Source organism: Neofelis nebulosa, chromosome 3 (assembly GCF_028018385.1).
Source record: "Neofelis nebulosa isolate mNeoNeb1 chromosome 3, mNeoNeb1.pri, whole genome shotgun sequence".
Classification (NCBI taxonomy): domain Eukaryota; kingdom Metazoa; phylum Chordata; class Mammalia; order Carnivora; family Felidae; genus Neofelis; species Neofelis nebulosa.
Window position 1 is genome coordinate 148,206,184 of NC_080784.1, and position 126,167 is coordinate 148,332,350.

General features: G+C 37.0%; 1 long non-coding RNA gene across 1 annotated transcript; it reads left to right on the forward strand.

The window, feature by feature from the left end:
* Positions 1-66,633: 66,633 nt before the first annotated feature.
* On the forward strand, positions 66,634-117,757 carry LOC131506185 (uncharacterized). Its single transcript, XR_009258775.1, has 3 exons — positions 66,634-66,812; positions 87,408-87,480; positions 116,792-117,757. It is a non-coding gene; the product is annotated as an uncharacterized LOC131506185 (long non-coding RNA).
* Positions 117,758-126,167: the final 8,410 nt, after the last annotated feature.

Genomic DNA, 126,167 nt, shown 5'->3' on the forward strand with positions numbered 1-126,167 from the left:
CCATCCTCTTTCTTGTTATATCTGGTTTATTTAACATCTCTGTTACAGCATTTTTAAATTCATCATGACTAGTTCTTAGGTCTTTGATCTCTAAACCAAGAGTTTCTCTGTTGTCTTTTATGCTTTTTTTTAACCCCAGCTATTAGTCTTATGACTGTTGTTCTAAATTCTTGTTCAGATATATTGTTTATGTCTATTATGAGCAATTCTCTGGCTGTGATTTCTTCTTGAACTTTCCTTTGGGGAAAATTCCTTCGTTTTGTTGTTTTGGCTATGTTTCTGTCTTTTGCAAGTTTTAAAAGCTTGTTATGTGTCCTGTACCTGCAATGACTACTATATTAAAAAGGAGTCATACACTCTCCAGGACTTGTTACTTCAGGGAATGTTTTGGTGTATGTTGCATGCACTCTGTCGTGTTTTGGCTGCTCTTTCCCGCCCTGGTCAGTCTTCTGCAGAGCTCCTCTTTGCTTACAGTGGTGGAGTGTTTGGACCTTCAACCAGGTGTTCTTTGATTTGTTTGTTGAGGTAACCCTGGAACAAATAGGAAAAGTGGGAGCGGGGTGGGGGGGGTGGCGGCGTGGGGGGCACTGATCCCATAAAAAAAGAAAAATGACAGGGGAGAAAAGAATACCAGAGAATCAAAAGACTATAAGGCTAAATCCAAAGAAAGAGAGTGAAAAATAAAGAGGAAGAAAGAGAAAAAGTGGATAAAGAAGAGAATAATAAAATGCCTGATCAATATTGACCAAAAACAAATCAGAAACTATGAGCTTAATTCGAAAAGAAAAAAAGAAGAGGGTGGAAAGCAAAAGAAAAGAAAAGAAAAGAAAAGGAAAGAAAAAAAAGAGTCCAAAAAACACAGTGTTTTTTGGTGCCCGGACCGGAGGCTGTGCTGGTCTGGGGGAGAGGCCCGCTGGTCAGTCAGTGTCAATTTCCACTCTGGTAGGTAAGCAGTTACCAGGCTCAGAGGGGCGCTGTTTGGTGTAAGCAGGTCCTGCCTCCACTGGGGGCTGCTATACTGTTCCGTGAAGCCACACCATGTTGATGCTGAGAAAAATGGCAACAGCCCAATCTCTCCTCCCTGGACTGGGTGTCTCAAACCATGCTGTTCAGGCAAACTTCACAGAGTAGCCTGGGAAATTGGCTTATCCTGCTCTAGAGCCTCCCCTGCCTCCTAGGCACTTGGCTGGAATTCAAAACCCAATGCCTTAAAGGACCCTCACCTCTGGATCCTGTTCTGGTATAGCTCCACTCCACCCTGCTGATAAAAGGCCTTTGGCTGGTGACTGCAGGGTCTTTTGTCCTTGGGCAGGGGGCAATCAACCCTCTTCCCACAGAGGAAAGGGACTGTTCTCTCCCAGTGCGCCCCTGAGATCACTATCACACCCTGGGGCCAGCTCCCCTCCTACCCAGGCATGCATACACAGCTCTGGCTTCACACTTTTGAAACCTCTGAGTTTCAGCTCCTAAGATTGTTTGCAGAATAAAAACTGGCACTGTGGGTATCCTCATTCCCCATTCCATCCTCCAGAGAGGTTTTCCTCTTGTGCTAACTTGATGTCGACTTTCACAAGCCCTGTCACTGTGTCTCCATTTTGTCTCTGCACAGAAGGGGTTCTATCCCTTCTGTACCTACATTGTTTTATCTCACCCAATTCACATACACACACCTCAATCCTGCCAACCTGTCTCCCTCCAACTGTGGAGGTCCTTCTGCCAATCTGTAGATCGATATCCTGGGTTTTCCAGGTACAGGACGAGGAAAATCCTGGTCTCCCCACTTCTCTGCCATCTTAACTCCCCTTCCTCTAAAAGAAAATTTTAATTGCTGGGTCCTTAAGTTACTTTCCTTCTCTGTTGTTTAAATTATATAACTTGTGGAACTACCATTTTGCCTCAATGTATCATAGTCTTTTTTCAAACTTTCATAAAAACTTTCAAATTTAAGATGAAAGTCAATAAATATGCACTTATTTTGTAAAAGGTGAACTTCTAGGTGTCAAAGGAAGGTAAAAATTTTGTTAACTCCAAAGAGAGGGGTGAGACACATTTAGATACGAGTGGGATTTAAGGCAGAATACTAGAAGAAACATCAACCATGTGCAGAGACTAGTAAGGGGATTCAGAAGTAGTGGAACCCACAAGTTAATGGATTTATGTTTGAGAGGAAGACATTTTTATGTTAGATCATATTTGGGACCAGCAAGTCAAAATCAACCCAAATCAGAATTAATAGGGAATTAGGCCACAATCTTCTGCACCTTTTTTTTGGTTCTTGAGACCTGAATTAATTTGTCTGCTGGTTTGGAGGTGGGGCAGGAAATAAGAGGTGTGAGAGTTGATCTCTCCCCCTCCAGCTACTCCTCCAGCCACTGAGTGCACTGACCTTGTGGAAACCACACAGTCAGCAGTTGAGACATCAGGTGAGGCCTCACAAGCAGTAGGTAGAAAAAAAAAAAAAAAGATAAGGAAGATGTTGGCAATTACTGAAGATGTGTGATGGTCCATGAAGGTTTGTATACTACCCTTCCCCGCATTTGTGTATGTGTGAAAGTTTCCATAGTGGAGAAAAAAAAAATGCAGCCATAGGGAGCCTGGGTACTTGTTATGAGAAAACTCATTTTCTTCTAACTTCTGTTCCAGGCTCAAATGTGCTTCTCCCCCACTGACTGGGGGAGAATGGTGTTTGCTTCCTTTCCTTACATAAAGCCCCAGGAGACAGCAGAGTGGTCCTCTGCCCTGTAGTTATGGGAATGGCTGTTTGATACTTTGTTATTGGAGTTTAACATTTTATCTATAGAGTCTGTGATGGGGTATGTAAAGCATTAGATTGAGAACTGGAAGACTTGGCTTCCAGCAGATTTTGGAGGACATAAAACACTGTTTATTGAGTGCTTCCTCTGGGCCAGTGCTGTTGTTTAGACAATGGTCATATATTACCTTGTATATAACATTTGTAGAATAGAGATCACCTCTACCTGCACCAGTGGATTGTTTTGTGGCACAAGCAAGATAATACACATAAATGATTAGAAATGTTATAAATCTCGTAACTTATAAATATATAAGATATAAAGATTAGCATTAGCATGTATTATTTATTAAAAGTTGAGTATTTAAAAATAGCCTATTAATACAAACTTGCCAGTAAATTGTTCTTCAAAATAACTAGTATCACATCATTAAATTTCCACATGGTCTTATCGAAAGAATTGTCTTTTCAAGTCATGAACCAGTAGGTATAAATGATGACTGATTAAGCCATTACATATTTTAATAAAAGGATCATTACATATAAGGGTGGTAAAATGGACTAACTAAGACTTTTCTAAGGATTTATTTCACAAAATTGTAGTGCATGCTTGATTTGCATGTAATACATAATTTTGTCTCAGAGACCTTGGCAGAAGCTTTATCCCACTAGTGCTGCTCAGTGATTTTTCTTTAGCTAAAAGGAAGAGGAGGAAGCCAGCTGCAGCTTTGACACTTATAATTGCACCCCATGTAATAGCAATAGTTATGCACGGGCTGTTTAATTTGAAAGCAACATCAGTCATGCAAATTTCACATCAATTGAAACAGAATGGAGAGAAAATTTTCTGTCAAACGGCAAAAGAGTTAAATTACCAGGATTAAGTGAAGGACATTATTTCTAATATTCTGTGAAGGTGTAGCTAGCAAGTAATGCAAAATAAAAAATTAAAAAGTATTTCGATGTAAAGTTAAAATGATACTTAATTACTAAATTGGGCTCATTTGCATTGAGCAACTCAGAACAAAATCTGGTAACACTGGCTAGCGTGTGCAGCATTTCTCAGTAAAAATTTTAATCCTAGTTTGGAAAAATACCAGTTGTAATGATGTTTCTCCTCAACATAAATTGGCTGTGGACCATAACATTCTGAAGCCAGCTAAGCTCCACATTGATGTGAGAGTGACTATTTGGGGAAATGCTATTGAGCCCTGGGGCTTGGAGAGTGATGATAACATGAATCTGTGAATTAAGTTGATGCATCTTGGTATACAATCTTTTGTTTCCTTGCTTAGAAAGGTAACTCTATTTTTCCAATTTTACAAGTGAATCTAATTGGGCTGGAAATATTACATTTTTCTGTAATTTAAAAGAAATTTTCTTAATCTTCGAGGAAATCAGATAATTATAAAACTGAAATCTGAGAACTAACTGTGGAGAAACCAAACCTAGTATAGGTACATGGCTCACTCAAGGTCATCCAACTCATTAGTACTAAAGCTGGGCCTCAAAATGAGAATGTTAGATGGAAGCCTTGCCAGGCCTTACTTTTCTTTACTGGTGCGTGAACTCTGAGGTCCTCTCTAGTTAGAGTATTACAGCCCACCATTATACAGCTCTCTTTCTTCTTACTGCTTTTGTTTCATTTTTTTAATTATTTTTGAAAAATTTACATCCAAGTTATTTAGCATATAGTGCAACAATGATTTCAGGAGTAGATTCTTTAGTGCCCCTTACCCATTTAACCCATCCCCCCTCCCACACCCCTTGCAGTAACCCTATTTGTTCTCCATATTTAAGAGTCTCTTATGTTTTGTCCCCTCCCTGTTTTTATATTATTTTTGCTTCCCTTCCCTTGTGTTCATCTGTTTTGTATCTTAAAGTTCTCGTATGGGTGAAGTCATATATTTGTCTTTCTCTGACTAATTTCGCTTAGCATAATACCCTCTAGTTCCATCCACGTAGTTGCAAATGGCAAGATTTCATTCTTTTTGATTGCCAAGTAATACTCCGTTGTATATTTATACCACATCTTCTTTATCCATTCATCCATCGATGGACATTTGGGCTCTTTCCATACTTTGGCTATAGTTGACAGTGCTGCTATAAACATGGGGGTGCAAGTGTCCCTTCGAAACAGCACACCTGTATCCTGTGGATAAATGCCTAGTAGTGCAATTGCTGGCTCTTAGGGTAGTTCTATTTTTAATTTTTTGAAGAACCTCCATACTGTTTTTCAGAGTGGCTGCACCAGCTTGCATTGCCACCAACAATGCAGAAGAGATCCTCTTTCTCTGCATCCTCCCCAGAATCTGTGGTTGCCTGAGTTGTTAATGTTAGCCATTCTGACAGGTGTGAGGTGATATCTCATTGTGGTTTTGATTTGGATTTCCCTGATCGTTTCATTTATTTTTTTATTTTTTTACATTTATTTATTTTTGAGAGACAGAGAGAGACAGAGCACAAGTGGAGGAGGGGCAGAGAGGGAGAAGGAGACACAGAATCCAAAGCAGGCTCCAGGCTCCGAGCTGTCAGCACATTGCCCAAAGTGGGGCTCGAACTCACAAACCGTGAGATCATGACCTGAGCTGAAGTCGGATGCTTAACCGTCTGAACCACCCAGGCGTCCCCTGATCATTTCATTTTTAAAAGAATCTGTTTAGAAAGAAATTGGCTTGGATTGTGCTTACTATAAAATAATACTTTTTTTTTTTTTTTTTTTAAAGGGAGATAGATGGAGAGGCTGGTCATTACTTTTGGAGGATACAATGTGCAACATATCAGTGTCTTCTGTATTTAGAATGCAATCGCTAATCAGATAATTCAGCATAAACAAGGGAGTTACTTCGGTGGTGCTACCAAATATCTAGGTGATAAGAGATTAAAGAAAACTCTAAACAATTTATCATAGAAGCACAGTGGTTTAGGATTCACTATTCTGGGTCTACAAAGACTTTTTGAAATCATTTAAAATCTTTTTAAAATCATTTCTTTTGAAAATCATTTAAACTCTAAGGGATTCAGTTTCTTCATTTGTAAAATGAGGGTCTAAAATTAGTTGACTTTAACGTTTTTTCCAGGTCTGTGATTTTGGAGTTTTGGGATTTATATCAAATTAGAACACTACAATTTAATGACACGTATGTATGTACATATTTAAAAAAAAAAAGTTTAATGTTTATTTTTGAGAGAGAGAGACTGAGAGCGAGTGGGGGAGGGGCAGAGAGAGAGGGAGACACCGAATCTGAAGCAGGTTCCAGGCTCTGAGCTGTCAGCACAGAGTCCGACATGGGGCTGGAATCCATATACCCCGAGATAATGACTTGAGCCGAAGTCGGACACTTAACCTACTCAGCCACCCAAGCACCCCTCTAGTGATATTTATTAATGACACTTTCTTTCTGCCTTATCCTAGGACAACAGATATTTGTTTTTAATTTATTTTCAAACTTAATTATTGACACCATTATTTTTAAAGGTGACAACAGAATATTTTTAAAAGTGACTTTAGAGTACATATGAAAGTACTCCTCTCACATATGCATTGCCAAGAGACTCATGCACTCTTTTGTTTCTCCATGAATCTATGGGGCAGGGAGATGCCTCTGGGGTTGTGAAGGATTCCCCTTTGAAACTGGGAACAATGATAAATCTTCAGTACAAGCTTCTACATTATATAAGATTCTTTACTTGAAATAAAATAGTGGTTTATATATCTTATGTTGGGCACGATGAAGTGAGTCAAATTTCATAAGCTTTGAGTTTGCATTAGAAACAGGAGGCTAAATAGAAGCGAATTCTGAACTAACTCGGATGCCTACGAGAGAAGAAAAGGCAGACTCAGACCCAAGTATACAAGTGCAGACGTATACACACATATGCATCACCTAAAAAATAAGAAAAAGGGAAAAACTTACTCTAGCATCTGCCCCAAGATAGACACAGAAGTGTAGCTTTCTGAGGAAGAGGGGGAGCCCCGGCAACTTGGGACTTTTTGCAGGGAAGGGGAGGAGGCTGGTCTCCTGGAGCATGCCCCAGTGAGCTAGCATACTGACTGGCATCTAGTCTGATTGTTAGCACCTGTGCGGCACGGCCTTCATTTTTCCTGTCACCTCATGATCAATGGAAAGAATTCCCTAGACTCAAACGGTAAGCTATATTCATTCTGTCAAGTTGTCTTTATTGTTCCCCTCCTACAATTATCAGGGACTGGCCAGAGTGACCAGGACTATCGTCTGAGTGAATGAGATTCTCAAATATAATGAAGGGCAAACACTGAGAGTTGCCATGCGTTTAAGGGAAACTAATACCGCAAGAGCTTCCAGGTCACAAATGGAAAAACTAACTTGAGGAAATGGAGGCAATAGAGGAATAAAGAAAACTCAACAATAAGCACAATTAATATTCTTAGATTTGAGCAGACAATGCATCTGTAAAAGGCATATAGTCCCCTGAAGGGGGGAGGAGGGGGTACAATCAGAGTTCTTGCAAATAAAAACAACCCTCACCAAAACAAGACTTTTCAATTGACAGGTTAAACGGCTGAAAGGACGGAGCTGAAAACCAACTCCATATACCATAAGAAGCGGGTAGTTCATACAGAATGCCGTGCAAAATAACAAAGGGTTAATTAGAAAGTGCATTAGTTTCCTATTGCTGCCATTACAAATGGCCTAATAGGCTTAAAAGAGCCCAAATTTATTATCTTACAGTTGTGGAGGTCAGAGCCTTAAAATCAAGGTGTTCGAAGGGCTGCCTCATCCTTCTGGGGGCTTTAGGAGAGAATCTTTTCCAGCTTTTAGGGGACACCTGCATTCTTTGGCTTTGACTCCTTCTGTCTTCAACACCAACGACACAGCATCTTCAAGCGATTCTCTCCCAGTGTCTCTGATCTCTGCTTCTGTTGTCACCTCTTCTCTGGTTCTGGCTCTACTGCTTCCTTCTTGGGTCCATCCAGATAATTGAGGATAATTTTCCCATTAAGATCCTTAAGTTAATCACAACTGTGAAGTCCCTTTTTCCGTGTAAGGCCACATATTTAATAGATTCTGGATAGCATTATCCAGACCTCTGGATTATCCAGCATTATCTGGACCTCTTTGGTAGGAAGGCAGGGGGCTTCATTCTGTCTACCACAGAAACTATGAGAAAAACATTAAAAGGAATAAAGTATAGACCTTGAATACCCATGTCCATGCAATAGCAATGTCCCAGGAAAGGAGGGAGAAAACAGATGGGAGAAAGGATCAATTAAGTAAGAGGAAAAAATGTCCAGATCTGGAGAAAGCAATACGTCTTTAGGTTGAAAGGACCATGTAATACTAAGCAGGATGTATAAAAAGAGACCTACAACTGGACACTAGTGAAATGGTAGATCTCCAAGGATAAGAGATGTCTAAAAGCTTTCACAGATAGCAGCTTAAACACAAGTGAGTGGCAATCAGATTGTCATTAGGCTTTTTTAAAGCAATACTGGGTATTGTAAACAAAGAAATAAGGTCTTCAAAATTCTGAGACAAAATTATTTTAAACTTAGAATTCTATTCCTAAAGTAGCACTCCTGAGTGAAGGCTAAGGCTATTTTTGGACATGCTTCGAAAATTTTCCACCCACAGATTCCATTTGAAAGAATTACTTGAGTCTGTTTTCTAGTAAAAACAAAAGGAAGTGAAAGAGGAAGACACAGGATGCACCGGAGAGCAAAAGTACCTGTAAATCTAATAAAGTCTAAATGTTTGCTGCATATGACAAAAATAATAACAATTGGAAATTTAAATCACAGAGGATTTCTAATGTGGATGCTGGCAGAACTGGTGAGGGTAGGGTAGGAAGGAAGTGAAATGTAGCCAAGTTATTTTTTGTCTTACTGGGGGTGAAAAAAATATCTTAATATACTTTATTTTTTTGCATTTTCTTAAGTAAAATTTTAAAAATTAAATTAGTTGGATTGATAAGATTCTGTATTAGTATATTTTGAAAGAAATATTCTCATACACTGTGGGAAGGTGTATATTTAGTCTAGTGTTTTTTAGAAGGAAATTTGGTAGTTTCTTTCTTTTTTTTTTTTTTTTTTTTTTTCAACATTTTTTATTTATTTTTGGGACAGAGAGAGACAGAGCATGAACGGGGGAGGGGCAGAGAGAGAGGGAGACACAGAATCGGAAACAGGCTCCAGGCTCCGAGCCATCAGCCCAGAGCCTGACGCGGGGCTCGAACTCACGGACCGCGAGATCGTGACCTGGCTGAAGTCGGACGCTTAACCGACTGCGCCACCCAGGCGCCCCGGTAGTTTCTTTCTTTTAAAATGAACATATATTTTGCCCTAGCACTTTCCTCTCTAAGAATTTATCCTATGGAAGTATTTTTATATCTGTAAGAATGTGTATATGGCATTGTTCATAATTATAAAAAATGGAAAATAATCTAAACCTATGTGGACTAATTAGATTAATTATGGACAATTATGTTCTGATGAAAAAGATCAAGTGGCTTTGAGTATTTGTAGACATAGAAATATCTTCAAATCATATATATTTTCAAACAAGCAACAGAATTACAGCTTAAATTCTATTTATTGTACATGATCCTAAAAAATTATATATATATATTCACATATGTTTGCAATTATAGAGTTCTGTCTGGAAGAATACAAACCTAAATGTTAACAATTATTACCTTTGGGGAGGAGAGTTACTTGGGAGATTTGCTTTTAATTTTCACTTCCATTATTTTACTGTAAGAATATTTATGTATCATGAATATTACTCATGTAACATTTTAACATTTCAAAAAGAAAATAGCAAGATTCCTTGAAATCCCACACCCAAGGACAATTACTATGAACAGTTTGGTGAGCATACATCAGACCACTTGATTGCACAAATGAGTATGCAGATATATTTAATTTTCCATAAGTGAAAGCGTACATAATACATTCTGAAGCCATTTTTAGTTAAGCCTTTTAATTTTGACATAATTGTAGGTTGACATGAAGTTGTAAGGAGTCCTACAGAGAGATCCCTTGTACATTTTACCTTGTTTATCTCAATGGTAACATATTGTAAATGTGTACAATATTACAGCCATGATATTGACATTGCAGTCAAGATAGAGAACATTTCATTTCCACAAGGGTACCTCCTATTGCCAGTTTATAGTTACACCAGCTTCCCCTCCCCCCCCCCCCCCCACTTCCTACTTAACCGCTGGCAACCACTAAATATGTTCTCCATTTCTATAATTTTGTCAGTGTTATACAAACGGAATTTTACAGTATATAACTTGTTAAGGTTAGCTGTTCCATCAGAATAATTCTGTAGAGATTTACCCAAGTTGTTGCATGTATCAGTAGTTTACTCCTTTTTATCACTAAGTAGTCTTCCACCATTTGGATATAACCATTTGTTTAATCAATCACTTGTTGAAAAATGTCTAGATTGTTTCTAGTTTCTGGCTATTACAAATAAAGCTGTCATAAACATTAGTGTACAGGGGTTTTTTTTTGTTTTTTTTTCGTCAACATGAATCTCCATCTTTCTGGAATAAATACTCAGGATTGCAACTGCTAGGTAGTATGGCAGTTACATGATTAGTTTTTAAGGAAATTGCTAAACTGTTTTCCAGAGTGACTGTACTATTTTACTTTATTTCTTCTTTTCCAATCTGCATACCTTTTATTTTTTTCTCTTGTTTTATTGCACTGACTAGAACCTCCAGAACTATGTTAAGTGACAGTGCTGGGAGCAGACATCCTTGCCTTTTACCTGATCTCAGAGGTAAAGCATTCAGTCTTTCACCATTGAGCATTAGCAGTAGGATTTTTGTAGATACTCTTTATCAAGTATATGAAGTTACTCTATTCTTAGTTTTCTGAGATTTTTTTTTAAATCATTAACTGGTATTAAATTTTGTCAAATGCTTCTTCTGAATCAATTAATATATATGATTTTCTTTAGTCTGCTAATATCTTAGATTATACTGATTGATTTTTAACTATTAAACCAGACTTGCATCACTGGAATATATTCTATTTGAACTTCATTTATGTCTTGGCATGGATTTTCTTTGTTTTTTACTATTTGAGATTCATTTATCTTCTTAAATCTATAGGTTGATATTTCTGGCTAAATTTTGGAATTTTCAGCCATTATTTTTTCAGGTACTTTTTCAACCCTGCTTTCTTTCCTCTCTTTTTCTGTCACTTTGTTAGGTAATTGTAACATCTTTGTCATATCAGTCTTAGCATCGATTTATTGTCTTTTTCATTTAGTTTGAGATTTTCTTCGTTCTTGGTATGATGAGTAGTTTTTTACTGAGAAACCTGGTCATTTTCATATTATATTTTGAGTGTTATGTTCTGTATGCTGTGTCTTATTTAAAGTTTCTGTTTTAACTGACTTTTTGGATACTGCTTCAGCTGGGGAAGGGTGACTCCACCTCATTACCAACTCATGCTGGGTGGAGATAGAAGCTCAAGTTCCTCACTGGGTCTATGCTGATACCCAACAGTGGTGCTACCATTCCTTAATGCTGGGTAGGGGTGGAAATTCTGGCTCCTCTGTGGTCTCCACTGACTCCTTGGTAGGAGTAGCCTTCTTACTGCTGAGTGAGTGACTGTGAAAGTCCTGAATCTCTTCTAGGCCTCCTAGAGGTAAGGGGTGACTCACTACTGCTGGGGGAAGGTGGAGATAGGTTCCCCACATGATATCTACTGTCATTGCAGTGGGTGGGCCTCATTATCAGCCAGCAAGGGGAAAGGTCCCAGCTCCTTACTTGGCCTTCTCTAATACGTGGTGGGGTATTGGAGAGCTTCATTACAGCCTCATGAAGTTAGAAGCCTACAGTCCCATTCCACTTTTACTGGCATGAGTAGCGGTGAGATCAGAGGTTTTCTTTTTTGTTTGGCTGGAGGACAGCAGTATTTGTCTAAAAGTTTTATTCTTGATTGGCTCCCCCTTTCCTGGTTCTTTGGCTAGAGACAGTAGATATTTGTTGAGGGTATTTTTGGTGTGCAGCCATTAACGTTGGATTGCTGGCTTTTTCTGCTCCAAATCTGAGATGAGGCAAAAAGAAAATTCAGGGACCTCACCACTCTGTCATTTCTGGGTCCTGATATCCTCAGGTTGTCTGACTTCTTCCAATTTTCCAGAGTCTTTTTGTGTTTGTTTTATTTATAATGTACAAGGTTTTTAGTTTTACTTAGTAGGAGAAATAAGGGAAAGAATGTCTACTCCATCATCCTAGAGGCAAAAATCCTAATAAATCCCGATAAAGCAAAATCCATTTTTGCAACCAACTTTTTACTCAAAAATATATTGTGAAGGTCTTTCTCTTCCAATGACTACTGATTGATATCATCCTTTCAGTAGACAAATGTTATTCCATAGTTTCCTTTTTTAAAAAAGTTTATTTATTTATTTTGAGAGAGACAAAGAGAGAGAGAGAGAGGGAAAGAGGGACAGAGAGAGAATCCCAAGCAGGCTCCATGTTGTCAGCGTGAAGCCTGATGTGGGGCTTGAATTCATGAACCGTGAGATCATGACCTAAGCCGAAATTAAGCTTAACCAACCAAGCCACTTAGGTGCCCTCCACAGTGTCCTCTTAACTAATCCATTAGTAATATACATTTAGTGATGTAATAAAAAATGTAGTGATGGACACATCTTACTATTGAGGCCACATTCTCCAGTCTATATTTCTTAAATCCAAAAAGCTATGTAAACCAAAAATATTTTACAATGTTTGGTGCAAATTTGTTTTGTACAAAATCTGACTAGAATTCACATAGGCTATTTATAATCTTACTTTATCCAACTTGCTTCAATGCTTTATGATTGCTAAAAAATGTTAAGATGTTTGATGAGGGTTTGCTGTCCAGACTGTTGGGATTGTTAAGAAACATGTGGTCTATGTATCCTATTACTTTCTAAGATGAAAATGTTTTCAACTCTAACACATGTCTTTCAAATTGTCTTAGGATAATATCCCAGGAAACTGCTTGTTAAATTTTGGGCCATACTGTCAAACTGCACCCTAAAATGTACTATGTTTTCTTAACAGAGCATAAGAGTAACCATCATTTCTACATGTTTTGACAAAAGTGGATATTGTCATACAGTAGTTTAAACTTAAATTTATTCTCTGTAGGATTATAAATAGAATTTATAAATGTACATTTCAGAAAAATCTAGAAAATACAGATAAGTATAAAGATGAAAATTAAAAGCACTTAAAATATCTCATTTCAGAGGTAATAGTTTCTAGTATTTTGGCTTATTTTCATCATATCTATTTTTAAAATACAAAATTAGAATTATATGCAGTTTACTTTTATCTTTCCATTGGTGTTTTATTGTGAATAATTTCCTCTTTCTGTAAATATTTTTATAAAGTATAATTTAAATGATTACATAGCTTTATTGAATAGACATATGCCATAATTCATGTAACTAACTCCTTATTGTTGGGCAAATGGATGTTTCCAGATTTTTCCCATTGTAATTACATTGTAATAAATATGGTTATATACATTCCAAAGTGTGAGTGTTAAAAGAATGAGGCTTGACCTCTTAAAACTGAAATTCTATCTTTTTCAAAGGTGTTCCAGTTCACTCTGATTATGGTACTGTTATTTTCGTAACAGTGACCTAGAGTGCAAATTAAGAGAAATTAGTTTTAGTTTCTTTCTCTCTCACACCCTTTCGTCTTTCTCCTTTCTCACCATCTGTCCCTCCTTCCGGAAATGTTTAAATACAAGTAATTGATTTCTTTTGTTAAAAATCTCAAAGAAGAGGAGATAGATTTTTGGTTCTCACAATAACTTGAATTTCTTGTCTTCCCTTTCTTCAACTATAAAGTAAAAGAGTTGAGCTAGCTGTTATCTAAGGTTATCCCCAACTTTTACATTCTTATGTTTGTCCTTTCTTTAGGCCGTCATAATGTCACTGAGGTGATGTCTTCACCATTTTTCCAGTCTTTTCCTGTTCATTTGCATGATTTTGAAGAGGCAGTTATTTTTTTTTATCTTTGATTCACTAGTTTTCAATTTTCTGGCAGGTTTGTTTTCTCTGTGAGGGGTACATTCTTCAGTTACTATGTGAAGATTCTATATTTTACTTCATCTATCCTGGGGTTTGGTTAGAGAGTCAGTTACCACCCCAAATTTTCCAATACACTATGTATATACTACCTTACAGAATATGGAATATGTAACAGCTCTCTCTTTTTGTAGCCATTCAGTCTATCTGGGTCTCAGTTTCCTTATCAGTAAAACAGAGAAAATTGTCTCGCTCACAGCTTTCCTGTAAGAAGTAAACGGGGTATTGAGTGAAATGCATAGAAGTGGAGCCTTGAGCAGGAGATGAATACAGCTAGAGGTACTTCTTACCACTAGATGGCAGAGTGGAAGCATCGAGTTTGTCCATCCTGCACTGAACCAGGTTGACCTTAGCTATTCCATACTCTATACTGTATACTATACTCTATTTCTTTTCCCACCTCCATTTATCCACTCTTCTGATTCTAGCTCCTTAGCACACAAGACCTCCAGACGTGTATTTTGAAGTTCCCCTCCTATTAGGCTGTCAAAGGAAGGTATTTTTGTCACATGTTTGCAGTTGTCTATCCCTACTCCCCAAATACTTTGTTGGCTCACTAGCCTTGGCTACCCAGGAAGGAGGCCAAGCAGCTCAAGCCAGGAGGGATCACTGCCATTCCTGCCAAGTTAAGGGCCAATACCATAAAACTTTGTCACATATGCCTACGTGGCTCTTGACTTTTTTTTTTTTTTTTTTTTTTTTTGAGGTCTGACATCAAGGATAGCCCTGAGAGATTGAGTGTCAAGGTAAAGAATACTTTACTCTCTGAACCTGGGGAGTCAGTTCACATTCAATCTTATTGCACTGGAGTGTGGGTGGTTTAGTACTTTCTAGTAGATTCCAAAACTTTCTGTAGTTTATGTGTAATTAGGACAGTTGCAGACACAGTATTCCACTGTTTGTTTTTTAGATAAACTACTCATTGGAAATCAATGCAATCAAAGCATGAATGGAGGAGTACAGTTGCTTTTTTATTTGCTATGGTTAGAAGATATGTACACATTCAGGGGTAACTGTTAGTCCTGGATCAGGGCTGAACACCCACAAAAGTGCTCCAAACCAAGAGCTGTCTTTCCAAATAGGCAGAGTAGATGGTCCCCCAAAGACATGACCTACAAAACAAGAGGTAAAATTTTCTTTCTAAAAATGCCTTCCTCCTAGTACAGCTGGGATGCTCAAATTTCCACTATTTGGGTCAAGGCATTATTTCTGTTTGTGTGCCCCATAAAAGTGCATAGCACTTGGGGTTATGTTTTCATACACATTTTTTTCTAGATTTAGTATGTTAGCATGAGGAATTGGATCCCATGGATCTAGTAAGGTAAATAAATTACGCTAAGTAATAGCTAAGCTCAAGTAAATGTCTCATAAACATGGTAAAAGACTGTTTTGATGGGGTCAGGATATTTCAGAGGAAGAAGAGAAACCAGAGCACCAGATGATATCCAACAACATGGAGTGTCTGCAAGGAAGCAGAGTAGTATAGGCTTAAGGGTCAATACCAGGTTAAATGAGATAACGTAGATGAAGTCTTTAGGGTGGAGCCTGACAAGGTATGTCCTTAGTAAATGTTATTATTACAACAATGAGCCCTGTAAGTTGATGCTAGGGTGACAGTAGAGAACAATATAGACTTGGTTCTAGCCCTCGGGAAGCTAAAGTTGAGTAGATGAACGACTAGCTAAAAATTATGATAGGGTGTATAGTAAATACTCCTCTGGAGGAAGGTCAGAGAGGAGTGTTTGAGGAGTGTGGAGCAGGGACACACAATTCATTCCGATGAAGAGGGCTTTCCATAGCAGGTGATTTTCTTTTCTGTGAAAAAGAGATTCTGTGACCTGAATCAGGCATGTGGGATGTGGGGAAGGGAAGAGAGGAGAGTTTCAAACACAGGGAATACAAATATGAAAATCCAGAGGTGAGACCAAGCAGGGCATGTGCTGAGAGCTGAAAAGAGTTTAGTTGTTGGGGTTGCTGTGGGTGGTTGTATTGAATGAGGCTGAAGAGGTGGGCCACAGAAGGGAGAGTGGAAAGTAGCAGGCATAAAAGACGTATCTATAGTTGTTGGAAGCTGGAACTGGCTGCTCCAAAGTGAGGAAAATCTTAGTCACCAGCACAAATCTCTAATTGTTTCTGGAACATTGATGCTGCAATCAACTTTTATTGAATTTGGGAGAAAACTGTACGTTATGATTACCACATTTATGCTCTGAATTATGTGCCACAGTCGGAATGTTGTTTCTTCTCTCCTTACAACTCTTCCTTTCCTCCTTTCCTCAGAAGGATGAGAGTGATACAAAGGTCTCTTCACTTGCATCTCTCAACATCTACTGTGTATTGAACTGTAAAGAAGAACAAGCAAGGGCCACTGAATGTAGAAGGGGACACAGCTGAATAAACAGGGAATTCGAAATTGTTACAAGTTTCGAAAAGAGTAAGTATACAGGAAAAGTAATACTATAATTCATCTCATGTCCACCCCCGTCCTCTGTGGAGCTATGAACCAATGTTAACAGATTGGTGTGTCCCCTTTCATACCTTTCTCTAAGACCAAATCCATGTAAATACATAGAGAGCTGTTTCCCTGCTTTTAAAAAGGGCTATGCTTCACACATTATTTTGAAACTTGCATGGTCATTTAATACTACATCATGGACAACATTCCAGGTTTGGACCCATAAAAATTTCATCCAATCTTTTTAATGCTGCATACTATGCTGTAGTGTAATGCCCTGTAATTTAATTAACACGCCACTCCTGATAGACCTTCAGATTTTTCTCAGGTCGCATTGCAAAATGCTATAATAAGTGTGTCTATTTATAAATTCTTACAGCTTTTGTATGGATTGTCATAGTGGGTGCCGAGAAGTGGGTTGAATGAGTCAATGTGTATGTATAGGAACTCCATATTTTCTCTTTTGAGTGTGCCCAGTGTTTTTCTTCCTTCTGGATCTTAGGAGGAGCCAATACTTCAGTTTCAGGTGGAGAGAGTAGTGATTTTCACCTTTGACTCTCTCCAAGCTTGTCAAGGCCTCCTGTAAGCCCAGAGCACCCAAACTTGGTGGTCTTAGGACTCTTATGCTCTTAAAAAGTAATAACAACATTATCGACCTGTTTTTGTTAATAGGAGAAATATCTATCAATATTTGCCATACTAGAAATTAAAACTGAGAAATTTAAAAAATATTCATATTTTCTTTAAAAATAACTAATAGATATACCTCATATTAACATAAATAATATATTTTTATGAAAAGTATATATGATTTAGTTAGATTAACAAGACAAAAAAGTGAAGAGTGGCATTGTTTTTTTTCTTTTGCACATTCTTTAATATTTAGCTTAATAAAAGACAGCTGGATATTTTGAAGGGACACATGCACCCCAATGTTTATAGTAGCACTATCAACAATAGCCAAAGTATAGAAAGAGCCCAAATGTCCATCAATGGATGAATGGGTAAAGAAGATGTGTGTGTGTGTGTGTGTGTGTGTGTGTGTGTATGTGTGTGTGTATATACATACACGATGGAGTATTACTCGGCAATCAAAAAGAATGAAATCTTGCCATTTTCAACTATGTGGATGGAACTAGAGGGTATTATGCTAAGTGAAATTAGTCAGAGAAAGACAAATACCATATGACTTCACTCATATGAGGACTTTAAGACACAGAACAGATGAACACAAGGGAAGGGAAGCAAAAATAATATAAAAACAAGGAGGGAGAAAAATATAAGAGACTCTTAAATATGGAGAACAAACCGAGGGTTACTGGAGGGGTTGTGGGAGAGGGGATGGGCTAAATGGGTAAGGGGCACTAAGGAATCCACTCCTGAAATCATTGTTGCACTATATGCTAACTAACTTGAATGTAAATTTAAAAAAAGCAAAAAAAAAAAAAAAAAAAAAAGAAAATTAAATAAAAATTGAAAAAAGACAACTGGATTCTGACATCTGCTTCTGTATTTTGGTAAGTCATTTTGGTTGAGCGATATTAAGAAAGACTGAACTCACACAAATATGTAGCAGGAAAACAGTATTTTAATAGAATTTGGAGATAATTGTGTATATTCTTCTTTGATACTATGTTGAAATTTGACAAGTGGTAGTTTTCATAAAAGTTATGAACAACATGGAATATGAAACCATATCAAATTCATTGTTCTATTTTGCTTTTTGAACAGATCTCTTACTCATACATTGGGCATTTAAAAAATGCTGGTTCCCTGGGACACCTGGATGGTTCAGTTGGGCGTCGGACTTTGGTTCAGGTCATGATCTTGTGGTTTGTGAGTTCAGGCCCCACATTTGGCTCTCTGCTATCAGCGCAGAGCCCACTTTGGATCCTCTGTCCCCCTTTCTCTACCCCTCCCCCCATGCTCTCTCTCAAAAGTAAATAAACTTTGAAAAATACTGGTTCCCTGAGTTATTTAGGGTTTTCCAATGCTTGTCAAGATCACCACCAATCTCATCAGAAAAGTATTTCAGTAGCAGGAAGATGTCAAGATCCTAGTAAATAACTAGTTTTCTAAAATCCTAATTTCCACTTTAAATCTGAAAGGTTATCATTGGAAATGTATACTCTTGATTATTTTCCTTGAAGTGACAGACTTGATTCATTTTGAATAAAATATTTGCCAAATGCCCAATTATGAATAGCTATAGTTTGTCTGTCATTGGGTCCTTCAAGCAAATGGCATGCCACAGAGAAGAGGCTAGTTTAGCTTATAACTCAGTCTCACAGGTGATTTTTCTTCAGTCAGTCTTTTTTTTTTTTTAATTTTTTTAATGTTTATTTATTTTTGAGACAGAGAGAGACAGAGTGCAAGTGGGGGAGGGGCAGAGAGAGAGGAAGACACAGAATCTGAAATAGGCTCCAGGCTCTGAGCAGTCAGCCCAGAGCCCGACGCGGGGCTCGAACTCACATACCGCGAGATGGTGACCTGAGCCGAAGTCGGACGCTTAACCGGCTGAGCCACCCAGGCGCCCCCTTCAGTCAGTCTTTATATTTCCATTTGCAGCAGCAATGCTTTATACATACTTGTTTATTTCTTCCCACAAAATATGTGTATTCAGTGGTCAAGATTCAAGAAAATCAGTACATTTTCCTACATCATAAAGAACATTCTTAAATGTAACTTTTTCTTTTCCCCCTGAAAGGGTGTTAACAGTGAAGAAATTAATGATTACTTCAGCAGTTTGGTGTGAGTGCCTTGATTCCTGCTCAGGCCTTAATTTTAGTTTTAGCCTCCACGGCTTTTACACCATCAGTGCAAATGCCAATACTGTGAAAAAGGCAATAGATTTTGGTCTTATTTTGAAAATATTTTGACTTCATTAAGCCCCTGAAAATGTGTCAGGCATCCTCAAGGGTGCATCCACTGTTGAAAAGCACTATTCTAGATCAGTGCTTCTCAAATATTAACATGCACACAAATTGCCTGGGGATCTGTATTTGGATACAGATTTGAATTCACTAGTCTTGAAGTGGGACCTGAAAGTTGCATTTGTAACAAGTTCCCAGGTAAAGATGATGTTTCCTGTAGGTGGCTACACTTTCACTAGCAAGTCCCTAAACCCCCACAGTTTTAAAGTAATTAAAATGGAATGAAATTAAGTACTCAGTTAATCAGTCGTACCAAGCATATTTTGAGCACTCAAAGGCATGTGAGTCTAGTGGCCACCATATTGGTCAGAATAGAGAGCATTTCCATCATCACAGAAAGTCATTAGACAGTGCTGCTTTACATAGTTTCCATGGAGTTGATAATGACAGGCTTATGTAAGTGATTTTATTTAAATATTAATCAGAAGCTAGTCTTCAAAACATATGTGGAGGTAACTTATTATGAGTAAATTCACTACTTTCCTGATCACTGCAACAAAGGCAAATAATGTAGAATTTTAAAAAATGGTTTAAATTCACAAAGCTTCAAGTTGCCGGATGAATTTCTCGCAGAGTCCCTAGTGCCATGCCATGTCTTTATGGGCTGTGTAAACTGATATTGCCAAGACTGGTGCATGATATTCCATGTTTTCTCTTTCTTTCTTTTTTTTTTTTTGTGGAAGAAAAGAATCTATTTAAAAGATAAAATTATTAAGAGTAACTGATATGGAGAGAGAAAAATCCTTACTCACTGTAAGTGATTCTCCTAAGAAAACCATGGTCCTCCATACAACTCACAAGCAACAATTTCAGTGACCAAAGCTCCACTGGGGAGAATAAAAGGTTATGCCTCAAAGGTTAGCAGGCGGGATAGTGTTTCTCCTGGGCACATGCCAGTGCAGACAGCGTGCTGAGAGGCATTCCTTGGAGTTCACTTGGGCAGTTCTTGCTCTGATGAGAGCTGGCCAAATTCTGCATACCCCACCTGACTCAAGGAAACATTCCAGGGTAGGCTTTCCAGAAGCGTTGCTTGTCTGCAAAGTTCGCAAGCTGAGACGAGCCTAGACGGAGGGAAGAGCAAGTAAAAAGCTAACAAAAACGAGAAGAGGAAAGTGGGGAAGGCTGTTGTAGACTGAACGATGGGCTCTTCTTTAGGTTATATTCTGTTGCCTCTATATCCGTAAGTACGGTTTGCTCTATATTTGTAAGGAATAAGTTGTGAATGTAGCATCCCTGAAACATAGCTGGTTATTTGGAGGCTATAGGAACATCCCAACAGCAAAACAAGTAGCCTTTTGTCAAGCATTCCATTTTTGGGGGGAGGGAGTGGAGAGCACAAGCATGGGGGTCAGAGAGAGTGAGACAGAGGATCTGAGGCAGGCTCTGCGCCGACAGGCTGACAGCAGCCAGACCAGTGTGGGGCTTGAACTCATGAACCGGGTGACCATGACCTGAGCCAAAGTCGGACGTTCCACTGACTGAGCCACTCAGGTGCCTCCAAGAATTCCAGTTTTAAAAGCAACTATGGTGCTGGATGTTCTGGGAGAAGTGAAAATTCCTACCCCTATTATTGGTCTCTCTCTCTTGAAAGTTTTTTTATTTTTTTTGAGAGAGCATGCATGCATGAGCTGGAGAGGGGGAGAGCAATGGAGAGAGAGAGAAAGAGAGAGAGAATCCCAAGCAGGCTCCATGCTGCCAACACAGAGCCCCCATTCAGGGCTCGATCTCGTAAACCATGAGATCATGTCTGACCCAAGATCAAGAGTCAGAGGCTTAGCCGACTGAGCCTCTCAGGCACCTCTGATCTCTCTTTATGTACCTAACATTCAATTCTTCAGTGAGAAATAATTGGAGAAAAAGAGTGTTTCATCCATCTTGGCTACCGGTTTGCGGGTGTCCAAAAGCACAAGATTAGTAACTCTTGTAGCTTCATCCTCCAGGGTAGGAGCACATGCTGTTCTTGTCAGTTCAGTTCTCCTTTGGGTAGATGTGTCTTGACTTTGAAACTTTTCAGACATCGGTAGAATACCCCCACGAGGAACAGTCTGATGAACTCCGTTGGAATTTACAGCTAAGAAGCATGTTTTTCTGCAGCCACATTAGCTGTCGATCTGTGGTTTTGAGAGTCTGGTACCGTCACTCCCGCGGTCTCCCAGCTGCCACGTTCACAACTTCAGTGCCAAATCTGACCCCTGTGCTCTGTCTTGGGCCTCGAGTCAAATCTCAGTGCGCACCATTACTGTGAGAGACCGGACTGGGGGCGTTTTTACTTGAGACAAAAAGAGGGGTATGTTAGGTAAAAAGCAGGATTTCCTTTTGCTCTCTGGTGTGGAGGTGGGGGGCTGGTGTTTTTGCAGACAACCTGCTGGAGGAGCTCCGTGCACAGTGCCTGCCACGCTTAGGCAGATGTGGCCCCTCAGCTCACACCAGTCCCCACCTGGGTCACTTGCCTCAGTTACTCTACCTGCCCGGGCCCCACATTTGCTTGTGTGTCTCCTGCTTTAGATAAAGTGCCAATCTCTTATCAGCTTCATAATCTAATATACCCATGGGTGTCAGAGTGATGACTGCTCAGCAGCGCCATGATAAGAAAAGCCAACTTGGAAAGACAGGGAATCGGTGGCCAAGTTCTCCTCTGCAATTTCTCAATGAACAATTGGCATTTACTAAGAAGCTACTATGTGCCGGGCCACAGGTTGGGTGCCAGCATATAGCGGACCTTCTAAACTTGTTTGCCAAAAGAAAGGAAAAAAAAAAAGGGGATATTTTACGGAACTTCTACAACAACCAAATCTATGACTGTGTATTAGGACTAGAGGGGCTTAATATTAAATATAATGGAGTATAAACCCTGAAGGCAAGCAGGAAAACTTAGAATCCTCCACTTTTTTTCTCCTTAAAGGCAAAATTGTTTGAGAGTTCCCACGTCTGCATACAGATTTTCCTTTTGTTTCTTGTTGCTTTGGCATCATTATCTTACACTTCAATGTGCTTAAAAATATTGTATAGGATTGTTATAAAATCGTGGATTCTCAGACATTAGAGTTTACTTGAGGGATTATCCAAAGGTCATTTCCCCCCTAATCATGTTTTGCCTTGAAATGCTAATTTGCATTTCTACCCTTGGGTGAAGATGCTGTTGCACTATATTTGTGAAAGATTCTAGGTATTAGCATTACTTTAAAACTGTATTTAAAGAGACTAGACAAGAGTCTTGTAACAGGTGACATTTTAATCCTGAGTATTTTGAAAGGAGACTATTAGTTCTCCCCCTGCCCCGAAGTTTACATCATTGGTGCAACTGTTAGATAGACATCCTTGTTTTCCAGCTGAAACCAAAAGAAAATAAGGGATGTTCTCTGTATGCGCAACTGGGTTTAATTTTTTTCAGTTAGGAACAAATGCCATAAACTATTTTCGTTCAGAAAGAACAGCTCATCATCAGTTCTAGAAAAATGAAGATGACAGACATTTATGAATGTGTTAAGTGATTGTTCTAATATATTCCTACTATAAAAGCAATTTATTCAACTAGTTAAGAGTGTATTTTACAATTATTTCAGTCTTCAAAGATGAAGTGCTACCTAAATTTGGTAATTCTCTAGGAGGCACTCCTGGGGTCATTTTGGCCAATGTAATTGACTGGTAGTAGAAGCTCTTAAAATGTTCCAGGAGAAAAATCATCCTTTCCAGTTTCTACCAATCCTTGTCTATCCTGCTCATTCCACTCCAAGAGCTCATTTCTTAATGGTAGGTTGAGATTAAACTGGTTCTACCTGAAGGAGCACTTAGAGGGTGCCTTCATTGAACAACTTGATAACAGGGGCCAAGAAAGGTGTACTGAGAGGACTTCACATTTATTTATTTTTTTACTAAAAAAAATTTTTTTTTAAGATTTATTCATTTTTCAGAGACAGAGAGACAGAGCGTGAATGGGGGAGGGGCAGAGAGAGAGGGAGACACAGAACCCGAGACAGGCTCCAGGCTCTGAGCTGTCAGCACAGAGCCTGCCGAGGGACCTGAACTCACAGTTGGAGAGATCATGACCTGAGCTGAAGTTGGACGCTTAATGGACTGAGCCACCTGGGCGCACCAAGCAAAAATCACATTTAGATTTTTGCTGTCATCTTTAAATAATTTTACACATAACTTAAATGAAAATGAATGATGTGTGCCATTAATGTCCTTTGACTAGAAAACATTGCCTAAGGTGATATTAACCTATTCTCTTGAAACTTGCAATGCACTTGTTAATAGCACAGTTATATTGCATTGCATTTTTCTGTGTTAGAGATGTTACTTTGTCTACCATGAGGATATGAAATATATCATAGTTTTTGAATCATGTTTTGGTATTTCTTTATTGTTAAATATGAAGGACCTCAAAAAACAGAAGTGCCCTGAGCCCCTCTAGACCTCTAAGAAGCCCTGCTTGCAATCTAAAGAGGCGAAGTTATTCTTAATGGACAAGTTAGAATATTATTAGTATATAAGGTACAATTAAATAATTCAGTCACAAATTAATTACAAGGTATTTCTTGCCAGAAGCTCTTTACGGAGGCAGCTTAATGAGCATGTTAACTCTCTCCAGCGTTGTTCTGTAGCTTTGTCTCTAAGCTACCTTGTTACAGTGTTGTCAGCCAGGCTACATTATTCAGTTCCTGCAGATTTGCTTTTACTGTGTTAAGATTTCTTGGCTCTCAGCTTTTGTAGGATGCTAGAGACTCACAGATTGATTTTAAATATCAATTATTCCAGGTCCTATATTTTAGAATTAAGAAATTGATGCCTAGAGAAGTGAAATAACTTATTCAAAAATCTCAAAGATAGTAAATGGCAGAACCAATACTAGAAATCCATCTTCTTTTTCCTTTGCGTGGCAACTCATTGGAAATGGAAGACTCTCTGGCTCTCTTCCACTGTGTGACCTTCCTCCTCCATGCACCTTATCTATAGCTTCCGGTTTTGAGCACCTTGAGTGTGAGTAAAGTGTGAGCAGTGATGAGTAGAAAACATTCATTCTGCTAAATGTTTAGGAGATTCTTTAAGATGGTCCACACATACATGTTCATTCATTGCCAACAATGTTACTTCCAAAAGGAACCTACACTCCACATGTTGAGGGGAAACTTTTAACTGGAGAGTCTGTGTTGGGTCAGATACTATGCAGTATGTTTCTTTGTATTGACTTTGAAATTAATTAAAATTAACTAGAGCATAAAATTTAACATCAGCTTTGCCTATATAATGAAATCATCCTAATATAAGCAGTAGGACCAGACTGTGTGGCTTCACATATATTCTACCACATCAGGGTTGGGACCCTGAGTAAGTTACTTAACTTCTCTGTGACTCAGTTTCTTCATTCATAAAAAGGGGATAATAATGGTACTTATCTGATAGAGTTGTAAGGAATAAAGCAAATATTACATGCAAAGCTTTTGGATTAGTGCCTGGCACCTAGCCATTATTGGTATTTCTATAGTCTAATACAGGTTTTCTTATTGCAAAGCATGAATAATGGGAATTGTGGAGTGTGCATCTCAAATGAACATTTATAGCACTACATTTTATGTATCTTATGAAAACTACAGAAATCACAATTAAATTTGGTGAGATAAAAATTAAATCTTTTTGGGGGAACCTGGGTGGCTCAGTCAGTTGAGTGTCCAACTCTTGATTTGGGCCCAGGTCATGATCCCAGGGTCGTGGGATCAAGCCCTGTGTTGGGCTCTGCATTGGGCAGGGAGCTTGCTTAAAATTCTCTCCCTGTCTCTCTCTCCCTCTCTTTCTCTGCCCCTCTCCCCATTTCATGCTCTCTCTCTCTCTCTCTAAAATTAAAAAAATAAATTAAATCTCTTTGGATGTCAAGAGACTGTCTTGCACATATATTCCCACTGGAAACTCTGGGACACCAATGGTATATATACTCTCATAACCTTTATTGTATGTTATTGCTTGCTTCAACTTTATTTTACAGTCTGCCATCAACCACAAAAAGTCTTTCCCAAAGCAATCATTCCTATGATAATATTGTTAGCATTAATCAAATTTAGTGGTTTAAAGTGCTGATAACCTTACAACATATATCTTCAGTAATTAAGGATTTTCTCCCCATCTGGTACCAGTGGAAGTATTCTGTGGTGATTAGTCATAGGCTGTAACAAATTACATTGTATTCTCAGTGGTTGGGATTTTTTTATTGCTTAAATATGAAGGCTATGATAGTTTTTTCAGTGCCTTTGTTTTTTTCTACAGTGTTTTGTTTACAGATGGAAATGCATCAAAAAGTTCTCTCTTTCTCTCTCTCTCTTTTTTTTTTTTCCTTCATATTTTAGTTTGTCAGTGGAGGATTGTGCATATGGTCCTAGTTACCATAGGGAACCAGAGACATTCCACTGAGGTCTTGGATGTTCCATATGTCAGAGTCCCAGATGGGCTGCAGATGACATTTAAAATGAAGGTTATCTTTGGGAACTTTATACTAAAACATATCAAACACAAATTGTAGGATGATTAATGTTGCAGGGGTTATTTTTCTCAATTTTTATATGGTTATGGAAGTTGTTGGTATATCTCCAAGATGATAAGCAATTATAAAAATTCAAATCCATTTTTTTATTTAAAGATTTAAGTTAAATACTCATTTTCATTTTGGAGGAAGAAAAGTACTCTCCAATTAGTGATACAGTAAGTATGAATGTACTATTGGGATTGTTAGGAGGTTTATTTTACAACTTGTCAATCAGCCACAATTTAAAAAAAAAAAAACAATTACTACATCCTATTTTAGAATTATCCTATACTAGGATTTTCCAATTATTTCATAAATAATATAAATTTCCTATTTCTTTCATAAATAATATTCTACCACATGTTAGTTCTTTTTTTTTAAATTTTATTTTAAAGTGGGAGTGCCCAACATGGGGCTCGATCCCACGACCCTGGGATCATGACCTAAGCCAAAATCAAGAGTCAGATGCTCAACCAACTGAGCCACCCAGGCACCCCTACATGTTACTTTAAAGATTAAAAAAAATTATCTTTAATAAGTTAAGGTTAATTAAGTTATTGCAATGATAAATATTTTGGGGGGAATTCTGTGGAGTTTACAAAGAATATAGAAGACATAGTATACAACCTCAAATAGAGTACAAATCGTATACAGAGATAAAATACTTAGAAAAAGAAGTAAACATAATCTAAAAACATATACATAATTACATATAGTGATGATTAAGTGCAAAAAGCAGAAAGGTGATTGGTTCAAAGACAGTGAAGTGAGAATAGTTAACTGAAACATTTGAATACAGCTATGATTAAACTAGAATGACTTTATGATTAAGGAGGATTTGTTATAAGTATATTTAAGGTTTAGAGGAGAAGAGGAACCAAATATCTCTACCCTTAGAGAGTTAATATAACCTAGGAATTAGGGGGTGTCTTAAATGTCTTTAATAATGCTGCCTTAAATTTGGGGAGGCCTCATATGTTGGCTATTATCTGGTGCCAGTCTTGTAGAGGAAAGCAGGAGTAGGCTCCATCACAAATGTTGATTATTAGCCTGAAACTATATTCTCCACTTACTTATCTAGGCCCCATATGACAGACAATTATGGAGGTTGTTGCTAAGCATTCATAATTATTCAAAATGGTGATCTAATTTTGTTGGAGAAAATCAATGTACACCTAGGTCCCATTTCAAGGATAGTTTGTGTGGTGATTAGTTTTACATATCAGCTTGGCTAGACTGTGGTACTCAAGTTGTTTGGTCAAACACAAATCTAGATGTTGCTGTGAAGGTACTTTTTAGATGTGATGAACATTTAAATCAGTAGACTTTGAACAAAACAGATTATTCTCTACGATATGGATGGGTCTTATCCAATCAGTTGAAGGCCTTACAAATAAAGATAGATCCCATGAAGAAGAAGCAATTCTGCCTCGATACTGCCTTTGCAGTTGAGACTGCAATATCAGATCTTCCCTGGTCTCAAGCCTGCCTGACAGACTTCGGGCTTGCCGGCCTCCATATGTGCTGAACCAATTTCTTCAACTAAATCGACCACTTTTTCTCTTTTTCTCTCTCTCTATCCTGTTGGTTCTGGTTTTCTGAACTCTGACTAATACAGTGTATGGACATTAGCTATTACTCACGGTGACTGGTCTTTCCTCAAAGACATAGTAAGATTTTACCTTTTAGAAACAATGTTGATATCACATTTTTAATGGGTACGTATAGTATAATGTTTATGATTAGCAATCATAACCTCTTTTGTTTTAGTCTTAGTTCTACAGTTGTGTGGAATCAAAGCTCATTTCCAGGAACTGGGCCACAATTTCTGCTTAGCTGAAGTCTGTCCTCTAGTAGGGATCATAAAAGCTGTATTCCCTGGTGTCTTTCATGTTCCAAAATGTTTATCTGGGCTATCGTCCTTAGATAAAAATACATTGTGGATTGAACATTAAAAAAAAAAAAAAAAAAAAGGGAAAACAATGTTGATAATGCAATCACATAGTGACCTCTAAAAGTATATATTTCTTAGTTATAATTTGATATTTATTTGTAGCATGTTCCATTGTAGCATTCTCTATTTGTGCTTTTATTATTGTCCAACTTAAGTCATAGAGAGTAGAAGCATTATGGATTCACATTTTATTTAACTTACATGGAACTATAGTTATATTTTTCTTTCCTTCCTTTCCTCCCTCCTTTCCCCTCCCTTCCTTCCTTTCTCCCCCCATCCTTCCTTCCTTTCCCTCCCTCCCTCCCTCCCTCCCTCCCTCCCTTCTTTTCCTTAATCAGCTCTATAATAATATTTTGAGGTCTATTTATAATTTTAAAATATATGAACATTTTTATCTGCCATTAATAGAATACAACATATTTTAATCACAACTTAATTTCCTGATTTTAGGTCTTAAGAAATGATTTAGTGGAAATGTATGGAATTGTAGATGATCAAGTTTCAAAAACTTTATTCTAATAATATAGAAGTCGACTGAGTTGTTACTTAAAATTTTTTTTTAATGTTTATTTATTTTTGCGAAAGAGAGACAGAGCATGAGGCGGGGAGGGGCAGAGAAAGAGAAAGGGAGACACAGAATCCAAAGCAGGCTCCAGGCTCCGAGCCATCAGCACAGAACCTGATGTGACCTGAGCCGAAGTCGGATGCTTAACTGACTGAGCCACCCAGGTGCCCCATACTGATTTGCCCCTTTAAACTTTACCTTCAAATTTACTATGTTGAGCCATATGAAATTGCTGATATTTAACCATTTATGATTTATAATTTTTTTTTATTACAAAATGATTTCTGATCCACGAAAATGGCAGTTTTATCATTGAGCCCATCCAAACCTAAAGAAACTCCACTGGTAAATAGTAATACCTTCATCTGAGAGGGTGAAAAGATAAGAGCAAGTGGCCTCAAAATCCAAATGCTGCCCACATCTCACTGAAGCAACCAGAAGTCTACCACCCATTGTGCCTCAAATATAAGGGAGCTTAATCCTGCAAGGTGGTCAGGCAGATGTTTTGAGTTTTCCGTAAAGAAGACATGTTGTGGACAGGGAGGTTTATTGATAAATGTTAATGCTCTGATGATAGGTTATATTTTTTAAGGACAATCTGTTGAGTGATAAGGATTATAAAAATCTATCATCATTCCCGCTGAGAGGTATGACTTCTAATTGGAAAGTTAGGAAGACAAGAAGGTGTCAAACCAAACAGAAGAGAAGCTCTTTTATAAAATAGGGTAAGAAGGCCATGGCTCTGTGATTCACAGGAAAAATTAGAGTTAGAATCACAAAACAGAATCAGCAAACCATATGATGAAAGTAGGAAGAGACACTAATCAATGTATTGTAATCATAAAGCAATTTGGCACAATTACTGTCTTATAAGAATTTTGAGAAACATTAGCAAATAATGCTTGTTAGAAGCAATATAAATACATGGCTGATTTTTTGAAAGTTTTATAATTCCAGATATTTTGCTTTGGGGAGTTATTTTTTGCTAATTATTGTCTTCCTCAACTTAAATCACAGTATTAATCCACACAAAAAGAATGTTCTAAAAAAGATAAATGGGGTGGCAGTGAAATAAGAAAAAGATGATGATTTTCTTACAATGTAATACAATGTAAGTTTCCTTTTGGGGTCAGATAGGGCTGCTGCTCGGAATATATGTGGGTGAGCTACAATATTTGTCTTAAAATAATGCTTTGAATTTTGCTGTACTAAAACTTGTCATGTGGTTCATTGAGGGTCAATTCCCTCAAGTACATGATGTGCTGTGTGAAGTTTGAAACTAGTAATCTTAACGGTACATAAAATGGTAGGATTGAAATGTGGTCTGGACAAGATGCCACAAGATGAAATACCAGAAGGAAAGATGTTACCACAGTGCTGTTTGCCTTGTAATCATCCTTATATCCATTTACTTTACTTTTTTGTTTGTTTGTTTGTTTTTAACTCAACTATAACCTAACTATTTGAGTTAATCCAGTAGATTCTTAAAGCCATCTGCTTATTTGATTTTTGCTATATAAATAATTATAGCACAATTTTTAAATGTTTAAATTAGCCTAGGAAATATGGATTAAGAAAAGAAAATTAAAGGAGATATCCTAAATATCTTTAAATTCTGGATCCTCCAGAGGAGGATGGAGAAGGCTTTTTTATGATGCTTTAGATTAGAAGTTCATCAACCAACAGTCTTCAAGTTTTGATGTAGCCATACAGGGTTTTTAAAATGGAGGCATTTCACATAAAAATCTGTTCTTTAAGCCTCTCTTGAAAACTGAGAACACTTTGGCAACACTGGGCCTGATTCCTCTCATGGTAACAACCATCAGTTTTGGAATGATAGCTACCTGCTTTAAAGAAGAGAGGTAAGCTCTGTCTTGTTTGCCCCAATGCCCCAATGTGGACAACTCCACATAACTGTTATCTAACTGGTTTCTGTGTTTTTTTGAGTTTGTGACTCAGAAAAAAAGGCATATTTTAGTTCAGCATGACAACTTTATTTTTTGAGGCATAATCGACACATAGTATTCTATTAGTTTCAAGTATACAACATAGTGATTTGATATTTGTATATATTGTGAAATAATCACCCCTGTAAGTCTAGTTGACATACATCACCATATGTAGTTACAGAACTTTTTGTGATGAGAACTTTTAAGTTCTGCTCCATTAGCAACTTGAAAATATGCGAAACAATATTATTAACTATAGTCACCACAGCATGACGACTTTAGCCTTGTAACAGTGAAACAGACTGACCCATGAGGTAGGGTCGGGTATATGAGAATCAAGAAATAAGTGTGACATTTGGCTACACGGCCTCTTAAAATTCTTTTCATCTCTAAACTCCTTTAATTCACTTTATTAACACAGCATCATTTTCTGAGAAGTGTTAGTCTTTACAAATTTCTTGTCATTTATTTAATATCTTCTTTCAAGAAAGATAGTAATTTTTTTATAGTAAGAAATAAAGACATACAACTGGCATGTTTTGGATAATGAATGGGAAGTGTGTCTCCATGAACCCAGGACCTTATTGTCCAACATATCTATTTGTTCACTTGGTGTTTATTTATTGAGCACCTTATACGTGTTCAGGGTCCTGGGAATGTAGGGCTACACCAAATAGACAAAGTATATGCTTTTATGGGAATTTATATTTGGGCAGGGAAAATAGAAAACAAATGAATATATAAATTCAGACAGTAACAGATGCTATCAAGAAAATAACAGAGTGAATCAATCTGTGTGTGCTCCTTTAGAAAAGGTGGTCAGAAATGCCCCCAAAGAATTAACATTTACTCAGAGAATGAACAATTAGAAAGGGTTTGCTATGCAAGGATATGGAATTAAGGAACAGGAATGAGTTTGACTTCTTCAATTCACAACAAGAAAGCTATTGTAGATGTTGCCTGGTGAGCAAGGGAAAGATTGGCAAGAAATGAAGCCAAATGGTAGGGAGTGTTCTGAGTACAATGGGAAGACATTAGATGATTTTAATCTGGGGAAGGGTGTGATCTGACTTTGGCTAATCTGTATAGAATTAACAGAGGGGCAGAGAGACCAACTGGGAAGCTGTTCTTGCAATCCAGGATGGGTGGTGATGGCAAAGTGGTGAGAAGTGATGGGACAAGATTTATACTGAAAAGAGAATTAACAGGAATTGATAATGGATGAACTGGGAAGAGAAAGGGAAGGAGGAGAATCAGGGATGACTCCTACGTTTTTGGATTGAGCAATTGGATGAATGGTTGCGTCATTGAAATAGTGAAGACTGGAAGAAGCAAGTTCTTCCAACAAAAACCAAGTTAACGTATGAAGTCTTTTCTGGAAATGGCAGGGTATAGATATACAAGAGAAATATATTGGGTGCTAAACACGAATATACAAAAAGAATAAGATACAGTCTCTGGTCCTGGAGGGCTCACAGTGTCGTGCAAGAAACACAAATCCAAAAAGTCAATAAAAATTTATATCCACCATGGCGGAGACGTGAACAAGGTAGAAGAGGAAGGAGCTTTCAGGATCGAATTCTTTATGATGAAGAGGTAAACAGTTTTAACGAGCTCAACTGGATGTTCCATAAATGGCTAGCAGAACGACTTGTGAACTTTCCAAAAACATTCTTAATTACTGTTAACCTATTCTTTTATGGAGAAAAGACTGGATTTTATTTAATCTTTTACCGGAGATCTTATTTTCTCACATTTCAATTATCCCAGTAATTCTCCAATTATCCCTTTACATCACATCATGGGGAGAATATGAAACCTAAGAAAAACTTATTTCAGTCTGTTTCTTTCCTCTACAAATTCTAATCTTGTTTCCACTCCCTATCTCTTTTCTGTCTCAACAGCAACCAAAGCCTACCAAGTGTTTCTTAAGAGTTCATTATGAGCCAAGTACTTGTTTCTTTCCACATTCTCTTTACTTTCTGGCACTTTAACCTTTGAATATGCTAAAATTTCCAGCTGTTATTTTAAAAGCATTCTTAGACTTCCTCTCTTCCTGACTTGAAGTTTTATTTTCCTCACCATCTCCTATCTATCTCTTTCATCTTGTTTTTCATTTCCCTCTTTTGGCTTCAGTCACCAATAACCTGATAGGCTGCCATGGTTTTGCTTCCTATGATTTGGCTCGCTCTTTCCCCTGCCCCCATGTTTATCTTTCCCATTTCTTATTCTTCAACTGGAGCTTCCATATACTCCTTAGTTACCATTTCTCTTTATTTTTCTACGTTGTTCCCTGTCCATATCACTTAATTCTGTTTTCTCTAACATGCTCTCTGCCAACCATTTCTCCAGTAAATCCAAAATAAAAAATTAATATTTGAACTTTTTATGCAACTTAAAATAGTTTGATACATTGATTAAAGATGTTCTGAACATCATCATGAATGGTTAATAATGCCAAACAGCAATGCCTACATTTTTTCCTTCTTGCTCGCTGGGGTTTCCACTGAGGTATTTTCTTAAAAAAAAAAAAAAAAAAAAAAATCTTACTAACAACTGATCTACTTGTCTACTTGGCTGGTTTTAGTTGGACAGGGACTGAGTATAGACTGTAATTAAGTATGATCCAATCGTACCCCCAAAAAGCCAAATAAAATTTAACAAAATTAGATTTAGAGAATATAATATGACATAAATGAAGATACACATGAAGAAAAAAAAATCAATGAGTGAACTACATTTCCAAGGTCCTTCCTTTTTAATGGATGTTTAAGAGAGCCCTTTATTGGAAATTCCTGTCATTGTAGATTCAGAAAGAATTGTACTTCTTTGAAACTAAACAGGTTTCCTCTTTTCATATGCACTGCAATAAAGGCTAAAGTCAAATTAGCAGCCCAAATTCTCTTCTCTCTCTTTGTCTCCACTATCCTGAAGACATTTTAAGCGCAAAAGCATTTTTTTGGCTTCTCTTTCTCAGTTTATTTATTTTGTTATTATTATTTTTTAATTGAGTACAGTTGACACACAATGTGACATTAGTTTCAGGTGTACAACATAGTGATTCAACTTCTCCATGCTCTGCTCTGCTCACCTCAAGTGTCACCACCATCTGTCACCACACAATGCTGCTGTAGTACCATTGACTATATTCCCTACACTGTGCCTTTCAGTCCCGTGAATTCCATTAGGTCCCAAAGCATTTTGTTTCCTTAACTACTACCTACTTGTAATTTGTTATCTTGTTGCATAATATTTATCTCCAGAAGCCACCCCAATAATTTCTGATGAGAGATGGGATTTAAGCACGCTTTCTTAATAAACACCCTTTTCTAACCGTTTGGTGTCACTGTTCACCCTGTTTCTACTTCAGTCTTAACTGACTAGAATATGAACCATTTGGTTAGAAAATCTGTCACATTTGGAAAGCAGCAGCCAGTCGGAGAGAAATTAAATTGTTTTTCTTTGTCTGCCTACTGTTCCAAGTTTCTGCTGGTGTTGCCAGTCATTTGGAGAGAGAAGTGTGGAGCTTGTTCAGCTGTCAGTGAGTGTGAAGGAGGTTGGGTGGAAGCATGCCAGCTTCTGCTTTTTGCCTTGGAGTCAATAACTGAAGGCTGGGGAGGCTCTGGGGGAGGCTCCACCAGGTCATTCTTGGAGAAAGCAGCTGATGCTTTCTGAGGAAAGAATGCTTGGTCACTATTGTGAAACTGATGGCATTGGTCTACTAGGCAAAGCTCATATTTTCCACTTTTATATCTCTGCCACTAAAAGTCTTTGTGGACAAAACAACCCTAAGGAAGACTCTCCACTGAAGCTGAATTTGCCATAAGGCTGGTTCAGTCATCCAACATTGGGGAGATGCTGAAATAGTAAGAATTGCTTTGTGTGAGTCAGTCCCTTGAGATGGCCCTGGAGTGTTAGGTCAGATCCCTTTGTATTGTATGAGGACAACGTGGAAGGTATTAGAGGTGTAAATCTCAAGTGTGATAGGAACGAGAAAGGCATGGATGGAGTGAATACATACCGGATTGAAAGAAGTTATTGAGGAAAAAACTAATCTATGGAGAATCCTGAGAGATAAATGAACCATGGAGCTCACTAAAAAATATGGAAAACTAATAGTATGTGATATTTAAGTTCAGAGACCAGTCTGTCAGACATTCAGTGTTAATGTGTATTTATTTTCAGATGTATAGCAGAAATCAGTGAGTCAATTGCTGGGAAATTAGTCTTGTTGGCTTTAGGACTGTGACCCTTCCTATAGGAAAAGCATGTGTTTGGAACTCTTGTAAGGAGAAAATTCTTCTTCCTCTCCCTTTTGATGTTTATTTAGTGATTATCTGTACTACTATTGCAAGGGCTTTGGATGCATTTTATCATTTAATATTTAACAAGTTTATGATGTCAACTCTATTATCACCTCCACTTTCTTTTTTTTTTTAATATAATTTATTGTCAAATTGGATAACATACAGTGTATATACTGTGCTCTTGGTTTTGGGGGTATATGCCCGTGATTCATCACTTACACACAACACCCTGTGCTCACCCCAACAAGTGGCCTCCTCAATGCCCATCACCATTTTCCCTCTCCCCTGCCTCTGCTCCCCCATCAATGCTCAGTTTGTTCTCTGTATTTAAGAGTCTCTTACGGTTTGACTCCCTCCCTCTCTGTAACTATTTTTCCCCCTTCCCTTCCCCCATGGTCTTCTGTTAAGTTTCTCAAGTTCCACATATGAGTGAAAACATATGAAATCTGTCTTTCTCTGTCTGACTTATTTCACTCAGCATAATACCTTCCAGTTCCATCCACGTTGCTGCAAATGGCAAGATTTCATTCTTTCTCATTGCCAAGTAGTATTCCATTGTATATATAAACCACATCTTCTTTATCCATTCATCAGTCCATTGATGGATAGATGGACATTTAGGCTCTTTCCATAATTTGGCTATTGTTGAAAGTGCTGCTATAAACACTGGGGTACAAGTAACCCTATGCATCAGCACTCCTGTATCCTTTGGATAAATTCTTAGTCATGCTATTGCTGGGCTATAGGGTAGTTCTAATTTTAATTTTTTGAGGAACCTCCACACTGTTTTCCAGAGTGGCTGCACCAGCAGCATTCCCACCAGCAGTGCAAGAGGGTTCCCATTTCTCCACATCCTCACCAGCATCTGTAGTTTCCTGAGTTGTTTGTTTTAGCCACTCTGACTGGTGTGAGGTGATATCTCAGTGTGGTTTTGGATCACCTCCATTTTCTGAATGAAGAAACTGGGGCTGAGAAAGTTATTGAAGCAACTTGCCCAAGGTTACGTAGCTGGAAAATGGCAGAACCAAGTTCAATCAAACACAGATACTGCTCTCGGGTTGTTTACCATTGTGCTATATATGTTTCATTCATGATATAGGTGCAAAAATGGAGGTAGAAAGTTATCTTACCCTTAAATCTGTTAGTTATGTATAGACTAACATTTGAAAGTGATTATTGAGACATTGATACATTTTTAAGGAACTGAGGAGACACAGGGGGAAAATGCCCTCAGCATAGAACTTTGCAAGACAATTTCAAACATGACTGCAAGATAAAACAGTTTGCATAGAGAAGGTAGAGCCTGGCAAGGTACTATATACAACATTATGGACCTACTTATATACTAGGCTCATCTGTTTCATGTTTCATGGCTTTGAAAATAGATTCTATCACTTACTAGTTGCATGACCTTGTTCAATTTACTTCATTTCTCTGGATTTTATTTTTTTAATTTGTAAAATAAGGATAGTAACTACACATACATCATAAGTTGTTGTGATGAATGAATTCGTATATGGTCTGATGCAGAGAAAGTTCTCAAATGTTAGCTACCATCGTTGTGAGCCCCACCATCATCTCACTTAATTCCTTGTAATTCTCACATTACTTACTACATGACAGGCAGTGTTCTAAGCACTTCATATTTATTAACTCAGTTCATGCCTATGACCTACATGGTGGGTGTTGTTATCATATCTATTTTATAAGTAAGAATACTAAGGCAGTACTTCGAGATGTTTGACTCTAGAGTTGGTTTTCTTTCTTTCTTTCTTTCTTTCTTTCTTTCTTTCTTTCTTTCTTTCTTTCTTTCTTTCTTTCTTCTTCCTTTTTCTTAATGTTTCTTTATTTATTTTGAGACAGACACACAGAGAGAGAGAAAGAGAGAGAGAGAGAGAGAGAGAGAGAGAGAGAGAGAGAGAGAGAGAGAGAATCCCAAGCAGGCTCCATGCTGTCAGCATAGAGTCCCACATGGGGCTTGATCCCACAAACCATGGGATCATGATCTGAGCCAAAATCAAGATTCAGAGGCTTAACTGACTGAGCCACCAAGGCTCCTCTGGAGTCAGTTTTCTTCACCACCATCCTAAGGCTCACACATATTATATGCAGTCAACCAAACCTCAGACAGCTAGAATGGGCCACAACTGGAATTGGACTGGTATGTTCCCACTGGAAGACTAGACTCTGCTGTTTTTGCTATAATTTGGAGACTGATGAGAGTTGAAGGATTAAAAGGAAGATTCTCTCTAACAATCAGAAATATACTAACGTTGCATTCCAACACATGATACCTTCTAGCATGCCCAAATCAGATTTTGGAAAAGAGAAGATAAATACACAGGGAAAAAAAGGCAAATAAAATGCTCAAAACAAACAAGAAGATAAGTTATATTAATGAAACAATATAAGCTAACAAAATGAATTAAAGGAACCTAAACAGACAGATTCACAAAACTAAACCCTAAAAGCTCATTTTATCATGATAAACCAAACCAGGAGTAAAATAATTGAATTATGTTTGTTTCCTTTTTTTTAAATTTTAATTCCACCAGTATTACAACTGTATAGCATACAGTGTTATATTAGTTCCAGGTGTACAATATAGTGACAATTCAACAATTCTATACATTGCTCAGGGCTCATCATGACAAGTGTACTCTTAATTCCCTTCACCCATTTTACTCATGCTCCCACCCACCTCCCCTCTGGAAACCACCCATCAGTTTGTTCTCTATAGTTAAGAGTTGGTTTTTTGGTTTGTCCCTTTTTTTTCTTCATTTGATTATTAAATTCCATATATGAATGAAATCATATGGTATTTGTCTTTCTCTGACTTACTTCACTTAGCATTGTACCCTGTAAATCTATCCACCTTGCAATATATATATATATATAATACACACATCTTCTTTATACATTCTTCTTTATCCATTCATCTATTAATGGATACTTGGGTTGCTTCCATAATTTGGCTATTATAAATAATTCTGTAATAAATATAGGGGTGCATATGTCATTTTGAATTTGTGTTTTTGTATTCTTTAGGTAAATGTCCTGTGTTGTGATATTATGTTTTGGTTTTCTGATGGTATTCAGTAAAAATTCCCGTCAAGTTGTAATAAACTTACAGAGACATAAAATAATTCAATTCTTGTATCAGATCAGTTTTTGTAACAGTTCAAATTCAATGAAAATAATTTCCATCCACCTTTGTGAAGATTAGAATTGGAAGTGTTTTAATGTTCTCCTTAGACCAATTGTCACTTGTTGAGTGTTCAAAAGACTATCAAAATGTCTCCAAATATAGTGCCTACAAAAACCAACATGTGAATAAGAAGAATGATTCTTCTATTCCAGATTTCTGCCTCCCTTTCTGTCTTTGTCTCCCACTCTGCAAAACCAGGAAAGATTATTCATTAGACATTTTATTTTGTATTGTTCCAGTTGCTGGGGATCCAGTGAAAAAAAGACAAAGACAAACCAGGTCCCTGCTCTCCTAAAATGGCAAAAAAATAAAGCACTGGAAAAAAAAAAGTCTCAATGCAAGACAATAGTAACAAAAATGCAGGCAGTCATCTTTTTAATGCTGCAACTATTGGAAATAATAATAATAATAATAATTAATATATAATAGGTAACACTTATTGAGGACTTATTTCTGCAATGTGTCGCTAAGCATTTTATATACAGTATACTTTGAATACTTACAATTCATTCATTTAGTAAGTGTGGAGAGCCTACTTCGTGCCAGGTACTCTTCTAGGATCACCCTTCATCGGTGAACAAAAGAAAGCCTGGGCTCTGCTGAAGTTTGTATTCTGGGACTAAATAAGTACTAGAAAATGTTTTTGTTTTTCTTTTTTAATAAAAGATCTTATGATAAGCGTTCTTATCACACATGCGAAGGTGATAAAAGGGGCAGGAGGAAACTTTGGGAGGTAATGGGTATGTCTATGACCTTGATGATGGTGATGGTTTCATGGGTGTAGCCTTATCTCCAAACTCATTGAATTATATATATTAAATAAGTACAACTTTTTACATGTGCAATAACGTGGTTTAAAGAAAGATAAGTTTTGTGAGTTGGCAAGCTGACACCAGTTGGTGCTAACTGGTGTAAGTTGGCACCATTAGTTAATGGTGAAATCCGGGAGAGAAGTGGAGTGCTGGGGAAGGAGACCTAATCTGGACAAAAGATGAGATCAATTTCTAACAGGTTGAATTTGAGGTTACAGTAGTTCATCCAAATGGAATTGCTGTGTGGCTATTTGTAAGGAGGGGCTTGTGGGAAAATAAATGGAGATAAAGACTTGGGGATTACCTTCTCAGGAGATAGGTGAAGCAATGGTGTTATAAACTCACTGACTGACAGAGTGTGAGAGAAAAGGATGGAGAGCGAAGGACCGATCCTTGAGAAACAGGAAAGGGCAACATTGAGGAGTGGGAATGATCTAAGAAGAGAGAAACAGAGCAGTCAGAGAAAGAAGAAGAGATCAAGAGAGTTCTAAATGCAGCAGGGAACTCAAGAGTAGGAAAGACAGGGGAGCATAGTTATTTTTTGGCAAGAGAATGGTTGCTAGTAATATCAAAAGAGCACCTTATGTTGAGTGGAAACACAGGAGTGCAGAAACCAAATGCCAAGCATGGAAGGGTTGGGCAGGCAAGAAATGGAAGCAGCCAGTACAAGGAAGCAGAGATAGGATGATAGCTAGAAAGGAGTGTTGGACCCATTTCAAGAACAAAGTGGCACCACTCTGTTCACATCTAGTCTCTGGGTACCTAAGACTATTGAGACAGAAATTGGTATTAGCTCAGTGAACACAATTCCTTATGAAATATTGAAAAATCCATTTCTTTTCTGTATAGTAGTTGGCTTTCTGAAAACAGCCAACCCCCCCAGAAGAGACCTAGGTATCAGTTTTTGAATATGAATTACAAATCTGTGCCCTCCAATGTGAACGCTTTATTTTCCCATCTCCCTTCACATAGTGATTTATTTTTGCTGTCAGTCAGAAGGGAAAATTGTCCTCTGGTAGGTAGCAGGATTTGAAATAAGGGAGAAAATGAAGCATACTCTGTCACAAGGTTGCATTTGTATTAGGAAAATATCATTTTGGCAGGAGAGACAGTGTAATTTGTCAAGCAGATTAATCTTAGGAATGGAAAGTCCTAATCAAATGGCGAAGACTTTAATATATCTCTTGGATAGACAGATTGGCCACAGCTCTGTAACTGCTTTGGGAGTGAAAAGAGACTTAGGCTATCTGCAAGAATCTAATGGGTGGAAATCATGATAAATTTGGGGAAGCTGCATAATTAGATTTGTTCAGTATTGGTCTGTTCCCACTTTCAGCAATGCAATAGAGCAAGTAGAAAATGCTCATTTAGAGCATAGCCTATGTATAATATATTAACATTCCTTCGATCAATCTCTGAGGTTCTTAATGGCTAGAAAAGTAGAGAAATGATCAGAATAACTTTTTCTTTCTCACTTTTTCCTCTTTCACCCTTAATTATATTTATATATTAATTCTATTTCACCCTTAATTATATATATATATATATATAATATATATAAATATGTATATTAAGGTTTATTTATTTTTGAGAGAGAGCATGGGTGGAGAGAGGGGGAGAATGGAGAGATAGGGGGACACAGAGTCCGAAGCAGACTCCAGGCTCTGAGCTGTCAGCACACAGCCGGACGCGGGGCTCAAACTCACAAACTGTGAGATCATGACCTGAACCGAAGTCAGGCAGTTAATCAACTGAGCCACCCAGGTGTCTCTAGGTCTGTTATGTTTTTAAAATAAGCAAAAAGGAATTGATGGAGAAAATTCAAAACAACACACAAGCACTGAATTTTTTTGTCAAATCTTTTAGTGCTATTCCAAATGAAACTTTAAATTATTGGCAAATTTATTCTGATTCTGCTCTCTAATCCTTGTCTCATTAGGAAATCTTTCAGGAAATATTTGTTTACTGATAGATGCACAAAAACTATGCCTTCTATGCCAGCACTTCTCCTCTTTTTAATTACTAAAATGGTGGTAGTGGTAAGTAGTTCTAGAACACAGAGGTTACTTGGCTTTGGTCATTTTATCACTTCAGGGTTAATACCAACATCTGTGTATCCCTAGAATAGGACTTTATGAGTGGTAAATAGTCATAAAGCATAGTTCAATGTATTCTCACGAAGAACACCGTCACATTTTCAACTGTAAAGAAATAGTTTAAAAATCCTATAAAGAAGCCAAGTGGACCGAATTTAAGAGCTCAACATATATTACTAATTATCACAGAATCATTATCCAATTCCCTGGTTATTTGCTGATTTGGGAATCTTAAATTACAATCTGAATACAGACAGGTTATATCCAGTGTTTCCAGCTCACCGCAGACGCTGTTTGAGCGATGGAGCCTCTAAGGGGTAGGGGGCAGTCTACGGAAATACAATACACGTGCTGGGTGCTGCCTAAAATGTACATAAACTGCCACTACTTTATCAAATTGTAATATCTCTCCTTTCAAAGTCTTAGACAGCTTGTGCATACCATCTGCTCTTTGTCTGTATTCCTTCTGTGCTTTTCTTCATCTAGAAGAATGGTTCTTGAAATTCTTACAGGACTCTTTAAAACGCTTGCCACATATTTTGAGAAGCATCTGGTTGGAAGACGTCCTGCTTTCTGTATTTGTTCCCAGCTGTCTGGCGTGTGCCATGTTTCTCGTGAATCTAGTTTTGTTAACTTTTGGGGTAAATGCTTTTGCATCTGCTTCGGCACATATTTACGGTGAGACTAATAGCCCAAAGCAAGTTGCTAAGGGTTGTATAAGTGAAAGACTCAGTGTCAGGAAAACTTGATTAATTTACCCGCCATCTAATTTGCACAAGGTTACCTGGAAATTGGTGTTTGTTTCTTTTGCTTGATGATTTCAAGATGGACCTTGTCCCTTTAAGGAATCCTGGATACCTTGAATACTTTCTCAAACATCTGCTCTGGTTTCATCAGGGAGACTTTGGGATAGCTATAATTCACATAGCTTTCCTTCAGCAAACAAGGCACCTACCTGTCAGTAAGACAAATTTTCCAAGGAGCTAAAAAATGGAGAGTGTTATAAAGGAGCTCTGAATCTTAATAGGGACAGAACTTTCAGTTAAAGTAGCTGTGGAAGGTTGTCCGTTGCTGGTTACTTTTTTTTTAATTTTTATAATCTTTTTGTATTAAATCTTTAAATTGGGGAGCCCAGTTGGCTCAGTCAGTTGAACGACCAACTCTTGATTTCGGCCCAGGGCATCATCTCGCAGTTTGTGAGTTCGAGCCCCACATCAGACTCCGTGCTGCTGGTGTAGAGCCTGCTTGGGATTCTCAATCTCTTTCTGTCTGCCCCTCCCTTGCTCATGTTCTCTCTCTCAAGATAAATAAATAAACTTAAAAAAATCATTAAATTAACATGCACACAGTAAAAATTTGGAAATTTCAAAACATATAAAGATGAAAATTAAAATCATACGTAATGCCTAAAAATAATCATCACAATATGATGATAACCAACACTTATATGGTATTGCCATGTAACAAGGAGCGTTCTAAATGCTTCACTTCCATTAATTCTTTTGACTCTCATGTTGACTTTAATGAGATAGATACTATCATTATCCTCATTACAGAGATGAGTAGAGTGAAGCACAGGTTAAGTTACTTGCCCATGCGTACTTGGCTAGTCAATGGCATGGCCAGGATTCAAATACAGGCAGACTAATTCCAGGGTCTAACCCTTAACTGCTAGGCTGTGCCATTAACCCTTGTTTATCCCTATTCACACTTAACATGAAATTCCTTCCAGACTGCTTTCAATCAAGGTTTTAAAACAAGGTTGAAAGCAGAGACCATGTTCATTTGCCTTAATTGTGTTTATTTAATCTTGTAACAAGTTTTTCCCTGCACTATCTGCAAACATTTGGTAAGCATCTTTGTAATAAAGATCTGTTCATTCAGTAAAGGTGCTGAGACCCCCTTCTTCACATATCACCCAATTACAAAAGTTTGCTTTGCCTACTGAGCAGTCGTAGTACAGATGGAACAGTGCAGAATGCCAGGTCACTGCAGGGTGGTCAGAGTGCATGACTTTTGGTCAATCCCTTAGCCTCCTTACATCTCAGTTTTCTCACCTATAAAATGGGGCAAGGATATCGATAATCTGGAGTACAAAGTTGTGGCAACTGAGAGATACACCTGAGAAGTGTGTTTGGGAAAGTATATAGCTGTTTACAAAAGTCAGCGATTACTTTTAATAATAATGAACATGTTCAACCATGACTGGCACTTTCTAGAGGAAATTCTGTCTGAGGCAGAGGAGGAGAGAAGAGCGGTTTATTAAAGAAATGAGCATAAAAGATTGAGAAACTACTGTAGAATAATTCAGTAATGGCGATGGAAGCACTGGAAAGAAAAATCACCAGCACAAATAAGATTTCCATGTCTTTCCTTTCAGACTTTTTTCTATCAACTTATAAACTTTTCTAATTAAAATTTTTGTAAAATTTTACAAGTAAAATTCACACACAGTGTTATGTTAGGTTGAGGTGTACCAGATTAGGATTCAATAATTCTATACATTTCTCAGTGCTCATCAAGATAAGTGTACTCTTTTTTTTTTTTTTTAAACGTTTATTTATTTTTGAGAGAGAGCGAGAGAGCGTGAGTGGGGTCGGGGCAGAGAGAGAGGGAGACACGGAAACTGAAGCAGGCTCCAGGCTCCAAGCTGTCAGCACAGAGCCTGATGTGGGGCCCGAACTCATCATAAACCATGAGATCATGACCTGAGCTGAAGTCGGATCCTTAACCGACTGAGCCACCCAGGTGCCCCAAGATAAGTGCACTCTTCAATCTCTTCACTTATTTCACTCATCCCTCACCCACTCTGGCAACCATCAGTTTGTGGTGTTTGAGTCTGTTTCTGTATTTGAGCCTGGTTTTTGTTTGCTTGTTTGTCTCTTTTCTTCCTTGCTTGTTCATTTGTTTTACTTCTTAAATCATAAGGTATTTGTCTTTCTCTGACTTACTATACCCTCTAGATCCATCCATGTTGTTGCAAATGGCAAGATGTCATTATTTTTTATGGCTGAGTAATATTCTATTGTATATATACACCACATATTCTTTATCCATTCATCTATCAATGGACACTTGGGTTGCTTCCATATCCTGGCTATTGAAAAGTTGCAATAAACATAGGGGTGCATATATTTTTTTGAATTAGTATTTTAGTTTTCTTTGGGTAAATAACCAGTAGTAGAATTACTGGATCATATAGTCATCCTATTTTTAATTGTTTTAATTTTTTTTTTTTTTTTGAGAGAGAGGGATAGTGCATGAGCAAGTAAGGGAGAGACAGAGAGACAGGGAGACAGAGAAGGCTCTGTGCTGTCAGCACAGGGCTTAATCCCATGAACCATGAGGTCAGAACATGAGCCAAAATCAAGATTCAGAACTTAACTGACTGAGTCACCGGGATGCCCCTATTTTTAATTTTTAAAGGAACCTCCATACTGTTTTCCACAGTGGCTGCACCAATTTGCATTCCCACCAAAAGTGCATAAGAGTTCCCTTTCTCCACATCCTTGCCAACACTTGTCATTTTTTGTGTTTTTTATTTAAGCGATTCTGACAGTGTAAATTGATACCTCATTGTGGTTTTAATTTGCATTTTCCTGATGATGAAAAGATGTTGAGCATCTTTTCACGTATCTGTTGGCCATCTGTATGTCTTCTTCAGAAAAATGTCTGTTTAGGTACTCTTTGCCCAATTCTTAATTGGATTATTTGTTTTTTAGAGTGTTGAGTTGTATAAATTCTTTATATATTTCGGATAGTAACCCCTTATTGTATGTACCATTTACAAATATCTTTTCCCATTCAGTAGGTTGCTTTTGCTTTGTTGATGGTTTCCTTTACCATAGAAAAGCTTTTGATTTTGGTGTAGCCCAGTGGTTTAATTTTGCTTTTGTTTCCCTTGCTAGAGGAGGCATATCTAGAAAAACGTTGCTGTGGCTGATGTCAAAGAAATTACTGCCTACGTTTTCTTCTAGGAATTTTATGGTTTCAGGTCTCACATTTAGGTCTTTAATCCATTTTGAGTTTATTTTTGTTTATGGTGTAGGAAAGCATTTCAGTTTCATTCTTTTGCATGTTAATTTTCAGTTTTCCCAGCACCATTTATTAAAGAGATGATCTTTTCCCCATTGTATATTATTGTCTCCTTTGTCATAAATTAATTGACCATATAAGCATGGGTTGATTTCTGGACTCTGTTTTGTTCCATTGATCTACATGTCTATTTTTGTGCCAGTACTATATTGTTTTGATTACCATAGCTTAGATTACTACAGCTACTATATTTTGAAATCTAAGATTGTGGTAACTCCAACTTTGTTCTTATTCAAGACTACTTTGACTATTTGGAGTCTTGTATTTCCATACAAATTTTAGAATTATTTGTTCTAGTTCTGTGGAAAATTCTGTTGATATTTTGATAAGAATTGCATTAAGTCGGTAGGTTGCTTTGGGTAGTGTGGACATTTTAATAATATTGGTTCTCCCAATCCATGAGCATGGAATATCTTCTTGTCTGTTTGTGTCATCTTCAATTTCTTTCATCAGTGTTTTATAGTTTTCAAAGTGCTGGTCTTTCACCTCCTTGGTTAAATTTATTCCTGGTTATTTTATTCTTTTTTGGTGCAAAAATGGGATTGTTTTCTTAATTTCTCTTTCTTCTACTTTATTATTAGTTTATAGAAATGTAGTGGATTTCTGTATATTGGTTTTGTGTCCTGTGACCTTACTGAATTCATTTGTCAGTTCTAGTAGGCTTTTGGTGGAGTCTTTAGGGTTGTCTATAAAGTATCATGTCATCTGCAAACAGAAGTTTTACTTCTTTCTTACCCATTTATGTTTCTTATTTATTTTTCTTGTCTAATTGTCGTGGCTAGGACTTCCAATACTATGTTGAATAAAAGTGGTGAGAATGGACATCCTGATCTTCTATCAAGATCTATTTCTTAAGCTTATTATTTAGCTCCTCTCAACAATATGATCAATAGATTCCTTAATCAACTGCTTTCATTTTCCTCCCTTTTTGATTTGCTACTGGCCTTTTCATTTCTCCCTTTTTAAATTTGTCCCTTGCTTACCTAATTTTTCTCTTTTCTCTTCTTCCCTTCCCTTCCCAGGGTCATCACTGTATGAAGTGCTTCTGTTTGTGGGCAAACCAGGTTAGAACCTGGAGTCTTGCCATCGACCTTTGAGAAGTGCTTGTCCATTCCTCTTCTCTGCCTTTGCAGAGGACCACACCCAAGTAATTTCAGACACAATGGCTGAACACTTGTTATTGAGGCCTCCAGAAAAGGAGGCCTGACTCTGTTCTTACAGTACTGCAGCAGCAAGCAAACTATAACCACAAGAATCAACTTAATTAAATGAACTATTTTGTAACTAACCTCACTTACCCACTGAAGAAAGAGGTAATATTCAAAATGTCAATAGAATAATAAAGAGGATGGATTGTTTTTAACTCCAAGTTCTTTCTAAAACTGGTTGAAAATATCTACAAAAATTGCACTGAGGACATTTTATATGAAACATTCTATTCTGATTCTCCAGCTTTTGCCATCTTTGAATATTGTTGGTAGTAGCTCAGCACATGTGAACATGTTTTTTTAGTTTCTTTTAATTTGGGACTTGGCACTTGCCATAGCAATCCTAGCAAGACTGAATGGCAGATCCAACTGATGTGGAATACCTGTCTTCTAAACTTGTTATGGAGATACACTTGAGGATATGTATAAAGAGAACCTACATTCTGGGATGATATCATCAGTGCCTGCTCACTGCCTTAGATCCATGTTGCCCTGTCCAGAGAATGTACCATAGAAAATTTTGCAGTGGGTAAGTCTAGACAAAATATTTTTGGATGCTTTGAGCATATCCCTCCAGATTCAACACTGCTGCCAAAGGGTTAATTGGATTCAAAGATCCCTCCCATGAGGTTTTAGAGTCTGTGATATAAATTCCATCTGTTTCTTGAAGCGGTTTATGGGTTTGGCAATATGATGTGTTGGCCTGACAATTGTTTAAAAAATCCTTTTTAGCCTGATACAGGTATAATTTTTTTATAGTATCCAGATTTATTTTCTTGAACATCTAATTTTAAATTAGAAACTGCTCCAGCTCTGTGTCTGGGATACAAAATTTGTTCTGAATGTGAGTACTACATAGCCATCTCTTAACCAAAGAAAGAGGTGTTAACTTTTATACTGCAGTGTAGGAGTATGACAATATTTCTCCAACTTTAATGCTATGAGAATTGGAATATCATAAACAGTGAAAGTCAGTCTTAAAATATTTCTTGGCTATACTTTCTTTGCATCAAGGGATTGTCTACAAACTGTCTTCAGTGGATTATGGTATCTGAGATGACCTCTAGGCTTATGTAGACTGTGTGTGCTCATTTCTCATGAATAATTTTCAAATAGGTAAAATCCGGTTTAAAAGCAGAAGGAGCAAACTCAATCTTAAATGGTTAAAACTGGGAAAAGTCAGCCTAAGATAGGGTGACAGTTGGAAGAGGAGAGAGATAGTTTCATCTCTTTGCCTTGGTCATGGAAGGGAAGGATCTACTTCTCTTTGGCCCCTTCATCACCTATATTCCTGGCTTTGAATTTTACCCAATGAACTACTGTGGCTATATTAATTCTTGGATATGGAATTCCTTTAGGTCTGCTTCAGCCTCCTCATGTTCTATGAAACACTAAACGTTTTCTTATTCCCCCTCTCCTCTTATATAGACTTATTTGGTCACATGATCAGATTTTAAAGCTTTGTTTTGACCTGAATTTCTCTTATTTTTTTTTAAAGTTTATTTATTTTGAAAGTGTGAGAGAGAGAGCATGCAAGAAAGCAAGGGTGGAGGGGCAGAGAGAGAGAGAAAGAAAGAGATGGAAAGGGAGAGAATCCCAAACAGTCTCTGTACTGTCAGCATGGAGCAGGATGTGGGGCTCAATCTCATAAACCATGAGATCAGGACCTGAGCCAAAACCAAGAGTCAGATGCTCAACCTACTGAGCAACCCAGGTGCCTTGACCTGGCTTCCCCTTAAATTGTACTTCAAATAATCTTTCTCTGTCTCCACATACTTCCACTGCTGGCAAGGGGCTCTGCTCCCTCAATCTGTAGCAGCCACTCAGGAAGCTTTCTGTCTTGACTGATATTAACCCTCAGACATCATTGATATGAAGAAGGAGATTAGACGACATTCACTAACTGTTCAATTCTCAGAAAAGACAGAGTCTCTGGTTTTTGAGAACAGTGTACCAAGTTCTGTAGCTCCTCAACCTACCAATGGAAGGTAAGAAGCCTTAGGTCTCCCTCTGTACCAAAGGAGGTATCATGTTCCATTATTTAGAACTAAGGGTAGCGGGCTTTAGAACAAGATGATGATGGTCTCAGGAACATCAGCTAGTTTTTGGAAACAAGTAAATAAACCTGGAACATCAATTTCTGGGAGAAATATTTGACTCTAACCCCTTACAGTTACATGGCAGTACCCTATTAAGGACTAGAGCCCATTGCACTCCTGTCCCCTTCTGGTCTTTTTGACCTGCCTTTTCTTCTTTAGATCATAATCTGATATTAGAAATATTTCCTCACCATCAGTCCCAATTTGGGGATTTTGGATTAATATGTTTAGACTCTACAAAATGAAGAAAACAGTGTCCTGAACTCTATAAAGACTATTAGAACAATGACTGAGTTAGCATCTGGAACTGCTACCGGCTTTTGTGGATGCCTGATCTCTTGGGCTAATGTTCATTCCACCAGATGCCCTCTTTAACATGCCCAGCCTCCCCAGAGCCAGATAAAAAGCTCTGTGTTCACCTGCTTTTTGACTCAGAACTGTCTGCTGGCTCCATTCCTCATCATCTCCTTCAATCTTTCTCATTAACCATCACCAGCCTCCATGTTCTTCAAATGTCATTAGGTTCCCCCACTTTTCCTAGTTACCCTTTGAAATGGTAACTAGATTTAAAATTGTTATGCTGGCTCATTTAATATCCCTTTGAGGTGGTATTTTGGTAAATGCGTCCAACAAAAAGCCTCAGATCCCTGTCACTGTAACTATGTCTTTGGCTTACATGTGTCTTTAGACATTGATTGAAGACTGTGTCCCTTTACTGGTTAACTAAAAAGTATAGTGCTGGAAGTCATGTGGCACATGTAAATGACAATCTACTCCAGGGCACTGATTCTATGTGATCAACTGCATCTAGTGTGAGCAGACATTAAACTTCTGTGTGGCAGAGGTTTTCACATGCCCATCACCAAGTGTACTGTCTGGCAGACATAATGTCAACTGAACAGCATTTGAATGAACAAACATATCCCAGGGGCAGTTTGAGGGCATATGTAGAACTTTAGACTGAGCTCTGTATTCTATCAAAAAACTTAATTATGAATTGATAAAAAGATGATAAAAATTGAAGCTTCAGCTCAGATGACATTGCTCTTCGTCAGACATCAAAGTGACTATGAAGCAGATCTCCATATGCAGCCTTACAATTTTATTAAAATTATACCTGGTATTTAATTTATAGAGGAAGACTGAAGGATGAAAAAGAATGGCCAATGCCATTGAAAGACAATTTATTATTTATGTTTCCCAAGAGAAGGGAGCACATCATGCCACACAGGGCCACAGGAGAAGCATCAGGTTTTAGTAAGGAGGCAAAAGCAGGAACAAGGAGAAAGCCTAGCCCAGAAACTTTACTGGGTTTTCTGTGAGAAAAGCCAAGTGGGGTTGGGTAAACAGCTCAGAACTGGCTATTTTGTATAGTGTTAGTGGGCTCTTGGCTGTAAGGGTGGTCTCTAGTTCTCTGATACCTGGCCCCAGGTTATTTAGCACAGGGGAAATAATGGTTTGATGTGGGAGTTTTTGATAAGCAGATGATTGAGGGTGTAGGCTCTGGATTGGTCAGTCTGCATATAAAAGATGGACTTTCAAGTAAGTTGTTTACCATTTTTAAGAATTGGCTAGCTTGGAAGGGGCAGTTTCTTTCCCTGTCCTGAAGTCTCCCCAGGAAGTCAAAACATCATACCACAGGAGAAAAAAAAAAAAAAAAGAACATGATAATTACAGTGGAAATGGTTGCTCACCTCTACTATGGCCCTTGGACCCCTCAGCCAAATCAGAGATAATAGAAGAGATCAGGAAGTGACTTTTGAAGATATTTGTTTGGCGAGGAAACTGTTACTATAAAGTGAGAGTTCCCTTGCCCCAACACACATGCATACATAAGAGGTGGAAAGGTTAAGGGGTTCTGTTTTCTTCTCCTCAAGCACAGAGCAGGGAGCAGCTACAAGATCCCTCTGAGGGCTTGTGGTGGGTGTTCACAGAAGATGGGTACCAGACCCATGTCTGAGAAGACCAAAGCATTCTGTTGTCTGTTTATTTTATTTCAAAAAAGCTTGTAGACTTTGCTGTGGGGCAGATATAGGCAGACAGGAGAGAGAGCCAGGGTGGTATCATCTTAGGTCCTGTCCAATGAGGCTATCTGGAGGAAAGGAGGGCTCTGGTAGTAAGAAGTTCCAGGTGAGTCCTGAATTCCTAAGGGCTGCAAAATGAGTTGCAAGGGACAACCCCAAAAAGAGACACAGCTGCCTAAGTCAAGAGAACTGCTTGAGTGATAGAGATCACCAAAGAACCCTCAAATACACCCACTGAAAAAAAAGCTTCAAATACCTGCCAGACACAGGAGCCTTAAGGCAGTGTATGAGAGTATCTTTAAATAAGACCTTTCTCCCTTAATGCTTTATTCTTTCTATATTTCACCTGAAAATGTCCAGAAGCAGTTAGTAAACCAGGCAGGGTGGAGATTGAGTACAGAGAAGTAGGGAGGAGACCATTTATTACACCCCATTTCTTTCTTTCTAATTTTTTTTTAATTTAAGTTTTTGTTAGTTAACATATAGTGCAATATTGGTTTCAAGAGTAGAATTCAGTGTTTCATGACTTACATACAACACCCAGTGCTCATCACAATGAGTGCCCATCACCTTCTAGCCCATCTCCTACCCACCTCTATCCATCAACCCTCAGTTTGTTCTCTATCATTAAAAATCTCTTGTGGTTTGTTTCCCTCTCTTCTATTTCTTTGTCCTCCCCTTCCCATATGTTCAACTGTTCTGTTTCTTAAATTCCACATATGAGTGAAATCATATGGTATTTGCCTTTCTCTGATTGACTTATTTCACTTAGCATAATACATTCTAGCTCCATCTAGCTCCATTGCAAATGGCAATTTTTCATTCTTTTTGATGGCTGAGTAATATTCCATTGCATGTATGTATGTATGTATGTATGTATGTATGTATGTATATATACCACATCTTTTTTATGTATTCATCATTTCATGGACATTTGGGCTCTCTCCATAGTTTGGCTATTGTTTATAATGCTGCTATGAACATTGGAATACATGTACCCCTTTGAATCTGTATTTTTGTATAGTTTGGGTAAATACCTAATAGTGCAATCTCTGGATTGTAGAGTAGTTCTATTTTTAGTTTTTTGAGGAACCTCCATATTATTCATCAGAGTGGCTGCACCAGTTTGCATTCTCACCAACAGTGCAAGAGTGTTCACCTTTCTCCACATCCTCACCAACATCTGTTGTTTCTTGTGTTATTTAATTTTAGCCATTCTGACAGATGTGAGGTGATATCTCGTGGTTTTGATTTGTATTTTCCTGATGATGAGTGATTTTGAGCATCTTTTCATGTGTCTGTTAGCCATTGGATATCTTCTTTGGAAAAGTGTCTATTCATGTCTTGTGCCCATTTCTTAATTGTATTTGTTTTTTGGGGTTGAGTTTGATAAATTCTTTATAGATTTTGGATACCAACCCTTTATCAGGTATGTTGTTTGCAAATATCTTCTCCCATTCCATGGGCTGCCCGTTAGCTTTGTTGATTGTTTCCTTCACTGTGCAGAAGCTTTTTATCTTGATGAAGTCCTAATAGTTCATGTTTGCTTTTGTTTCCCTTGCCTTTAGTGATGTGTCTAGTAAGAAGTTGCTCTTGCTGGGGTCAAAGAGGTTGCTGCTGGTTTTCTCCTCTAGGATTTTGATGGTTTCCTATCTCACATTTAGGTCTTTCATCTATTTTGAATTTATTTTTGTGTATGGTTTAAGAAAGTGTTCCAGTATCATTCTTTTGTATATCAGTTTCCAGTTTTCCCAACACCATTTGTTGAAGAGACTGTCTTTTTTCCATTGGATATTCTTTCCTGTTTTGTTGAAGATTAATTGACCACAGAGTTGTGGGTCAATTTCTGGCTTTTCTATTCTGTTCCATGATTTATAAGTCTGTTTTTGTGCCAGTACCATACTGTCCTGATGACTACAGCTTTGTAATATAGCTTGAAATCTGTAATTGTGATGCTTCCAGTTCTATTTTTCTGTTTTAGAATTGCTTTGGCTATTCAGGGTCTTTTGTGGTTTGATACAAATTTTAGGATTGTTTGTTTTAGCTCTGTGAAAAATGCTAGTGGTATTTTGATATGGATTGCATTAAATGTGTAGATTGCTTTGGGTAGTATAGACATTTTAACAAGGTTTATGCTTCCAATCCATGAACCTGGAATGTTTTTTCATTTCTTTGTGTTGTCTTCAATTTCTTTCATAAGTGTTCTATAGTTTTAAGAGTACAGATCTTTTACTTCTTTAGTTAAGTTTATTCCTAGGTATCTTATTGTTTTTGGTGCAACTGCAATGGGATTGATTCCTTGATTCCCATTTCACCTCATTTCTACTGGAAGTTTCCAGCCTGCAGCATACTAGGAACCCAATTCTGATTAATTTCCTGGCAGGACACTTCTAATTTCTGAATGAAGACTATGTTTTTCATTTAAAGTGACTTGTAATGTTCATTACCAAAAAGCAAGCAGACAAGTCATGAGACCTACCCACGTTTTCATCAAGGGACAGGATCAAAGCAACAGAGGACATAAGGAAATATTCCACCATATAAAAAAGAGCTATAGTGCCTTAACAGAGGTGAGGTAAAGCATGCTTTGGCAAAGATCTACCACGGAGAAGAGAAGAAACCCATAGGAGTTTCTGCTTTGTGCCTCCAATGAAATACCAAGAAAATATTATCTCTTTGATAGAAAACAAAAGAAAGAAAGAAAGAAAGAAAGAAAGAAAGAAAGAAAGAAAGAAAGAAAGAAAGAAAGAAAGAAAGAAAGAAAGAAAGAAAGAAAAGAGAAACAAAACAAATTCTCCAAGAAGTTGGGAAGCAGGTTTGAAGGGTAAGAGAAGAGTGAAGGAATCAACTGAAGAACCAGAGAATTAAAACACCAAAAGAGCATATAAAGAACCAAAGTCACATGCAGAAAACAGAACCAGTGAGGTAGAGGACTAAATTGAAGTACTCAAAAAAAATTGAAAAAAAGGGAGCAGTGATGGCTCTTATTGAATGAATACTTACTGGACATCTACACATTACAGAGGAAGAAGCAGAGATGTCACCTATTGGTGAGGTCACCTAATGTGTCCAGGCAAATAGCCAGCAGACAATGGAACAGAATTCAAACTCAAGTCTGTCAGACTCCAATGCATGTTTGTTAATCATGGCACTTTGCTAAACACAAAGATAAGACATTTAGATCTGAGGGAGAATGAACAAAGAACCAACTCATAGATGATGAATATTTAAAGGGGGAAAAAAAGGAGAACAAATTGAGCATGGACAAAAATAAAAAACTAGAATAAAACTTTCTTTAACTGAAAAAAGTTATACAAATGAAAGATCTTATTTAGTTAGATAATTGGATAATTGATTGAAACAAATGAGTTGGTTCTTTATGCAGAAGTGATGGTAGGGAATATGGAAATAAAATAGTTAAACCATTTGCAAAATGGGTAGAATTTACTGCTGCTAAGAATGTGGTGAGACAGGTATTCATATTTATGGAAGTATCAAGTAGTATATAAAAATATTGATCATAAAAAAGTAATCTGAAATGCAGACAAGAAATCATCTAAAAGGGTCAGACATTAATTTTATAATCAGAAAAAATATTTGAAATAGAAAAAAGTTAAAAATGTAAATAGAATTAAAATAATATTTTAATGTTTAGTATGTTTATTGAAATATAAAAAATACCTCTTATTAACAGAGCCTAGTATCTGAGGCTTTTCACCAATGGAAAAAATTGTGGTGTCTGTACAAAAATTCTAAGAGGAAACTATGGATACATTTGACATAATAAACTAACAAACAGCATATGTAAGACTATGTTAAGTTTGACAATAATCTTTGAATTCCTTGACATAACACTAGAGAAGTGGGATAGGGCAGGGGAGGTGGCTGGTCTCTAAGACAAAAGATATGAGTTCTCTTCTGGTCTGCTATTTAAGGTGTTACCTTGTGCAAATCAGCTTCTCACTCTAAAATCTAATATCCAGTCTTGAAGACCCTCAATAAATATTTCTTGCCCAACTTACTTGTCCAAGGCCACACAGGTATTTAGTGTTGGAACAAGTGAGGTTTGGTGGAATACGGCTGGCTGGAAGATAATCAGATTTAGGAAGAGAGGAATTTACAATTTGAAATTACAATGGAAATTACAATGGGAAGAAAAAGTATGGTGTTCAGACCACATAAGCTGGCTTTTCCCAGCCTATACAGACAGATATATATCTATATGATATCTCAGCATAGTAATAATCTCAAAATTATATATTTATTATTATATATAATATATACTATCTCAGCTTTCTATTATGATGTATAGTTTTATCATCTAATTACTTATACATTTTCTTATTTGGTCCTCCGGAAGGTCTTTGGAGTTTGGAAGAATTGTTACTATCATCCTCTATCCCATCTTTGAATTACAAATAAAAAAACTGAGGGACCAGGAATTTAAAATACTCTTTCCTAAGTAAGTAGCAGGTAAAGAAATTCAGTTAGGAAACTTATGGCAATCTGATGGACAATACTGAAACCAGTGGAAAACAACTGAAAACTCAGTATTTGAGAATGAGGGAGACTCAGTGGTATGTCCCCGAGAAGTGATTGACAGATGAGGAGGCTAGGTAGGTTTATATGAAAATATTGACATATTAAGGCACAGGGTCAGGATCCAGGACTGTGGGTAGCGGTAAATGAAAAAAACAATCCCCAAACAGCATCCTAGAAACTGGGTGGTAAATTTATCGTCCACAGTTTGGAAGGTATGAATGGAACAAGTAGAACCATTCCAAGAGGAATTTGATTTGGCAATGTTTTGAACATCAAATATAATAATTTGTGGAGATTTCTCTCCTACCTTAAGGCAAGACCACACCTCAACCATCTCATACAGATAAAAATCTTCCCTAAGAAGACCTCAAGAGGAGATTTCTCAACCTTGTACACTTCAAACAGGTCTTTGTTGGGCCAAGATGGGTCAGAGTGATCCAGCATCGATTTGCCTGTTCTGCCTGACCTTCAGCCAAGTAGGATCTCAGAAACCAATGCAGGCATGGTTGATATTGGTTATAGCCCCCTGTTAACCAAGAGGGCCTGGGTGGGAGCTGTAGACCAGGGTAGCTCTACTTCCTGGAGGCAAAGCTGACTCTTCTATGTGTTCGGACAGCAACCCTCCAGTGTCTGAGATCCTCCGTTTCCCCTGTTTGGTGCTCATCTCTTTGAGCAAAAGTGCAGTCACTTAATTCCACAACTGACCAGAGAATGCTGGCCAGTATAAATATATTTTGAAAGTATGTATTTTATTTATTTAAATACATATTTATTTGCACATGTAGAAAAATATCAATATAGATCAAACTTCTAAAATGAGTTTTAATAATTTAAATATAAAAAAAATAATAATTTAAATATATCTACTAATACATACAAAGTGTGCACATGCATGGATTTATTGGAAAGAGGGCCCATCTATTAATTGGTCATGTGCTCAGTCACCTGAGAAGTCATCTTTCTTTTTTGTATTAATTTGGGGGACATATAGTATGGGATCCACTGGAGTGATGCCACCCATAAAATCCTTGCCTAATAGTATGGGGATTTCTCCAGTCTCTTTTTCTAACTAGCAGAAAGTCACCAAGCAAGTGATAGGCCAACCAAGTTTCTCTTTCCCTTTTGGATCACTCATATCCTTCAGTCAACAATATTTGGAAACATCCCTATCATCACTTGAAACAATAGTCTCCTCATTTGTTGGCTCTTGGGTGAAGAAATACTTTTCTTAGAAGAGAAGTAGATTCATTATGTTTTTGTTCAACACCAAAGCAAAAGCCGAATCTTATTTGATGTTTAGAATTAAAGAGCTAAGTGGTACTTCCTCCTTACAGATGATCTGATAGATTCTTTTCAGGTTTCTCAAGTAACTTCATATTGCTTCCTATTTCCTGACAAGCACTAAGTATCCCACACTTGATCATAGTCCAAAAATTGGGAATTTCCTTGGATATTCTGTAACAATATGAAAGCTTTAATATTAATTCCTCATGATTATATATCAGAGTTTGAAAAGTTTTCAGGTAGAGTTTTTGTCATTTCTGATGATTAAACATTTTACCATGAAAGAGACAACAAACAGATGGGTTTTGTTTGTTTGCTTTTTTCTTGATAATTTTACTAGGGCTAGAGGCAACAGAGTAATACAAACTTAGAGTCCTCTAAATGTTTGGAGATAGTTTTTATGGTTTCTCCAGAAGTTTTTCCAAAATCTCTATTTTCCCCAAACACAAATAAAGTCCAAATTGCTAACCGGTTAGGCCTCTTCTGTAAGGAAAGAGTCAGCTGTTGAGGGTTTCTTTCTTTCTTTCTTTCTTTCTTTCTTTCTTTCTTTCTTTCTTTCTTTCTTTCTTTCTTTCTTTCTTTCTTTCTTTCTTTCCATATGAGGGGCTCTTTCATTCTTCATTTAGATCCTTCCAAAGGAGTTATAAATATCTGTTCTGTGGCTGGCTACAACATTCTGCATGGCCACATGAGTGAGGAGGTAGAGAGAAGGCACATACATGTGGCTCTGATGTGGGAAGAGTGGCTGAGACAGCAGCAGTAAGATTCCCATTCATCAGGCAATGAAATAGCATTTACCTTTTCACTTGCCCATAAAGAGGTTAGTTATGGATCAGTTCAGGTCAAAGTCTTGCTAGGTCTAGCCTGCCCTCTTTGTCTAAGGCCACCTGTTGTGATGGCTCTATAAAAGTCCTTAAATATTGATTTGTTTGAGTAGTGAATGTTGGTAACTAATTGCATAAAACATGACTTTCCTTTGACAGGTGATGACTGTTCTGACTTAGTTGGCCATGATTTTTATTTTGGCCATTTTTCTCAAGTTTGCCTTCATCCTTTTTGAGATCTTGTGGTGCCTTTGTCTTGATTTCTTGGCAGTAATGTACTATAGTAAAGAGGACATTGGATCAGAAACTAGGAAACGAGTTTCCCTTCAGGTTTTGCCATTACCAAGTAGGTAGACTTCAGAAGAATCACCTAAACCTCCTGTGTCTCACTTCTTTCATCTGTGAAATGAGGGTGTTGGACTAGATGGCTTTTCCAGAAATCAAATTCTTTGAGTGGGCACAATCTCACATCACCTTTTGCACATTTTGTGCTTTGGCAAATCTTGTATTCCTATTTTTTAAAAAGAGATAATAAAGTAATACATACATTTTGTGAAAATTTTGTAATAATACAGAAAAATAAAAGAAGATAATTTAAATACCAAAATCACTCCTACTCCATCCAGAGACAACTACTGTTAATGTTTGTTGTATTGCTTGCCAGTGTTTTTCTTTTGCATATGCATGTGTGTATTTGACTTCCAGTTTGTAAATCTATAATAAACATGTTTAATTATAAATATACTTTGTAGGTAAATAAAATATTCATAAAACATGGAATCATATCATATATATAGTTTAATATGTTATTTATTTCACTCAACATTATATTATCACTGTACTAATATTCTTAAAAATACTATTTTTATTTTTTATTTTTCAAAACAATTGTTTAATGTTTATTTTGGGGGGAAAGAGTGTGATCAGGGGAGGAGCAGAGAAAGAGGGAGACAGAGAATCTGGAGCTGGCTCTGTGCTGTCAGCACAAAGCTCAACGTGGGGCTTGAACTATGAACTGTAAGATCATGACCTGAGCTGAAGTCAGATGCTCAACTGACTGAGCCACCCAGGCACCCCTCAAAAATGATTTTTAATGGCTGTGGAATATATCCTGCTAGCACATTGCCAGGAGAGAGAAAAGACCTAGTAAAATTTCACTTTAATTATGATATTGCTGTACAATAATTCATTAGAAAGTCCTTTGTATTTGGACACTTAGGTTGCTCCATTTTTGCTATCATAAATTAAGCTACGTTGAACATATTTGCACATGAATCTTAGAAAACCTCTCTGATTATTAATTTATTAGATCATTAGAGTATAATTTATTAATTTTTAGAGTATAATTTATTAATTATAAATTATTAATCTATAATTAATCTATATAATAATTATATAATCTATATACTAATATAGATTATTATATAGTAATAATAATATATAACTATATAATAACTGTAATAATCTATAACTATAAGATTATAATTATTAATTATAGATTAATTATAGATAATTTATTAATTATAGATTAATTATAGATTATAGATTATTAGAGTATAATTTATTAATTATTAGAGTGTATTAGTTATCTTTTGCTGCATAACAAATTACTCCAACATTTAGTGTATTAAACATTATGAACATTTATGATCTCACAGTGTTTATGGTGACAAATTTGGGAGCAGCTTAGCAGTGTGGTTCTGGCTCAAGAACTGTAATGAGATTGCAGTCAAGATGTTCAGTCAAGATGTTAGCTAGAGCTGCAGTCATATGAAAACGAGTACAGTTGGGAGGAGCTCCTTCCAACATGGCTGACTCTCATTGCTGGCAAGTTGCTCTTGTCTGTTGATAGGAGCCTTAGTTCCTCACTTTGTGGGCCTTTCCATGGACTGCTTGAGTGTCCTCACAACATGGATACTGTCTTGCTCAGGGCAAATGACCTAAGAGAAAGTAAGGCAGAGGCCACATGTCTTTTATGAAGTAACCTCAGATACCACGCTCCCTAATTTTTTCAACATACCATTAGTTACACAGGTTACTCCATTAAGCGTCAGAGCACATGAACATCAGGAGACGAAACTTACTGGGGACCATCTTAAAAATTGGCTGCCACAGATGGATTCTTAGAAATACAATTATGGTATCATATTAGCAAGTAATTTCAGTAGGGAAAAACCACATTTTATTGATCATATTATTTAATATCTATGTATGCCTATGTGACCCAAATGTGTACAGTCTTATATTCTCAAGATTTCTAGCCTTCTCCTTAGGTCACTTTGCCCTGTAATATTTCAAACAAATGGTTGACTCTCCTGTTCTCACAGGGATATTGTGAAAAACTTGGACTTCTTCCCTTCCCACCAGCCAAAGAATTTAAAAGGTTTTATAGTATTCTGGTTACCTTTTCTTGTAATTTTACAAATTAACTGGTTTATCAGTCTCTTCTCTATATTTCTTTTCCCACAATTGTTGTCTTCTCAGATGACTTTCCTCAGCATATGCTATACCTCCATTCCTATTTCAAAGTGTTTCAAATGAGACTGTTATATATAGCAGATTTTTATTAAATACTTGGGGGTAATGAGGAAGGTTATAGTCTATCATGGTATAAAAAATAACTTAAAGATCATTATTAGATATCAGTGTCCCAAAATTTCATTTACTACTTCCTTCTCAAGACATTCCTCAAGACAGGCCCCAGTTTAAAAGTTTTTGGTTTTTTTCTTCCCTACTGCTTATGCACATTTCTTCTCTTCTTTTTGCTGTTGAGCCCCAAGCCCAGATTGTCTGAGGAAACTAAGATTTTCTCTTGCTTCATTATGCAGAATAATTCAGCTCTCTTTCTATTATACCATTTCTTCCAAATTTTCTCATGGGAAGCTACACATTTCCCCCCTGAGAGGCCCGTAAATGATTTCCTTAAGCAAATAACTATCTTTCCTGATAGGAATTATGCCACTCCTCTAGTATGTTAACATAGCTTCAGCAATTTTTCTTCCTTCTACAGGAAGAAATATTACTTTATTTTTCTCCTTAGTTTTTTCTTAACAATTTTTTCATTTCGGTATAATTTCAGATCTTCAGAAAAGTTACAAGAATAGTAGGAAAAATTCCTACATATACTTCACTAAGTGTCCTCACATATTAAGTTTACCACACTTGTTTTATTTTTCTCTGTGTTTCTGAATATAGTTTTTTTTTCCAAACCAGTTGAGGGTAAGATGGAGACATCATGCCCCTTATCCATAAATACTTCAGTGAGTATATCCTAAAAACAAGGACATTTATTTGTATAATGCAAGTGTCATTATCAAAATTAGACAATAATCTAATGTGCAGTCCTTATTCAGATTTTTTCAAATTGGCCCAAGAATGTCCTTTTAGAGAAATGTAACCCAAGATCATGTGTTTCATTAGTTTGTCATGTCTCTTTAATGTGTTCTCATTTGGAACGGTCCCTCAGTCTTTGTGTTTCATGACATTGACATTTTTGAAGTATGCAGGTCAGTTATGTTGTAGCGTATCTCCTCATTTTGGGTTTGTCAGTATTTTCTCATGATTAGATTCAGGTTGTGTGCACGAAGTGCAAAGGGATGAGTTTTTCTTAATGGAACATATCAGGAGGCACATGGTATTGATTTGTCCCATTGCTGGTTTGGGAGATTTGTTTCTAATATCAATTTTTTCCTTGATGCTTATAACATGATTCTAATTGGTTATCATGTAATGGCCTGGTAAGTTTTGCAATTTCTTCACAAGATAACTTTATTGTAGTCTTATTTCTTAAAAAACAAAAAAATTAAGCTTCTTGTATGGAGTGTTCTTTCTTTTTCTCTACCTATTGAAAACTTTTAGGTTTAGGGGCGCCTGGGTGGCTCAGTCGGTTAAACATCCGACTTCAGCTCAGGTCATGATCTCGCGGTCCGTGAGTTCGAGCCCCGCGTCAGGCTCTGTGCTGACAGCTCAGAGCCTGGAGCCTGTTTCAGATTCTGTGTCTCCCTCTCTCTCTGACCCTCCCCCGTTCATGCTGTCTCTCCCTGTCTCAAAAAAAAAAAAAAAAAAAAAAAAAAATATATATATATATATATATATATATATATATATATATATATATAAATTTTTAAAAAGAAAACTTTTAGGTTTAGCTCAAATTCCCTCTGCTTTTTGAGGTTTCTTTGTTAGCTCATTCAGAGTAATTTTTCCTGAACTTATAAATTTTGAAATCTTATAAATTTTGCACTTATGTTCAAGGACCTAGCTTGAAGTTTGACATACTGTATAAGCACTCATTAAATGTGGCTTTTTTGCATCTTTTCAATTTTTCATGTGACATCTCACATATATTTTAAATATTTATTTGCTTCACATAATTGTAGATTTTAAAGAAAAATCTATCATAAGCTTATTTCATTTTAGTTTACATATGAAGAAGTTGAACAAAGAAAGGTTGTATAATATTCTTATGTTAAAAAGTTAAGTCTTAACACAGAACTAGTATCTAGAATTCCTAAACTCTTAGGATTTTATTTTATTAAATGTTTATTTATTTTGAGAGAGAGAGAGAGAGGGTGGGGAAGGGACAGAGAGAGAGGGAGACACAGAATCCAAAGCAGGCTCCAAGCTCTGAGCTGACAGTGTAGACCCTGACACAAGGCTTAAACCCATGAACCATCAGATCATGACCTGAGCTGAAGTCTGATACTTAACCAACTGAGCCACCCAGCCAGGTGCCCCTTGTGATTTTAAAACTGACAAGGGCTTTTATTCCTTGGAGATATTGTAAGGGCAGAGGGTTTCCTGACAGCCAATTCAACAAAGTCTTCTCTGGTTTTACCTGGTTTATATGTTGGGTTTCTATGTTAGAATATATATATGGAACATATATATATATATATATATATATATATATATATACATACATATATACATATATATATATAATATAGCTAGAATATATATAGACATATTGATATATTAATATATATTAATATATATTTGATTTCTTTTGTTTTCACTTATTGATTTATTATTTTCTTTATATATGTTTTATTTTCTTTATTTTAATATATATTGTATATGTATCAATAATTTGTAAATGAAAACAAAACAAAAGAAATCAATAAATATTTGCTGAGTACTTTCCATGTACTGGGCATCTTGTGGGCATTGTACAGACAAGCATAACAAGACAAAAATAGATACTACTCTCAGGTAGCTGATGGATTTGACACCTAAAAAGTGATTCTTGAGGGGGCCAGGGTGGCTCAGTTGGTTAAGTGTCTACCTCTTGATTTTGGCTTAGGTCATGATCCCATGGTTCATGGAATCGAGATCCATGTTGGGCACTGCACTGAACGTACTGAGTCTGCCTGGGATTCTCTCTCTTCCACTCTCTTTGCCCCTTCCCCCTTGCATGCAGGCTCTCTCTCAAAGATAAATAAATAAATATAAAGTAAATAAAGTACTTCTTTAAATTAAATAGAATCCTATTTATTTGTAATTTTCTCCTCCGGGTACACAAAGAAATGCCAGTGGCTTAATTTACAAAAATTCTTAAATTTACAGAGGTAGGTTGATACTATCTTTTCTTCTCCAGAGTAAAACTCCCTAGGTCCTTTAACTATTTTTTTTTGTCTGAAATTTTTGTTTCTTTTAAAAAAAACACTTTATTTTTTTACAGCAGTTTTTGGTTTGTGATAAAATTCAAAGGGAGGTACAGAGATTGCCCATACACCCCTGTTCCCACACATGTATAACCTCTTCCATTAGCAACATCCCCGACCAGAGTGGCACATTTTTACAAGGATGAACCTACATGGACACATCGTAATCACCCAAAGTCCATAGTTTACCTAAGATTCATTCTTGGTGTTATACAATCGGGCTGAACAAATGTATAATGGCATATATCCATCATTAGACTATCATACAGAATATTTTTACTGCCTTAAAAATCCCCTGTGCTCTGTCTATTCATCTCTCTTTCTCATTCCCTATCCCTGGTAATCACTAATTTAAAAACTTTTATCCATAGTTTTGTCTTTCCAGAATGTCATTGTAGTTAGAATCGTATAGTGTGTAGCCTTCTCAGATACACTTCTTTCACTTAGTGATATGAATTTAAAGTTTCTCCATGGCTTTGTAGCTCATTTCTTTATAATATTGAATAATAACCCATTGTCTGCTTATGCCATAGTTTTTATCCATTCACTTACTAAAGAACATCTTGTTTGCTTCCAATTTTGGCACTTGTGAATAAAGCTGCTATAAACATTCATGTGCAGATCTTTGTGTAGATATAAGTTTTTAATTCCTCTGGGTAAATACCAAAGAGCTCCATTGCTGGATTGTATGGTATGAGTATGTTTAGTTTTAGTAATAAACCACCAAACTGTCATCCAAAGTGACAGAATACAATTTTGCATTCTTACCAGCAATGAATGAGATTTCCTGTTGTTCTGCATTTTTGCCAGCATTTGATGTTGTCAATGTTCCAGATTTTGGCCATTTTCTCATTTGCATTTCCTAGAGGACATATGAGTGGAGCATCTTTTCATGTTTATTTGTCCACTGTATATCTTCTTTGATATTAGTAATTTGCATCCTCTTTCTTTTTTCCTTAGTTAACCCAGCCAAATGCTTATTAATTTTGTTGATCTTTTCAAAGAACGAGATTTTAGTTTCATTGATATTTCTCTATTGACTTCCTGTTTTAAATTTTGTTTATATTTGCTCTAATTTTTACTATTTCTAGTTTTCCTATGGTGGAAACTTAGTTTATTGATTTTAGATCCTTCTTTTCTAGGAAACTCATTCAATGCTATAAATTTCCCTTCAAGTGCTGCTTTTACTTCATCCCACATATTTTGATAAGCTTTGTTTTCATTTTCATTTAGTTCAAAATACTTCAGCATTTCTGTTAGCTTTCTTTTTTGACTTATGTGTTATTTAGAAGTGTGTTGTTTAATCTCCATTTTTGTATTGTTCAGTTATCTGTTATTAATTTTTGTTTAATTCTATGTGGTTTGAGAGCACATGCTATATGTTTTCTATTCTTTAAATATTTTTAAGATGTGTTTTATGGCTCAAGTGGTCTATCTTGGTAAATGTTCTGAGCTTGAGAAAAATGTATATCCTGTTGTATTCAGGATGAAGTAGTCTATAGATGTAAATTATTCAACCAGGCCTTTAGTGATTTTCTTCTGACCAGACCTATCCATTTCTGAAAGAGCAGTATTGAAATCTCCAGCTATGAAAGAGATTTCTCTCTCTCTCTCTACAGCTCTGTCAATTTTTGCCTCAAGTAGTTTGATGCTCTGTAGTTAGGCATGTACATTGAAAAAAAAATTTTTTTTTTACATTTATTTGAGAGACAGAGTGAGAGCACAAGCAGGGGAGGGACAGAGAGAGTAGGAGACACAGAATCTGAAGCAGGCTCCAGGCTCTGAGCAAGCTGTCCGGACAGAGCCTGATGAGGGGCTCGAACCCAGTAACTGAGGCACCTATATGTTAAGAATTGTTTTATCCACAGTGTGCCTGTGTGGCTTGGCTGGTTGAGAATCTGACTTTTGCTCAGGTCATAATCTCGAGGTTTGTGGGTTCGAGCCCCCTGTTGGGCTCTGTGCTGACAGCTCAGAGCCTGGAACCTGCTTTGGATTCTGTGTCTCCCTCTCTCTCTGCCCCTCCCCCACTCATGCTCAGTCTCTCTCTGTCTCTCAAAAATAAATAAAACATAAAAAAATAATTGTTTTTTCTTCTTGGAGAATTGACCCTTTTATCTTTATACAATGCCCTTATTTATCTGTGATAACTTTCCTTACTTTGGACCTCTGCTCTGTCTGAAATAAACACAGCTACTCCTGTTTTCTTTTGATTAGTGTTAGCATGGTATATTTTCATCCATCCATTTAGTTTTAATCTGTATGTGTTTTTATATCTAAAGTGGGCTTTTTTGTGTGTGCAGCTAGGTGGCTCAATTGGTTAAGTACTGACTCTTGATTTCGGTTCAATCATGTTTGGTGATATCATGATTGGTGAGATGGAGCCCTGAGTTGGGCTCTGTGCTGACAGCATGGAGCCTGCTTGGGATTCTCTCTCCCCCTCTCTCTCTCTGCCTCTCTCCCCCTCTCTCTCTGACTCTCTCTCCCTCTCTCTCTCTCTGTCTTTCTCTCAATAAATAAATAAACTTAAAAACAATAAAGTGGGCTTCTTATAGACAACCAATAATTGGGTCATGTTTTTTGATCCATTCTGACAATCTCTGTCTTTTAGATGAGGGTGCATTTGGACCATTGCTATTCACAATGATTTTTGATATAGTTGAATTGATATTTATCATATTCATTACTGTTTTCAACTTGTTGCCCTTGTTCTTTGTTCCTATTTTTATCTTCCACTCTTTTTATATCTTTTGTGGCTTTAATTGGGCACTTTACATGATTCCATTTTTTATCCTTTCTTAGTATATCAATTACACTTCATTTTTCAGGGTTTTTTTAGTGGTTGCCCTAGAGTGTGCAATATACATTTATAACTAATTCAAGTTTACTTTCAACCAACACTATACCACTTTCAGGTAATGTAAGTACCTTATAGTAACAAAATAATCCTAATTTCTTCCTCCTGTCCCTTGTATCATTGCTGTAATTTATCTTACTTATATATAAGCATATGCAAGAATATATATATATAAGATATTTACATATGATTCATAAATATATTGTTGCTATTATTATTATGAATAACTGTAATCTGTCAGGTTAATTAAAAATGAGAAAATAAACGTTTTTACTTTACCTTCACCTTATTTTATTTTACCTTATTTTTTACCTTTACCTTATTTATCTTTATTTATTTTACCATACCTTATTTTACTCCTTCTTTGATGATCTTCCTTTCTTTATATAGATTAGAGTTTTGACCTATATTATTTTCCTTCCATCTAAAGAAATTCTTTTAATATTTATTGTATGGCAACAGTTTTTTTTAACTTTTGCTTGTCTTTATTTTTCCTTCACTTTTAAAGGATAATTTTGAAGGATACCGAATTCTAGGTTGGTGATTTTCTTTCTCTCAACACTGTAAATGTTGCACTCCACTCTTCGAGCTTGCATGACTTTTGAGAATTCGGATATAAATCTTTCTTCTTCTATAGGTAAAATGTGGTTTCCCCCCCCCCCTTTGGCTTCTTTTATGTTTTTTCATTTTTGGTTTTCTGTAATTTGAAAATGATATACCTAAATATAGTTTTTTATTTTTGATTTTGTACATTTATCCTGCTTAGTGTTCTCTGAACTTCCTGGATCTGTTGTTTGGTGTCTGACATTAATTGGGGGAAATTCTCTGTCATTTTTTTTTCAAATATTTCTTCTGTTCCTGTTTCTTTTTCTTCTCCTTCTGGTATTCCCTTTATATATATGTTACACCCTTTGTAGTTTTCCCATAATCTTTAGATATTCTAAAATTATTGTTCAGTTGTTTTTCCTTTTTGGTTTTCAAGGATTCTATTTATATATTCCCTAACTCAAAGATTTTTTTGTTTTTCTTAGCTGTGTCCAGTCTTTAAAAGCATTTCTTCTTTTCTGTTATACTGCTTTTTTATCTCTAGCACTTCTTTATGGTTCTTTCTTAAGATTTTCACCCCTCTGTTTACATTGCCCATCTGTTCATACATGCTGCCTACTTTATCCATTAGAATGCTTTGCATATTAATTATAATTGTCTTATATTTTTAGTCTGATAATTCCAAAATCCTTGCCATGTCTGGTTCTGATGCTTACTCTGTCTCTTCAAATTTTGCGTCTTGATGCCTTTTAATTTTTTCTTGACAACGGGACATGATGTACTGGGTAAACAAAACTGCTGCTAAATAGAATGTTAGTAATGTAGTGGTGAAATGTGGGGGGAGGGGAAGTGTTCTATATTCTACAATTAGGTCTCAGTCTTTTAGTGTGCCTATGCCTCTGGGCTATAAATTCATATGTGTTTTTAAGTTTTTCCTTCCCTTCTGAAGTGAGACAGGATGAGTAGGGCAGGTTGGACTTGGGTATTTCTTTTCTTCAGGTCAGTTCGCCTCTGATACTACCTTGGCAGGTAAGGCTCTGGTTAACTACTTTCTCCTGAGGTCAGGCCTTGATTATAAAAACAGAATGATCTGTCACATTTCAAAGTCATTGTATCCCCACCCTCTACTCCCATCCCCCACTTGCTAAAAGGCTGAGATGATTTTTCTGAAATATTTGCTGTGGGAACCTGGCAAAACTCCTGAAGGCAAATCTCACAATATGACTGGTTCTCCCTGGAGTCTTTAACTCTCAGAGTTGTCTGCACTGAGCCTCTAGCAATTAATCAGTTATAGTTCAGGTTTTCCTATCCCTTCACTGTTTTCCATGGTGGTTTCTGCTTGTGGGTCTATTCAGGTAAGCCACTACTCCCTGCATTTGCCTGTCTGTCCCTCCAGCCTTATGGGCACCAGTCTGTTCTATGTCTTCCCCCTCTCTTATGGAACCAAGAAGAGTTAATGATTTTTGTCTGTTCAACTTTTGACTTGTTGTTAGGATGGAGTAGTGACTTCCAAGTTCCTTATTTGTGTGTTATTGGAAACTGGAAGTCCCTTCAACTATTTTTTTAATGACATGGCATCAAGTTGATATACTACTGGAGACACTTAACTCCATACATGTTCCAGTTGCCAACATATCTCTGAAGTGTGTGGTACCTAAACCTTTACAGAGGTAATCAAGTTAAAATGATATCTTTAGGGTAGGTTCTAATCCAGTTTGATTGGTGTTCTTACTAAAAGGGGAAATTTGGAGACAGATAGATACACATAGAAAAAAAGACCATATGAAGAGACACAGGGAGAAGATGGTCACCTATGAGCCAAGGAGAGAGGTCTGGAACAAAATCTTTTCCTCACAGCTCCCAGATGGAACCCACACTGCTGACATAAGACTTGATTTCAGGCTTTTGGGCTCCAAAATTGTAAGCCAATAAGTTTCTGTTGTTTAAGCCATACAATTTGTGGTACTTAAAAAAAAAAATTTTTTTTAATGTTTATTTAGTTTTGAGAGGTGGGGAAGGGGCAGGGAGAGAGGGAGACACAGAACCCAAAGCAGGCTCCAGTTTCTGAACTGTCAGCACAAAGCCTGATGCAAGACTCGAACCCACAAACTGCAAGATTATGACCTGAACCAAAGTTGGTGCTTACCTGACCGAGTCACCCAGGTGCCCCTTGTGGTACTTTGTTATAGCAGACCTAGCAAGCCTATGTAGGTTATATAGAATTGTTCTCAAGTATAAACAATGCTTATTACAGACAAGATTTACTTAATCACTTCTTTACTTAATCACATTATTAGGAATATCTAAACAATCTAAATATATTAACACATTATCATTCCCTCTTTGAGAAGTAAAAACCCACTCACAGAGGGATTTCTAACATTGTTCTAAGTCACCCAGTTTGAATTTTGGTAGCTGGCCTACAGAGTCCATACTTTTAAGATTACATTGTCCAGAGAGAATGTGCCAAATTGTAGGATTATTTATTTATTTCTCCAGAATTTAGGAAGATTCCATTTTAATTGGTGAGATTTTTCAGTGTTAGTGCTGGTATTAGTTTTCTGTGATTGCCATAACAAGTTGACACAAATTGGGTCACTTAAAACAACAGAAATTTATTCTCTCACAGTTCTGGAGGCCAGAAGTCTGAACTCAGGGCTACAATCTCTCCAGAGGCCCTAGAAGAGATCCCATATTTTTGCATTTTCCAGTCTCTGGTGACTCTTTGCATTCCTTGGTGTTCCTTGGCTGCATTACTCCAATCTCTGCCTTGATGGTCACATTGTCTGTGTGAGCATATCCTTTCTATGTATCTTATAAGTACACTTCTCATTGCATTTAGGGCCCAGATAATCCAGGATGATATTTTCATCTCAAGATCTTTAACTATTTAAAAAATGAGGTAATATTTACAGTTTCCAGGGATTTAATTTGACATGGACACATCTTTTGGGGGCTCACCATGCAACTCACTACAGTGCTATCTTGTATTTTTAAGTTAATGAAGTTTTCTTGTGATCACAGTGAACCAAAATCATTTGGGTAAAAAACTAATGAATAAATACAGTGACAAGAGGGAAGGGAAGGAGAGAGGGAGGGAAGGATACGAGGAGATGAGAAGAAAAAGTTACCGCTAGGGAGAGTGACCATTACAAACCACTATATATTTCAATATTTGCTAGCAAAGCTTAATCCTTGTTATTTGAGAATAGTTTAAAATAAGTGAAAAGTTATTGATTTGTTTGGGAAAAGTATAGTTAAGTGTTTGTATAAAAATGGGGGAAAAGAATTTTTAAGGCAACTGAGATGATCTATTTTAAAATTATAAGCCCTTCAAAAGAGCATTAGCAGAGAGAAACAGCAATCAAGTCATCATCATAATCTACAACAGATCTGTCTTCCTACCTCTGTTTCTATGGCAAACAAATAATATTTCAGCATAGTTTTGTACTATTACTACAAGACTAAGAAACAGTTTGTCATTGGCAAGCCTTGTGAATGCAAGACATCAATGAGTCTTCTGCATATGAATGTTCATAATAACTTGCCAAATCCTAGTTTAAAATGCAGAATTATAAGAAACTGAAATGTTATTCATCATAAAGTTGGACCTTTCTTAACAGCTTTTCACACCCTAATAATAATATAACAATGAGCATGAACAGACAATTCACAAAAGACATCCTATAAACACTAAAAATGAAGTTCAAACTCAGTAATAAACAAATGCAAGTTACATATTTTTATCCAACGGAGTGGCAGTGATTAAAAAGAATGATATCCAGCATAGTAAAATATGTGAATGAAAGGGCGTTTTTGTAATTACTGGTGGGGTGTAAACTAGGATAAATTTTCCTAACAGAAAGTCTTCAAAATGTGCAGATAGTTTGACTCAACCATTTCAGTTCTAGGCAGTGTATCCTTAGGATATAAAAACGTATGTACTCAAATATGTATGCACAATGAGACTTTTTCTAATATGTTTATTTTAGTTACAAATTATTTGGATGACACTTTTGCTTTTGAAAAAAGAAGGCTACAGGGGTGTCTGGGTGGCTTAGTCAGTTGAGCATCCAACTTTGGCTCAGGTCATATCTTGTGGTTTGTGGATTCAAGCCCTGCATTGGGCTCTCTGCTGTCAGCACAGAGCCCACTTTGGGTCCTCTGTTCCCTTCTCTCTGCCTGTCCCCCATTCATTCTCTCTTTCTCTCTCTCTCTCTCTCTCTCTCTCTCTCTCTCTCTCCACCCCCCCCCCCCGGTCAAAAATAAATAAACATTAAAAAAAAAACTTTTGAAAAAAGAAGGCTACAGAAGGATATGAAGCAATTTTGTGAAAAGCATATTTTATTTACGGATCTTTTTCAAATATATGTTTCACATACTTATTACACAGAAAGAAATATCTTGCAGCAAAAACATTAAGAATATTAACTAGAATAGATATTGAAAATAGATACCAAGGTTATGTGAAAGTTTTAAAATACTTATTACTTGTATTCTAATTTTTTAATAATGAATTTGAACCACATGAAAAATAAACAAGAAAGTATTTTAGTGATATTTAAATCACTCTTTAGTGGGTTCTACATCAAAGAAACATTGCCTATATGCCTATATGTTAGGCAATGTTTTATAAGCACAGTTTTTATATTTTCCCCATTAAATTTTGCATTGTGGACATATGTAGTAAATAAAAAATACACATAAAGATTTTTTAAGGTAAAAATTTGTAGTTTGTTGCCATAGAGAAAAATAAATTTCCAAAACTATAAACAAACCCAGTAATATGTTTCTGCTTGCTTCACAAGGATAGGCACTAAAATATACAGTAGATATATGTTTGACAACTGAAGAATGTTTAGGACTCAAAGAAATAAGGTTAAATGAAGGGGAAATAGGTATTAAGGTAAAATAGAGATTTTCTCTTTTTATTCATGTTTATTCATATTCATATTTATTCATATTCAACTCAATTCAGTAAATATTTATTGAGCTTATAGTCATCATGTTCAAGAATGAAGAGGTTAATGAGCCATAGTCACTATTTTCCAGGAGATCAAGCCTGAATCCTCTCATATTGAAGAAATTTCTAGATTCATACAAGAGACACTTCACTAGTAGCACTCAAAAACACTGCCTAGGCAATGTGACTCTGAAATTCTAATTTTTTAGTTATTAGTTTGCTTTTATCCGTGCTGCACTGAATGCCATTATAGGCAGAAGATTGAAATTATAAACTAATACTTCCAAGGGGCACCTGGATGGCTCAGTTGGTTAAGCGTCTGACTCTGGGTTTTGGCTCAGGTCATGATCTCGTGGTTTGTAAGTTCGGGTGCCATATATCAGGCTCTGCACTGGCAGTGTGGTGCCTGTGTAGGGTTTCCTTTCTCTCTCCCTCTCTCTGCCCCTCCCGCTCTCACTCTATCTCTCTCTAAAAATAAATAAATAAACTTAAAAAAAACCACAATACTTCCTCAAAGTAAACATTATGATGCCTCTGTACCTTTGTACCTTTACCTTCTTCAATAGCAAATTGCTCTTAGCCCATTCGGGCTGCTCTAACAAAATAACAGACTGCATGGCTGACAAACAACAGAAATTTATCTCTCATAGTTCTAGAGTCTGAAAAGTCCAAGAGCAAAGTGCTGACATGGTGACACTTTGGCCATTTTGAGGGCCCTCTTCCTGGTTCAAGCTGGCACATTTTCACTGTGTTCTTCAGGGTAAAAGGGGCTGGAGAGCTCTCCAAAGCCTCCTTGATACAGCACAAATCCCATTTATGAGGACTCCATCCCCATAGCACTCCCTAAAGGCCCCACCTCCTCATACCATCATCTTTGGCATTTACAATTTCAACACATGAATTTCGAAGGGACACAAATATTCAGACCATAGCATGCTGCAAGAAGAGCTGTAAATGTGACAGGTAACACTAAGGAATGGACTCTCAGTATTGGATATTGTGGACTTCATTTACTTTGAACTTGATCATCAAGTTGAAGGTGATTATAACTTTAAAAGGTCTCTATCATCTGATGCTTTGGATCTGTTTAATTAAACATATTTTAAATATTTATAACACGTACAAATTGTATTAAAATATATAAATTTATAAAACACACACATGTTAAAAAGCAAAATAGAACCCAAAAGACTCAAGACAAAGGGGAAACGCTACTGTTTTTCACTCTTTCCCACCCTCACTACAGTTGCTATAGAGGCAACTATTTTAACCTATTTTCTTGCAGTGCCCTGCATGTTACTAAATAATACATCTATACATATTGCACTCTCTGCTTCCTGTTAGGATATTGAAGAGTTTCTTTTTTTTTTTTTTTAATTTTTTTTTTTTTTAATGTTTCATTTATTCTTGAGGGAGAGAGAGACAGCGCATGAGCAGGGACGGGGCACAGAGAGAGGGAGACACAGAATCTGAAGCAGGCTCCAGGCTCTGAGCTGTCAGCCCAGAGCCTGACGCAGGGCTTGAACTCATGAACCATGAGATCATGACCTGAGCCGAAGTCGTATGCTCAACCCACTGAGCCACCCAGGCACCCCGAAGAGTTAATTTCTTAAACTTCCTTCCAACTTTACACTGATCCTTGCAAAGTAATCATGTATCTTAGTTTTAGGTACATCAATTAACAATATTTGCATTAGGAAGAAGAAATAAATGATTCTTATAGTGTTAAGTATTGACCTTGGATTGGATTTCTTTTCTGGTAAAATTTTGTCCCCTAAAGCTGTTAATTGTTTTACATTTTATTAGAGGATTCTTTTATCAAAATGGTTATATTTCCTAACAGAACATCAGAGCCATTTTGCTAGAAAACACTACAGCCACAGTGTTGAGATTTCCTTTGTGTATGACCCTGAATAGGATGCACTGTGTCCTAGGTCACAAACCTTTTCCTTCTTGATGTACTCTTTGGTGTAAGGTTTAATGAACCCTTAAATATTTTCTAGAAAGTGTACAAAACAGTAAATATATGCAGTCATGCATGTCTGAAAGTCTTTAATCAACCCACACTTAAGATTGATGGCTTTTTAGGATACAGAAACAGGCAAAGAGCTCTTAAATATACAAAAAAAGTAAGAGACAAATTAGTGCTATCTCACATTTGACTAATAGGTGTTCCAAGAAAGAGAAAAATAGAACTTGGGGCAGGATGTTGTGGGGGAAAAAAAATAAATAAATAAATAGCCATAAATCTCCAAATTGAAAGAGCAAGCTGCAATTCTTCCTTGGAATTTTTAAGAGATATTCCATTGCCAGCTAGCATCTAGTGTTATATATGAGAAGTCTGAGAATATTCAGGTTTTCATTTCTTTGCCGTTTCTTCTACGCTCTGGAAGATTTTAGGATCTTTTTTTACCTCTAGAATTCTAAAATGTCATAGAGATGTGCTTTTCTGTCAGTATTTTAGAATACTCTCAGTGTGAGCCTTCATGGTTCTTTAGTTCCAGCAAGTTTTTATTTTTGTTTTGTTATGTAAATTTGTTTCTTTTCCTTTTCTGAAACTCTTATCATGCAGATGTTAGATCTCCTAGATTTGTCTTTTACGTCTCTTATTTAAAAAAAAAATTATTGTAGTTTTTTGTCATTTTTTTCTATTTTTCTGAGAAATGTTTTTAATTTTATTTTCTAAACTTTCTGCTGATTTTCAAATATTTAATTTCCAAGAACTCTGTGTTTTCTTTAATTGCTTTTTATAGTGGCATGGTTAATGAAAATCAGTCTGTTTTGTAAACATATTGGAGGAAATAATTTTTATTATTTTTATTCTCTGATCTCAGTTTTCTCTTTTTCTTCTGGGACTTTTTTTTTCCTGTTTATCTTGTTTGTCCTTAACATAGTGGCCTTGTTTTTATGAAGCATGATAATTTTCAATTGTCCATTAAAAATCTGGCTGTGACCTCTCTTTAATTCTACTTTCAGTTGGCAGCCCTGTTAGTGATCAGACAGAGAGCCAGGAGACTCACAAAATGTCAAAATACCAGACATCTGTTTTCTGGGATTCTTCATTATCTCCGGAGAAAAGCCTTCATACTCTTGTCTAAGAATTAAATTCCTGACTCCTCTTTCTCCTATCCAATCTCAGTGGGGTGTGTTAGTGTGGACATGGGGTTGGGATGAGTGTATGCAGACTTTGAACTAATCCCACGTTTCCAGCCCATCATCTCATTACCTACCACTGCCTTTCTGTCTATGGTTCTACAGGATATGTTGCTTCCTTTCTTCTGAGCCCTTTCTCCAAGCATTTATCCAAGCTAATGTCTCCTCTGAGGTGCTGCATCAGTTACCACTCTTCCACCTGCTTTTCATTTTCCAAAGTTCTATGAAATCTGTCATCCATTGATAGCCCTCTCCTATCTTTTGGTAATTCTTGGTTTAACTGCATGTTTCTTAATCAGCAAGTATTTGTCACGTACCTGCTTTGCTTGTGTGCTCTGAAAGGTACAAGAGAACTTCAAGAAACAAAGACTGTGCCCTGAAGAAACCTATAATTAATGGAAGAGAAAAGGCTGATACAAGTAATAGCGATCAATGGGCAGTATTATACAGCATTGAATTATGGGCCCCAGTCTTAGAGTACTGTGGGTGTTCAGAGGACTTGGAGAGAGCTCTGAAAGACAAAAATATTTCTGAACTTGTGGAAGAAAGACAATTTATTGAAAGTACATATTGTTGATCATTCTGGGTCTTTATTCTTTATTCAGGAATGTGAAGATTTTACAGACTATTAGGAAGGCTGACTGGCTAGTGCAAAGGTTAAATGTTGAAGAGTAGTAGCAACAGGTAATCAGTACTTTAGGGTTTAAACTTCATGTGATAGTAATGATGATAATAAAAAATGCAAGAATTTATATATTGCATGGAAGTTGATTTCTCATAACTCTGTTGAACAGATAAGAAAAACAAAGTGCTGATAATTTAATTTGTCCTTGAGTAAAAGAAAGGGTTCCAGGAACCCAGCCTGGGGATGTAGACCTGATGATTGGTCTGAGGCCCTTTTAAATGCATGTGGTCTTAAGCTAATTTCTGGTGATAATTTATAGGTTTTGTTTCTTTTACGTAAGAATTCTTGCACATACCCAGAGATGTTACTAGCTGAACATTATAATGCATAATTGTAAAGCAGAGGCATACTTTTACAAAATTATTTTGAATCATACCTTTTGTAGTCTTCATTGATCCATTCACTTGCTCCCTAATGCATTCAATATTTTATTCATTCTTTTCATGTAGGTGCTGAATGCTGGTAATGGAAATATGAGTGAGCAAAAGGCTCATTTTATGGATGTAAAGGGATAATATTCATATTTATTTGTTTTACATGATTTAAGCAACTAATTTAGTTTTTTGGATTATTAGCATTATTTCTAGACCATGCTAGTGTTTTTTTAATTAATTAATTAATTAATTAACATTCCAGTATAATTAACATACAGTGTTATATTAGTTTCAGGTGCACAATATCATGATTCAACAATTCTATACATTATTCAGTGCTCATCATGATAAGCGTACTCTTAAACCCCTTTCTTTACCTATTTCACCTATCCTCCTCACTTTCCTCCTCTCTGGCAACTGGTTTGTTCTCTATATTAAAGTCTTTTTTTGTTTGTCTTCTTTGTTTATTCATTTGTTTTGTTTCTTAAATTCCATGTATGAGTGAAATCATATGGTATTTGTCTTTCTTTGACTTATTTCACTTAGCATTATACCCTCTAGATCCATCCATGTTTTTGCAAATGGCAAGATTTCATATTACATATATGAATAATATTTCATATTGTATATATGATATATATAATATATTCTTTATTTCATGTTATTAAGGATATTCAATTTGAGTTTAATCATAAAGGATAAAGCAACAACCTAAATCATAAGAAGATAGCAAAACAAAGAGATTCAACATAACAAATTACGTGGAATTTTCAGCAAGTCAAAATGTTCTTACAAAAGCAACTTTTCTGAGTTTTTTTTAAAAGCTGAGGTAAAGCTATGCTATTTGTATACAACATCTTCTTTATCCATTCATCTATCAGTGGACATTTGGGTTGCTTCCATATCCTGGCTATTGTAAATAATGCTGCAATAAACATAGGGGAGCACATATCCTTTTGAAGTAGTGTTTTAATTCTCTTTGGGTAAATACATAGTAGTGGAATTACTGGATCATATGGTAATTCTATTTTTAATTTTTTGAGGAACTTCCATACTGTTTTCCACAGTGGCTGCACCAGTCTACATTCCCACCAATAGTGCACAAGGGTTCCTTTCTTTCCACATCCTTGCCATCCTTGTTTCTTGTATTTTTGATTTTAGCCATTCTGACAGGGATAAGGTGATATCTCATTGAGGTTTTAATTTGCATGTCCCTGATAGTAAATGATTTTGAGCATCTTTTCATGTGTCTGTTGGCCATCTGTATTTCTTCTTTGGAAAAATGTCTGTTCATGTCTTCTGCCCATTTTTTAAGTCAGATTATTTGTTTTTTTGGTGTTGAGTTGTATAAGTTCTTTAGATATTTTGGATGGTAATCCCTTATTGGATATGTCAATTGCAAATAATTTTCTCCTGTTCAGGGAGTTGTCTTTTTGTTTTCTTGATAGTGTCTTTGCTGTGCAAAAGGTTTTTATTTTGGTGTAGTTCCATCAGTTCAACTTTGCTTTTGTTTCCCTTGCCAGAGGAGATATATTTCGAAGAATGTTTCTACAGCTGATGTCAAAGAGATTACTGCCTATGTTTTCTTCTAGGAAGTTTATGGTTTCATGTCTCACATTTAGGTCTTTAATTCATTTTAATTTTGTTTTTGTGTATGGTATAAGAAACTGGTGAGGTTCATTCTTATGCATATAGCTATCCAGTTTTCTCAACACCATTTGTTGAAGAGATTTTTGCCTCCTTTGTCATAGGTTAATTGACCAAATAACCATGAGTTTATTTCTGGGGACTCTATTCTGTTCTATTGATCTATGTGTCGGTTTCTGTCATGATAGTGTTTCTGTTTTGTTTTTTCATTAAAGTCTACCCACAATCTGAAAAACAGTTCACCTTTCCCTCTTTCTGATAACCCTCAGCAAGAACACAATGGCCAGGTATTAGAGTTAACAAATATATCCCCAAAATACTTTTTCCAAAATATTTTAAAAATATTTTGGGTTTAATAGAACCCAAAACACAATGTATTCAGAACATTTTCCCTCTTGATTTCTAAATTCTGACTCATTTATGTGTAACTCAGTGCTACATTATTTTGTGAGAGTGGTTCGATGTCCAAGATTTTTCATGAGTTTTTGACATTTATTCTTTTTCAGTCCTAAACTCCAAGAACCCCCACTCCATCCCACTCCCATCCCACCAGGAAAGCTCATTATATTTACACAGCCCTAAATATCCAGGTTCTGCTTAAAACCAAAAATACAAAAAGTTTGAGTGAAAGGCATATATTCATGGCCCTATTCCATATCTGCCCCTCCCACTGAATGAAGGATATTTCAGAAAAACAAGAGCTAGGGAAGGAAGGGAAGGGAAATTTCTTTCTACTAATGTTTTGGCTTATATGTGTTCTGCTGGATTTTCCCCACATGCAAGTGTGATCATGAAGATAGAGCAGGAAATTCTTTTTCCTTGAAGAATATACTGGCATGGGTATTTTTATTGGAACCTGGGCTTTTGTAAAAGCTATGTTGAATCAGAAGAAGAAACAGTGGTGGAAAGTTTCAGCCTCATTCTGTCTTCTCCTCCTTTTCACCCCCAAGGCGGGGGGGGAACCCACAGAGAGTATGCAGCACATTCCAAGAGAGTTGATCATTACTGTGTTTTAGCAGTCCTTAAAACTTATAAATAAATACCAGGTTAAATTAACCTGGTGGAGCCTGTAGTTTCATATCTTTTCACTTTCCAAATGTTCCTATTATTTCTGTGGTCATTGCCGTTGTTATTATTACAGGCATCTGACTATGTTTTCAAACAAAAGCCTGGCTCCCATTTATAAAAATGTCATACGAATTAAACTCTCTGTAAAATTTTAAGGAAACATTTTAAAACTAAAACTGCACAGGTTCAATCTGAACTTCATTAATGGCCTCCTTGAAGCCAAACATAGTCTTGAGAGGCCTATTAGTGTGATCTGGAGATGCTGAAGGCCCACATAGTTTCTTAGAGTCCAAAAATGCCTCCCTCGAGCTGGCATCATTCCCTGAACTGTGTTGTTTGAGGCCTTTACTGGGTCCAGGTAAAATTCACATCTTATTTCTTTCTCTTGATTCTGTCAGCTAAGAAAAAATATAAGACAGCACTACCCTGCCTGGAGAATTAGCAGCCAGACGAAGGGCCTTCTTTATTGGCAGGACTGAGAGAGTTTTTCTGCTTCTATGTAAGAGGAATGTCCTGATGTTGCCCTGTGGCGCATGCATTTATGGTTCCTTAATTAAAAATGCACATTCCCTCATGCTATGGCCAAATACATAACAAGGCATTCATGGGAAATAGAATTCTTCATAGGACCCTCAGTGTATCTGAATCTTCCTGAAAAGGAAAATTTATGAAGGCACTTCTGATCCTTAGGCTGTAGGATCAGACCCAGTGGTGAACAGGCTTACTTTTAAATAGCCTATTTCCAACTCTAGTAGGAATGACTTTCATTACTCATCCAACTAATACTTATAAATGACTTCCTATGTACTAAGCACCATCTTATGTGCTGGGAGAACAATGGTGAGCAAGACAGAAGAAATAGATCCCTCAAGGAACTTGTAATAGAGTGATAGAGACAGACACAGAAAAGCATACATTTTTTTAAAAGAATGTTTTGGATAATAACTCTAAAGAAAATGAAAGCAAGATAACAGGATGGAGAATAATAGGGTGTGTATATGTGTGTGTGGTAGGGGTGGCAGCTATTTTAGATATGCAATCAGGGAAGGACTTCCTAAGGAGTTGGCATTTAAGAGATATCTAGATATAATGAGACAATGAAACATGGAATATCTAGGAAGAACCCATTCCAGAAGGACAGAAAGGTGAGGGCCAGGGCCCTGAGGTTGAGATGAGCTTCATACACTTTCGGAGAAACAAAACAAAACAAAACAAAACAAAACAAAACAAACAAACAAAAACCAGTCTGGATTGAGGGAGTTAAAATAGGAGAAAGAAAGTATTAGAAGATAAAGTTAAAGTATGTGATGTGTTGAATGACTGGCCCAGTTCTTTACCTCTCACTGTCTCACCAAGGTTAAAATATATCTCTTGCTCCTTGACCTTGGGATTGTTCAAAGAAATTACATGGTTTTCTTTGGTGAATGGCAAGTGAGCAGAGACAATAGGATGGCAATTCTGAGCAGAAAATTTCAGAGGCTTGGCACATTTCCATTTCTACTGTAGCTAACTCACTGGTCCTAGGAGAAGGATGAGAGAGGCAGGTGGAACCTTGCAAATTGCTGCAGCCTGAGCAGTTCTGCCTCAGGAATGACTGGCTGAAACAGATCCACTAGCCAACTCACAGATCTGTGAGAATACATTATTGAAGTCTTTGAGTTCTGTGGTTGTTTTTCATGCAGCATACTGTGGCAATGGCTAATCAACACAGATACCTGATCATTTAGGATCTTGGGAGCCTTGGTAAAAAGCCAGACATTTCTGGGGCTCCTGCGTGGTTCAGTCAGTTAAGTATCCAATTCTTGATTTCAGCTCAGGTCATGATTTCACAGTTGTGACACTGAACCCCGGATTGGGCTCTGCACTGAATGTGAAGCCCAATTAAGATTCCCTCTGCCCCTTCAGAGCTAAAAAAGAAAACAAAGTCCGACATTCCTCTCAAGTGTAATGGAAAGCCATTTAGATGGTTTTAAGTTAGGAAATTTCACAAATTGAGTTCAGTTTTTAAAAAGATTATTGCTTTAAAAGATCTTCACTTTCTGAAGAATAGACTATAGAAAAAAAGTGGTATCAGGCAGTTCAGGAGCAGTGATTCAGGAGGAAGATGTTGGTGGCCAAGACACCCCCTTGTTTATCAAGAAAAAAAAAAGTAAAAATAGTAAATTATGATTTCTATCTTAGCAACTTGGCAAATATATCAGTCAGTGAAATCAAAGGCATTAATTTGTTTTGTGGTAGAGATCTGTGCTTTACAACTGGTATGAGTGTTGATATAGTGTAATCAGTCAAATCTAGGAGAACTATTATCTTTTTTTCCACTGGGGAGGCAAGGAAACCCAGAGGTTGAAATTAGGAAGAATCTCTTCTGATGGCAATTTTTAAATATAAAAGGGACAAGCCAGGGCATGGAGAGAAGAAACCAAATTGTTTTGTTGGTGCTATACTTTCAGGCCTCAAGAACTAGACAGATATTATGTGGTAAGAAGGAAAGTGCAGGAAAGAAAAAAAGAGCCCATTTGGTCAGTAAGACAAGATAACTCGTGTCTAAAAGGTCTCCCTAAATAATCTTGAGCAAGTGGTAGTCTTCCTCAGGTTTCTGTTTACCCACCAGAAAAATGGGATAATTGCCTGACCTTCTTTTTAGTTTATCCTGAGTATATTCATATGCTAAAGTACTTTAACGAAAAGTATGAAATACTCTATCTATGGAAAGTAAAATTATTAAACTTGAAAACTAGTCAAGGTCTTTGCTAGTGAAATATAATTAGTACTATAAATGCAAAAATTCCTGCTAATTTACTTCAAATATTATAATTACTAACATATCCAGGGAATTTTCATTTTTACTGAATACAGGTTAGAATAATTCTGAGTAAGTGTGACCCACTGTGTCTGCTCTTATATTTAAATTTTGAGCTAATATGTCCTAACATTGTAGCAGAAAATACATTCAGACTTTAAAGGTTCTTTGCTGTTGTGGAGGTATTAGAGGATAAGAATTGTTCCAGACAGTGAAATTTTAAATGTTTTTTTCTCTCTCAGAAGAAAAAAAAAAGCCTACTAAAATTACAGATAATTCCCCAAGTCTAGGACTTCACCCATAGCACACACGAGTTGTCCGTTCTAATGTTTGTGCTTAAAGAGAAACAAGAAATAATGTGAGCTCTCGTGCATGCTTTTCCAATCTCTCCTGCCCACTTCTCTACAATCCCTGTGTCCTTTGAGGGAAAATTCTCCTCCACTTACAACGACAACCATAAAATCTTCATGTGAACTGACATTTTCTAAACCAAACTGCCCACTTACATTTTATCATTTGGTAAAAAATATTCTTGATCTTGTGTTCCAAATTAAACCAAAATGAGGCCATAAGTGGAAAAGTTGGGTAAGGCAGTGAGGACACTGTCCAGAGGAGTGTGACCTGGCCAGCTGGGTTTCCTTCTCAGGTAATAGGGAATTTCAGAGTTGCCAGCAGAGGTGACCAAAAGGCAAAAGTGTTTCTTCATTTCCTTTACCCTTTCATGTCCAATAAGGCAGAAGGGAGTTCTGGAGGGAGCCCACCATCCAGTCTGGGATTCAACCTCCTCACTTTGCACTGTATTTATGGCTGTTATTGTGGCCTCTTGCCTTGTACAAGCCGACAGCAGACTCTGTTGATTCTCCTGGTGAAATAGCAACAAGTCCTTCCTCTCCTTAGTTTCCTGGCCTTCATATCATCATATGTTGTGGGAAATTATAGGTGGATAAATCAAATACTTCCCCAAATGCAAATGTTGCCGTGACTACCACTTCTTGCTGGCAGCTGGAGGGCAGCTAGGGTAGCACTTGATGGCTTTTTCTGTTGAGATATTAACAGTTCCACACTGCTGTTTCAACTGAGTTGGTTCTTGATTTCGTGTTTGCTTTGGCTTTTTTTTTTTTTTTTTTGCATGAGTATTGTTTATAGCACTTCATGACCTATGGCCTTTGAGCTTTAAGGAGAATGTATGCACAACTGTGTGCGTGAATGAATATGTGTATTGTGCAGCTTGAGGATGAGAGGCTTTCATGATATTTTCAGAGGTCTGTGAGGCAAAAAAATGGGTTAAATACTATTAGTCTTGCTAATAAAGGTGTCACTTGGAGTAGCTCCAGGAAATTGGCGTTAAGCCATTAGGACACCATCTAACCCACACTCTGATGGGATATAATAAAAACTAGGGAAGCTACCCAGATTCCATTACCTAACTACTTTTAGACCTGAACTTGTACTCTCCTTCAGACTTCACATTCGAGAATCCTTCAGATGTTCCTAGATGTTCCTTTTAAGGAACCTAGATGTTCCTTTTAAGCCTACTACCTTATTATTGATAGGTTATTTGAACAATTTATCCTTTTGATTTGAACCTTCTTTGCGCTGGATCAAAAAAGGGGAGAGGAATTTGGAAGGGCTAGCAGGGGGTTGGGGGGAAGAATGAGAAACTAGAAAAATTTCCCTTGTTTTTAATTAGGCTTCCTTGATGTCACTCCCCTGTTCTGAATCCAGAACCACAGATTTCAAGGTTCCAGGGCCTCTAAGTGGGAAAGCAATTAGGATGTGTAATTAGGACGTGTAATATAAGTTTTGGTGGTTCTAAGAATAAAAAGGCCTTTAAGACCTGTCTTTCATCTACTACTAATTCAAAGACTCCATTCCAACCATCCAAGCCATATGGAGCCTGTTTCTTTCAATGTCTAACAGATGAAATGGGTTACTTCCCTCTCTGACTTGGATTGACTTGACTGGCCCCAGAAGGCATCTGCACTTAGTTTGGTGCTTCCTGTTGTCTGGTTTCCTGAAGATGATCCTTCCTTTCCAGGATACTTGGACTAGAAGAAGGGTGTGGCTTGGCTTCTTATCTTTGTTCAATCCTCCTCTCAAACTGCTTTATCAGACAGGATCTGACAATAGCTCTCTTTCTAACCTCCTAAACATGTCTATTTAGCAGGTTATATCATCTTTTCTTGATCTCTTTGGAAGTAATCCAGTGGATGGAAGAGCCCCAAGTGTGTAGGCATTTCCTGCCTTTAGATATTCTAGAAATAAGCTGCCACAGATTAATTTAGCACTTCTCAACTTTGTTCAAAAAATTTACAAACACCAAAATGAACAAAGTTGGAATAATAATAAAGATTGTTATGAAGCTAGGGGGAAATTAAAATGGCTTTTTCAAATATGTATCACTGGAAAATAGAGGGTAAAAGTTTGGCCATATAATTTATTCTCCAAAGGGAAGTGAGTCTTTTGTCCCATGTAATGACTCCTCAGTCTCTGAAGGCCAAGCCAGAAATAATTTCTGTTTATATTCTAGTTCTTATTCTGTCTTGTTGACCATGGGTTACCTTGGGCCTTAATTCTTAATTATTTGGACCTCATGATTTCTTGGTTAGAACATTGTAGCTACTATAACTTTTGCATCTTTTAAATATTCCTTAATACAGAATCATTGTCTTAAACACTTCATATACCCACTGTAACTCATAGATTAGGCACATTTTGCCATCATCTGAAATCTGAGATACTTTGTAAAAATAAGTTATTTCTTGAAGTTACATTGTTTCTAAGTTCCTAGGTTGCCATTTAGGACACTGAACCACGAGTAACAACTTGGTATCCATAGGAAGCCAAAAACCTGGAGAGAGAGGGAAATAGAATATAACATATGTTAGTGGTAACTTGAATTATCCCAATGACATGCTTTAACAAAATGTTTTGTTCAGGGCACTCTGTTCAGGAGAATTGAGTTGAAGGTTGCCAACCAAAATGGTCAATTAGTGTCTAATCGAGACAGCTAAAGTAAATAGTTGGTTCCCATCTTTGAGCATGTCTCATGTCTAAACTGTTTTGAATGAATTTGGCCTGCCTGACAGATATCAACTGTGAGTGAGCCACCTGTGAGGCTGTAGTAAGAAAAGAGAGCAGACAGCTTAGGGCTGCAAACTGAACTCATCCACTGAACCAGATGCTTCCATCCCGACTTCGGATTTGCTCCTCTGCATGAGGGACTGATATTGTGAAACTGAGGTCAGAGATTCCACAACCTGAGTTTACTTCAGAACTTTGAAATAGTCATCAATTCTTGATAACTTTTTGATAGTGTGTTCTTGTAGCAGAATTCTTTTCTTTTTGTCCCTTCCCCTCTTCCTCCTTCCTTCCCTCCCTGCCACCGTCTCCTTCTCCCTCTCTCCCTATCTCTCCCCTTTCTTCCTCTCGTTTTGACATCTGTGCTTAACATTTCAATTTTCTATAGCCATTCTTACCTTTTTTTGTTTAGGAAAAGACATATAAACCTGTTTTAAAGTTATATCATCTTTGATCCAATAGGAAAGTCTCCAAGATACAGAAAATAAGACAAAGGAAGGCAAACTGGGGCAAAGTTTTAGTATATTTTCACACTTCCAATAAATAAAATCCTTTTATTCTGAAAATGTATTTTTCCTTTAATAATCAAAACATTTATTGCTCAAAACCCAACATTTGTTGGGGTTCTCTGTGTAATTGGTTATTTACTGCAACTGACCATGAATCTTTTGTCTTCATGTGAATTTCTCCTTTCTCTTTTCAGGTCTCTTTGCTAGAATATCTTATTCTTCTTTAGATTACTCTCCCTCCTAATGCTCCAAAATTGGAAATTTATTTAACATTTTTAGTAACCTCTGTTAACTTTAAAATATTTTTTCTTGAATTTATTTTCCCTAAAGTCTAATCCATGCACTGATTTCAGATGATTTTTTTCTTCATTAGCCCAGCCTTTCCCCACTACACTTATCATGGTCTTATGTGTCTCCTTTGTTCATGTTATTTCCTTCACTTTGTGTTCTTCTCTAATTCAGTATAACCAATTTACTCCGTGGACTATCTTGAAACTTGCTTTCTCCAAGGGATTACCATAACATTATTTACATACTAGAATTGTAACAATTTTCATTATGTGGCCTAGTTTCTTGCTTAAGTTTCTATGGCTCACATGATACAGTGACTTTATTTACAGCAAACATTAGAGCTGATTCTTCTCTATAATTCTTCTCCTATGCTTGGCACTGAGTAGATTTCCAAACTATATACTGATTGAGTACATTAACATTAAGTTTCTTTTTGTGTTTCCTCATTTATTTATGTAATAATCACAATGGTATACTACAGCTGGCATATACTGTCTTGTGGAAGCTGACTGTTAAATTTTCAAGAGTTTTACAAACTGTTGATATTAAAAATTAAATCAGATAAATGTCATGAAATCAATTAAATTAAAAGCAAAGGTAAAAAGGGGCACCTGAGTGACTCAGTCAGTTAAGTGTCCAACTCTTGGTCTCAGCTCAGGTCATGATCTCGCAGTTGATTCGTGAAATCAAGACCCACATCCTGCTCTACGCTGACAGCACAGAGCCTGCTTGGGATTCTGTCTCTCCCTTTCTCTCTCTCTCTACCCCTTTCCTACTCACGCATATGCTCTCTTTCTTTCAAATAAAAATAAACTGAAAAAACACAAAGGCAATAAATACTCAAAACTTATCACTGCTTAATTGTTTCTACACATTTTACTATTATCTGTGCTCTTGAGGTTATTTATATATATATATATATATGTATATATGTATATACCAAATGGCAAGATTTCATTCTTTTTGACTGCCGACTAATACTCCATTGTATATATATACCACATCTTCTTTATCCATTCATAAAGTAATGTATTCTAATATTATTTGTAAATTGTTTGTTAAACAACCTTTATATCAATACATTTATAATGAATGCATATAAGTATTTTTATATATGCACAGTTTTCCTGATTTTCCCATGTATAAAATATTTAATTTCTTATATTTTCTTCCTTTTATTACCTAGTCCTATTTTCTTATTGTTTCTGTAAGAAGGTATTTCTTTTTTCCTTATAATATTAACTATTAATATATGGCCATCCAAAGAATCAGTCAGTTGTAAGGGGAAGGTAGTAAGAGAGGCAATATATTTTTATGGCATTTGTATTTACTTTAGAGAACAATTAATGTACCAAATTCTGGTATTCATGATGATTTCTTTTTCAGGTAGATTGTAGCCATTTGTTACTCAAAATTATCTAAGATGTTTGTGCATCTGGAATAACTGCCTACCTCACCCACAATGGTACCTGTTCAGGATATTTATTTTTTGTGTGTAAAGAGAGAGACTATAGGAAGTAGATAAAGATATGTAGCTTTAGAAATAGCAATAGGCAACCAGGCAAACACTCCATTAGATATTAAATTTTAAAACTTGGGGCACCTGGGTGGCTCAGTCAATTAAGTGTCCAACTCTTGATTTCGGCTCAGGTCATAATCTCATGGTTTGTGGGACTGAGCCCACATCGGGCTCTGCACTGACAGCATGGAGCCTGATTGGGTTTCTCTCTCTCTCCATGCCCCTCCCCTTCTTGCACCCTCAAAAAAAATTAAAATTTAAAATTTATCAAATAATGAAATTTTGGGTTTGTGAAGTGAATGGACAGACTCATTTAACTTGATACCACATATTTTATTAACTAATACTTTACTGTCATTCAGGGGTAATTCTAAGTTTCGTGAGACTGATGATTACAAAATTTAGGGGGCCCCCTTTTAAAAAAGGAATACATAATTATATGTAAAATATCAAGTTACAAAAGTGAATATTTGCTTAAAAATTACAAATTTCACAAAGCTGACACATAACATGAACGTTATAACATCTAGAAAAATAACATGCTAACAATTCATACTGCCTTTTCATATGAAGACAATTATGCAAAAACATCTTTTATACATAGGATAGAAAGATAATTTAATTTTTCTTCTAGAGCAGTCAATAAAAATTTGTTTTTTATGACTCATAGTTAGAAAAATTTCCCTCAAATTCATAACTTATTAGAAATGTCATGTAAATGTTTAGGATTGTTGTCAAATCTGGGATAACCTCTTTCATATATCTTTCATATATGAACTATAAGATTTCAAGGGTTTTTGGTGTGTGTATAATGATTATTTGTAAATACTCTTTGAATTGGTACTCATTAACTATGTGTTATTGATGTCCTCATTGTAGTGATGTGTTTTATATTTTCTTTGTCAATGTCAGTGTTTTTTTTTTTTTTTTTTATCGAATCAACAAGAGATCAACAAGAACCAGTAAAATATAATAATTAGCCAAAGAAAGGGAATGGGCAAAATTATATTCTAGCAAAGGTGAGCAGCCCTGTTGGATAGAGTATAGTGTTCAGGTTAAGACAGGAGGGGCCAAGAGGCAAAAAAGAAGAAAAAAAAAAGTCTCAGAGCCAGAGAGGAGTAGGGAAATAATATCACTTCCTGGCAGCAGCTTAAAGATAAACGATCATAAAAAGGTCTACTGGTGGATCATTAACCATATGAAGGGTGGTCTAATGGAAATGATAAGACCATTATAGCATCAGAGAAAGCCAAGTGTGAATCCTAGCTCTGCTACTTACTAACATAGGAGACCTTGCTACCAATGACTTACATGGAAATGCCTGCAAACAACATACATACATCCCACTAAGCCAAACGAGCTGTCCTCAAATCTCAGCCAGATCCCCAAAATGCATGTGGCTCTTCCAACACCACCCAATATAAGGGGAAGTGTGATAGATGAGAAATTTGAGTGGAAAAAGTCAGTAGTATTAATCAACTGCAGTGAAAATATCTAACATTTTGTAATTTTTGTTTGTTTTACATATTTCTAGGGGCTTCTCATGTGGTCTTAGGATGGACTGTGCTAGTGAGAGACCCTGAAGTTTATGTTTTATCAGCTTCACAGTAAGTGAGCCTCTGTTGGCAATGTCATGATGGGAACGGTATTTGGGTGTTTCCTACACAACCACGAAAATCACATCACCAAGGTGGAAATTGAGGCTAATTCTGAAGTGACTGCACTCTTGCCATTTTCATCTCATGCACTTATAATAATATCACCTTTCTCTGTGTGGCAAAGGTCTGTCTTTTCACAGCTGCAGAAAGTAAAAAGTGCATGTTATGCATTACTGAAAAGAGCTTCTAGAAATGACTATATTCATTTGCTGCTCTGGCAAACTTCAATTGATTGGAAAAGGCAAGAGGCAGTGGAAGGTCCACAGTAACATATTACCTGTCACACAAGGTTGCTCTTGAAAACTCAACACATTTCGGGCCTGAGGAAGATATTTTTAAAATATAAAACCCAAATTTCTTACTTTCTGAATATTAGGCAAAAAAGAACCATGTTTTTATAAGTGAAAAACATTGTTTGCAGTTCGTTAAGCTTTATACTATTGGATTACATGCTGAAACTCACAAATGCTTGTTATAAAAGGCTTTTATTTTATGATATTACTGCTCCTCTACGTCCTTCTGAATGTGTTTTCTTTCCTCTACCAGGCCAGGGCTTGTTAATCTTGGCTATAAAATAGAGTCATGGGAGTACTTTAAAAAAAAAAACAAAACAAAAACAAAAAAACAAACAAACAAAAAAACCCAAAAAACCATTACCTAAGGTATCCTGAACTATTCCACAACTTAAAAAAAAACAAACAAACAAAAAAAACAAACCCTAAATGATTTTGACTCACACGGAGGGCTGAGAACCAATGTACCAAACAAATATTGGGGCAAGACATCTCTAGGTTAAACTTGAGTAAGTCCATTACTGTATTCAGATTTAGAAAGGAAATGGAGTCAGGCTGGCTTGTCCTAGTCAGCTAGCATTGCAGCTCCCCCTACTGGGAAGACAAGCTTTAAAAAATTACTATTTACTCTATTTTCCATAAATACAGTTGGTTCTATTTCAGCTATTGGCAAAATAAATTCAATCTTGATTAACAGCAACAAAATACCAAATACTGTATTTTATAAATTAAATAGAATTCCTAGTTTTGCAGCCTTGGTAGAAGGTAAGGCAGATGTGGATAAACATATCAACGTGCTTCTTCAAACATTGAAGATTATTTGAAGGAGGCATTGCATTCTATCTTTACTTCATATCTCAACTTGATATTTATTCTGAAGAATTCCAACCCATACTTATTGGCGAATGAAACAACTTTATCACAGAAAATAGTAAATAAGATAGAAATGTGCACTTTGGCTCCTGACCTATCTGACGTAACTTCTTCCTTTAACAACCCATTTAGGAAAAAGTACTCTGACTTTGACCTTTACTATTTTGCTAAAAATTCGTTTTGAAAGTCCTCTGATTTCCAGCTCCACTGTTGGGGGAGAGAAGAAAGAACGGTCTCTTGCTTCACTTTTCCCTTGGGCCAGAGCACAAGGGACTGGTGATCAGAGTTGAATCTAATTCATTTACATCCAACAAGTACCATAATATAGAAAATATAAGATAAAAATTTGATCTCATCCCTTCCCTGAGAAAATGCATGCTAACAATCATTATAAGAAATAGTATCATGCAGTGGTGAAGAGTATAGTTTCTGATACCAGGTTCCTTGACCTCCAATCTGGCTTCACCATTAACTAGCCCATCCCAAACAAGCTACTTAATGCAGGTGTGCTCTGGTTTTCTCGTGTGTAAAATAAAACTGATATTAGTACCTATTTATAGAGTTACTTGAGGATTAGATGTCATAATAATTTTATAAACTACAGATCGATCACCGTCTGGTATACAGTAAGGGCTATATTTGTTAGCTGTTTTCATTATATTAACTAATACTTAGTTATTTACCTGTATGCCAGGTACTCTTCTTAGCATATATTACTGCACATTATTTTAAATTTTTAACTTTTTTTTTCCTTGTATTTTCTTGGTTTGCTCCCCCCAATTTAGTCAAAGTTGCCTGCATTGTGCTTATTACCTCAGTGGAGACATGTGAGACTATAAATATATAGTTTTGAATTGGATTTAAATGATATTCACACATCGTGATTCTTTAGTATGTCTCTTTTATTTATAGAAGTTCCCCTTCCCTTGTCTTTTTATTGAAGGTAACAAATTTTATGTTCTATAGTTTCCCATAGTGTGGATTTTGCTAGTTGTATCTCTGCAGTGTCATTTGACATGTTCCTCTGTCCCCTGTTTCCCCTGAAATTTGTTGATTCTATCTAGAAAATTGATAAAATCCAGGTTTAATCCTTTTTTTTTTTTTTTTTTTTTGCAAAACTACTAGGTGGTGTGTTTTTTGTTTTTTGTTTTTTGTTTTAATTGGGGGTACATGATATTTGATTGTCTCTGTTTTTGTGTTGTTACCAACCACTGATGATCATTACCTGGATTTTTTAGTATTAATGAGAGTGAAATTTCTATTTTTTCTTCTTCATTTATTATCTGGAATATTATTTAAAGAGAACATTTTCCTCATTAAATATTTGCTTGATGTTTATGTAGGAAGATATGATAAATGCTTTGTTCTTTTTCTTTATTTCACTGTTTTCAAAATAATGAAATGCTCCTAACATCCTTCGGGACCTATGAGGGTTCTTCAAGAGATAAAAATGAGTATATGAATTTAAACATAAACAAAATGAATGTATGTATGTTTTCTAGTTATTATTTTTACTACTGTTCAAATTATTTCCACTGTCACCAGTGAGAGCCTCTTGAAGTTGTTTATTGAATTCTTTAGACTTAATCTTAGGAGCCTCTGATGGCCTCCTTGCTTTCTGTCATGGCCAGATCTTCTAACTCACATTGCATTTTTTCTTTCTTATATATACAATTAGCTATTTCTTTAAGGGACTCTGGTTCCTTCAGTGGAAAACAATACAGAGAACAATGAGGATAACAGGTATTTCGTTGTTACTGGGTTGTCATTGTTTCTATGCAGATTCAATGTGCAGAACTTAGATTACATATACGTATATTTTAAAGATAAAATGTATTATAAGTTCATTAGAATATTATCCAGACCATATTTTGGAGTTGTCTTAGCCTGGGCTGCCATAACAAAATACCACAGACTGTGTGGCTTAAATAACAGAAATGTGTTTTCTCATAGTTCTGGAGACTGGAAGTGCCATCGTAGTTGAGCTCTAGTGACAACCCTTCCTGGCTTGCATACTGCTACCTTTTTGCCACGTTCCCATGTGGTCTCTCCTTGGTGCATAAGTGGGGGCTAGGGGATGGAAATCTCTTTCTCTCCGTATAAGGCCATGAATCTCATTGTGAGGGCCCCACCCCCTAATCTAATCTAACCCTAATTACCTCCCGAAGGCTCCATCTCAAAATACCATAATATCGAGTCTTCAATATTACGTTTCCAAACTCTGTGCATTGAATCAACCTATGAATTTTTGGGGATATAAACATTCAGTCCATAACAAAGCTATAGAGTTTTTGCTAACCTTATTAATCTTAAATAAATGCCTCATTTCTTTCATATCAAAAGTCCTGGCTCTCAATTACATTAACATAATTACCCAATTACTAGAAGAAATTGTTCTGCTTGTTCTGCTTTTCATATACTTTTCTCTTCTCTCACATTTTGATAGTTGTAGTGAATCTACATCATTACATCATGTAGGCTCTTCATACCATATATTACTTCCTTATACCATGCATTAATCTGAAGTTTATTCTCTAGCACATTCCTCAGGAAGTGTTCATGGGAACAGTATTCTCTGAGTCCTTGCTTATCCTAAAAGCTTTTAGGCCTTTATAAAAGTTTCAATTGGTATAAAGTTCTTTACTCATACTTTCCTTGAAAGTCATAAATTTATTACTCCATTGTCTTCTGGAATAGAGAATTTCTGTTGGAAAATATGATGATGATATCATTTTCTTACCTTTATGGGTGTCTTGTCTCCTTGGCTGTATGCCCAGCAAATTTTTCTTTTCCTTGAAAGTCCAGTAATTTTAGTAAAATACATCGTGGTATTAACTGTTTTGGGTTGTTTTTCCCAGATATGAAGCATGCCATTTCAAAATGCAGTTTTAAATATTTTTTATTATTTCAGAGGAATAATAAAACAAGTTTTTCTTGTTTTAGTGGTTTTTAGTATTTGTTGTATTCAGCTGTTTTTTTTTCTTCAACTCCTATTATATACACTTAAACATACACATTTACATGTGTGTTAGATTTTCTATCTTCTAAACCTGTCCATTTTGTCTGAATAGTTTTCCATCTGATAGGTCTCTTAAAATAGTTATCATTGCATATATTCACTCTTGTATATCACATAATTTAGTCTGCATTTCTGAAATAATTATTTCTATTACTCTAATTCTTTCCTGAATTTTGTCAACTCTCTTCAAATCTTCTTTCTCTTCAATCACCAGTTTTGGTGTTCTCCTGATTCGGATTTATGTTGTTTATCATACTGTCCATCATTTTATTGGTTTCTGTAAGAAATTAAGAAATTGTTTCAAAATACGATATTACAGTATACCCAGGTCTGATTGATGTATCTTCCTGCTCTGCTATTTGTCTGTAGGGACAATGTTTCTCCACCCCACTTTGTTTTTCCTATGATACCTTTGTTTTGAATTCCACTGTGATCTTTTTCACTTCAAGTAAAATGGATTTTCTGAACTTCTGGAAGGAGAAGTGGGCCAGGTTAGCTTCCCTAGCTCATAGACCTAAGTTCCCTCTTCTGTTGTTTGTTTTACTACAGAACCACAGCCTTCTCTTCTGTACAAACTTCTGTTGTAGCACAGTCTCCTTGTACTAATGCATAATGTGGAACCTGCCAAACTGCTGTCTGTTTTAGCTACTTTTCTCAGAATGGCCCACTGTTGTTTTGCTGATTAGGGGCTCCCCTATCTTATGAACATCATGTGCCTTATTCCCTTCCCCCTAATTCTTCTTACATACATGCCGATAAAGCAGTTCAGGTGGTTTGACTCTACCAGCTTATGTGGAAATAGCTTGCCCCTAGTTTTGTGGGAGGTGCTGTCTATGGAGTTTTGGTTTTGCCATTGTTGTTGCTCCATATATTTTTATGGGGAGATTTTCAGAAATTCAAAATCACCTCGGCTAGTATCTTCTGAAAATCTGCTCTGTCAGTCGATTCTTCTGCTATTATATGGTACAGGGTCCTACTTCTTTTAATTTGTAGTTCCTGTAGTTCCTGATCTTTTCTGGACCAAAAAATAAGCTTGTATGTAAATCAACAGTAAAGAAAATCCTCAAGATCTCACGGAGAGTGCTATAAGCAAACTACTTGCATAGTGGTTAAGACTATGGATTCTGGAATTGATGAGACTATCATTCAAATCCCATCTCTATCACTTAGTGGTAGTGATCCTAAGCAAATCCTTTAACCTCTCTAATGCTCAATTTTCTTATATTTAATATACTTGTACTTATTTCATAAGAATGTCATGAGGATTCATAAACAAGACATGTAAAGTATTTGGCATAGGAAGTACATAGACATTATAAATGTTAGGGTTTAAAATGTTATTTGAATATCATTAGGGTCTTTTTTGGTTTCTAGGTTTTGCTGGGTATACATCATTCAAATTGGGAAGAGGCCTACAAACAAGTGAAGCGTTATTTTATATTTATTTAGTTATTCTATGAGTTTCTGCAAACATCTAGTATTTGGTTAAGTTGTATAATTCAGTAACTGAAGTTAGCTTAAAACAAAGATGTAGTCTCTTTGTGAAGTCATGTGAAGGTCATGTTGTTTAGTGGGAAGGATCTACTTTTTAGGTATGATCTGAACGAGCTACTTGATTCTTCGAAACTCATGACCAAAATATAATTGAGATAATGGACTAAATATTTTTTTTTAATATTTCCAGTCTTCAAATCCTTTGATATTGTATTTTTTAGGAGTTAGTTTACTGTTATTTTTAACCACAGTCATCTGGGAGTAAGAGATAGAAAAGAGTGGTATCTGGGACTGGGAAGAGCTCCACCTCATTATTGTAGGAAGTGACATAAAGATAGATGAGCCTGGAAATGATGGAGAAATCCTAGAATGGGTGAAATATAGACCATTAAAAGAATGAATGTGTGATTTGGGTATAAGATTTGGACAAGGAATGTAGGAGAAGATAGTATACCCAATAGAAAGCAAAAATATTCCTAGGCTTGGCAAAGCAAGCTCTTGGAGTCTTCTAGAACTAGCATCTAATCCCTTTAGAATCGAATTTATGAAGTTGTTTGCTTAAGGTCAGGTTCTTTGATCCACCAATGTCTGTAAGTTCTAAAAGGAAATTTAAATTGCTCAAGTGTCTCACAAGGAATGACATAGCTTTGTAATGCAAAAAATGAAAATGAGGGTTTCTCCGTATCCAGCCTACAAATGTAAAACTTTATTGTTTCAAAATAGGTATAGGGAGACAAGCTAGGACCTTCAACTGAAGACATTTGGAATATGCTTTATTGGGTGAGGGGCAGGGTGGGGGGATGAAATATGCTTTCTAATATGTTATAAAAAAAAAAAAAACCAAAATGGTTTGAGTTTCAAGAGCACTTGACTAGAAGTCACAAATAAATCACCTGCATTTTCTTTTGTAAATTTGACCTTGGCCGATTTGGGCTATCCCAGAGGAAGCAGGAATATGTCCTCTGGGTTGGCTGTCTGAACAGCTTTATTGTCATCTCCAAGACCCAATTAGTTTCTATTTTCTTCCCTTTTGTAAGACTTCAGCTAATATTAAAAAAAAAGTTGTTAAGCATTTATATTGTATAAAGATATAAGAGGTCATTTTACTCTGTAGTACATCATTTTGAGCTCTAGAAAAGGAGATGTTTCCTCATTTTCTCTGTCAAGGCAATCATCCCATTGCTTATTAAAGGGAATATGTTCATGAATACTGTGGTGAAATAGATTATGTTGAGAATAAACACTAGGCAAAGTAGAGTAGGATAAATAAGAATTTAGAGAAATTAGAACAAAGGCAAAGCTGGCTGTAGTTATAATTACTTGTTTTTTGTTGTTTGGTTTTTTTTTTAATTTTTTTTAACGTTTATTTATTTTTGAGACAGAGAGAGACAGAGCATGAACAGGGGAGGAGCAGAGAGAGAGGGAGACACAGAATCTGAAACAGGCTCCAGGCTCTGAGTGGTCAGCACAGAGCCCGACGCGGGGCTCGAACTCACGAACTGTGAGATCGTGACCTGAGCCGAAGTCGGACGCTTAACTGACCAAGCCACCCAGGCGCCCCTATAATTATTTGTTAAACATCCTCTCCCAAACCAGTTACTGGTTGCACAAAGGGGGATACAGAGCTTGAGGTGGGGAAGAAAAGAGAACAATGGCATTCTGCTTCTACTTCGGCAACTATCAGACCCTCTCCTGCATTTAAGTGTTTGAGGATTTCTGGGCACTGTGAACTAGTCATTTTTGCTAGTTTAAATTTGTTTCCTTCCCTTTTTCCCACTTCTGCTGCTTTCATGTTCCTTGAATCTTAAGTTGTAGATGGGCAGGGAGGGTTTGCACATCCTTTCATTCATCAGATAGGGATTAAGTGCTTTCTACACGCCAGACACTATGCAGGTGTGGTAGATTTGCTGGGAAGTGGAGATGTGGGGGGTTATTTGAGTTTCTTCCTCTCTTCACATTTTTAAGCCCAGAGGGACGATGACTAAAAAGTTTAATGAGATATTGGAAATTATTCAGATCTATTTGTTTCTCTGATGATCTTTTTATTTGGTGAGAGCGTGAAGATGAAGGAATAGTATTAATGTAATGTCTATGGTACTGCATATTAAAGCTCTCGTAAGCAATATTAAGGAGGCGTCCCACCCTACCTTGAGCCCAAGTTGCTTCCTCCACTGAGATTCTTGCAAACACAGGAAAATGTAATGAGCTGACATGGTGGGCAGTCTGAAGATATCTAGTTGCATGAATTGATTAACAAGGGGAAGGTTGACTGTCAAGAAAGAGGAGAATGGAATGGGATACAGAAGAAGGCAGTAAGCTGTCTGTTTTAAGCATCTGTCTCCTAGCACAATGTCATGGAATTATTTCTGAGACTTAAGGAAAGAGAGACTTCTAGCAAATCCTGACACTGGGACAACAAGGAGGGCTTCTTGGGCAGCACATAGGAATCCGGATATGAGATAGTAGTAGAAAGAAGACTATTCCCCTGACTTCTGCTTAGATATAGCACCCTGAGGTTAATAATATCAGGAGAATCAGAAGATAATAGTCCTGGCACAATCATTAGAAATTTTTCCATTTCCCACCATAGTTTCAAAGTTAAGGCAGCCTCAAATAATTTCATAGGCAGTGGGCCTGGATGAGTGAGTGGAAGCAGGAAGACCGGATCAGATTCCAAGCAGTTAATGTGACTGACAGAATGAATAGTTGTGATATATGCGACATATTCTCTAAGCATTAGTAAACATAAATAGGTGAATCTCATAGGAGAATAAAGTCTTTTAAAAATCATTGTTATTAACATGAAATTTAGATTATATATACCTTCAAAGAGGACTTGTATAGAAGGATAAAAAATATTCAACTTGTTTGAATTTGGTTATTTATCTTTTTGTTTTTCTTACTCTTTTTGTTAGAGGCATATGAGCATTCAAAGAGATTCAATATTTCCCCCAAACTCTTAACTCCCATCTAAACATCAAAGCTCTGTCTTCACTTCTGGGAGCATTTGAAAACTAAGCAAACCTCTCTTTGCCTTCAAAGAAAGACAAACCAGCTTTTTGATAGTTAATCATTTGGGTTTGGTTATAATGTGCCATCAAGATCTATTAGGAAGGCAGCATTCTTTAAAATAGTCAAAACACAGAAATAAAAACTTACATCTACAACTAACAATATGGAGTCATGTTCATATAATATATGATATAATTAGTGTAAAAAAGTTCCAGAACATCATATACAGTATGATATACTTAAAAAATTAAAAACAAAAAAAATAGACCATTTTTAAGGAAACTTATAAAATAAAAATTTATTTTTAAAAGAACAAGGGAATGAAATGCAAGGGATCCAGGATAATAGTTACTTTGAATGGAAGTTGAAGGGGAACAGGTGGGGGAGAATCATAGGGATATATAAGTTACTGTTAAAATTCTAGTTCTCAGACACTTGGGTGATGCAGTCAGTTAAGTCTCCAACTCTTGACTTTGGCTCAGGTCATGATCTCATGGTTTGTGAGTTCAAGCCCCCCATCAGGCTCTGTGCTGACACCACAGAACCTACTTGGGAGTTTGTCTCCCTCTCTCTCTCTCTCTCTCTCTCTCTGCCCCTCCCCCACTTGCTCCCTATCTCTCTCTCAAAATAAATAAAAATACACTTTAAAAAAATTTTTAAAATAAAATTCTAATTCTCATGATGGGTGTAGGGATTTATTAAATTTGTTAAATTAATTAACTTCTTAATTTATTACTTATTAAAAATATGTGCATACATATGTATGAAGAGGAGACCATACATAGATCAATGATGAGAGTGTGTCAGGAACCAAAGATTGCAATTAATTCAAATCTGTATGTCTGAGTTTATACATACATAAAGAGTAGCATTACTTAAAAAAAAGGTTTAAATGGTCGAGAAAATGATTTCATTTTGAAGACATATCTCCACTTTATATATATCTTCCTACCTCTTTTTAAAATACTTTCTCTTATTTTTGCTTAATATCCATGCAGAAATGGCTTTTGTATATGTAAAATAGTTTATATGGAATAGCTTTAAAACTCATTGGTCTTTGATTTGCAACAATAAGTACCCAAACTATTAATACCTAATATTAGAAACCTTTCTCTTTTTAATTTGGTTCAGTAAACTATCAGCAAAATGTGAATTTCATAACCATGGTTTGTTTATTTCCACATTAACCATTTTATGACAATATTACACACAGAGTAAGTTTTTAACATCTTATCATTTGGCAGCCACAGCTAATGAGGTTACATAGATGTAGCAAGTTTATTTTTCTTAGATTTTAAAATAATCAGGGGAAAGACGGTTCCTCTCCACTTAAAATTTCTATTTAAAACAAGGAAGAAAAGAGAATGTAAGCAAAATGCTCGTAAATGGTTACAATGTCAGCAGGACAAATAGAAATCTAAGAGGCAAATCAACACTGACTGTCTGTCGATTAAAGTATGTGAGTTTTGTTCCCAGCAGGAGAAAAGGTATCACAATATACCTCACCTACACAATCCCAAATAAAGGAGAGGGAGGTGAGTGCTTTGAGAGACCAGAAAAAGAAAACAAAACCAAGCACTCACCCTGAAGGCAATGGCAGATGTTTCCCTTCAAAAATGATTACAAGTGGGAAGCAATTAGAGACAGTCAGGTCCTACAGAGAATTTCCTCATTCAGAGGATGATTTAAAATAAGTTAGTTAGAGAGGAACAACTGTCCCTGTGTGGTACTGAAATGAAGCTGGATTAATTCCTCAAGGAATTGGCCATAAGGAAGACTCTAGTCAAAAGGCACCCTGAGAACTTGAACACTATGAATTAGACAACAGAGGAAGCCTTCTCAGAGGATGGGTACTCAGTGGTTCATAAAGTTCACAAGAGATAGGGCAATTGTGAGAGCCGTGGAATGAGACATCTAAGAGTTCTGTTTATGAAGACTGATTTCATTTTTGAGACATTCCCTTTTTGTTAGGAAACAATGTGAATGTGTCATATTCTAGTTGGCTCCAAAGTGTCTCTCTTCTGGAATCCCATGCCACCCTTTTTCATTGCTCTCAAATATGTTCACATACATGACCATATATACATATTTATTATATATACATGGATACATAACAAATAAATTACATATTTATATTTATGTATTCACATGGGGGAGTAAGTCTACTCTCAAAAAGACTATAATGGCTTAGAGTTTAGTGCCCCTTAGGTTTTCTTTTTTTAAAACTATCATTTCCCTTCCCAAGCCTTGCAAGTTTTCTAAGGAAGGTGAGATTAAATAAGAGATTATTTGGACTCATCTCACTGACTTCAAATAAGATAAAAATGATGGCACTTGACAGTAGATGCACAAAATGTTTTGATTCTTTTTCTTGTATCAAGGAATTGGTGACCCTGGAGAGCAGGGCACTAAACATGGTGATGAGACACTAGAATATGGTATTTTTTACTTTTTTTTTTTAATTTTTGAAAGAGAGCGAGAGACAGAGCACAAGTGGGCAAGGGGCAGAGAGAGAGAGGGAGACACAGAATCTGAAGCAGGCTCCAGGCTCCAAGCTGTCAACACAGAGCCCAACGCAGGGCTCGAACCAATGAGCCATGAGATCATGACCTGAGCCAAAGTCAGATGCTTAACCGACTGAGCCACCCAGGCGCCCCTAGAGTATGGTCTTTTAAAAACAATGACGAACAGGCCCAGCACTGGATGGCAGTGACTCTGAAGTTACTGATGCCCACAAGGATCCTTTCAGAGTCAGTGTGGAACACTGCATGTTGACAAGGTACTTATGTGCCCTGGAACTGATTACTCTCACAAACACTAAATCAGGGTAAGTAGGATTGAGAATTTCTGAAGGAATCAGGCTTTATTAAGAATATGGAATACACCTGAACACGGAGCATTGTTGGATCCAATGAGGGGCCCCAAATAAACAACTAATTAATCATGAAAATGTGCAGGTCACAAGTCTCTTAGGTAACAAACCTAGGCAGTGAGACTTGATTTACAAAAAATTCTGAATGTGAACTTCTAGAAGATTAGCTTTGACAGGACCCAGGTCCGGGGGAGGGAGGGAATGGGATTGGTCATGGTAGTACCATCTTTCCTCAGTGGTCATAGAAATAGAAAAGATTGCTAACCTATGGGGTCAAGAGAAGGCCTAGTGATTTCTGTTTGATACTAAGAAGATTAACACCAAGGATGAGAAACATCTCCACTTAATGATCTCTCTACTCAAAATATTCTTCCGTAGGCTCACCTCTACTATTTGATGGTCCTAGCAAAACTATAGATGGAGGCCTGGCCTATGGCCTGACTTTTCTCTACCTACCTTGGTCTGTCTCACACCATGAAGGACCTTGTATATATACATTAGAACATGTAGCTGCAAGTTCATGTTCTATCCCAACTCCTCCCCACTAGGCAACAAGTAGCTTCTTGGTTACCCATCTGTTCCAGGGGTGCAGAAGTGGTTCACCTCAGAGGTGAGAATTTGGGGATAAGGCCTTCACAGGCCCTGAAACAGCTCAGGGCCATTTGAGTATAAAATGTGGTTTATAAGAAGGATACATAGATTCTGGTGGCCACCCCCCTTAGTCCTGTAGACTCTTTGCTCAGTGAGAGGAGTATGACTGCATGCCTGAGTGGGGCCCTCTCAAGTGCAGACCCAGAGCAGAGACCTTCATTACCTGTTGCCTACCATATCCTTATGATCCTTTCCCTTACTTCTCTTACTTTTTTCCAGAGTGCAGGAAATTGGAATAATTTGCAATTGCTTTGGAGTTTTTCCATTTCGGTTCTGGAGGTATTTACTCAACAGATTTGTCATCTGCAATGTTTGACAGTGTAAATACAGAGTATGTTCATATTTCAATAGTAAATGCATTTTCAGAAATTAAAAAAATTTTTTTTCAAAACTTATTGTGAATGATAATGATCAAAGAAGTACATGTCAGGGGAAGTGGAGCACAAAAAAAATGGCTTGGTGAAGGTACACCATCAGGGTCTTTGTGGTATGGGCTAGCTCCAACAGGGTAAGCACTTTAGACTATGAGAGCATTTTTAATTTCATGGAAATCTTTCATGCTTTCTACCCTGAGTAGTAAGTGTAGATATGGAAAGTGAAGAAGGAGGGTAAAATATTCTCTCTCTGCCAATGATCCAAAGTCAAACTGAACCAACTCACAGAAGTTGATTGTTAAAGTCTCAAGAATTTTGCAAGCCAAAGTTGTGTTAAATGCAGTCGTTGTTAAAAATCAACTTAATGGAGTGCCTGGCTGGCTTAGTCGGCATGCAACTCTTGATCTCGGGACTGTAAGTTTGAGCCCCACGTTGGGTGTAGAGATTACTTAAAAAAAATTTTTTTTTAATGTTTTTTATTATTGAGAGACAGAGAGACACAGAGCATGAGCAGGGGAGGGCTAAAGAGAGGGAGAGACACAGAATCCGAAGCAGGCTCCAGGCTCTGAGTTGTCAGCACAGAGCCCAATATGGGGCTCGAATTCACAAACTGTGAGATCATGACCTGAGCCGAAGTCAGTTGCTTAACCAACTGAGCCACCGAGGCACCCTAGGTGTAGAGATTACTTAGAACTAAAATCTTTTTAAAAAATTAACTTAAACAAACTTAACAATTAAGTAATTTGTATTCCGAACAAAGATAGTAAGTACTAAGACCTCACTAACTACTAATTATTAGGCCACATTTTATTCTCCTCTATGCTCTAAAAGTTATTTATATAAGTTATATGTACATGGTAGAAATACTATAAAATGACGTATTCTGTGTATCCTGTGCTTCTCATCCCCACGTCATGTTCAGTGATATGTCCTAACCAATGAACCCTAAAAGTTCATTGATATGGTGGGTTTATTTCCTATGCTCTGGTGTATATCTTGTAGATCTTGGTCTATTATTATCTACTAACATAATGTCACTGAGATAATGCATTAATGCAATGTTCTACAGAACATCCTGACAGTCGGATCCCTTTGGACTATATTAAGATAGAAGGTAAGAGAGCCCTAGTGTAAGACCATGGATGTACACTCTTGTTCATCTCACATGAATACAAAGTACTTCTGATCCTCTTTTCTTGTAGGGATAGAAAAGAAAATTTGCTGGATCAACGGCTGCATGCCACATGCCAAAGCTGTGTTAATTTGTCAAGATATCACATTTAAACTGTCACTATTTGCAGATGCCATGATACTATTACATAGAGAACTCTAAAGGCTCCACTAAAAAGACTCTTAGAAGTAATAAATGAATTCACTAAAGTGGCAGGAAACAATACCTAGAAATCAGTTGTTTCTATACACTAATAACAAAGTAGCAGAAAGATTAAGAAAATTCCATTTACAATTGTACCAAAAAGAATAAAATATCTGGGAATAAACTTAGCCAAAGAGGTGAAAGACCCATACTCCAAAACTATAAAACACTGATGAAAGAATTTAAAGATAACACAAAGAAATGAAAAACTATACCATACTCATGGGTTGGAAGAACCAATATTGTTAAAATGGCTATATTACACAAAGCAATCTACAGATTCACTGCGATCCCTATCAAAATACCAACAGCATTTTTCACAGAACTAGAACAGATGAAATTTGTATGGAACTACAAAAGTCCCCAAATAACCAAAGAAATCTTGAGAAATAAGAAAAAGTTTGTAGGTATCACAATCTCAGACTTCAAGACATATTACAAGGCTATACTAATCACAACAGTATGACACTGGTACAAAAATAGACGTATAGATAAATGGCATAGAACAGAAAGCCTGTTATATGGTCAATTAATCTATGACAAAGGAGGCAAGAATAAACAATGGATAAAAGATAGGCTCTTCAATAGATGGTATGGGAAAAACTGGACAGGTACATGCAAAAATAATGAAACTGGATCATTTTCTTGCACAATACACAAAAATAAACTCAAAATGGATTAAAGACTTAAATGTGAAACCTGAAACCATAAAATTCCTAGATGAGAACACAGGCAGTAATTTCTTTTGACATCAGCTGTAGCCACATTTTTCTAGATATGTCTCTGGTGAGAGAAACAAAAGCAAAAACAAACTACTGGGACTAAATCAAAATGCAAAGCTTTTGCACAGAGAAGGAAACCATCAACAAAATGAAAAGGCAACCTACTGAATGGGAGAAGATATTTATAAATGATATATTCAATAAAGGGTTAATATTCAAAATATATAAGGAACTTATGCAACTCAACACCAAAACAACTATAAATAATCCAATTAAAAATGTGCAGAATATTTGAATAGACATATTTCCATACAGATGGCCAATAGATACATGAAAAGATACTTAACATCACTAAGCATCAGGGAACTACAAATGTCAAAATGGCTAGACTCAAAAAGACAAGAAATAACAAGTATTGGCAAGGATGTGGAGAAAAAGAAACCCTCGTGTACAGTTGGTGGGAATGTGTGTATTGGTGCACTATGGAAAACAGTATGGAGGTTGCTCAAAAAAAAAAATTAAAAATAGAAAACATTCAGCACAACAAAATTGAGGTTTCTTTGCTTCATTTTCATCTGTCATGATCCATGTGGTTTTTGTGAGGATCAGACTTATGGTTTAAATGGATATGATGGGGACTATCACTTCTTTAGGTATTCAAGACTGGAACTGATATCTACTATTCCCCTCAGAATATGGTAATTTAAAAAATGTATTAGCTTTGTTGTAGTGAGCCAATTTCGGACATTTTCACTTATCCTTAACCACTAGGGTAATTCTTACTCCATAGGTCAAGGGATTAATGTGCGGGTTCTGTGAACTTCCAAATATGTCCATTTCTTTTTTTCTTCTTCTTTTTCTTTTTTCTTAATTTTTTTTGTCCATTTCAATATGCATACAGCTTTCTTTTTAAAAAAATTTTTAAATGTTTATTTATTTTTTAAATATGAAATTTATTGTCAAATTGGTGTTCATACAACACCCACTGCTCATCCCAACAGGTGCCTTTCTCAATGCCCATTACCCACTTTCCCCTCCCTCCCACCCCCCATCAACAGCTTTCAAGGAAATGTCCACCAGGTGGTTCTGTGGATCCAGTGGATGCACTGTGAACTTAAGCTACTCCATTATGTAGTTTACAGGTAATGATGTTGGTATGGTATCACATTGGATATCTGGGTATCAGCATCAGTTGATACCCCATATTCAATAATTTTTTTCCATACTCAATAATTTTTGAAACTACCTACTGTTACTCCTTCCCCAATTCATGGTGACCCAAGTAAATGACATAGGCCCTGGTATTTCAGGGTCTTTCATCCTAGGGATCTGGCCTCTCCCTGAATTAATGGGTTCTACATCTGGAAACCTAGTCAGATCTGGAAACTGGGCCAGGGATTGACTTTTTCATCGGACAGCTTCCTTAAACCTCCTAAGCATTCTTCTTCAATTTTTTGCCGTTATATAAATTAAGCAATATCTGTGTTGGCTGCCTTTGCACCATGCCTCTAGGAAGATCATATATTTTTGACCCTCCCCATACTTCTCCATAGTTTGGGCCACTCCTGGCTACCAACCTTGCCTCTCATTGCAATAATTGCACCCACTTTGCTTCTGATGGTTAAATACCATCATTTGGCCTCTATTGCTTTGGGAGTTTAGTTCTGTAACAGCATCTCATTCCCCTGCCCTTGTTCTACAGAGGACACCACTACTGAGCTTCTCAATAATGCTGATGTCCCTCTTACCACCGATTTCCTTATGCCTTTGCTAAATGGGGTTTCCTCTGGTCCTCTACAGAACAAATTTGGCTAATGGGGTTTCTAGCCTTTTGTAGTTTATCTACTCTAACATATCTACTTTTCTGAGCATTTTTAAATGTTTATTCTTGAGAGAGAAAGAAAGAGAGACAGACTGACAGAACATGAGCAGGGGAGGGACAGAGAGAGAAAGAGGGAGACACAGAATTCGAAGCAGGCTCCAGGCTTCAAGATGTCAGCACAGAGCCCAATGTGAAATTTGAACCCATGAACCACAAGATCACGACCCAAGACGAAGTCAGACACTTAACTGACTGAACCACCCAGGTGCCCCTATATTTGGAGTTTTAGTGTTTAAAGACATAGTACAGCCAAGCAAACTTTCTGTGTTGGTAATTTTTACAATGTACGCTCTCTTCGTATGATTATAACATAATATGTTAGTTATTTCCACAATTACTTGTGAATTCTAAAGCCCTTTCTCTCCAAGATGGAACTAATATGTGCCCATTTTACCAGTGACAGTTGACTTGTGATTCACTAGTCGCAAGAACAATGGCAGCAGGCCTCAGTTTTGTTGTGGGACAAAATAGTTAGCTTTGCCTGTACAAGGAAAGGAAGTCTACAGGAGGCCATTGAATTTCAAATTACCACTGAATTTCAAAATGTTCGTTTGCATGATTTCAGGTGTATACGTGGGTGTTCTTTTTCTGATATAATTTTGTCTTGTCATTTCATTACAAAGAAGATAGCATCTCAGATTTGGCGGCGGGGGGGGGGGGGGGAGTCATTTGAACACCTAGTGGCTTATGGCAGCCTAGCATATCTTATTCACAATTCAGAAGGTCAATAGCAAGCCTGTGGGTGCCATTTGTTCTGAAAATCAAGGGGATTAGTTGTTAAATTCACCGTTATATGCACCTAACCAGTTATGGTATTACCAGGAAACCTGACTTCCGGAAGGAGGCTACTTCACCGATTTTACAGCCAAGTACTGTATGGGGTGGGAAGATTACCAAATTCTGGGGTGTCAGCTCTAAAGTTTAACTCCTAAATCACCAGGCTGGGAATAGCTTATCAAGTTTTTCTCTCCATCCCTATGTTGATTTAACAGTAGAAATTGTTCTCAAATGGCCCAAATCCAGTCACTGCAGAGAGTTGGGGAGCTACTAAAACTCGCATTTACTACTATTTCACATTATCATTTTCTTTCCTCAAAAATTAGCAGGATTTTGGCTTAATGTTTGGAACCAAACTATACCTGGCATATTGATGATGCTTACCACTTCCCCCTTTTGTATACTTATAAAAGGACAACATATCCTAAGTACCTTCTTTAAAAGATCCTCTGGTATCTTGCAGGTGCAGCCTTTACAGAGGAAAATTTTTAAAAATTAGTAAAAAGCATCTGACAGATGTCACAGCGCTGATTTCACCCTCTGCCAATACTAGGAGAGGCTGTTGTAGTGGAGCGAATATCGGATGGAAATGAGAAAGTTAGGAGTTGCAATAATTATCAAAGACTTAATGTTAGAGGGACAAGTAACCTTGCCCAGTGGCAATCCAATTCCAAATATGTGGGGCCACCTACAAATAAAAGGATATTATGTGTCACGTTTGCAAGATAAAGAATAGTTCTTCACCTGGAGGAGGCATGGAGTTGTATGGTGTGGGGAGCGGACTCCATGGGCTTCTCTAAGCAGTTCTCTAGACCAGAAGGGAGGGGGAAGGTTGGTTTCTGACGTTTAACCCTGGCTCAGTCGTTTAAGGGTCCCACTCTTGATTTCCGCTCCGGTCATGATCTCATGGTTGGTGAGGTTGAGCCCAACACCAGGCTCTGCACTGCCAGCGTGGAGCCTGCTTGGGATTCTCTTCTTCTCTCTGCCCCTCCCCTGCTCACACTCACTCGCCCTCTATAAATAAATAAATAAACTTATTTAAAACAAAAACAAAGGTGTGTTCTAGCTTTTTAGTTTGGTAGTACCCTAAGCACATGTCTGTAATATATATCCTTTGCCATATTACCTTAAAATGGCCTGCATGTCCGCTTAAAGTACTCTAGAAACTCCATTGCTACTTGAGATGGTCTGTGCCTCCGTTTTCTTACTATAAAATGGGGAGTAACCACGTACCTCCCTTGTAGGTGGAAGTGAGGATCAAGGGAGCTGTATGTATGCACGCAGGTGAACAGTGACTGCCTCAGACACCTGCTCCATCCTTCCCTCCTCCCCTCAAATGCCCTTTTCTTCCAGATGCCCAGGGTCAAGGTCAGGACCTGCTGGGAAGTTGCCCTGAGATACTCTCTTCCTGTGTTCTCCGTGAATTGTATGGCTATTACGGAGTTTTGTTTTTAATTGGAGAGACCATCTTGTATTGTGCTGTTTCTTTCAGTCTTTGGCATTTGTTGAGTAAGTGTGCTAAGGGTGGGGATTCGCGGGGGAGGAGCGGATCCGAGTGATGGGACAGGAACAGGCTGACAGCTTGATGCCCACACTGAAAAGTTTTCTGTTTTCTGTCTTCCTCCTCCGCATGCCTGCTGTGCAGCTCTGGGAAGAATAAAAGGATAAAGAGAGAGGGACAGTGGCCTCTGGGTTGGGATTGAATGCACAGGAACGTGGGAGGTAATGTGAGAATGAGAAAGGAGAGATTTGGCTGTTAAAAGTCTGCAAAACGAAATTTTAGAAGCATCACAGCCATTGATTTCCAATATAGCCTGAGGGACCAATTAATCTTGACGAGATTTCCCAGTCAGTTTGGGGTTAATGGATCCTCGTGGAAACCAGACAAACTGGAATCAGTTAAAATTAAATACCAGGCCTCAGGCACATCTGTCTTGCAGTCCTCTACTCTTCAGTGGTGTTTTCTTATCTATCTGTATTATGTCATTGATTATTTTGGACTTATTATATGTCACGGCTGATATTACAGGATCATGACTTCTTCATCTTTTTATTCCCAGCGTATAACATGGTATCTTGCAAATAATAGGGACACAATATGTTTGAAGAGAGAAAAATAAGAGGAAGCTTACAGAAAAGGAAGAGAAAGGAATGAAAAAGGACAGGAAGGCAGGAAGTTGAAAAGGAAGGTAGGGAAGGAGAGAAAGAGGGAGGAAGGGAAATGCAGGTCAGTGCTCATTTTTATAGCTGTTGTAAATGACTGCAGACAAATTATTTTCTTAAAGAGCTCTAGGAAAGAGTATCACATAATCTTTCCCAATAATATATTCCATAGAGCAATGAGCTATTTGAGCAGAGATGTTATGAAGACCATAGATCTTTATATAATTTAATCTTTACTCTGCAAAAGCAAGTTTTAGGGGACATAAGAAATGTATTAAAGAGAAGTTAATCTGATTAAGTTTAGACAGTACATATATCAAAAAAAAAAAAAAGCCATGTTCAATGGGGGGCGGGGGGGGGGGGGGGGAGAAGGTAATGTGATCCAGCAAACATTTTGCATAATGCAGTTGAAATGCTATTGTATTATTCATCAAGAGTCCTTCCAAAGTACAAATATGAACTTTTTACCTATTTGTAATTCCTTGGTACACTGTATAAACTAAACCATTTCACTTTTGTTAAACCAGAGCACCTTTCAAAATTTTCTCAGCCTCTTGAGGTTGATGAATTATTTATTGTTAACCAATGTCGTTGCCAAAAGGAGACATTCTAATGAGATTTTGGAAGCTAAATATGAAAAGCTTCATGATTTTGAAAGAAAATAGTGCCCTTGTGGAGAAGTGGTTTACTCATATACAATGATTAGCTCATTTCCACCAGCACTCGTTGAAAAATATCTTTAAAAAAAAGTTTGATATTGTAAATATCGGCTAGAGGTAAAATGGTGATTAGAAAGAAAATACAGTTCCCTCATAAATATGTTAATTCAAAATAAGATGTCAAGATTTTAATTATAAAAGAAAGTATGCTGCTCAATTCAAGTTCCCTTGGATACTAGAACAGAACTAATATATTCTAGACTTTTCTGGTGTTTACTTCTAAATTGAATGAACAAACAGGAACGGGCTCAAAAATATCTTAGCAAACTCTTAAGTACAGTGTTTGTATCTTTAAAGGTTGTGAACACAAATACCCACTTACAACTCTTCTTCCTTTCCTATTTCAAAGGAGAAACTGGAGGCTTTTCCATGACATGTGACTCCTAGTTATATATATTTTACATATGGGTACTTCAAGCAACCAGCAGTCCCAGGCACACAAGAAGCATTCAGAATTGTTTGTTGAGCTGAAATTAGTAGTTACACTCAAGAAGTACTATTTAAATGAATAAATGGATGATGACCCATGAGTAACACCCCTTTCGTTGCCTATCACAGTTATTCAACGTGCATTAGCAAGGAATATAAAAAATTCAGCCTCATTCTTGGAGTCTGTTCATATAAATACAAAGTTTCTCTGATTAAATTCAGTAAGTACCCCAATTTCAGGGATCATAAATATATACTGTATAAAGCAAACAGCATTTAGTGAATGGAAACAGAACACACACTTGGCCTTCACATCAACCATGTGCCTACTTTTCCTAAGTAGAGACTCTTAGACATGACTTTTTACATTCATGGGAAGAAAAGAAATGATAAATTATCATTTTCATAATGGAGAAAAGTCTTTCATTTTCCAGGAACTTAAAGCTTGTTTAATTGATTTCTCTCACACTTTTCAATATGAAATTGGCAGGCGTTAAACATGGGATGTTTCTGTTTAAAGGGATTGTTTTTTAGGAGTAATAACCAACTGTGTATAAACTATAAGAATGGAAATCATATCTTCCCCACACTGGTGTATTTGTGTGATGCTATCCTTGAATCCTTCCTTGGAAAGACTTCATACAGGTGGGAATGTATCAGTTTTGAGATACTTGGAAATACTAGTAATTGCCTTAGATGGGGTTCAAATTAAGCCTACCTTAGCAAAAGGTGTTACATTACATATTCAGATTATCAGTAGCAATATTAGTGACTACTGAACACATCCCACAGAATACTAAGCAGGCTAAGACAGGTTCCTTGAACCAAATTGACTGGAAAATGCTTTTTGAAAATGGGCTTAGTTTATACTTTGAGAAGCATGTGTAGAAACATTCTCCTTTCTATTGGCCCGTAAATGTTTCCAGCAAATGACAAAAGAGAGTTTTAAAGAAAAACAATTTAATAATGGGGATGGTGTGTCTATTCATCCATGCTGAAAGAAAAGAGTGAAAGAAAAGGAGAATATTAGAGTTGGAAAGGGCAGTGGAGATAATTTACATGTAGTTCAGCCCCTCCATTTTATAAGTTACCAAAATGAATTCTAGGAAGACGAATGGCTTGCCAAACTTAGTCTGTGGTGAACAGAGCTGGGACTTCAGTTCTGAACTTCATGTTACTTCTCTGTAACAGGACACCTTAGATTAACAAAACCCCAAGCATCTGGAATTTTCAAAGTATTATGTGAAACTGAGGGTGAGATATTTAGTCCTGCTCAGCAAGTGGACCATTCGTCAATGTTCTCATGCTAGTGGTGTTGGTGTTGAGAGAGAAAAGAAGAATGGTGCTTATTAAACATGAGTAAACAGATGGTAGAAACAAAGTGACTCTTCAGGACTGATAGTAGGGTAGATAAGTGGAAAGTATGGCATCCAGTGAAGAAGAGTTAAACATAAAATGACGCCATATGTTGTTTAACGCCCAGATAGTAATAAAGAGTTGCATGGAAATAAGTGACACCTAATCAGGATATTAGTTCATTTAAGGGTGAGAGAGAGTGGCTCAATCTGGGAGTGGTAAGTGGAATATTTGATGACAATAATATGTCATTTTAAGCTGGAGATGTCATTCTTTAAACCTGCATGCATCTTAAATATTGTATAATGACTTTATGAAGATTGTGTAAGAACAGTCTTTAATTTCAGATGTGATTACAAAGGTTAGGCATACCTGTGCTCATAAACATTCTTTTTCCCAGGCCACCGTGCAAATCCTGGTTTAACAAAGATATAACATTAATATGTTATTTAAGTTGTCAAAATTTAACATTTCACGTTATCAGCCTAATGTTCAGACTCTATTGAGAGGCCTCTCCTCTGTCTCCCACTGCAGTTGTCACTACCTATTTCCACCAGATTTGTCCCCACCTACCAGTTTGTGCTTGGGCCCTGGCACTCTTGGGCTCACACCCTCACCATCTCCTACAAACTCAGATCAGTACATTATCAATACTTTACTTGCTGGCCTGTCTTTCTTTCTTAATGGTGGGGAGAATCCATTTCTGTGGGTTCAAACTTCTAGTATAAACACTAGAAATGCTACAAACTTCAGATTCCCTTAGCAAGCAATTCCTACAATAGTCTTCTTGATAGTTGCAGTACATGCACAGTTCAGTAAATTGAGTATTTACAGTTCTGGATGCAAACAATATGAAGATTCACAAATGACTATTCAAGCACAGTAAGTCATGAATTAATCTAATAGGCATGCGTTTGCATTTTCATTGAAATCTCCTCAACTCTCTGATTCATAATGCCCTATTGAATGAATGTTCGGAAAGTGTCAACTATGTACCAGGGACGTCATTAAGCCCTTTACCTAGTTTTTTCATGCCAAGAATAGAGGCTGCTCCCTGTGTTTGCCATCCAGCTCCTGTTTTAATTGAGCCATGTGAGGAAAAAACCAAAATAGAACAAAATTCTTCTTAGGTGCAACCAAATGTCAATCCAGGTTTAAAGATGTTATAATGCAGATTCCTGTCTCAAAAATCTCATGGGAGTGATCATAACGCGTGAGACCATGTGAACATGGTGATGTATGGCTCTCCATACACAGCCTCATGGTGGTCTAAGTTCTCAGGAAATATTAAGGGTACATAGGCAGGAGTGAAACTGGAGGCCAAGTTTGTCCTGAAGAAAAAAACCTAGTTACCAGCATAGCAGTATCATAAAAGAGACACTAGACCTGATGTCTTAGTTTCTCTATTTCTTCTATCAAATCTAGAATAGTAGCATGTGTCATGAGGCAAGGAAATACCTAAGATGAGAGAACTAGTTTAAAATTTTTTTTAATTTTTAAAATGTTTATTTATTTTTGAAGGAGAGAGAGACAGAGTGTGAGTGGGGGAGGGTCAGAGAGAGAGGGAGACACAGAATCTGAAACAGGCTCCAGACTCTGAGCTGTCAGCACAGAGCCCGACGTGGGGCTTGAACTCACAAACCTCGAGATCATGACCTGAGCCAAAGTCAGGTGCTCAACTGACTGAGCCACCCAGGTACCCCGAATGAGTTTAAAATCTTAACTGTGGCACCACAAAGTGGCAGGGTCAGACGTTAGAAACTCCCAGGAGTACATGTTCTGCATTGAGATTATCCACTTAAAAGGGAGGGAAAGGGGATCAGCTTTCCTGATTGGCTCCTACCACTGGCCCTGATGTTAAGGGTAAAACCGTAGATGCCCTCATTTCCCCTCTGCTGGTCTCTGAATGCCATTTGTATGGAGACCATTTTCAGCGGAAGCATTCCTCTTTTACGATCCCATATTATTTTGGCTCAGCAGCCTGTGGCATCATAAAAGTCATTACTCAAAACAACGGGTAGCTAAACCACAGAGGCGTGGGCTTTTTCACATTGCCAGCTGGGAGAGGAAGTCGAGAATGTGGCCTGACGTGGACTTCTAATGGGATTATGCTGGACGGAAGAGAACATCTCAGTCACCGTCTAACTAGCTTTTTGGCTTGAAAGTTGGGAACATCATTCAGGGGGCAGTAGCCTCTGAGAATGAAAGCAGTATTGCCCTCTGGTTTCTTTAACGTCACCTTTGGCTAATTTTCAGGCAGCAATTATTAATAAAGGAAAGAGAATGAACAACCGAGGCAAGATCCCTGAGAAGCTTCTCAAGGTATATGTTAGTTGTCAAGTTGTACGTGTAAGGCCTATGAAGGAGTTTCATGATGATGTTAGGAGAGATGGCTTACAGCATGGAAGATGTGGATTTTTATTCTCAAAAACTGACAATTTTTTTCTTTCAAAATTTGCCTTTTTGTAAAGGATTGATTCCTCCCTCCCCAAGTTTCTATCTCTCCCCTATTGATTTAAAGAGTTATGTGTATATAAGTATGAGCACGTGTTTCTTACTCTGTAGTTGTGGCTCAACACCAAAACACATGCACTAATTTAATTTAGTCACAAGAATAATATATTTCAGGTCTCACCAAAATCTCATGAAGATGTTGATATTATCACCACTATTTAATAAATGAAATTGACTCAGGGAAGTTAAAGAGGTTGTGTAAAAATCCAGAGCAATTTTGTTAAGTGCTGGGTTGTAACTAAAGGAATCTAATTTTTATTTAGTTCAAATTTGTAGCCTTTAAAGTACCTAGATATTTATATTGAGGCAAATATGTATTCCTCTGTATGTTTAGGGTTTTTTTTCTTTTTCTTCCTCTAATGGAAATAGAGCTAAGTAGTGGATGACATGTCTAAAGAATGAATAATTTGAGAGCTGTTTTCTTCTTAGTTTCCATCTGTACATGAACAATTTTGTGTCTAAATTTTTTTTCAATTACCATTATAACATAAGCATTTTCCATGTTATTATAAAATCTTTGTAAACATCATTTTGTATGATATTCCCTCAAAGAGTTATAATACCAGTTATCTACCCTTTCTCCTATTCTGTAAACGTAAACAGTTTTGAATTCTTCTCTAGCACAAATAATGGTGCACTAAATATCTTAGCGGCTAATATTTCTTGTGTATTTATAATTACTTCATTAGAACAAATCATAGAAGTAGAATAAATGGGTCAAAGGGTATGAGTATTTAAAAATTATTGGGCTGCCTGGGTGGCTCAGTCAGTTGAGTGTCTGATTCTTGATTTCAGCTCAGGTCATGATCCCAGGGTCGTGGGGTCGAGCCCCATGTCAAACCCCATGTTGGGCTCCATGCTGAGCACAGAGCCTACTTAAGATTCTCTCTCTCTCCCTCTACCTCTCTCCCCTGCTCATGCTCTCTCTCTCTCTCTCTCTCTCTAAAATAAATAAATAATAAAATAATAAAAAACATAAAAGTAAAAACTATGCAAATACTAAACAATTTTTCTATGTGCTATAAAATTAACATGTAGGTGTGAGTTAGCTGTGTTACATTATCTGCATAAGTATATATATATATATATATAGCCATATGTATATATTTATATATATGGCCACACACACACACACACTATATCTATGTATATATGGATGTATATATACAAAAGATAAGATATATGGGTGTATATAACACAATATATATGTCTGTATTGTATTATCTATACAATTATTTGTACAATTTTACAAATTTGTACAAAATTGCAAGTAATGTTGTCAGTATATTCAAGTTTAAGTAATAGAGTCAAATGTTGATTGATAAATGAAATCCATGGAATGTTTCGCTGATATTTCAAAATTTAGAAAAAGGTACTTAAAAAAAACTAAAATTATGCTTAATAGAGACATTGCTCCAGATAGGCATCTATAGCATTGAGGACCTATTTTTGATATAATAAATGTCTATACCATATTAGTAAATAAATATGTTAATCAACCACAGAAAATTAAATAAGATTTTAGAAATATTGGAATGCAGACCACATAGTGTTGGGCTACAGAACAGACAATATTTTGAGATGAAGCAAAAATGTTAAAATGTTGATGGGAGCTGAACCAATGTGAATCATTCCCTAGCATTTGTGGGCACCCCTCATTCATTATTTTCTAAACATGCACAAAGCAGGGAAATTCCCAGGTATATGATCCTGAAACTGAGCAAACCTAATCACCATATATGAGCTTTAAACTACTAAATTAATGTATTCCAATAATAAAACCAGTTCTTGAAGAACTGTCTTCAGAGATGACATATGTCACAGATATAAATAAATTTAGAAACCAAGAAAATGTCTCAATAAAGTGCCAAATAAGTGACCAAGAATATGTAAATAAGATGGATAATCTAGTTGTACATTTGTTATTTCAACTTGCATGAACTTCAATGAAATTAAATAAAATACTGGTTTCCAGCATTTTCATTCTTCATTTACAACTTCTAGATTTTTCTCAAATTTAGTTCAAAAAGTTATTATAGAAAATCAGACCTGGAAATTATGCTCAGCCCAGGCAACTTAAGAGTGAGTTAAATAACACCCACCAAATTGTCATTCATTGTCAACAAAAAAATGATGAGATGAATTATTACCAGTATTTGTCTTTATATATTATATATGATTACAGTTATTTAATAAAGAAACTGTTCTTCTTGTCCAGGGAGCAGTGCTGTTTTGAATTCTTCCTTGTCCTTTCTGAGACCCCTGAGACTAAACATACCATGTCAGCCTCCCTGCTCTGTACTCCACCATGTTGACAGGTATCCAAGGACTTTGCTTCCTTTTTCAGGGCACTCCCAGGAAGGAAAGGCAGAGTGTGCCTCAGCCCTTAGATTACCAAACCTTTATGTGTTCAGTTATCTCTCCCTACAACACACACACACACACACACACACACACACACACACACACACACACATCCTGCTTCAATGGGGCAGGGTGGAATCCCTCTTTTTCCAAACCCAACCAATATCTAACTCTCCCACTTTGTTTCAGCTCTCCCCCTTTCACCCTTGGTCACTGGAACCCTAAGAGATTTCTCTTTCCCTTTCAATACTTTCCAGCTTTGCCTTTTTGTTAGGGACAATGAAAAACATACTTAGTGTAACTCTTGAGTTATAAACAAGACTTTCTCTAGGAAATTTCGAGACTCAAGTCCACTATGGAGTGTGGAAAACAGGCATAAATTAGATCCTCACCATCCACATTTTTTCACAATAGACTCAACTTAAATACACCTTAAAGACACACTGAAGTGGGAATACATTTTTCTTGATGATGAATGGGTATCATAAACCATGGAATTAGTTTCATCAGGCAAGCTCTTTATTGAGCACTCTATTTCTACCTCACTTCAAAACCTAACATACCATGTTACACTGCAGTGAAATTGGTATCAGGCTAACTTTGTCCTCTACTAGTCTGTAAATGTCTCAAAAGCAAGAAGAAACTTTCTCTTATTCATCTTTCTAGGGTGCCTGCCCTTTATGAACACTCAGTAAATAATTGTTGAGGGAACGAATGAATGGTAGTCTTTTTGATATCAGTGATGGCACTACCTCAGTTTTACCTTACTGGCAGCTTTTGTGAATCACTGTAACATAGCCAGAAAAACGCCAAGAGGATGGACCAATGATTAGGAGACAAGAGGAGGAGGATTTAGCAATTTTAGTAACAGGATCATATTTTAACTTGTCTTCTCATGAGCAGGTCAGGGGTGTTCCAATTGTGGAATGAATTGGTTAGATGTGTGATATTATATAGAAGAATAAATCATCTTTATAGCAATGTCAACAAAGAGCTTTATTTCCCTACCGATTTTTCATCTATAATATATTAATATTAACTTGATGTCATAAAATATATTAAGCTATTTTGTCTTTTACAGTTTAAATAATGGCTTCCATACCATCATCATATCTAATCTTAAGAAATATGTTGAAATTTAGGACTTGATAGAGAGATTAAGGTCTTGATCACAGTGACACAGCCAGAAAGAGATAGACTTGAATCAAAGTCATCTTCCTCCAAATACTGTTTCCATCCTGCTATAGCTGCAAGACCTTATCATGAAGAATTCAAAGGTGAATCGGGCAAAGACACCCCAAGAAGTATACAATCCACAGGCAAGATCGCTGACCACATTTCAAGGAGGAACTTGGAAGTACTTTCAGAGAAATACAAATAACTTGCAATGAGAGGATAAAAGAGGAATAGCTGATTTCCACCTGGGGGAGGGAGAAAGTCTTCACGGATTGGTGAAAGGACTTTTAGGATATCAAGAATTTGGAAATCTGGGTTGTAGAGGAAGATTATTTTGAGTTGAAGAAAGGACAGCGGCAAGCACAGGGCTTGGGTAGTGGCTCAGGGAACAGCAAGTGGCTTAGTTTGGCAGGACCTTGAATGGGTGTAGCGCATAATATGGTCGGAAAGGTCAGTTGGGGCCAGATTGTGAAGGAACTTGAATTCCAGACTAAGGCATTCAAATTTGTTATGGAGACAGTGATCACTGAGGATGGAAGTTCTCTGAGTGGACCATGAAATTATTGAACGGGACAAATTAGATGCCTGGGCCGTATCCACTGCGCTCGTATCCCCCATTTTTATCAAATCAAATATGTGTGCACCTGTTTCTCTGGCTGATGTCAGGAAATCCTTTGATATTTCCCTAGGGTAATATTTTCCTTGTATACCTCAAAAAGGGAAACTGAAAATCCTCTGAGCATTTCCAAGAAATGGGCTGTCCCAGGGCAATGAGCCCTGACTTCTGCCCGACAAAACAGGTCTGCTTTGGACAGGGTGTGCAGTGCACACATTCAATTGATAGCAATGGGAAAAGCAGATATTCCATCTGCCAATGATAAAACACATAAAATCACACAGGAATGTACAGTATGCTGGGTTGAACTACATAGGCGTTTGCCTCAACCAGAGAGAAAAGACCTGCCTATTTATGTCCCCTGGTAAGGACATTAGTGAGGAAAAGCTTTGATGTTTCAGCAATCATATAATTGACTCTACTGTTGGATCCAGAAGTCCAGGGTTGGTTTCAGGAATGAACACTGAACATTTTTAATGGCACTATGAGCAAAGGAGGCGTGTGGTGAAGATGTTAAGCAGATAGACTATTACCTGAAATATTCTGATTATGCAGATTTTAAACTTTCCCTCTCAACAGGTACATTGTCAGCTTTGCTGAACTTAGGTTTTAGGTTCTATATCCCTGGGAATCTAAAAAACAACCTACATTCTCCAGTGTGGTGGCCAGCTATTTTGTACAAGTATCGAGAAGACAGGGTAGATGGAAAGGACTCAGATGACTGCAGGAGGACACATCTGTCCAACGATTTTGTGATCAGAAGTGGAGCCAACTTCTCATCCTTTTACTTCACCCTATATAGCCGGTGGATTTGCCCAGTCCTATCAATTCATTTTTGATAAAGCTACAACCATCTGCTTGTTTCTGTCACCAGCTTTCTCCAGAACTTCTCTGCCTCTTCCTGGATTAGTGTAAGAGTTTCCTAACTGAGTTTCCTGCTTTCCACCTCCTCTTTCCCCATCCGATCTGCAGACTACCTCCTTTTTCCCTATACAACCTGCAATCGTTCCAAACTAACGTTCTTAAAATACTACTCTCTCTCCATTACTAATCTGTTCATACCACCACACGGTTCCTCATTGCCTGCTCTACAGCCTGGCAGTCAAGTGCTCTTGGTTAAGTACACCCAGTGGCTGATCCGCCTCCATTCAAGTTTTTATTAGTGCACACTCTTCACTGTGCCACACTAGTCACACTATTTTTGAGATTTGTTTTCCTCTTCATCCTGTCCTTTGGTTAGCATGCTCTTTTCTCTAATTTTCCCCTTTATTAGCCTAAATCTCAACTTTTCCATGGTTATTCCAGTCCACATTGGTTTCTAAGTTTTCAGAGTGACTTTCCAAATTTATGTCTGAACTCCTATCTCTGGCACCAAGTTATGGACTGCCTTGTTTGGTTATTTAACCACTTTACATCCAAATATTGTCCCCTAAAACAATTTTATGTGCTGTTAAAGTAAGGATCATTTGTGGTTCTTCTTTTGGAGCCTCTCGTGTTCAGCAGTTTTATAGAATGATCTAAAAATAAATGCTTTTTAAAAATGAATTGAGTTGCATCGTGTTATTTTCACACAAATAAATGGCAACAAAGTTTATCTAACTTATTTTATCCCAAACCCAGAGACATGATTAAAAAGTGAGATAAACAGTGAGAGCTAACAATTAAGTTATTGCTTATTTTGTTCCAGGCATGCTTTCATAAATATTTGATTCATGATTTTATTTAATATCTTCAGTGATCTTGTGAGGTAGGCACTAATATTATTCTTACTGTACAGAGAAGGGAAATGAGATTTACAAGGCTAAAAACTTGTCCCTGGTCACAGAGCTGGTAAACGGTGTCTAAGCATATTTGTTCAACTTCAGAAACCATATTCTTAATTACTTTTTGCTATGGTCTGAATGTTTGTGTCCCCTGAAAAGTCATAGGCTGAAATCCTAACAAGGTCGTGAGTATTGGGAGGTGAGGCCTTTGGGAAGTAATAACACTTAACGGGAAATAATTTTCTGTTGTTTATCAGCCACTCAGTGTCTGATGTTTTGTTATAGCATCCTTAACAGACTAATAAACTCATATAGTCCAGATTTCTTAGAGGAATATCAATGCTCTGTCTGTTGTTTATTTATACAAACACACATTTTATGATAAAATATGATTATTTACTGTTGATAAAATTTTGCCTAGCTAACACGTAAGGCAACTGGTACTAGAACACAAAACAGCTCTGCTCGTGTAAAGAAAAATTGAGGGAAAATGATTTTATAGAAAACACATACTGTGATTGGGGTAGATAAAAGTCACAGAAGAATGGCAAGATACACTAATATAAGCATGTCATTTAGGCATTGTGATCTATATTTTGTAGTCCGAACATATATTACATTATTACTTATAGCTAATAGGCATTATTTTCAAAAAGAAATGACTTGTTTCTCCAAATTTAGCAATAATTTGTCTTTCAATGGATTTTTTTTTTGTTCAGTGTGAAATCTGATAGCTGGTAAGTTACAAAGATAACGTTTTGGAAAAGATCTTCTATATTTAGAATTATTTCTCTTAAATCATATTGTAGAATTTTATAGAAAACAAGACTGTCCAGCTGTTCTAAATTTTCATTGAAAACAGATATGAGGAAAATAGATATTCTTCCAGCAGGAGGGTTCCAAGCAGTAGGCATTGTGAGTTTGGGAACAGTCTTCTAATTGAGAATTATGGTTGCATAAAATCAATGTTTATTATTTAATTTTTTAAATGTTTATTTATTTTTTAAGAGAGAGAGAGAGACAGTGCAAGTGGGAGGGGGCAGATAGAGAGGGAGACACAGAATCCGAAGCAGGCTCCCAGCTCTGAGCCAACAGCACAGAGCCCGATGTGGGGCTCGAACTCACAAACTGTGGGATCATGACCTGAGCTGAAGTCAGACACTTAACCGACTGAGCCACCCAGGCACCCCTATTGTATAATGTTTTCTATGAATGTTATTAAAGAAACTTGATGGGAGCACCACTATTCTCTTGAAAATATCTACATGATCCTTCAATAACAGAGAAATTTAGAAAGTAGTTAGGACTGGTGACCAAAACAGGGCTTGGTAGGTTTCCAAAAGGGGGAGGGGAAGTGAGCTTGGAAAGTGGAAAGCCTGCAAAGTTCTACTCTAGCTGAAAGACAATGCAACTTAGTGTAGTTTCAGATGAAGATTACCTAAACTAGAAAGGCCACACCAGTAGCCTCGTTTATTTTTTTATTTCATTTTTAATTTTAATTTTAAATTTTTTTACTTATTTTTTTATTCTCAAGTTAGTTCACATATAATGTAGTCTTGGCTTCAAGAGTAGAACCCAGTGATTCATCTCTTACATATGACACCCAGTGCTTATCCTGAAAAGTGTCCTCCTTAATGCCCATCACCCATTTTAATCCACCCCCTAGCCCCCACCCCCAATCAATCCTCATTTTGTTCTCTATATTTAAGAGTCTCTTATGGTGTGCCTCCCTCTCAGTTTTTATCTTATTTTTTCTTCCCTACCCCTATGTTCATCTGTTAAGTTTCTCAAATTCCACATATGAGTGAAATCATATGATACCTGTCTTTCTCTGACTTATTTTGCTTAGCATAATACCCCCCAGTTCCACCCATGTTATTGCAAATAGCAAGATTTCATTCTTTTTCATCGCTGTGTAGTATTTCATTGTGTGTGTGTGTGTGTGTGTGTGTGTGTGTGTGTGTACCACATCTTCTTTATCCATTCATTAGTTGATGGACATTTGGGCTCTTTCCTTAATTTGGTTATTATTGATAATGCTGCTATAAGCATTAGGGTTCATGTGCCCCTTTGAAACAGCATTTTTGTATCCTTTGGATAAATACCTAATAGTGCAATTTCTGGGTCATAGGGTAGTTCTATTTTTAATTTTTTGAGAAACCTCCACAGTTTTCCAGAGTGGTTGCACCAGTTTGCGTTCCCACCAACAGTGCAACAGGGTTCCTGTTTCTCTACATTCTTGCCAGCATCTGTTATTTCCTAAGTTGTTGATTTTAGCAATTCTGACAGGTGTGAGGTGGTATCTCATTGTGGTTTTGATTTGTGTTTCCCTGATGATGAGTGATATTGAGCATCTTTTCATGCATCTGTCAGCCATCTGGCTATCCACTTTCAATCTCCAGGTGTCCTCCATTCTCAGATGAGTCTCTTTGTAGGCAGCATATAGATGGACCTTGTTTTTTAATTCTTTCTGATACCCTCTGTCTTTTGATTGAGACGTTTAATCCATTTACGTTCAGAGGGATTACTAAAAGGTATGAATTTAGTGCCATTGTGTTATCTGTAGATTTCATATTTGTGGTGATGCCACTGATCCTTTGTAGTCTTTGCTGCTTTCCACTCACAGAGTCCCCCTTAGGATCTCTGGTAAGGCTGGTTTAGTAGTCATGAACTCCTTCAGATTTTGTTTGTCTGGGAAAGGCTTTATCTCTCCTTCTATTCTGAATGACAGCCTTGCTGAATAAAGGATTCTTGGCTGCATATTTTTCCTATTCAGCACATTGAATATTTCCTGCCACTCCCTTCAGGCCTGCCAAATTTCAGTGGACAGATCTGCTACGACCCTTATGTGTAGCCCATTTGTCCCTAGCTGCTTTCACAATTTTCTCTTTATCTTTGTATTTTGCCAGTTTTGCTGTGATATGTTGTGGTGTTGACCTGTTTTTGTTAATTTTAAAGGGAGTTCTCTATGCCTTTTGGACCTGGATGTCTGTTTCCTTCCCCAGATTAGGAAAGTTCTCAGCCATCATTTGTTCAAATAAGCCTCCTGCCCCTTTCTCTCACTCCTCTTCTTTTGGAACTCATATGATACGGATATTGTTTCATTCCATGGAAATACTTAGTTCTCTAATTCTCTCCGTGTGATCTAGTAATTTCCTTTCCCTCTTATTTTCAGCTTCATTATTTTCCATAATTTTATCTTCTGTTTCACCTATTCTTTCCTCTGCTTCTTCACTCTCTCTGTCACTGTATCTAGTTTATTTTGCATCTCATAGCATTTTTTAATTCACTGTGACTAGTTCTTAGGTCTTTGATCTCTACAGCAAGAGTTTCTCTATCTTCTATGCTTTTTTCAAGCCCAGCTATTAGTCTTCTATTATCCTAAATTCTTGTTCAGATATATTGCTTATGTCTGTTTTGAGCAATTCTCTGGCCGTGATTTCTTCTTGAACTTTCTTTTGGGGAGAATTGCTTCATTTTGTCATTTTGGCTAAGTTTCTGTTTTTTGCATGTTTTAAAAGTTTGTTATGTGTCTTGCACCTGTGAGTAGTACTCTATTAAAAAGGAGTCATACACTGTCCAAGGCCTGGCACTTCAGGAAGTGTTTTAGGAGTGTGTTACATGGACTCTGTTGTTGCATTTTGGCTGCTCTATCCCACTGGTCAGTAGTCTGCAGAGCTCCTCCTTGTTTGTAGTGGTGAGTGTTTGGACATTCAACCAGTTGTGCTCTGATTTGTTTGTTGAGGTAACCCTGGAAAAAGAAAAGGAATAAGGTGGGGGGAAGCCTCATCCCATAAAAAGAGAAAAAAGGAAAGAGAGAAAAGGTGACCAAACAGGAAATCAAAAAACTATAAGGCTAAATCCAGATAATGAGAGTGGAAAATAAAGAAGACGAAGAAAGAGAAAAGGTGGATAAAGAATAGAATAAAAATACCTGATCCAAAAAAATTTAGACATATATGTAAAATAAAGATTGACCAACAACAAATCAGAAGCTATGAGCCTGATTCCAAAAGAAAAAAAGAAAAGGGAAGAAAGAACAATAAAATTTAATTTAATTTAAAACAAAAACAAAACAACAACAATAAAAAAAACAAAAAACAAAAAAAAAACCCCAGCTGTCTCTTGGTGCCTGGGACCCGTGGCTGTGCTGGACTGGGGGAGAGGCCATGTGGTTCACTCAGTGTCAGTCTTGCTGCAGTAGATAGGCAATTGCCAAGCTCGGAGGGGTGGGGTTCAGTGCAAGCTTTTCCTGCCTCCACTGGGGGTCGCTGTCCTGTTCTCTGAAGTTCCACCATGTTGGTGATGGGGAGGAAAATGGTGACACCCCAATCTCTCCTCCCCAGACCAGGTGTCTCAAACCACGCTTTTCAGGCATCCCTCACAGAGTAGCCTGGGCAGTTGGTTTGCCCTGCTCCACAGTCTCCTGTACTTCCTAGGTGCTCTACTGGAATTCAAAACCCAGTGTCTTAAAGGACCTTGCACCACGAGGACCCTGTTCTGGAGTAGTGCCATTCTACCCTGCTGATAAAAGACTTTTGGCTGGCATCCTTGGGGAGGCAATAAACTCTCTTACCAAAGTACTCCGGGAAGGGGACTGTTCTCTCCCAGTGTTCCCCTGAAATTACTACATGGAGCTATGCATTCTGGGGCCCATTCCCTCCTCCCCAGGACTTGCAAGGCTTCCAACTCTGTTTGGATATAGTCACACAATTTCATACCTCTGCGTTTCAGCTCCAGAGGCTCAATCCTGCCAAGCTGTCTCCCTCCAACTATGGAGATTTCTGCCACTCTGCAGATTGATTACCTGGGTGGTCCAAGTGATCTGACCTCAATATAGCTGTGTTTGAGGGACAAGGAAAATCCTAGTCCCCCTACCTCTCCACCACCTTAACCCAACCTCCTGATGAATAGTGTAGTTTATTTATTTATTTTTTAATGTTTATTTCTGAGACAGAGACAGAGCATGAGTGGGGGAGGGGCACAGAGAGAGGAGGACACAGAATCCGAAGCAGGCTCCAGGCTCTGAGCTGTCAACACAGAGCCCGACGCGGGGCTCAAACTCACAGACTGTAAGATCATGACCTGAGCTGAAGCCGGACTCTCAACCAACTGAGCCACCCAGGCGCCCCTGAATAGTGTAGTTTAAAACAACAATTAAGGAGTCAAGAACTTGGGAACCAAGGTTGAAGAATAATGAATAATCCATTTATGAAATCATCCACTCAAAAAACAGCCTTTATCCAACACGTTTATGCACCAGGCACTCTATTAGGTACAGAGATTATAAAAAACATTTTACAAAAGTAGGCTTTGCCTTCAAGGGTGTCAACATGGTTTTGAACCAATGACTTGTATAGAGAAGTGGGTTAGGGTTGAATATAGGACTCTTAGGGCTTTAGATGTACCGTGGTACGTTGACAGAAATAAGTGTTGCAAGGTTGCTTAACAGAATTTTCCCCAAGGGTTCCTGGGTGGCTCAGTCAGTTGAGCTTCTGACTCCTGATTTCAGCCCAGGTCACGATCTCACAGTTTGTGATTTTGAGCCCCTACTGGGCTCTATGTTGATAACACAGAGCCTGCTTGGGATTCTCTCTCTGCCTCTCTTTCTGCCTGTCTCTCTCTCAAAATAAATAAATGAAGTACATAAATAAATTTTTTGTGCCCCAAATTCATCCTGGGTGTTGTAAGGGGAAAGCAAAGATACTTACTCACTTCAGTATAGACAGGAAATTATCTATGGCTATGGAAGATGTGGCCTGTGACCAGATCAGCTCTAGACCTGAGGCTCATCAGACCCTGAAGTAAGCTATGAATTATAATCCTAGAAAAACAGAATTGGTGCTGAGTATATACTCTATGGTGTATCTCATCTCGACCATCACCTCACAGAGGACAGACATCTCTTATTAAGTACTTTAGTGGAACTAGCTTCCCTAAGAAAGATATAGAAGGAATGTCAAAGATATAGAAGAAATGTCAAAGCCATCTTTGAGTTATAGGATTAACTTACTTCCTATTATGTCCTCCCAAGGCACCACCTTTATTCTACTCCTCTGCTAAAGCTCATAAAACTGAACCATGAACAAAACAACTTTCTCATTGTTCCCTTAAAAATGGAAATGATGGCCAGATTCTGATCAACATGGGTATGCTAGGTAACTTCTTTGAAGGGAGTTAATATAGTACCTTTAAGGAAGGGATAATTGGAATAATTATAATCTTAAAGGATCTGTCATTTAGTCACGGCTTGCTGTGTCCTAAGCATAGTACTAGATATATGTCATATTTGTCTCAAAATACATTTTTAAACATTTATTTATTTACTTTTGAGAGAGAGAGGGAGTGGAGGAGCGGCAGAGAGAGAGGGATAGAGAGAGTATCCCAAGCAGGTTCAAACTCACAAACCCTGAGATCATGACCTCAGCCAAAATCAAGAGTTAGATGCTTAACCAACTAAGCCACCCAGACGCCCCTGTGTCAAAATATGTTTTGAAGGCATAGATCTTAGATGCTAGTTGCAGATTTCCCAGCCTCTCTGCCTTTGCTTAGGCTATTTCCTATGCTTGGATCCCCCTTTTCTTTCAAAACTATCTGAAAATCCCATCCATCATTCAAAACTCACAATTCAGCATCTACTTGAAGACTTTTCTAACTTTCCCCAGTCTAAGAAAACTGATCTTTTGTTCTCTCAACCTCTTTAGTACGTGTTTATATTTCTCACATAGAACCTACTTTTTGCCCTGGTTGCAGTGTTCTAACTTTACGAGGCACATGTCTGGCCTCCTTGATGTAAGATAAACTCTTTCAGAGTGGAAACCACCCCTTTTTTTAAAGCTTTATCTTCCCCAAGCGGCATGGTTTTCAAGGTTTCCTCCGTATCACAACCACTTGGAGAGTCTGTTAAAAGTCTGGATTACCGGTCCCCATCTCAGCTGTGCCGAATTAAACCTCAGGAGGTAGGGCCCAGGGAGTCACATGTTCAACCAGCATCATTAGTGAGTCTCGTGTTGACCAAAGTTCCGGGCTGTGTTTTAGTGTGAAGCACTGGTTCTCAATAGGAGTTGATTTTGCCTCTGAGGGGATATGTGGTACCACCTGAAAACATTTTTGGTTATTCCAACGAGAACGGGGATTGATGCTACTGGCAATCAGAGGGGAGAGGCCAGGGATGCTGCTCTACATCCTATAATGTGCAGGATAACCCTCAGCACGAAGAGTTATCTGGCTCAGAATGTCAATGGTGCTGAAACCCTGGCACAGAGCAAACAGCACCCTGTGCTCAGATGATCAATAAATGTTTCTTGAATAAACAAGTTGAGCAAGGTAAAGGTAGGTGTTCTTAATAGGGGCTCAGCTGCATTTCTTCTGGGCCATGCCTGATGGGGCTGCCTCACAGCTTCATAACTGCCTAGTTGTATGGGGTCACGAAAGCCCAGGACCTCCTAAACCCTGTCCATTTGGGTGACCATACATCACACTTAGCAACCTTGGTGTAAGAGAAACAGTATTGTTGTTTTTATAATGTTCACATTGTAGTGAATTTCTTCTTTGACTTCTTTACATGGTTTCTTAAATTGTAAAAGTACCTAACATGTATTTCCTTAGGTGATCCCAATATTCCTGGAATAGGAGGTAGCATGATTCTCTGTACTGCAGACAACTCAGAGAGTTCCATGATTTGCTGCCTTCATGCAGTTAATCAGTGTCCTCCCTAGGATTAGAATCTACTATTTTCCACACACAAACCATAAACCCACACTGCTTTCCAAACACTTCTTTTGACATCTTTGGGCCTTCATTTGAAAATAGAGTCTTCTGAAACCTAATAGCACATGCTTGAAATGTCTTCTCATTTATCCTTTTGATTGCTCAGTCCTGAATGAATCATCATTCATCCAAACGGCATAGCATTTCCTCTGTCTAGAGAGAGGGTGTGTTTATGTTGTCTCTACAGAAGTCAAAGATCAGCTCATTTTGACAGTGGTCAGTTGGGAAGCTTATAGCTTATGATCTTAGTGCGGAGGTTATTTTCAAATGTAGGCCATGTGGAACTTGAGGCTGTGCAGTGTTAATGTGGTAAGCAAAGGATTTATTTCATGAGCATAAACTCTCAGAGATTACATATGTGTGTAAATGTATATACACATGTAATTCTACAATACTGAGATCAGAGACATGAAACTTAAATA